This window comes from Scyliorhinus canicula, chromosome 9, assembly GCF_902713615.1.
Source record: "Scyliorhinus canicula chromosome 9, sScyCan1.1, whole genome shotgun sequence".
Classification (NCBI taxonomy): Eukaryota; Metazoa; Chordata; class Chondrichthyes; order Carcharhiniformes; family Scyliorhinidae; genus Scyliorhinus; species Scyliorhinus canicula.
This window is the reverse complement of record NC_052154.1, coordinates 95,563,104-95,677,482: the sequence shown is the minus strand read 5'-3', so window position 1 is coordinate 95,677,482 and position 114,379 is coordinate 95,563,104. Positions and strand designations below refer to the sequence as shown.

General features: G+C 51.8%; 1 protein-coding gene across 2 annotated transcripts; it reads left to right on the top strand.

Moving 5' to 3' along the window:
• The first annotated feature begins 26,643 nt into the window (after positions 1-26,643).
• Positions 26,644-101,700, top strand: LOC119971552. Of its 2 annotated transcripts, none has more exons than XM_038807228.1 (5): positions 26,644-26,760; positions 81,636-81,932; positions 83,316-83,426; positions 87,070-87,102; positions 101,162-101,700. In XM_038807228.1, the coding sequence occupies exons 2-5, from the start codon at positions 81,659-81,661 to the stop codon at positions 101,533-101,535; spliced, it is 792 nt and encodes a 263-aa protein (XP_038663156.1). In that variant the 5' UTR covers positions 26,644-26,760; positions 81,636-81,658; the 3' UTR covers positions 101,536-101,700. The 2 variants fall into 2 exon arrangements, with proteins under 2 accessions (XP_038663156.1, XP_038663155.1); XM_038807227.1 differs by lacking the exon at positions 26,644-26,760 and adding an exon at positions 67,967-68,168.
• The last annotated feature ends 12,679 nt before the right edge of the window (positions 101,701-114,379 follow it).

Below are 114,379 nucleotides of genomic sequence, written 5' to 3'. Positions count from 1 at the left end.
CAATAGCACGATCTAGCTGAACAGAATCCAATAGTACGATCCACCTGAACAGAGTCCCACAGTACGATCTAACTGAACAATGTCCCATAGCACGATCTACCTGAACAGAATACCGTAGCACAATTAACGGAACAGAGTCCCATGGCACGATCTAACTGAACAGAGTCCCATAGCACGATCTACCTGAACAGAGTACCACAGCACGATCTACCTGAACAGAGTCGCATAGCATGATCTACCTGAACAGAGTCCAATAGCACGATCTACTTTAACAGAGTCCCATAGCACGATTAACGGGAACAGAGTCCAATAGCACGATCTACCTGAACAGAGTCCCATAGCACGATTAACGGGAACAGAGTCCAATAGCACGATCTACCTGAGCAGAGTCCCATAGCACGATCTACCTGATCAGAGTCCCATAGCACGATCTACCTGAACAGTCCCACAGATGATCTACCTGAACAAAGTACCACAGCACAATCTACCTGAACAGAATCCCATCACACGATCTACCTGAACAGAGTCCCACAGCACTATCGACCTGATCAGAGTCCCATAGCACGATCTACCTGAACAGATTCCCATAGCACGATCTACCTGAACAGAGTCCCATAGGACGATCTACCTGAACAGAGTCCCATAGCACGATCTACCTGAACAGAGTCCCATAGCACGATTAACGGGAACAGAGTCCAATAGCACGATCTACCTGAACAGCGTCCCATAGCACGATCCAGCTGATCAGTGTCCCATAGCATGATCTACCTGAACAGAATCCCATAGTACGATCTGCCTGAACAGATTTCCATAGCACGATCTACCTGAACAGAGTCCCACAGCATGATCTACCTGAACAGAGTCCCATAGCACGATCTACCTGAACAGAGTACCAGAGCACGATCTACCTGAACAGAGTCCCATAGTACGATCCACCTGAACAGAGTCCCATTGCACGATCAACCTGAACAGAGTCCCACAGCACGATCTACCTGATGAGAGTCCCATCACCACGATCTACCTGAACAGAGTCCCATAGCACGATTAACGGGAGCAGATTCCAATAGCACGATCTAGCTGAACAGAATCCAATAGTACGATCCACCTGAACAGAGTCCCACAGTACGATCTACCTGAACAGAGTCCCACAGCATGATCTACCTGAACAGAGTCCCATAGCACGATCTACCTGAACAGAGTACCAGAGCACGATCTACCTGAACAGAGTCCCATAGCACGATCTACCTGAACAGAGTCCCATAGCACGAATAACGGGAGCAGAGTCCAATAGCATGATCTACCTGAACAGAATCCCATAGTACGATCCACCTGAACAGAGTCCCATCACACGATCTACCTGAACAGAGTCCCACATCACGATCTACCTGATCAGAGTCCCATCACCACGATCTACCTGAACAGAGTCCCATAGCACGATTAACGGGAGCAGATTCCAATAGCACGATCTAGCTGAACAGAATCCAATAGTACGATCCACCTGAACAGAGCCCCACAGTACGATCTAACTGAACAATGTCCCATAGCACGATCTACCTGAACAGAGTGCCATAGCACGATCTTCCTGAACAGAGACCCACACTACGATCTAACTGAACAATGTCCCATAGCACGATCTACCGGAACAGAATACCGTAGCACAATTAACGGAACAGAGTCCCATAGCACGATCTAACTGAACAGAGTCCCATAGCACGATCTACCTGAACAGAGTACCACAGCACGATCTACCTGAACAGAGTCGCACAGCATGATCTACCTGAACAGAGTCCCATAGCACGATCTACCTTAACAGAGTCCCATAGCACGATCTACCTGAACAGAGTCCCATAGCACGATTAACGGGAACAGAGTCCAATAGCACGATCTACCTGAGCAGAGTCCCATAGCACGATCTACCTGATCAGAGTCCCATAGCACGATCTACCTGAACAGAATCCCATAGTAAGATCTACCTGAACAGATTTCCATAGCACAATCTACCTGAACAGAGTCCCAGCACACGATCTACCTGAACAGAGTCCCACAACACGATCTACCTGAACATAGTCCCAATACACTATCGACCTGATCAGAGTCCCATAGCACGATCTACCTGAACAGAGTCCCATAGGACGATCTACGACCATAGTGGGCCGGATCTCGAATAACGACGAGTCCGAATACAGGAGGGAGATAGAGAACCTAGCGGAGTGGTGTAACGACAACAATCTCTCCCCCAATGCCAGCAAAACTAAAGAGCTGGTCATCGACTTCAGGAAGCAAAGTACTGTACACACCCCTGTCAGCATCAACGGAGCCGAGGTACAGATGGTGAGCAGTTTCAAATTCCAAGGGGTGCACGTCACGAAAACTCTATCCTGGTCCACTCACGTCGACGCTATCACCAAGAAAGCACAACAGCGCCTCTTCTTCCTCAGGAAAATAAGGAAATTCGGCATGTCCACATTAAGTCTTACCAACTTTTACAGATGCACTACAGAGAGCATCCTATCGGGCTGCATCACAGCCTGGTATGGCAACTGCTCGGCCCAGGACCGCAAGGAACTTCAGAGAGTCGTGAATACCGCCCAGTCCATCACACGAACCTGCCTCCCATCCATTGATTCCATCTACACCTCCCGCTGCCGGGGGAAAGCAGGCAGCATAATCAAGGATCCCTCCCACCCGGCTTACTCACTTTTCCAACTTCTTCCATCGGGCAGGAGATTCAGAAGTCTGAGAACACGCACGAACAGACTCAAAAACAGCTTCTTCCCCACTGTCACCAGACACCTAAATGACCCTCTTATGGACTGACCTCATTAACACTACACCCATGTATGCTTCATCCGATGCCAATGCTTATGTAGTTACATTGTATATATTGTGTTGCCCTATTATGTATTCTCATGTATTTCCTTGAATTCTGTTTAATTCCCTTTTCTTCCCATGTACTGAATGATCTGTTGAGCTGCTTGCAGAAAAATACTTTTCACTGTACCTCGGTACACGTGACAATAAACAAATCCAATCCAATCCAATCCAATTGCACGATCTACCTGAACAGAGTCCCATAGCACGTTCTACCTCAACAGAGTCCCAAAGCACGATCTACCTGAACAGAGTCCCATCACCACGATCTACCTGAACAGTGTTCCAAAGCACAATCTACCTGAACAGAATCCCATAGTACGATCTACCTGAACAGTTTTCCATAGCACGATCTACCTGAACAGAGTCCCATAGCATCATCTACCTCAAGAGAGTGCCATAGCACGATCTACCTGAACAGAGTCCCATTACCACGATCTACCTGATCAGAGTCCCATAGCACGATCTACCCGAACAGAATCCCATTGTACGATCTACCTGAACAGTTTTCCATAGCACGATCTACCTGAACAGAGTCCCATAGCACGATTAACGGGAACAGATCTGGCATGGCATGATCTACCTCGGTACACGTGACAATAAACAAATCCAATCCAATCCAATCCAATTGCACGATCTACCTGAACAGAGTCCCACAACACGATCTACCTGAACAGATTCCCATAGCACAATCTACCTGAACAGAGTCCCATAGCACGATCTACCTGAACAGTGTCCCATAGCACGATCTACCTGAACAGAGTCCCACAGCACAATCTACCTGAACAGAGTCCCATAGCACGATCTCCCTGAACAGAGTCCCATAGCACGATCTACCTGAACAGAGTCCCATAGCACGATTAACGGGAACAGATCTGGCATGGCATGATCTACCTCGGTACACGTGACAATAAACAAATCCAATCCAATCCAATCCAATTGCACGATCTACCTGAACAGAGTCCCACAACACGATCTGCCTGAACAGATTCCCATAGCACAATCTACCTGAACAGAGTCCCATAGCACGATCTACCTGAACAGTGTCCCATAGCACGATCTACCTGAACAGAGTCCCACAGCACAATCTACCTGAACAGAGTCCCATAGCACGATCTCCCTGAACAGAGTCCCATAGCACGATCTACCTGAACAGAGTCCCATAGCACGAACTACCTGAACAGAGTCCCATAGCACGATTAACGGGAACAGAGTCGCATAGCATGATCTACCTGAACAGAGTCCCATAGCACGATCTACATTAACAGAGTCCCATAGCACGATCTACCTGAACAGAGTCCCATAGCACGATCTACCTGAACAGAGTCCCATAGCACGATCTACCTGAACAGAGTTCCCAAAGCACGAATCTACCTGAACAGAGTCCCATAGCACGATCTACCTGAACAGAGTCCCATAGCACGATCTACCTGAACAGAGTCCATAGCACGATCTACCTGACAGAGTCCCATAGCACGATCTACCTGAACAGAGTCCCATAGCACGATCTACCTGAACAGAGTCCCATAGCACGATCTACCTGAACAGAGTCCCATAGCACGATCTACCTGAACAGAGTCCCATAGCACGATCTACCTGAACAGAGTCCCATAGCACGATCTACCTGAACAGAGTCCCATAGCAAGATCCACCTGAACAGAGTCACCACTAGCACGATCTACCTGAACAGAGTCCCATAGCACGATCTACCTGAACAGAGTCCCATAGCACGATCTACCTGAACAGAGTCCCATAGCACGATCTACATGAACAGATTCCCACAGCACGATCTACCTGAACAGAGTCCCATTGCACGATCTACCTGAACGGAGTCCCATAGCACGATCTACCTGAACAGAGTCCCATAGCATGATCTACCTGAACAGAGTCCCATTGCACGATCTACCTGAACAGTGTCCCATAGCACGATCTACCTGAAGAGAGTCCTATAGCACGATTAACGGGAGCAGAGTCCAATAGCACGATCTAGCTGAACAGAGTCCCACAGCACGATCTAGCTGAACAGAGTCCCATAGCACGATCTACCTGAACAGAGAACCAGAGCACAATCTACCTGAACAGAGTCCCATAGCACGATTAAAGGGAGCAGAGTCCAATAGCACGATCAACATGAACAGATTCCCACAGCACGATCTACCTGAACAGAGTCCCATTGCACGATCTACCTGAACGGAGTCCCATAGCACGATCTACCTGAACAGAGTCCCATAGGACGATCTACGACCATAGTGGGCCGGATCTCGAATAACGACGAGTCCGAATACAGGAGGAGATAGAGAACCTAGTGGAGTGGTGTAACGACAACAATCTCTCCCCCAATGCCAGCAAAACTAAAGAGCTGGTCATCGACTTCAGGAAGCAAAGTACTGTACACACCCCTGTCAGCATCAACGGAGCTGAGGTACAGATGGTGAACAGTTTCAAATTCCAAGGGGTGCATGTCACCAAAAATCTATCCTGGTCCACTCACGTCGACGCTATCACCAAGAAAGCACAACAGCGCCTCTTCTTCCTCAGGAAAATATGGATATTCGGCATGTCCACATTAAGCCTTACCAACTTTTACAGATGCACTACAGAGAGCATCCTATCGGGCTGCATCACAGCCTGGTATGGCAACTGCTCGTCCAGGACCGCAAGGAACTTCAGAGAGTCGTGAATACCGCCCAGTCCATCACACGAACCTGCCTCCCATCCATTGATTCCATCTACACCTCCCGCTGCCAGGGGGAAAGCAGGCAGCATAATCAAGGATCCCTCCCACCCGGCTTACTCACTTTTCCAACTTCTTCCATCGGGCAGGAGATTCAGAAGTCTGAGAACACGCACGAACAGACTCAAAAACAGCTTCTTCCCCACTGTCACCAGACACCTAAATGACCCTCTTATGGACTGACCTCATTAACACTACACCCATGTATGCTTCATCCGATGCCAATGCTTATGTAGTTACATTGTATATATTGTGTTGCCCTATTATGTATTCTCATGTATTTCTTGAATTCTGTTTAATTCCCTTTTCTTCCCATGTACTGAATGATCTGTTGAGCTGCTTGCAGAAAAATACTTTTCACTGTACCTCGGTACACGTGACAATAAACAAATCCAATCCAATCCAATCCAATTGCACGATCTACCTGAACAGAGTCTCATAGCACGATCTACCTGAACAGATTCCCATAGCACAATCTACCTGAACAGAGCCTCATAGCACGATCTACCTGAACAGAGTCCCATAGCACGATCTACCTGAACAGAGCCTCATAGCACGATCTACCTGAACAGAGTCCCATAGCACGATTAACAGGAGCAGAGTCCAATAGCACGATCTAGCTGAACAGAGTCCCACAGCACGATCTACCTGAACAGAGTCCCATAGCACGATCTACCTGAACAGAGTCCCATTGCACGATCTACCTGAACGGAGTCCCATAGCACGATCTACCTGAACAGAGTCCCATAGCACGATTAACGGGAGCAGAGTCCAATAGCACGATCTACCTGAGCAGTCCCATAGAATGATCTACCTGAAACAAAGTACCACAGCCACGATCTACCTGAACAGAGTCCATCACACGATCTACCTGAACAGAGTCCCACAGCACGATCTACCTGAACAGAGTCCCACAACACGATCTACCTGAACATAGTCCCATAGCACTATCTACCTGAACAGAGTCCCATAGCACGATCTACCTGAACAGAGTCCAATAGCACGATCTACCTGAGCAGTCCCATAGCATGATCTACCTGAACAAAGTACCACAGCACGATCTACCTGAACAGAGTCCCACAGCACGATCTACCTGAACAGAGTCCCACAACACGATCTACCTGAACATAGTCCCATAGCACTATCTACCTGAACAGTGTCCCATAGCACGATCTCCCTGAACAGAGTCCCATAGCACGATCTACCTGAACAGATTCCCATAGCACGATCTACCTGAACAGAGTCCCACGTCACGATCTACCTAAACAGAGTCCCATCACCACGATCTATCTGAACAGAGTCCGATAGCACGATCTACCTGAACAGAATCCCATAGTACGATCTACCTGAACAGTTTTCCATAGCACAATCTACCTGAACAGAGTCCCATAGCACGATCTCCCTGAACAGAGTCCCATAGCATCATCTACCTGAACAGAGTCCCATAGCACGATCTACCTGAACAGAGTCCCATAGCACGATCTACCTGAACAGAGTCCCATCGCACGATCTACCTGAACAGAGTCCCGCAGCACGATCTACCTGAACAGAGTCCCATTGCAACTGGATCCTTGACTTTCTGACCAACAGACCACAGTTAGTAAGAATGAACACAAACACCTCCTCCACAATAGTCCTCAATACCGGTGCCCCACAAGGCTGCGTACTTAGCCCCCTACTCTACTCCCTGTACACACACGACTGCATGGCAAAACTTGGTTCCAACTCCATCTACAAGTTTGCTGACGATACGACCATAGTGGGCCGGATCTCGAATAACGACGTGTCCGAATACAGGAGGAAGATAGAGAACCTAGTGGAGTGGTGTAACGACAACAATCTCTCCCCCAATGCCAGCAAAACTAAAGAGCTGGTCATCGACTTCAGGAAGCAATGTACTGTACACACCCCTGTCAGCATCAACGGAGCCGAGGTACAGATGGTGAGCAGTTTCAAATTCCAAGGGGTGCACGTCACCAAAAATCTGTCCTGGTCCACTCACGTCGACGCTATCACCAAGAAAGCACAACAGCGCCTCTTCTTCCTCAGGAAAATAAGGAAATTCGGCATGTCCACATTAAGCCTTACCAACTTTTACAGATGCACTACAGAGAGCATCCTATCGGGCTGCATCACAGCCTGGTATGGCAACTGCTCGTCCAGGACCGCAAGGAACTTCAGAGAGTCGTGAATACCGCCCAGTCCATCAAACGAACCTGCCTCCCATCCATTGATTCCATCTACACCTCCCGCTGCCAGGGGAAAGCAGGCAGCATAATCAAGGATCCCTCCCACCCGGCTTACTCACTTTTCCAACTTCTTCCATCGGGCAGGAGATTCAGAAGTCTGAGAACACGCACGAACAGACTCAAAAACAGCTTCTTCCCCACTGTCACCAGACACCTAAATGACCCTCTTATGGACTGACCTCATTAACACTACACCCATGTATGCTTCATCCGATGCCAATGCTTATGTAGTTACATTGTATATATTGTGTTGCCCTATTATGTATTCTCATGTATTTTCTTGAATTCTGTTTAATTCCCTTTTCTTCCCATGTACTGAATGATCTGTTGAGCTGCTTGCAGAAAAATACTTTTCACTGTACCTCGGTACACGTGACAATAAACAAATCCAATGCAATCCAATCCAATTGCACGATCTACCTGAACAGAGTCTCACAGCACGATCTACCTGAACAGAGTCCCACAGCACAATCTACCTGAACAGAGTCCCACAGCACGATCTACCTGAACAGAGTCCCATTGCACGATCTATCTGAACAGAGAAACAGAGCACAATCTACCTGAACAGAATCCCATAGCATGATCTACCTGAACAGAGTCCCATAGCACGATTAAAGGGAGTAGAGTCCAATAGCACGATCTACATGAACAGATTCCCACAGCACGATCTACCTGAACAGAGTCCCATTGCACGATCTACCTGAACGGAGTCCCATAGCACGATCTACCTGAACAGAGTCCCATAGCATGATCTACCTGAACAGAGTCCCATTGCACGATCTACCTGAACAGTGTCCCATAGCACGATCTACCTGAACAGAGTCCTATAGCACGATTAACGGGAGCAGAGTCCAATAGCACGATCTAGCTGAACAGAGTCCCACAGCACGATCTAGCTGAACAGAGTCCCATAGCACGATCTACCTGAACAGAGAACCAGAGCACAATCTACCTGAACAGAGTCCCATAGCACGATTAAAGGGAGCAGAGTCCAATAGCACGATCAACATGAACAGATTCCCACAGCACGATCTACCTGAACAGAGTCCCATTGCACGATCTACCTGAACGGAGTCCCATAGCACGATCTACCTGAACAGAGTCCCATAGGACGATCTACGACCATAGTGGGCCGGATCTCGAATAACGACGAGTCCGAATACAGGAGGAAGATAGAGAACCTAGTGGAGTGGTGTAACGACAACAATCTCTCCCCCAATACCAGCAAAACTAAAGAGCTGGTCATCGACTTCAGGAAGCAATGTACTGTACACACCCCTGTCAGCATCAACGGAGCCGAGGTACAGATGGTGAGCAGTTTCAAATTCCAAGGGGTGCACGTCACCAAAAATCTGTCCTGGTCCACTCACGTTGACGCTATCACCAAGAAAGCACAACAGCGCCTCTTCTTCCTCAGGAAAATAAGGAAATTCGGCATGTCCACATTAAGCCTTACCAACTTTTACAGATGCACTACAGAGAGCATCCTATCGGGCTGCATCACAGCCTGGTATGGCAACTGCTCGGCCCAGGACCGCAAGGAACTTCAGAGAGTCGTGAATACCGCCCAGTCCATCACACGAACCTGCCTCCCATCCATTGATTCCATCTACACCTCCCGCTGCCAGGGGAAAGCAGGCAGCATAATCAAGGATCCCTCCCACCCGGCTTACTCACTTTTCCAACTTCTTCCATCGGGCAGGAGATTCAGAAGTCTGAGAACACGCACGAACAGACTCAAAAACAGCTTCTTCCCCACTGTCACCAGACACATAAATGACCCTCTTATGGACTGACCTCATTAACACTACACCCATGTATGCTTCATCCGATGCCAATGCTTATGTAGTTACATTGTATATATTGTGTTGCCCTATTATGTATTCTCATGTATTTCCTTGAATTCTGTTTAATTCCCTTTTCTTCCCATGTACTGAATGATCTGTTGAGCTGCTTGCAGAAAAATACTTTTCACTGTACCTCGGTACACGTGACAATAAACAAATCCAATCCAATCCAATCCAATTGCACGATCTACCTCAACAGAGTCCCATAGCACGATCTACCTGAACAGAGTCCCATAGCACGATCTACCTGAACAGAGTCCCACAGCACGATCTACCTGAACAGAGTCCCATTGCACGATCTACCTGAACAGTGTCCCATAGCACGATCTACCTGAAGAGAGTCCTATAGCACGATTAACGGGAGCAGAGTCCAATAGCACGATCTAGCTGAACAGAGTCCCACAGCACGATCTAGCTGAACAGAGTCCCATAGCACGATCTACCTGAACAGAGTCCCATTGCACGATCTACCTGAACGGAGTCCCATAGCACGATCTACCTGAACAGAGTCCCATAGCACGATTAACGGGAGCAGAGTCCAATAGCACGATCTACCTGAGCAGTCCCATAGAATGATCTACCTGAACAAAGTACCACAGCACGATCTACCTGAACAGAGTCCCATCACACGATCTACCTGAACAGAGTCCCACAGCACGATCTACCTGAACAGAGTCCCACAACACGATCTACCTGAACATAGTCCCATAGCACTATCTACCTGAACAGAGTCCCATAGCACGATCTCCCTGAACAGAGTCCCATAGTACGATCTACCTGAACAGATTCCCATAGCACGATCTACCTGAACAGAGTCCCATAGCACGATCTACCTGAACAGAGTCCCACAGCACAATCTACCTGAACAGAGTCCCATAGCACGATCTACCTGAACAGAGACCCATAGCACGATCTACCTGAACAGAGTCCCATAGCACGATCTACCTGAACAGAGAACCAGAGCACAATCTACCTGAACAGAATCCCATAGCATCATCTACCTGAACAGAGTCCCATAGCACGATTAAAGGGAGCAGAGTCCAATAGCACGATCTACATGAACAGATTCCCACAGCACGATCTACCTGAACAGAGTCCCATTGCACGATCTACCTGAACGGAGTCCCATAGCACGATCTACCTGAACAGAGTCCCATAGCACGATTAACGGGAGCAGAGTCCAATAGCACGATCTACCTGAGCAGTCCCATAGCATGATCTACCTGAACAAAGTACCACAGCACGATCTACCTGAACAAAGTACCACAGCACGATCTACCTGAACAGAGTCCCATCACACGATCTACCTGAACAGAGTCCCACAGCACGATCTACCTGAACAGAGTCCCACAACACGATCTACCTGAACATAGTCCCATAGCACTATCTACCTGAACAGAGTCCCATAGCACGATCTCCCTGAACAGAGTCCCATAGCACGATCTACCTGAACTGATTCCCATAGCACGATCTACCTGAACAGAGTCCCATAGCACGATCTACCTGAACAGAGTCCCACAGCACAATCTACCTGAACAGAGTCCCATAGCACGATCTACCTGAACAGAGACCCATAGCACGATCTACCTGAACAGAGTCCCATAGCACGATCTACCTGAACAGAGAACCAGAGCACAATCTACCTGAACAGAATCCCATTGCATCATCTACCTGAACAGAGTCCCATAGCACGATTAAAGGGAGCAGAGTCCAATAGCACGATCTACATGAACAGATTCCCACAGCACGATCTACCTGAACAGAGTCCCATTGCACGATCTACCTGAACGGAGTCCCATAGCACGATCTACCTGAACAGAGTCCCACAGCACGATTAACGGGAGCAGAGTCCAATAGCACGATCTACCTGAGCAGTCCCATAGCATGATCTACCTGAACAAAGTACCACAGCACGATCTACCTGAACAGAGTCCCACAGCACGATCTACCTGAACAGAGTCCCACAACACGATCTACCTGAACATAGTCCCATAGCACTATCTACCTGAACAGTGTCCCATAGCACGATCTCCCTGAACAGAGTCCCACAGCACGATCTACCTGAACAGAGTCCCATAGCACGATCTACCTGAACAGAGTCCCACGTCACGATCTACCTAAACAGAGTCCCATCACCACGATCTATCTGAACAGAGTCCGATAGCACGATCTACCTGAACAGAATCCCATAGTACGATCTACCTGAACAGTTTTCCATAGCACAATCTACCTGAACAGAGCCCCACAGCACGATCTACCTGAACAGAGTCCCATCGCACGATCTACCTGAACAGAGTCCCACAGCACGATCTACCTGAACAGAGTCCCATAGCACGATCTACCTGAACAGAGTCCCATCGCACGATCTACCTGAACAGAGTCCCGCAGCACGATCTACCTGAACAGAGTCCCATAGCACGATCTACCTGAACAGAGTTCCATTGCAACTGGATCCTTGACTTTCTGACCAACAGACCACAGTCAGTAAGAATGAACACCAACACCTCCTCCACAATAGTCCTCAATACCGGTGCCACACAAGGCTGCGTACTTAGCCCCCTACTCTACTCCCTGTACACACACGACTGCATGGCAAAACTTGGTTCCAACTCCATCTACAAGTTTGCTGACGATACGACCATAGTGGGCCGGATCTCGAATAACGACGAGTCCGAATACAGGAGGAAGATAGAGAACCTAGTGGAGTGGTGTAACGACAACAATCTCTCCCCCAATGCCAGCAAAACTAAAGAGCTGGTCATCGACTTCAGGAAGCAATGTACTGTACACACCCCTGTCAGCATCAACGGAGCCGAGGTACAGATGGTGAGCAGTTTCAAATTCCAAGGGGTGCACGTCACCAAAAATCTGTCCTGGTCCACTCACGTCGACGCTATCACCAAGAAAGCACAACAGCGCCTCTTCTTCCTCAGGAAAATATGGATATTCGGCATGTCCACATTAAGCCTTACCAACTTTTACAGATGCACTAGAGAGCATCCTATCGGGCTGCATCACAGCCTGGTATGGCAACTGCTCGTCCAGGACCGCAAGGAACTTGAGAGAGTCGTGAATACCGCCCAGTCCATCACACGAACCTGCCTCCCATCCATTGATTCCATCTACACCTCCCGCTGCCGGGGGAAAGCAGGCAGCATAATCAAGGATCCCTCCCACCCAGCTTACTCATTTTTCCAACTTCTTCCATCGGGCAGGAGATTCAGAAGTCTGAGAACACGCACGAACAGACTCAAAAACAGCTTCTTCCCCACTGTCACCAGACACCTAAATGACCCTCTTATGGACTGACCTCATTAACACTACACCCATGTATGCTTCATCCGATGCCAATGCTTATGTAGTTACATTGTATATATTGTGTTGCCCTATTATGTATTCTCATGTATTTTCTTGAATTCTGTTTAATTCCCTTTTCTTCCCATGTACTGAATGATCTGTTGAGCTGCTTGCAGAAAAATACTTTTCACTGTACCTCGGTACACGTGACAATAAACAAATCCAATCCAATCCAATCCAATTGCACGATCTACCTGAACAGAGTCCCATAGCACGATCTACCTCAACAGAGTCCCATAGCACGATCTACCTGAACAGAGTCCCATAGCACGATCTACCTGAACAGAGTCCCACAGCACAATCTACCTGAACAGAGTCCCATTGCACGATCTACCTGAACAGTGTCCCATAGCACGATCTACCTGAACAGAGTCCTATAGCACGATTAACGGGAGCAGAGTCCAATAGCACGATCTAGCTGAACAGAGTCCCACAGCACGATCTAGCTGAACAGAGTCCCATAGCACGATCTACCTGAACAGAGTCCCATTGCACGATCTACCTGAACGGAGTCCCATAGCACGATCTACCTGAACAGAGTCCCATAGCACGATTAACGGGAGCAGAGTCCAATAGCACGATCTACCTGAGCAGTCCCATAGCATGATCTACCTGAACAAAGTACCACAGCACGATCTACCTGAACAGAGTCCCATCACACGATCTACCTGAACAGAGTCCCACAGCACGATCTACCTGAACAGAGTCCCACAACACGATCTACCTGAACATAGTCCCATAGCACTATCTACCTGAACAGAGTCCCATAGCACGATCTCCCTGAACAGAGTCCCATAGCACGATCTACCTGAACAGATTCCCATAGCACGATCTACCTGAACAGAGTCCCATAGCACGATCTACCTGAACAGAGTCCCACAGCACAATCTACCTGAACAGAGTCCCATAGCACGATCTACCTGAACAGAGACCCATAGCACGATCTACCTGAACAGAGTCCCATAGCACGATCTACCTGAACAGAGTCCCATAGCACGATCTACCTGAACAGAGAACCAGAGCACAATCTACCTGAACAGAATCCCATAGCATCATCTACCTGAACAGAGTCCCATAGCACGATTAAAGGGAGCAGAGTCCAATAGCACGATCTACATGAACAGATTCCCACAGCACGATCTACCTGAACAGAGTCCCATAGTACGATCTACCCGAACAGTGAAACAGAGCACAATCTACCTGAACAGAGTCCAATAGCACGATCTACTTGAACAGAGTCCCATTGCACGATCCACCTGATCAGTGTCCCATAGCACGATCTACCTGAACAGATTTCCATAGCACGATCTACCTGAACAGAGTCCCACAGCACGATCTACCTGAACAGAGTCCCATAGCACGATTAACTGGAACAGAGTCCAATAGCACGATCTACCTGAACAGAGTCCCATAGCACGATTAACGGGAACAGAGTCCAATAGCACGATCTACCTGAGCAGAGTCCCATAGCACGATCCACCTGATCAGAGTCCCATAGCACGATCTACCTGAACAGAATCCCACAGCACGATCTACCTGAACAGAGTCCCACAACACGATCTACCTGAACATAGTCCCATAGCACGATCTACCTGATCAGAGTCCCATTGCATGATCTACCTGAACAGAGTCCCATAGTACGATCTACCTGAACAGAGTCACATAGCACGATCTACCTGAACAGATTCCCATAGCACGATCTACCTGAACAGAGTCCCATAGCACGATCTACCTGAACAGAGTGCCAGAGCATGATGTACCTGAACAGAGTCCCATAGCACGATCTACCTGAACAGAGTCCCATAGCACGATCTACCTGAACAGAGTCACATAGCACGATCTACCTGAACAGAGTCCCGTAGCACCATTAACGTTAACAGAAACCCATAGCATGATCTCCCTGAATAGAGTCCCATCACATGATCTTCCTGAACAGACTCCTTTATGCACGATCAATTGCACAAAGACGAGAGTTGGATACAACTGCTCTAAGATGTGTGGCCTCCCACAGCAGCTGGCGAAATGGATGCAGCATGGAGGACACGCACATTTATACTCCAGAGCCAGCAGGCCGGGACTACCAATGTTCCTGTAGTACAGGTCCTACCATAAATCACCTAATATATGTGCAACACTGGTTTACCACATTCGCCCCTTGTCAAAATTGAGTCTGGCGGGGGTGGTGGAGATCTATATACAACAAATGAGTTATACATTTACAATATTGAAGAGAGAAAAAATGTCCTTTGAAGTCCAGTGGACCAGTTAGAGGTTTAACCTGTCTGGGGCCTTGATGTGCCGCTGGGAGCGACGCAGTGGTGGCGGCAATGCCGATGCTGGTCTGATCTTCGTTGACTCCAGGAGCGTGCCGAAATCCTCTTCATCCTCAGGCGTGGGCAGGGGGTGGACGGATGGTCCTGGGGGGGGTTGCTGCTGGGAGCGCCGGGGGAGGGGAGGGTGGCTTCGGGCCGGAGGGGTGTGTGTGTGTGTGGAACCTGCTGGTGCCAGGACCCTGAGGGAGACAGTATCTTGTCGGCCGTCGGGGTATGCCACGTAGGCATACTGGGGGTTTGCATGGAGCAACTACACCCTCTCTACCAACGGGTCTACCTTGTGGAGACGGACGTGCCTCCGGAGCAGGATGGGTCCTGGAGCTGCGAGCCAGGTCGGGAGCGACACCCCGTGGACTTCCTGGGGACGGCAAAAAGACGTTCATGGGGTGTGTTGTTAGTGGCAGTGCACAGTAGTGACCGAATGGAATGTAGTGCATCCGGGGAGACCTCCTGCCAGGAGGCTGGGAGGCTCCTGGGCCATAGGGCCAGTTGGACGGCCCTCCATACCATCCCATTCTCCCTCTCTACCTGTCCGTTTCCCCGGGGATTATAGCTGGCCGTCCTGCTGGAGGCGATACCCCTGCTGAGCAGGAACTGACGTAGCTCATCACTCATGAATGAGGATCCCCTGTCACTGTGGATGTAGGCAAGGAAACCGAACAGAGCGAAGATTGTTTTGAGGGCTTTGATGACGGTGGCCGACATCATATTGGAGCCTGGGATGGCGAAGGGGAATCTGGAGTCCTCATCGACCACACTGAGAAAATACGTGTTACGGTCGGTGGAGGGGAGGGGCCCTTTGAAATCCACGCTGAGGCGTTCAAAGGGGCGGGAGGCCTGCACCAGGCGCGCACGGTCCGGCCGGTAGAAGTGCGGTTTGCACTCCGCACAGACCTGGCAGTCTCTGGTGATTGTCCGTACTTCCTCGATGGAGTAGGGCAGATTGCGGGCCTTTATAAAATTGTAGAACCGTATGACTCCCGGGTGACAAAGGCAGGGCTTGGAGTCGGTCTACTTGTGCGCTGGCACATGTACCTCGGGATAGGGCGTCTGGGGCTCGTTGAGTTTGCCGGTGCGATACAAATCTTGTAATTGTAGGTGGAGAGCTCGATTCTCCACCGCAGGATCTTATCATTCTTGATCTTGCCCTGTTGTGTGTTGTTAAACACGAAGGCTACCGACCGTTGGTCAGTGATGAGAGTGACTCTCCTGCCGGCCAGGTAATTCCTCCAATTCCACACAGCTTCGACAATGGCTTGGGCCTCTTTTTTGACGGATGAGTGCCAAATTTCTGAGGCCTGAAGGGTGCGGGAAAAGAATGCCACAGGTCTGCCTGCCTGATTGAGGGTGGCGGCTAGGGCGACATCTGATGCGTCTCTGTCTACTTGAAAGGGCAGTGTCTCGTTTATTGCATGCATCCCGGCCTTGGCGATATCAGCTCTGATACGGGTGAAGGCCTGTTGTGCCTCAGCCGTCAGGGGAAAATGGGTGGAATGTATGAGTGGGCGGGCCTTGTCCGCATAGTTTGGGACCCACTGGGCGTAGTATGAAAAGACCCCCAGGCAGCGTTTAAGGACAGTGGGGGAGGGGGAGCTCCATGAGGGGGTCCATGCGGTCAGGATCGGGCCCCAGAACTCCGTTCTGGACCACATAGCCGAGGGTGGCTAAGCGGGTCGTGCTAAACACACACTTCTCCTTGTTGTAGGTGAGGTTTAGTAGAGTGGCGGTGTGGAAAAATTTGGCACGGTTGGCATCGTGGTCCTGCTGATCATGGCTGCAAATGGTGGCGTTGTCCAGGTACGGAAAGATGGCCCGAGAACATACACATTTATGCTCCGGAGCCAGCAGGCAGGGACTACCAATGTACCTGTAGTACAGGTCCTACCATACATCACCTAATATAGGTGCAACAGTGGCTTACCACACTCCCACAGCATGATCTACCTGAACAGAGTCCCATAGCATGATCTACCTGAACAGAGTCCCATAGCATGATCTACCTGAACAGAGTCCCATACCCTGATCTACCTGAACAGAGTCCCATAGCATGATAGAACATAGAACATAGAACAGTACAGCACAGAACAGGCCCTTTGGCCCTCGATGTTGTGCCGAGCCATGATCACCCTACTCAAACCCACGTACCACCCTATGCCCATAACCCAACAACCCCCCACCCCTTAACCTTACTTTTTAGGACACTACGGGCAATTTATCACGGCCAATCCACCTAACCCGCACATCTTTGGACGATCTGCCTGAACAGAGTCCCATAGCACGACAGAACATAGAACATAGAAAAATACAGCACCGAACAGGCCCTTCGGCCAACAATGTTGTGTCGAACGTATGTCCTAGATTAAGAATAAATTAATCTACACCCCATAATTCTACCGTAATCCATGTACCTATCCAATAGCTGCTTGAAGGTCCCTAATGTTTCCGACTCAACTACTTCCACAGGCAGTGCATTCCATGCCCCCACTACTCTCTGGGTAAAGAACCTACTTCTGACATCCCCCCTATATCTTCCACCATTCACCTTAAATGTTGTCCCCTTGTAATGGTTTGTTAGACTTTCTACTCTACCTATTCCCCTGATCATCTGATAAACCTCTTGTGGTGAATGTACTTCACCTAATGCATAAGCTGTCTGTATTGTCTGGATAATGATGTGACCCATGGCCTGGAAATGATGATACGGGCTACTTCCAGGTACTGTATTGGAACCCCTATGGCCTCCGCCTCTGGCTCCACCCTCACTATATAGTCTGGCCACCTGTGGGTGGCAGTCATTTGTTCAGCCGACTCTGGCAGGCGGGTTCATGGATGTTAAAGAAAATTACAGCACAGGAACAGGCCCTTCGGCCCTCCCAGCCTGTGCCAATCCAGATCCTTTATCTAAACCTGTCACCTATTTTCCAAGGATCTACTTCCCTCTGTTCCCCCCCCCCCCCCCATTCATATATCTGTCCAGATGCATCTTAAATGATGCATCTTAAATGATGCCTCTGCCACCTCCGCTGGAAAAGCATTCCAGGCACCCACCACCCTCTGCATAAAACATTTTACATGCATGTCTCCCTTAAACTTTCCCCCTCTCACCTTGAAATTGTGGCCCCTTGTAATTGACACCCCCACTCTTGGGAAAAGCTTGTTGCTATCCACCCTGTCCATACCTCTCATAATTTTGTTGACCTCAATCAGGTTGCCCCTCAACCTCCGTCTTTCCAACGAAAACAATCCTAATCTACTCAACCTTTCTTCATAGCTAGCACCCTCCATGCCAGGCAACATCCTGGTGAACCTCCTCTGCACCCTCTCTAAAGCATCCACATCCTTCTGGTAATGTGGCGACCAGAACTGCACGCAGTATTCCAAATGTGGCCTAACCAAAGTCCTATACAACTGTAACATGACTTGCCGATTCTTGTACTCAATACCCCGTCCGATGAAGGCAAGCATGCTGTATGCCTTCTTGACCACTCTATCGACCTGGGTTGCCACCTTCATTGTACAATGAACCTGGACTCCCAGATCTCTCTGCACATCAATTTTCCCCAGGACTCTTCCATTGACCGTATAGTCCGCTCTTGAATTGGATGTTCCAAAATGCATCACCTCGCATTTGCCTGGATTGAACTCCATTTGCCATTTCTCTGCACAACTCTCCAATCTATCTATATTTTGCTGTATTCTCTGACAGTCCCCCTCGCTATCTGCAACTCCGCCAATCTTAGTATCATCTGCAAGCTTGCTCATCAGACCACCGATACCTTCATCCAGATCATTTATGTATATCACAAACAAAAGTGGTCAAACGCCTTACTGAAGTCAATGTATATGACATCTACAGCCCTTCCCTCATCAATTAACTTTGTCACTTCCTCAAAGAATTCTATTAGGTTTGTAAGACATGACCTTCCCTGCACAAAACCATGCTGCCTATCACTGATAAGTCTATTTTCTTCCCAGTGTGAATAGATCCTATCCCTCAGTATCTTCTCCAACAGTTTGCCTGCCACTAACGTCAAACTCACAGGCCTATAATTCCCTGGATTAGGATTAAGAAAGACAAGGATTCAACAGAATTAAAGTCCTACAGACCCAGCTCGCTGCTCAATGTAGACAAGAAAATACCGGCCAAAATGCTAGCCAGGTGCCTGGACAACTATGTACCAGAGGTGGTTGCAAAGGACCAGACGGGCTTTGTTAAAGGCAGGCAGCTAACCGTGAACATCAGGCGCCGGCTGAACGTGATAATAACCCCATCCGGAGAGAGAACACCAAAGGTGATCATCTCCCTGGACACTGAAAAGGCCTTTGACAGAGTTGAGTGGAAGTACCTCAGAGAGATACTGGAGTGGTTTGGGCTTGGAGAAGCATTCACCGCATGAGTGAAACTTCTCTACATGGCGACCATACCCACCAACACCACCAGCTCTAAATACGTCCAGCTGCACAGAGGCACAAGGCAGGGATGCCCGCTGTCCCCGCTTCTATTTGCCCTGGCAATCAGGCCACTGGCGATCGTACTCAGGGCGGCAAATAACCGGAGGGGGATTTGGAGTGGATTCACATGACCTGCAGATGACCTGCTCCTCTACCTCCTGAACCCCCAAAGCATGATGGAGGGGATCATTTTTTTTTAATAAATTTAGATTACCCAATTATTTTTTCCAATTAAGGGGCAATTTAGCGTGGCCAATCCACCTACTCTGCACATTTTTGGGTTGTGGGGGCGAAACCCACGCAGACACAGGGAGAATGTGAAAACTCCACACGGACAGTGACCCAGAGCCGCGATCGAACCTGGGACCTCAGCGCCGTGAGGCGGTTGTGCTAACCACTAGGCCACCGTGCTGCCCTTTGGAAGGGATCATGAAGTTCTTGAAAGAGTTTGGAGCCTTCTCGGGCAACAAGCCCAACCTGAGCAAAAGTGAAATCTTGCCGATGAAACCACAGGGGAAAGGGACAGAGCTGGAGGGACTACCATTCAAATGAGGCCAAAACAGTGTCCGAGGTGCTGTGGCGTTCCGGGCAAGGGCCCCGTCACCTCCTCCTCCTGTGGAGTGCCCGGTGGCCCCCCGGGAAACCCCATGAGATGGGGTGCAAGTGGAGCCATCCCCTGAGGTCCCACCTGCCACCTGGCGCTGCCTGTCTTGGAGGCCCACTCTGTCTTGACCAGCGTCCGTATGCTCATGGCCATGGAGCACAGGCAGTGGACCATCTCTGTCTGGAACTGCGCCACAACACGTTTCGACTCTGTCACCACCTTCTGGGTCTGTGCCACATCAGCCAGTGACTGCGGCATCTCCCTCTGGGAATGGGTCATGGCGGCCAGAGCCTGGGCAATGCGGCTGACACTCCCAGCCATGGCTCGCTGTGACTGGGCTACGCTCAGAAGCGCCGCTGCAGTTTCCAGGTGGCTCCGGCACATGGCTGCCTGTGAGACGGCAACCCTGTCCTGGGCCTCGGCCAGCGCCTGCACAGGATGCCCCAAGCCTTGGATATGCTGATCCATGGCAGAAACCATCACCCCCAATGCCTCCATCACGGCTGCCACCTGTGCGGTGTTGGCCTGGGTGGCACGCATGACTGGCACCACCTCCTGCACCTGCACGTGGTTGGACTCCTCCACCTTCACCTGCAGGTGCTGGATGCTCATCAACAACCCCTCATGCAGACCCTGCCTCTGAGACTGCATCTCCACAATCTTTTTTTTTTTTTAAATAATTTTTATTGAAAGAGTTTTTCCATACAAACATTTACCCCTACTAATTTTTAAATTATTTACAACACAATCCCTCTAGGCAAATATCCCTCCCTCGCCCGCCCTCTCGCGCGCACCAGTCCTCCCCCCCCCCCCCAGGCAACAACTTAACAAACAAGGCAGCCTACAGTTTCAGACATGAGCAGCGAGCAGACTTGCCCGCATTACAGTCGTGCATGTCCCCCCACGACCCTTGCTGCCCCCCCCTCCCCTCCCCCCCTCCCCCCCCCCCTCCCTCCCCTCCCCCCCCCCCCCCCCCCCCCCCCGGGTTGCTGCTGCCACGACCCCGAACGTCTATCTCTGATCTAAAAAGTCAAGGAAAGGTTGCCACCGCCTGGAGAATCCCTGTACCGACCCTCCCAGGGCAAATTTGATCCTTTCTAGCTGAATATAGCTAGCCATATCGTTTATCCAAGTTTCAACGCTTGGAGGCCTCGCGTCCTTCCATTGAATTAATATCCTTCGTCGAGCCACTAGGGACGCAAAGGCCAGTATTCCGGCCTCCCTAGCCTCCTGTACCCCCGGTTCTACCCCGACCCCAAAGATCGCAAGCCCCCATCCTGGTTTGACCCTGGACCCCACCACCTTCGACACCGTCCTTGCCACCCCCTTCCAGAACCCTTCCAGCACCGGACATGCCCAGAACATATGCACATGGTTCGCTGGGCTTCCCAGACATCTGACACACCTGTCCTCACCCCCAAAGAACCGGCTCATCCTTGTCCCCGTCATGTGAGCTCTATGCAGCACCTTAAATTGAATGAGGCTCAGCCTCGCACACGAGGAGGAAGAATTGACCTTCTCCAGTGCATCCGCCCACGTCCCATCTTCTATCTGCTCTCCCAGCTCCCCTTCGCACTTGGCTTTCAGCTCCTCCCCTGATGCTTCTTCCTCCTCCTGCATTATCTTGTAGATGTCTGATATCTTCCCCCCTCCGACCCAGTGCATCTCCACAATCAATGGGACTGTCTGTCCCAGAAGCCTAAAACCTGACTGGACGGCAGCTGGTTCCTGGGGTCGGCCCGCCCTCCGACCGTCCGCCCCCCTCGGGTATTCCTATCTCCACCTACTGTACTGGATCAGCTGTGTGGTGCACAGCAGTGTCCCAGGAGCCTCTTCACTAAAATGCTCAATCGAGGTGAGTGTCTCTGGGATGGTGGAGGGCGTTGGAGACAGCTGTGACGGGAAATCAGTGTCATTATCGGACTCTAGCTCTGGGTTGTCCTTGTTGTTGGTCAGCACCCGGGGCTCTGGCTGTGGCTGTGGCTGGGGTCGGGGGTGGGAGACACCAGAGGGTCCGCCCCATCAACAACAGCTCCTGGTGGCCTCAGTGGCTGGGCACCCAGCTATAGCGGCCGGTATGAGTGCCAAAATGTGATACAGGGTGGGGGGTTGGGCCGCCCCCTGGGTGGGTTACCGGTGTGTTTGGGACGGGGCTTAGTGCCACTGGCACAGTGTTGCCTACTCGCCCTGGGCTCTCAGAGGAGGTGGTGCAGTTTTTGCCGGCACTGCTGGCCCGTCCAGATGGCATTGCACCTGGCGCTGACTACCTCTGCCACCTGTGCCCAGGCACAACGAATGCTATCCCGCAGCACAGGGTCACCTGTCTCTCCTCCAGAGCGTCCAGGAGAGTCTCGAGCTTGGCGTCTGTGAACCGTGGTGTCGCGTGTCTCGCTGCCACCTGGTTGGCTGTGATGGTGTGTGTGGGGAGTGAAGTGTAGTATATGCAGCTGTAGCTTGTCAGCCTCCTGAGTGTCAATCGCAAACCCAGTGAATCCGGCACCCTTTCTTATTGGAATTGATTGTGCTCCACATGGCGCTGGTGCCAGTCCCTCTGAATCGGTCCAGGTGCGACGCCAGTTTTGCTGTCATGGAGTCCATGAATCCACGAATCCTGCCCCAGCGTCAACACTTAGTCTCAGGAACGGAGAATCTGGCTGCAAGTTCTTCCGCGGGAGCTGAATTGCAGCAGATTTTCAATCTCCTTGCGGGATGCAATTCAGTGTTCCACACCATGCAAATTTATGGAATACGAGGAATTTCCAGGGGAATCCCAATGTTGGGCCGCCATCTTGAGCAGGTGGCCTGATTGCAGAGCCATGCCGCTGGCCACAGATCCCCCCCCCCCCCCCCCAACCCCGGCACTGCACGTTGACCCCGGCCCTCCCCCACAACACAAATTGGCCCCAACATGCTCCCCCATGCACTGCAGCTCCCCACCTCTAAGATTGCCTGATGCCTCTCCCTACCCCCAAATACGAGGTGACCTGACCATTCCACCATTCCCCTCCAGGAATCCCTGCAACAGGAGACCCCCCAGTTCCCCTAAAAGTGGGACTTGCCCCAGGATCTTCTGCCAAAGGAACCCTCTCCAAAGACCCCTTCACACACACAGACACCTTCCCCTGCACATCAAAGAGATGAAAGTACAGGAAATGCATTTGTGTGATTCCCCTGCACTTTGATGTGGTCAATGTCTACAAACGTTGAGGTTTCACCACTTAAGCCACTGAAATGTGAAGGGATGTGAATGGATCAAAGCTGCAGATGGTTTTTATGAGGTGTCAATCACAAACCATCAAAGGAAAGCCAGGAATGGATTGCAGACAGTGGATCTGTGGGAATCCTGCCCCAGCACAGTTGCTCTCCTTCCAGGAATGGACACCTGGAGCTTCCCACATTCCCTGTATGAACTGTTTTCTAGCTTCCAGGCTGAAACTCCCTTCTCTGGGGTGGAGGGGGGAGGGATTTGTGTGTGGGGTGGGTGGGGGGGTCTATGTATGGGGATAGGGTCTGTGGAAGGGTTGCTTTAGCGAGGGCTCCCGGAGGGATTTTCCTGTCACAGGGGTCCCTGGGCGGGATGGTTGGGACACCCCCATACATAGAAACATAGAAAATAGAAGGTTGAAGCCATTTGGCCCTTTGAGTCTGCTCTGCCATTCATTATGATCAAGGTTGATCATAGAGTTCAATACCCTGATCCTGCCTTCTTCCATATTCCTTGATCCCTTTAGCCTCATGAGCTGTATCTAATTCTTTCTTGAAATTACACAATGTTTTGGCCTCAACTACTTTCACCAATGCCTGGGCGAAGAAATTACTCCTTACCTCAGCCCTAAAAGGCTTACCCCTTATCCTCAAACTATGACAAGTTCTGGACTCCTCACCATCGGGAACATTTTTTCTGAATCTACCCTGTCTACATTTATACGTTTCTATGAGATCCTCCATCACTCTTCAAAACTCCAATGAAGATAATCCTAACCTATTTAGTCTCGCCTCACATGTCAGTCCCACCATTTCAGGAATCAGTCTGGTAAACCTTTGCTGCACTCCCTCCATAGCAAGAACATCCTTCCTCAGATAAGACACCAGAACTGCACACAATACTCCAGGTGTGGCCTCACCAATGCCCTGTGCAATTGCAATAAAACATCTCTGTTCCTCCACTCACATCCTCTTGCTATGAACATCAACTTAGCATTTGCCTTGCTGTACCTGCACAGCGCTCAGGCAATCCCAGGGGTTGCGGTGTGGTGTGGGGAGGATCGCGTGGCTGATTTGTGGTGCAGGGGCTCCCAATGGAAAAGTGTGAAGTTATACACTTTGGAAGTAGTTATTTGAGTGTTCAGTGAATAGCCTGACACTGAGAAGTTCCGAGGTCAAAGGGACCTTGGCATATTTGTCCACAGATCTCTGAAGGCAGAAGGTTAAAAGGGGGCGATAACAAAAGCAGGGAGGTCATGTTGGAGTTGTATAGAACTTTGGTGAGGCCACAGCTGGAGTACTGTGTGCATTATTTGATTTGCTTTGATTTCTTATTGTCACATGTATTAGTATATAGTGAAAAGTATTGTTTTTTGCATGCTGTACAAACGCATACCATACATAGGGAAGGAATGAGAGACTACAGAATGTAATGTTACAGTCATCGCCAGCGTTTAGAGAAAAGATCAACTTAATACGACGTAGGTCCATTCAAAAGTCTGATGGCAGTAAGGAAGAAGCTGTTCTTGAGTCGGTTGGTACGTGTGGTGAATGTAACTCTGTAATTCACACTGTGATATATATATGAGACCGTACGATTGTAAGCGCAGTTGCGTTGCCCGACCACTAGGGGGAGTAGCTCTGGGAGTGCTTAGGAGTTTGTACAGGGCTCCACCCTTGACTCCGCCCACGGCTCCTCCCCCTGGACTGCTGTATAAATATCAATGCCCAGAGCCAGCCGACCAGTTCATCGAGAGTTCAACGTGTATGTAGAAGGGACTTTACTTGGCGGATTAGTTACCTTAATACCCTGTATTCTTTCTAACCGGCTGCTTGACAATATTTCATGGCAATAGGCACTTGGCAAAGCATGATGGATATATATTAGCCTTATTTCAGTCAAGAAGTTCTGCACGGTAGCATTGTGGATAGCACAATCGCTTCACAGCTCCAAGGTCCCAGGTTCGATTCCAGCTTGGATCACTGTCTGTGCATCCTCCCCATGTGTGCGTGGGTTTCCTCCGGGTGCTCCGGTTTCCTCCCACAGTCCAAAGATGTGCAAGTTAGGTGGATTGGACATGATAAATTGCCCTTAGTGTCCAAAATTGCCCTTAGTGTTGGGTGGGGTTACTGGGTTATGGGGATAGGGTGGAGGTGTTAACCTTGGGTAGGGTGCTCTTTCCAGGAGCCGGTGCAGACTCGATGGGCCGAATAGCCTCCTTCTGCACTGTAAATTCTATGAAATTCTATGTAATAGCAGAAGGTCAGTCCATGTAAACAAGTGGACAGCTGCACATTGTTGCTGAAAGCAGACAATTGTTATTGCTCGTAGACTACGAATTCAAGGCCTGTTGCTTAAGGCTACTCGCTTTTCTGTCTCTGGGCTTATCAATGGAATGCCTCGTTTTTCTAAATATTGCTTATTGAACAATACAAAGTACTGCCTTGCCTCTGTACAGTGGGGAACAATTAGAAGGACTTTGGTCACTCTGAATCCCCCCACGAACCTCGTGTTAAAATAAAGGACCTTTGGCGAAAACTCAAAGTGCTGGTATTTTTTCCTCAACAATTGGCGTAGTCGTTGCAGTTTCCCTAATTTAACGGGAGGTGAACCCCGAAACAAATCTCTAAACAGGACTCTCTAGGCTGAAAGGGAGGAGCCAAAGCGCGACCGCAGCTGAAAGGGGGGCTCGGCAGCCTTAATTACTGGCCAGTGACTCATGCCCGGATAGTTATCTTAATTAATAAATTACTGATAGCTGCATGAGAAGAACAAAGGTGCCTTAGAGACCGATAAAAAGAAAACCAAATTGAATAATTCAGCAAGCTTCGAGATTCGCAAAAGGACTGACGCCGGTGAGCGCTCCTTATAGTTTTTGTTATTTAATTGCCGCGGCTCTTGTTGTTACTTGTGTGTGCTTTAAAGTTTTTTCCAGAGGTCACGATGGGCAACAAACTTGGACGCCCCCTTACGGGTCACCCCGATGCCACGGTACAGACGTCCGGAATGATACGTAAAGTGGACTCTGCAAAGGAGAGGGATAAGGGAGAGAAAATGAGTAAGATAACGGAACAGAGAATAAAAACAATCGTTAGGCAACGGATGAAGGTAGGAGATCCCCTCGTTCCGCCGGGATCACCAGCTGATACTGTGATAAGAGAAACCGGGGAATTTCGTTATGCGGTAACATTTAGTAGCGATTTGTTTGCGTGGTCCCACGGGACTTGGCCGTACGGGGGTAGTTTAAAGATACCGCTGATTGAAACATGGGAAGCTTCAACAAGAGAAGGGAGTGGAGACCCTAATTGGGATTATAATTATATGCTGTGGTGCTTTAAGGCATGGAAGGAAGTGGCTAAGAGGCACCAGCCACCAAAGATCAAACATAAGAATAGCGAAGTGAGTAAAGATAACGTAAAGAATGAAAATGACAATAAAGAGAAAGACGGCAGCAGCAGGGTTATATCCTAAAGTTTTAACTGAGGCATCTGCGCCTTCAGAAGAATTTAACGACCTTTTACTGATGGCAGCTGCGATGCGAGCCTGGCAGCCGGCGGGAGGGTAGGCCCGGCTGCCGGTGGGACGGCAGGCCTGGCAGCCGGTGGGAGGGGAGGCCCGGCAGCCGGTGGGACGGCAGGCCCGGCAGCCGGTGGGAGGGTAGGCCCGGCAGCCGGTGGGAGGGCAGGCCAGGCAGCCGGTGGGACGGTAGGCCCGGCAGCCGGTGGGAGGGCAGGCCCAGCAGCCGGTGGGAGGGGAGGCCCGGCAGCCGGTGGGATGGCAGGCCCGGCAGCCGGTGGGAGGGTAGGCCTCGCAGCCGGTGGGAGGGCAGGCCCGGCAGCCGGTGGGAGGGCAGGCCCGGCAGCCGGTGGGAAGGCAGGCCCGGCAGCCGGTGGGAGGGTAGGCCCGGCAGCCGGTGGGAGGGCAGGCCCAGCAGCCGGTGGGAGGGCAGGCCCGGCAGCCGGTGGGAAGGCAGGCCCGGCAGCCGGTGGGAGGGTAGGCCCGGCAGCCGGAGGGACGGCAGGCCCGGCAGCTGGTGGGAGGGCAGGCCCGGCAGCCGGGGGGACGGCAGGCCCGGCAGCCGGCGGGAGGGTAGGCCCGGCTGCCGGTGGGACGGCAGGCCCGGCAGCCGTTGGGACGGCAGGCCCGGCAGCTGGTCAGAGGGCAGGCCCGGCAGCCGGTGGGAGGGCAGGCCCGGCAGCCGGTGGGATGGCAGGCCCGGCAGCCGGTAGAGGACGGCCCGGCAGCCGGTGATAGGGAGTAATGCACAGAGCAGTTTGCTGCATAATCAGCTTGATGCAGCCTCCACCCCTGCAGGAGAGGTAGAAACAGCGGCCGCTGGACCGTCCTCTAGTGGGAGTGTGCCTTTGCCTGACAGCACAGTGTCCGACAGACAGCTACGGTCAGCGGGACCTGTTACCCAGCACCGCAAGATAATGATAGGAGATCTACCTGTCTTAAAACCCTGGACCCCGGCAGAAGTCAGGACTATGGTTCATGAGGCTCCGGACCCAATAAAGAAACCTCTCGCATTCCACAACTGGTTACAGCAAATGTGTGTATAGCCCCCTCCCATGGGATGTTTTGCTGCTTTTAAAATAATCTTATGGTGCATCTTGGCCAGCTTTAAAAGACGGAATCGCGGTCCCACCTGGTATAAACGGGGACTGGGCTCACAATGATGATCATTTAAATGAAGGAAATGAGTCCCTTGAACACTGGTTAGCAAATAGAGGGAAAGAGGCGATCATACAAGGGGCCAAGAAGCAGAGTGACATAGGCGAGGTGACACGGTGTTTGCAGAAGAAGGGTGAGAGGCTGCCCGAATTTGTGGCCAGATTTAAGAACTGCTGGGAAGAAAATGGCGGTGTGGCATTGGAAGATAATGGACCTTTAGCGGTGCAGACATTGTTGAATTGCATGCTACCAGAGCATGTGCAAAGTTACAAATTGATTAATCTCACCTGGCAAACACAGCCATGGACGGCAGTGGTTACCTCCTTGATAAACATGGACCGGGAAGGACTGTTCATATCCCCCAAAGATCAAAAGCCTAAAATCGCAGGGCAGTTCTACCAGGGAAAAGGCCGGGGTCAGCAGGCCACCAGAGGGCAGAGAGGCAGGGGTAGAGGTAGAAGACAGTGGCGAGGGAGGGATAGATCCCACGATCAATGTAGAAGATGTGGGCAAAGGGACATTGGGCTCGTGATTGTAACTTTAACCCCCAGGAAGGAGGCGCCCCACTCGGAGACATGCCCCCTCCCCCATTTCCCTTTACGTACACTGATCCGAACCCTATCCAAAGCCAATAGGGGTGCCACGGAGAAAAGGTGATACAGGCGGCTATGATCAGATTGTCCAACTCAGTAAGAGGCGAACCTATGACAACGGTTAAAATAGGAAATCATTATGTGGACCTTCTGGTCGATACTGGTGCTACTATGTCGTCTGTGCCCCCCTCCGTGGAAATAACCCCCGGTGAGTCCTCTGTTGTCACTGTGGGAGTAGCCGGTATTCCCATAACTGAGCCAGTATCACGCCCGACTAACCTGGAAATTGACGATATCCCCCTGGTCGATACTATGGTTATTTCAAAAACTACACCCCTCCCTTTGCTTGGCAGGCAGACCCTCTGCAAATTGGGGGCAATAATTCATTGCACTAGGGAGGCCATGTTTATGGAACTGCCTCAGATACAAGCTCATCAGTTGATGAATTTAATAGCTTCTGACCAAGAGCCAGATCGCTCTGTGTCTGTGTTATATTGCTGGCAGCTGGACATTAACCCTTACAGCACCATCGTTAAACAACTGCAGGAAGCATTACAAAAGATTACTGACCCTTGGGCGCAGCTATTAAAACACCTGATAGGGACCAGCCGAGAGAGCATAGTGACCCACTGCACAGCTTGGTATGCTCGTGAGGACGAGCAGGCGTACAATTTACAAGCGCAATGTCACCTAGGGAAGCTGACAACTTTACATGTCACCCCATTTTTATTTTTCACTGCTGTGGGATTAGGAATGTTAGTACAGTTGACTGATAGTCAGAGGGACCTCTTTAGGATGGGTCAAACTTCAGAACCCCATTTAACATTGGCCGTAAGACATCCCGCAAAGGCAAAGCAAATGGGAGAATTAATGAAAAAGGCCAGAGGAAAAGAAGCACGACATCAGATTGATGTTGAAATAGACGGACACAGCTGCCTGATAGAATTTTATGGCAGACAGGAGGGCAGAGTGACCTGGAAGGAGGAACAATGGCCTGCTACATTTGAAAGACAACACACGCCCCGAAACAGCCGTCATTTACTCCCTTCAGTCCTTGCTCAGGTACCAGCAGATTTATGGGCACAGCATAAAAATCATGTTGGAAATGTACATTCTGCCCCAGCGCACAGGGTACAGTTACAGAAGAATGTTCCCTGCCATGCTTGAAACAATACTGGTTGGCACCGGACGCAGAAAAAGGGATAGAGGGAGTGATCAGTGCACTATTACAGCAAGGGGTGCTGAAGAGGACACAAAGCCCCTGTAACACCCCTATACTCCCTATTCCAAAAGTGGGAAGTTCCAATGAGTGGCGATTTGTGCAGGATCTCAGAACCATCAATAAAATTGTTATCCCTATTGCTCCATTGGTGCCGGACACAAATGTCATTTTGTCTTCTATACCACCAACAGCAGACACTTTCTCTGTCATAGATTTATGCTCAGCCTTTTTCTCCATACCACTGCACCTGGACAGCCAATATTTGTTTGCTTTTACATATCGAAATCAACAGTACAGAACATAAGAACCAGGAGTAGGCCATTTGGCCCCTCGAGCCTGCTCCACCATTCAATGAGATCATGGCTGATCTTTTGTGGACTCAGCTCCACTTTCCAGCCCGAACACCATAACCCTTAATCCCTTTTTTCTTCAAAAAAACTATCTATCTTTACCTTAAAAACATTTAATGAAGGAGCCTCAACTGCTTCACTGGGCAAGGAATTCCATAGATTCACAACCCTTTGGGTGAAGAAGTTCCTCCTAAACTCAGTCCTAAATCTCCTTCCCCTTATTTTGAGGCTATGTCCCCTAGTTCTGCTGTCACCCGCCAGTGGAAACAACCTGCCCGCATCTATCCTATCTATTCCCTTCATAATTTTAAATGTTTCAATAAGATCCCCCCTCATCCTTCTAAATTCCAACGAGTATAGTCCCAGTCTACTCAACCTCTCCTCGTAATCCAACCCCTTCAGCTCTGGGATTAACCTAGTGAATCTCCTCTGCACACCCTCCAGTGCCAGTACGTCCTTTCTCAAGTAAGGAGACCAAAACTGAACACAATACTCCAGGTGTGGCCGCACTAACACCTTATACAATTGCAGCATAACCTCCCTAGTCTTAAATTCCATCCCTCTAGCAATGAAGGACAAAATTCCATTTGCCTTATTAATCACCTGTTGCACCTATAAACCAACTTTCTGTGACTCATGCACTAGCACACCCAGGTCTCTGCACAGCAGCTTTAATATTTTATTGCTTAAATAATAATCCCGTTTGCTGTTATTCCTACCAAAATGGATAACCTCACATTTGTCAACATTTGGACGCGCCTTCCGCAGGGCTACACAGAAAGCCCAGTAGTATATGCTGCGGCGGTTAAGAATGACTTGGATGAGTGCCAGCTGTCGTCTGACTCAACGCTGTTGCAATACGCAGATGATTTATTATTGGCCTCAGGGGGGGGTCTAACTTGCCAGGGGGGGGGGTCTAACTTTTGTTATTGACACAACTGGCAAAAAGAGGGCATAGGGCCTCCATGGAGAACCTGCAATTCTGCCAGGAGGCAGTTCAGTATTTGGGATTTCAGCTTCAGCAAGGACAGAGGAGGCTTGGGCCTGAAAGAATACAGGTTGTAGCAAGGGTACCAACTCCATGCACGAAAAAGGAAATCCTCACTTTCCTTGGCATGGTGGGCTATTGCAGGCAGTGGATACCGGACTTTAGGGAGAAGGCCGCGGTACTGCGCAAGGCTACCCTACAAGATGCCCCTTCAGTTGTTACCTGGACCCCAGAGAGGGAGCAAGCATTTTGGAACTTGAAACAAGCCATGATTAGCTCCCCTGCCTTGGGACTTCCTAATTTCACCAGGCCCTTTACTCTTTATGTGAATGAAGCAGGGTGATTTGCAACAGGGGTCCTGGTGCAGGAGCATGGAGGAGGGAAACGACCCCTTGTCTACTACTCGGTCACCCTATATGCAGTGGTAAAGGGTATGCCAAGTTGTTTAAGGGCAGTAGCAGCCACGGCCGCCATAGTAGAAAAATCAGTACTCGACCACCCGTGTACAGTATTGGTTCCTCACTCTGTTTTGCTGCTGCTTAATTCATCCGCAATGCAGCATTTTTCGGCGGCCCGATGCACTTGGTACGAGGTAATTCTTCTCTCTAAGACTAACTTTACCTACAAGTGAGCGCCGGCTATCAACCCTGCTACACTCTTACCCGTGCCTTCGGAAGAAGAACATCTGTTTCATCATGACTGTATACAATGGGTTGAAGCCATCACATCTCCTCGTCCTGATTTACTGAGTCACCCACTTGAAAATCCAGACATCATTTTTTTACTGATGGGTCTGCAACCCGACCAAATGATACGACCCTCCTGGCCGGCTATGCAATAGTAACTCCATTCGAGATAGTGGAAGCCTTTGCTCTGCCTTAAGCCTGCCCAAGCGGCTGAATTATTCGCGCTTACATGTATTCTAGCCAAAAATAAGACAGTCAACAGTTACACTGATTCTCGATACGCTTTTGGCGTAGTACACGATTTTGGCCAGCTATGGAAAAGCAGGGGTTCATAACTTCCTCCGGCCAACCTATTAAGCATGCTAAATTGGTTTTAAATTTACTAGATGCTGTTCAGCTGCCCAGCAAAATAGCCGTATTAAAGTGCGAAGCGCAGACTACTGCAGACGATGAGGTCTTCAGTGGTAACAGATTTGCTGATAGAATAACAAAGGAAGTGGCTCACAAACAGCAGCCACAACTGCAAGCTGCTGCAGTTGAACTTCCGTCCATCATAACAGAACCACACTTAAAACAGGCACAGGAGCAAGCCTCCCCACAGGAGCATCGCTCTTGGCTAAAAGCCGGTTGCTCTCAAGACAGCATCAGATCTGGGTCCACCCCGATGGCCGCGCAGTATGCCCCAGGAGTCTGTTTTTGCCATTATGTCGCCTGGCCCATGGACAGGCTCATGTGGGCAAAGAAGGGATGACACACGCAATATGTCAACAATGGTATGCTCCTGGTATTACAGTAACTATTGAAAAAGTAGCCCGCACATGTATGATTTGTCAAAGAAATAATCGGGGCAAAACACCCGCTGTCTTTGATCACCTCCCACAACCCGAAATGCCTTCTGAAAATTTGCAGATAGATTTTGTACACATGCCAATGGTTAAGGGATTTAAATCCATGCTGGTGATAGTGGACATGTTTTCCCGGTGGGTGGAGGCTTTTCCCACCAAAAGAGATGATGCTAGAACAGTGGTAAATATTCTATTGAAAGAAATAATACCTAGGTTTGGGATACCGATGGGTATTAACAGTGACGGGGAACTAATTTCACTAGCAAATTGACCAAAGCTCTCGCAGAAGCCGTGGGATTTGACTGGAAATTGCATTTACCATATCAGCCACAATCCTCAGGGATGGTGGAACAAGTGAATGGAATAATTAAAAACGCAGTAACAAAAGTGTGTCAACATAATGGGCTGCTATGGGCAGATTCAATACCTGCAGTAATGTATGCCCTGAGAAAGCAGAAAAATCACAATACAGGCCTAACCCCGTATGAGATATTAATGGGATGTCCTATGACAACTGGAACTAGACCCCCAATGACCCCAGTGGCAGTAGCCTTAATTTGGGCAGATGAGGCATCACTAAAATATGCCCAGGCCATGTGCGAGACCGCTGGAAAATTACATGAAAGTACTGCCTTGCCTTTGTACACTGGGGAACAATTAGAAAGACTTTGGTCACTCTGAATCCCCCCACAAACTTCGTGTTAAAATAAAGGATCTTTGGCGAAAACTCGAAGTGCTGGTATTTTTTCCTCAACAGTGTAACAGGCTGGCTCTGTAGTAAGTAGATTAAAACCACTGTTCCTATCTCAAAGCACGTGTCTAGTGAATTGATGGTCTCATCAATATAATCTACTTAAGAAACAGGCAGGATCAATCATGGAATCAGCCCTCAAGCCTGAGCGACTGGAACTCGACCCACAGGATGCAGAGGCAAAAGAAATGTTTTCTCATTGGCTGCGGTGTTTTAAAGCCTACCTGGCGGAAGCAAGCACAGCCGAAACAACGGAGGAACAGAAACTGAGCCTACTGCACGTGAGGGTGAGCCACAGAATCTCTACTCAACTAAACTGTGTCGGTTCGTATACTGAAGCCCTAGCGCTACTCGACAAAATGTATGTGAGGCCTGTTAATGAGGTCTACGCGCAACACGTGTTTACTACTCACCGCCAGCGGCCTACGGAGTCGCTCGCAGAATTCCTGAGAGAGCTTAAAACTTTATCTAGTGACTGTAATTACCAGGCGGTTACTGCGGCAGAACATAGAGAACTTGCTGTACGCAATGCCTTTGTTGTGGGCCTTAGGTCAAATTACGTGCGCCAGCGACTGCTGGAAAGGGGGGCCCTAAATCTTGAAGCGACTGTTGAACTTGCTACCACTATGGAGGTCTCCTTCCGCAGCCTCACCTCGTTCCCCGCGGACCCCGTGACCCTGTCATGGGCCCCCGACCAGCGACTCCCCCAGGCCTGCGCCGCGCGGCCGCCCAGCCACAATGCTGCCCCAGCCTGCCACTTTTGCGGCCAGAATCAGCACTCGCGGCAGCACTGCCCGGCCTGCAACGCGACCTGCAGCAGCTGCGGGCGAAAAGGACACTATGCCAGAGTGTGTCTGGCGAACAAAGCCCCAGCCTCTAACCCTCCCACAACTCAAAGCACTCGTTCCCTGAATTCACAGGCCCGCAGGCCCCGAAATGCTGCAGCCTGTATGCCGACTCCGCCCCCAACCAACATGTGCGACTCATGGGGGCGGCCATCTTGGCAATCCTCCTCCATGCGGCCGGCCATGTGCGACTCATGGGGGAAGCCATCTTGGCAATCCTCCTCCATGCGGCCGGCCATGTGCGACTCATGGGGGCAGCCATCTTGGCAATCCTCCTCCATGCGGCCGGCCATGTGCAACTCATGGGGGAAGCCATCTTGGCAATCCTCCTCCATGCGGCCGGCCATGTGCGACTCATGGGGGCAGCCATCTTGGCAATCCTCCTCCATGCGGCCGGCCATGTGCGACTCATGGGGGAAGCCATCTTGGCAATCCTCCTCCATGCGGCCGGCCATGTGCGACTCATGGGGGCAGCCACCTTGGCAATCCTCCTCCATGCGGCCGGCCATGTGCAACTCATGGGGGAAGCCATCTTGGCAATCCTCCTCCATGCGGCCGGCCATGTGCGACTCATGGGGGCAGCAATCTTGGTAATCCTCCTCCATGCAGCCAGCCATGTGCGACTCATGGGGGCGGCCATCTTGGGATCCATCCCCTTCAAACTCTGAAACTCACCTCGACGACTACGAACTCAGAGTGCAGTCATCATGGGGCCACTCCAGCACAGCTGATCGAGCCACCGGCTACCCGCAACTCAGCGCTGTCACTCTGGACCAATCGCGCCCGAAGCATCTGCGAAACTCGATGGCGACGGTCCAAATTAATGGGTACAGCACGCCGTGCCTTTTCGACTCCGGGAGCACTGAGAGCTTCGTACACCCAGATCTGGTAAGACGCTGTTCGCTCCCCGTTTTCCCCGCGCGGCAAACTATCTCCCTTGCTTCGTGCTCCCACTCTGTCCAGATCCAAGGGCGCACCGCCGCGATGCTCACAATCCAAGGTGCTAGCTATGCCAAATTCCAGCTCTACGTCCTGCCCGAACTCTGCGCCCCACTCTTATTGGGCCTAGATTTTCAGTGTAACCTCAAGAGTCTCACCCTTAGTTTCGGCGGGCCCCTACCCCCACTCACTATCTGCAGCCTAGCCACGCTGCGAATCTCCCCCCCTCCTCTCTTTGCCAATCTCACCCAGGACTGTAAACCCGTAGCCACTCGTAGCAGGCGATACAGCCTGCAGGAGAGGGTATTTATTAGATCAGAGGTCCGAAGGCTTCTCAGTGAGGGGATCATAGAGGCCAGCAACAGCCCCTCGAGAGCTCAGGTGGTGGTCGTCAAGACCGGGGGAAAATTCCGCATGGTCGTAGACTATAGTCAGACCATTAATAGGTTTACGCTCCTCGACGCGTACCCCCTCCCCAGGATTGCAGACATGGTAAATCAGATCGCCCAGTATCAGCTCTTTTCCACGATGGATCTGAAGTCTGCATATCACCAGCTCCCAATCCGCCCGGAGGACCGCCACTACACGGCATTCGAGGCCGATGGCCGCCTCTTCCATTTCCTCCGGGTCCCCTTCGGCATCACTAATGGGGTTTTGGTGTTCCAACGAGCAATGGACCGAATGGTAGACCAGTACGGGCTGCGGGCCACGTTTCCGTATCTGGACAATGTTACCATCTGCGGCTATGACCAGCAGGACCATGACGCCAACCTCTACCTTTTTCTCCAGACGGCTCAGAAACTAAACCTCACCTATAACAAGGAGAAATGCGTTTTCCGCACGACCAAACTAGCCATCCTCGGCTATATCGTGGAAAATGGAGTCCTGGGTCCTGACCCGGACCTCTTAGAACTCCCCGTCCCCCATTGCCCCAAGGCCCTCAAACGGTGCTTGGGATTCTTTTCGTATTACGCCTAGTGGGTCCCTCAATATGCGGACAAAGCCCGCCCACTCTTTAAGGCCAGACTATTCCCCCTGTCAGCTGAGGCGCGCCAGGCCTTCAACTGCATCAAGGAGGACATCACCAAAACGGCCATGTGGGCGGTGGATGAATCCACCCCCTTTCAGGTAGAGAGCGACGCCTCAGAGGTCGCTCTTGTAGCCACTTTAAATCAGGCAGGGAGACCAGTCGCATTCTTCTCCCGTACCCTCTCCGCTTCGGAACTCCGACACTCGGCAGTCGAAAAAGAAGCACAAGCCATTGTGGAGGCTATTCGTCACTGGAGGCACTACCTCGCAGGTAGGAGGTTCACCCTCATCACCGACCAAAGATCGGTTGCCTTCATGTTTGACAACTCGCAAAGGGGCAAAATTAAAAATGATAAAATTCTGCAGTGGAGGATCGAACTCTCCACCTGTAGCTATGATATTAAGTATCGACCGGGGAAGCTTAACGATCCCCCAGATGCCATATCCCGCGGGATGCGCGCCAGCGTGCAGAACGACCGCCTGAAAGTCATCCACAATGACCTCTGTCACCCGGGGGTCACCCGGCTCGCCCACTACATCAAAGCCCGAAATCTGCCTTTCTCCACTGAGGAGGTAAAAGCTGTCACCAAGGACTGCCCGATCTGCGTGGAGTGCAAACCACACTTCTATAGACCAGACAGGGCCCACTTGGTCAAGGCTTCTAGGCCCTTTGAATGCCTTTGCGATCGATTTCAAAGGGCCGCTCCCCTCAACTAACAGGAACATTTACTTCCTAAACGTCATAGATGAGTTCTCCCACTTCCCTTTGCTATCCCGTGCCCCGATATGACCTCACACACAGTCATTAGGGCCCTGCATAGTATCTTCACCCTGTTTGGTTTCCCCAGCTACGTACACAGCGACCGGGGTTCGTTCTTTATGAGCGACGAGCTGTGTCAGTAACTGCTCGACAAGGGCATCGCCTCGAGCAGGACTACCAGCTACAACCCCAGGGGGAACGGGCAGGTGGAGAGGGAGAATGAGACGGTCTGGAAGACCGTCCTACTGACCCTCCGGTCCAGGAATCTCCCGACCTCCCACTGGCAGGATGTCCTCCCATAAGCACTCCACGCTATTAGGTCACTCTGATGCACCGCGACCAACCAGACCCCTCACGAGAGGCTCTTTATCTTTTCCAGGGGCACTACCACAGGGGTCTCATTCCTGGCATGGCTGAAGACATCGGGCCCTGTACTCCTGAGGAAGCACGTCAGGGCGCACAAAACTGACCCCCTTGTAGAGAAGGTGTGCCTGCTTCACTCAAACCCCCAGTACGCCTTCGTAGAGTTCCCTGACGGCCGTCAGGACACCGTATCCCTCCGGGACCTAGCACCCGCTGGATCCAGCAGCCCCACTATCACTGCAGAGCAACCCCTCACTCTACACCCAGCCGCCCCCTCGCGCTCCTGAGCCCACTAGCTCGCTACATTTGTTTCGCACACCCGCACCGGCTAACCCCCAGCACCCCCAGTCCCCAGTCGAACCAGACGGGTATGGAGCTCGGACACAATCGCCCCCGGAGTCCGCCATCGTACCCCAACCCACAACACCCATCCAGCCACCACAAGAGGCTGCAACCCCTGTGCTCCGCAGATCGCAGCGGACGACTCGACCACCGGACAGACTCAATTTATGAACCACCGCTCCCGCCGGACTTGATTTTTTTGTAGGGGGTGAAGGTGGTGAATGTAACTCTGTAATTCACACTGTGATATATATATGAGACTGTACGATTGTAAGCGCAGTTGCGTTGCCCGAACACTAGGGGGAGTAGCTCTGGGAATGCTTAGGGGTTTGTACAGGGCTCCACCCTTGACTCCGCCCACGGCTCCTCCCCCTGTATAAATATCGATGCCCAGAGCCAGCTGACCAGTTCATCAAGAGTTCAACGTGTAACAGTCTGGCTCTGTAGTAACTAGATTAAAACCACTGTTCATATCTCAAAGCACATGTCTAGTGAATTGATGGTCTCATCAGTACGTGACCTTTTTCCTGACGGAAGAAGGTGGAAGAAAGTATGTCTGGGGTGCGTTGGAGTCTCTGTCCAGTATCCAAGCCATGGTTGGGGTCTGGTCCAGAATGGTAAAAAAATATTTGGGGGCTCGTCCGGGATTTAAAAGTATAATTCCTTGTTTGGCTTTGGATTATTGAATACAAAGACAGCAAGTGTGTGTGGAACGGATGCTTTCTTTCTGGTGATAAAGGGAGTGACTGGAGATGGCTCTTTCAGTGGCATAATCTTTCCAGTGTGTGATGTGGAGATGCCGGAGTTGGACTGGGGTGAGCACAGTAAGAAGTCTTACAACACCAGGTTAAAGTCCAACAGGTTTGTTTCAAACACGAGCTTTCGGAGCACTGCTCCTTCCTCAGGTGAATGAGGGTGTGGAAGAGGTTACTTGGGCTGGTTTATAGAGGGTGACTAAAACATAACATTTGGGTTTGGTGGACAAGCTTCAGTTAACGTTGTCTGAAGGGCTAACGAAGGTGGAGATAGTTCAGCATTTACATTTGCCGTAGAAACAGCCAAATTCATTTGAAATGGCTGCAATTCAATTATAAATGAAACATTTTGAAATTCAGAGACAGGAGAAGCAGAAAGTAGAACTCAATGTATCCTAGCCACTGTTGGGCTCATTTGAATGGTAGTCCCTCCAGCTCTGTCCCTTTCCCCTCTGGTTTCATCCGGAAGATTTCACTTTTGCTCAGGTTGGGTTTGTAACCCGAGAAGGCTCCAAACTCTTTCAAGAACTTCATGATCCCCTCCATCATGCTTTGGGGGGTTCAGGAGGTAGAGGAGCAGGTCATCTGCAGGTCATGTGAATCCACTCCGAATCCCCCTCCAGTTTTTTGCCGCCCTGAGTACGATCGCCAGTGGTCTGATTGCCAGGGCAAATAGAAGCGGGGACAGCGGGCATCCCTGCCTTGTGCCTCTGTGCAGCTGGACGTATTTAGAGCTGGTGGTGTTGGTGGGTATGGTCGCCATGTAGAGAAGTTTCACTCATGCGGTGAATGCTACTCCAAGCCCAAACCACTCCAGTATCTCTATGAGGTACTTCCACTCAACTCTGTCAAAGGCCTTTTCAGCGTCCAGGGAGATGATCACCTTTGGTGTTCTCTCTCCGGATGGGGTTATTATCACGTTCAGCAGGCGCCTGATGTTCACGGTTAGCTGCCTGCCTTTAACAATGCCCGTCTGGTCCTTTGCAACCACCTCTGGTACATAGTTGTCCAGGCACCTGGCTAGCATTTTGGCCGGTATTTTCTTGTCTACATTGAGCAGCGAGCTGGGTCTGTAGGACTTCCATTCTGTTGAATCCTTGTCTTTCTTGGGTATCAGCAAGAATGAGGCCAGTGTTAGCGTTGGTGGCAGGGTGCCCCTCACCAGCAAGTCTCTGAACATCTCCCACAGGTGCGGGGTCAGTGCCGTTGCAAATTTTTTATAGAAGTCCTCTGAGAATCTATCTGGTCCCGGGGCCTTCCCCGCCGGCATGGAGTTAGTGCTCTCCAGGACCTCCCTAGTTCTAGAGGTGTTTCCAGACCCCTTTTTTTATCCTGTCCCACGGCTGTCATGTCCAATCCATCGAGGAACTGTTTCATCCCCCAGTCCCCCTCGGGGAGCTCGGAGGTGTACCGTCCCCAGTAGAAGGCCTGAAATGCTTCGGTGACCATTTTAGGGTCAGCTACCCGCCTGTGTTATTGTCCCCGATCGGCACTATTTCTCTCATGGATGCCTACTTTCTCAGCTGGTGAGCCAGCAGGCTCCTGGCTTTGTCTCCGTGTTCATAAAATTTCCCCCGTTTCTGACTGAGTTGGTGCACTGCTTTCCCAGTGGAGAGCAGGTCAGAGTCCATTGGTAGCTTTTTCCTCTCCACCAGAAGTATCGTCGATCTACCACCAGTATGGAGTCAACTAGCTGTTGCAACGCCACCCTCTCTTCCCTATCTCTGCGCTTTGTAAGCAATAATTTCACCCCTGTTCACAGCCTTCAACGCCTCTCAGAGCGGGTGAAACCTCCCCGATCTGGTTGTTGGTAATAAACCCATCTATGTCTTGTGATATTTTCTCGCAAAAAACCTTGTCAGCAAGGTGGTTCTTGTCCAACCTCATGAGGGCCGTTGGGCATGGCCCATCTCCAAACTCACATTCATGTAATGTGGAGTGTGGTCGGAGATTACGATCGCAGAGTATTCTACTCTTACTATCCCTGGAAGCACTGATTTCCCCACTACAAAGAAGTCAATCTGGGTATTTATCTTATGTACCTGGGAGAAGAAGGATAACTCCTCCTCCCCTGGGTGGGTCACTGTACTCGCCATGAGGCCAAAGCCCTGCACTCTGGGATGTTCTCTTGTTCAGGGGCCACCCAACATGGCCGCCAATTGTGTGTACGACACGTGTGTACGGCTGTTCCCCGGCCCTAGGGTTTGGGCCAGAGTGACCTGTGAGCCTTGTCTATCTCTGGCGGGTTGCAGAAGCTGTCCCTTCCCACCTGCTTTACTAACATCTGGGCCACGTAGTCCGTAGGTTTCCTGCCTTCGGTTCTCTCCGATAGTCCCAATATTCTCAGCATCTGGTGCTCAGACCGGTTCTCTTGATCTTCTATCTTCCCCTTAAGGTTCCCTTAAGTGTGAGTCAGAATACAGGAAGGACATTGAGAACCTAGTGAGTTGTGCAACGACAACAATCTCTTTCTTAATGTCAGCAAAACTAAAAGCGGGCCATTGACTTCAGGAAGCAAAGTACTGTACACATCACTGTCAGCATCAACGGGGCCGAGGTGGAGATGGTTAGCAGTTTCAAATTCCTAGGGGTACACATCTCCAAATTCTGTCCTAGTCCACCCACGTCGACGCTATCACCAAGAAAGTACAACAGCGCCTATACTTCCTCAGGAAACTAAGGAAATTCGGCATGTCCACATTAACTCTTACCAACTTTTACAGATGTACCATAGGAAGCATCCGATCTGGCTGCATCACGGCCTGGTATGGCAACTGCTCGGCCCAAGACCGTCAGAAACGTCAGAAAGTCGTGAACAAAGCCCAGTCCATCTCACGAACCTGCCTCCCATCCATTGACTCTGTCTGCATCTCCCACTGTCTTAGGAAAGTGGGCAGCATAATCAAAGACCCCATCCACCGGGCAGGTGATACAAAAGTCTGAGAATATGCACTAACAGATTCAAAAACAGCTTCTTCCCCGTTGTTACCAGACTCCTGAACGACTCTCTTATGGACAGAACTGATTTCGCCACACATCTTCTCTACACTCCTGAATGGTTCACCCGATGCCAGGGTCTATGTATTTATTTTCTGTTTGCCCTGTGTTTTTTTTTTCATGTATGGAATGATCTGACTGGACTGTACTTAGAACAATACTTTTCACTGTACCTCGGTACACGTGACAATAAATCTAAGTCTAAATATAACCCTTTATCAATCCCAAGCTAATCCCACTGCCGCATTCTCTCTCCACACCCAGCTTGATTTGCACCCCTTCCATAAACATTTGCTCCTTCCACCACTGAGGCACAATGGCAGAAGTATGAGTGCGAGAGACTACTACAGTGGCAGACACTGGGACAGGCAGTCAGCAAAACCTTGTGGATGGGGTTGTCGTGATATGCATAAGCAAGTGTATATGTATATATGTTTAGCCTCTTACCATGAGGTGTCGGACAAGTAATACCATGTGACACTGTAACCTAGGGGAAGTCTGAAGGAGAATTCATCATGGTTAGTTGTGTTTGTGTTTGTTCCAGTCTATTAGCATTAGTTTCCAAACCACAGTTTGTTATCCAATAATAAATTTGTCCAGTCTCAAACTGGGTGTTCTTTGGTCGGCCGACTCAGTGATTGTCTCTGTATGAGAATGTAACATGGTACCAGAAGTGGGGATCAAAAACTGAAGATCTGAAATGTGAACATTTGAAGGACACAGTCTTCACATTTGGTGAAATGGTACTACAAAGAAACTGTGGAATATCGAAGGTAATCTCTGAAAATGCTAAACCAGGAAAAGAAGAAAATGGAAAGTTTGAAAACTCCTGACCATCTTCGTGTAACTGGTAATGTGGATGGCAATTGGTGCGCATTTAAGCAACAGTTCATGCTGTCTGTAGAGCATCCAGATGAATGAGAAATAGCGTTGTTGCTAACGGTGGCAGGCCCCCAGGCCATAGAGATTTACAACACCTTCATTTTTGAAAGTGAGGAAAGCTTCGATGCCACCATTAAGAAATTTGTCAAGCACTGTATGCCGAAAAAGAATGAAAGTTTTGAGCAGTACATATTTAGAATGCGCACGCAGAAGACAGGTGGGTCCTTTGATAGCTTTCTTACAGATCTCAGGTTAAAAGCACAAACATGTAACTTTGTGACGTTAAAATCCTCGATGATTTGGAATCAAATTGTCTTTGGAATAAATGATGATAAGGGGCGGGATTCTCCGACCCCCCCGCTGGGTCAGAGAATCGCCGGGGGGCGGCGTGAATCCCGCACCTGCCGGCTGTCGAATTCTCCGGTGCCGGGGATTTAGCGGAGGCGGGAATCGCGCCGCGCCAGTCGGCGGCCATTGGCAGCGCGCCTCCCCGGCGATTCTCCTGCCAATTCATCGCGATGGGCTGCCCGTATTTTGCCAGTCCCGCCAGCATAAATTAGAGTAGGTTGTTACTGGAGGGATCTGGCGGCGCGGGCGGCCTCCGAGGTACTCGGGGGGATCTGGCTCCGGGAGGTGCCCCTATGGTGGCCTGGCCCGCGATCGGGGCCAACCGATCCGCGGGCGGGCCTGTGCCATGGGGGCACTCTATTCCACCGCATCGGCCGCTGTGGTTCTCTGCCATGGCCAATGCGGAGACGAACCCTCCCACGCATGCGCTGGGATGACGCCAGCACACGCTGGAGCTACCGTGCATGCGCCAACTCGTGCCGGCCGTTGGAGGCCCTTCGGTGCTGGTTGGCATGGCGCCAAGCCCCTTCCCCGCCATCGGGCACGGCGCAAACCACTCCGGGGCCGGCCTAGCCCCTGAAGGTGCGGAATCGTCCACACCTTTGGAGCGGCCCGCGCCGGAGTGGTTCATGCCACTCCTTGCCGCCGGAGTTGCCTGCCCCGCCGATTACCGCAGAATCCCGCCCAGGTTCGTGAACGTCTCTTACGGGAGAATAAGCTTCAGTTAGGAGACATGATTAAGATTTGCCAAGCTAGTGAACTAGCTGCACAACATATCAGCACATTCAATGCACAGAGTTCTGGCACGTAAATTGGGAGCGAAGCCGATGTCATAGATGTTGTGACGCACCTGAAAATGAAACATGGTCTTAGCAGCGGTGGCCATTTTAAACATTTGCCAGAAGCAGCCATTACATGTAAAAGATGCAGAAACAGGCACCTACTGAAGCAATGAGCATTTGATAAGGTTCCCCACGGTAGGCTATTGCAGAAAATACAGAGGCATGGGATTCAGGGTGATTTAGCGGTTTGGATCAGAAATTGACTAGCTGTTAGAAGACAGAGGGTGGTGGTTGATGGGAAATGTTCAGCCTGGAGTTCAGTTACTAGTGGTGTACCACAACGATCTGTTTGGGGCCACTGCTGTTTGTCATTTTTATTGGCGTGATAAAAAATATCGAAGAGCTGACAGATTGGGTCAATTTGATAGCGTACTTAAAAAAAAAGAAACAATGACCTACGAATATGCATAGTTCCCAAAGATTGAAATGCAAATATAAAAAAGGAACACTATCCGATACCTAAAAGAGAGGAGATCATAAGTAACATGTCTGATGCGAAATATTTCAGCAAACTTGATGCTTTGCAAGGATTCTAGCAGCTCAAGCAAGATGAAGAAGTACCAAATATTGTACGTTCAATACTCCGTTTGGTATTTGGCATAATCTCAGTGTCAGAAATATTCCACAGAGCGATGGAACGCATTGTGGAAGACATTAAAGGTGTTTGAGTATATGTCGATGACATCATAATTTGGGGTTTGACCCAAATGGAACACAGGATAACTGGGTACGGTAAAATGTCAGAAGAAATGGGCTACATCTCAACAAGGCCAAATGTCAGTTTGGTGTCAAGGAAATAATGGGGATGATTCTCCGATATGGAGGCCAAGTGTTCGCGCCATCGTGAACGCCGTTGCGTTTCACGACAGCGCGAACCGGGCCCTGGAACGACCAAATCTGGCCCCCACAGGGAGCCAGCACGGCACTGGAGCAGTTCACGGCGCCACGCCAACCCGCGCATGTGCTGTTGGGCCGCGCCAACCTGCGCATGCGCGGGGGACTTCTTTAGCGCGCTGGCCCCGACCAACATGGCGTCGGTGTTTAAGCGGCGGCCGCGCTATGAAGTATGCCTGGGGGGGAGAGGCCGGCCCGCCAATCGATGGGCCCCGATCATGGGCCACACCCCATTGGAGGCCCCTCCCCGCTGAAGGAGCCCCCCTCACACCCCCCACAAGCCACCGGCAGCGCGGGGGGGGGGGGGGGGGTGAACGGTGCCGGCGGGTCTCTGTCGTATTGGTGCGGCCGAATCGGCGGCCATGCTGATTCCAGCGGCCCGCGGCCAGCGCCGTGCCACACGCGTCGGCGCAAATGGCACCGATTTTCCGCACCTCAGAGAATCGCGTGCCGGTGTCGAGGCATCGTGGTGTGGTTGTGGCGATTCTCCGGCCCGGCGCGGGGCTCGGAGAATCGCCCCCCACGTTCCTAGGAGACGGATTATCTGGTTAAGGAATAGAGCCTGATGACATGAAGATACAAGCCATCATAAATATACCTCGATCTACAGATAAAAAGGAAGTACTAAGAGTACTGGGCATAATCAAATTCATTGGAAAATTCGTACCAAATCTCTCAGCAAAGACAGCGGACTGGATTCTCCGTTTCTGAGTCTAAGTGCCGGCGCCAACTGAGGGTCCGTGGAAAAATGGCGCGAAACTCTCACCGATTCCAGTAACGGTGACGGCCTAACACCGCCGCTGTATGAAACACCCGCGGATTGCACGGAAAATGGGGCAGCACGGTAGCATAGTGGTTAGGACAATTGATTCACAGCTCCAGGGTCCCAGGTTCGATTCCCGGCTTGGGTCACTGTCTGTGCGGAGTCTGCACATCCTCCCCGTGTCTGGGTGGGTTTCCTCCGGGTGCTCCGGTTTCCTCCCACAGTCCAAAGATGTGCGGGTTAGGTGGATTGGCTATGCTAAATTGCCCTTAGTCCAAAATTGCCCTTAGTGTTGGGTGGGGTTACTGGGTTATGGGGAGAGGGTGGGGGTGTGGGCTTGGGTAGGGTGCTCTTTCCAAAAGCCGGTGCAGACTCGATGGGCCAAATGGCCTCCTTCTGCACTGTAAATTCTATATCTAAAATGGCCAGAGAATCACTGGGTCCCGGGCCACGCATGCGCAGGGCTGACAAGCTGCAGCTGCGCACGCCTACACCCCCCACACACGCATCGGTTGCGCGCTGTAAAACACAGTCGCTGCGCCAGAACACCAGGCTCATAACCACTGGGCCCACCCATCGCCCATACCATCGGGAACTCGGCCCATGGGAGGTGGAGAACTGGGGATGGGACGGCTAATGACGCGCCAACAGCGTTGCAACTTCACGCGGCACATCCCAGTGTTGCTTATTTGGAGGGGGTGGAGCATCGCTCAAATAACAGGCTCAAAGAACAAGACTATAATCCTTCATCAGAGGATTGTGTTCTTTTAAGTCTAACTCCTGTTTCTCCCAAGTCTGATTTTATTTTGTTGAAAACTATCACTGGATGAACAGATGAACAGGCGTCAAACCGCCACCTGCCCCAATTCCGGTGTCAAGCTATGGAGAATTCCACCCAGTATGTCTTAGAGATGTCCTAAAGCGAGTGAATAGATACATTTGGACTGAATAACATGAAAAAGAATAGATAAGACTAAAGAATTCTCTCATGACCACATGAGTGTTAACATTCTTCGATCCAACAAAAAATACCAAGATTTCAATAGATGCATTGAAGGACAGCACGGTAGCACCAGTGTATAGCACTGTGGCTTCGCAGTGGCAGGGTCCCAGGTTCGATTCCCGGCTGGGTCACTGTCTGTGCGGAGTCTGCACGTCCTCCCCGTGTGTGCGTGGGTTTCCTCCGGGTGCTCCGGTTTCCTCCCACAGTCCAAAGATGTGCGGGTTAGGTGGATTGGCCATGCTAAATTGCCCGTAGTGTCCTAAAAAGTAAGGTTAGGGGGGGGTGTTGTTGGGTTACGGGTATAGGTTGGATACGTGGGTTTGAGTAGGGTGATCATGGCTCGGCACAACATTGAGGGCCGAAGGGCCTGTTCTGTGCTGTACTGTTCTATGTTCTATGTTCTATGTAATTATCTAGCTCATCAGCAAATTTGTAATCATGCATACAAAAGCAACGTTTGCACGACATGGAATAGCTGAGTTAGTAATGAGTGATAATGGACCATGCTCTAACAGTAAAGAATGGCAGGAATTTGCACAGCAATATAATTTTCGGCCTGTAAAATCAAATCCATTACACTGCAATCAAATGGCAAAGCAGAAAAAGGGGTTCAGATAGTCAAACAGTTACTGAAGAAGGCTACGTACAGTAAAAATGATCCATATTTAGCATTGCTCAGCTGTTGAGCATCTCCTTTAAGTTGTGATTTGTCGCCATCAGAGCTGGTGATTAGTCGAAAAGTATGGATAACTCTGCCTTCCCGTACTGACCAATCAGTAAATCGAGCAGTTGCAATCTAAGAAGAAGCAAAAGCAATATTATGACAAGTCTACCAGGAGTCTGAAACCTTTGAAACCAAATGACATGATGAGAGTGGAGCATCCTGATGGCTGGTCAAAATGTGCTGAGGTATTGCAGAAAACAGGTCCAAGATCCTAAACTGTGATCATAGAATTATAGAATTTACAAAGAACAAAAAGAACAAAGAAAATTACAGCGCAGGAACAGGCCCTTCCCAGCCTGCGCCGATCCAGATCTTTTATCTCAATCTGTCGCCTACTTTCCAAGGATCTACTTCGGGCAGCACAGTAGCACAAGTGAATAGCACTGTGGCTTCACAGCGCCAGGGTCCCAGGTTCGATTCCCTACTGGGTCAATGTCTGTGCGGAGTCTGCACGTTCTCCCAGTGTCTGTGTGAGTTTCCTCCGGGTGCTCCGGTTTCCTCCCACAGTCCAAAGACATGCAGGTTAGGTGGATTGGACATGATAAATTACCCTTAGTGACCAAAAAGGTTAGGAGGGGTGAGGGTGGAAGTGAGGGCTTAAGTGGATCGGTGCAGACTCGATGGGCCGAATGGCCTCCTTCTGCACTGTATGTTTTATGTTCGATGTACTTCCCTCTGTTGCCGCCCATTCATATATCTGTCTAGATGCATCTTAAATGATGCTATCATGCCCGCCTCTACCACCACCGGTGGTAAAGCGTTCCAGGCACCCACCACCCTCTGCGTAAAAAACTTTCCACGCACATCTTCCCTTAAACTTTCCCCCTCTCACCTTGAAATCGTGACTTCTTGTAATTGACACCCCCACTCTTAGAAAAAGCTATCCACCCTGCCCATACATCTCATAATTTTGTAGACCTCAATAAGGTCCCCCCTCAACCTCCGTCTTTCCAATGAAAACAACCCTAATCTACTCAACTTTTCTTCATAGCTAGCACCCTCCATACTAGGCAACATCCTGGTGAACCTCTTCTACACCCTCTCTAAAGCATCCACATCCTTCTGGTAATGTAGCGACCAGAACTGCACGCAGTATTCCAAATGTGGCCTAACCAAAGTCCTATACAACTGTAACATGACCTGCCGATTCTTGTACTCAATACTCCGTCCGTTGAAGGCAAACAGGCTGTATGCCTTCTTGACCACTCTATCGACCTGCGTTGCCACCTTCAGGGTACAATGGACCTGAACTCCCAGATCTCTCTGTACATCAATTTTCCCCAGGACTCTTCCATTGACAATATAGTCTGCTCTTGAATTGGATGTTCCAAAATGCATCACCTCGCATTTGCCTGGATTGAACTCCATCTGCCATTTATCTGCCCAACTCTTCAATCTATCTATATTTTGCTGTATTCTCTGACAGTTCGCCTCGCTATCTGCAACTCCACCAATCTTAGTATCATCTGCAAACTTGCTAATCAGACTACTTATACCTTCATCCAGATCATTTATGTATATCACAAACAACAGTGGTCCGAGCACAGATCCCTGTGGAACACCACTAGTCATCTTTCTCCATTTTGAGACACTCCCTTCCACCACTACTCTGTCTCCTGTTGCCCAGCCAGTTCTTTATCCATCTAGCTAGTACACCCTGAACCCCATGCGACTTCACTTTTTCCATCAACCTGCCATGGGAAACTTTATCAAACGCCTTACTGAAGTCCATGTATATGACATCTACAGCCCTTCCCTCATCAATTAACTTGTCACTTCCTCAAAGAATTCTATTAGGTTTGTATGACATGACCTTACAGTGCAGAAGGAGGCCTTTCGGCCCATTGAGTCTGATCGGCCCTTGAAAGAACACGTTACCCGACTTCCGGTTGCGGCTATGACCAGCTAAGTCGCACGTTTGGCTGCTCCTGCTACAAAGGTGTTTTCGGGCCGATTGGAGGGCCCTAACGGCGCTGTAAGGACAAATCCCGGTGGGGGAAGGCTCCCTGAAGAGAACCAGACCAACTTTATGGTCGGTACCCGGAGTGGGGTGGTAAAGAAAGCAACAGCAGCTCCCAAAAAAAAGCAGGGGAAGAAGACCAAAATGGCGGCCGGTGGAGCACCCGAGGAATGGAGGAAATGGGCGGAGGAGCAGCAGGCCGCTCTCCTGCGCTTCTTTACGGAGCTGAAAATGGAGCTCTTGGAGTCAATGAATGCGACGACCACCAGGCTGATGGGAGCCCAGGCGACCCAAGAGGCGTCGATTCGGGAGCTGCAACAGGAGATGACTGTGAGGGAGGAGGAGGCCACGGTCCTCGTGGGAAAGGTAGAGGTGCACGAGGCACTCCACCTGAAATGGCAGAGTCGTTTTGAGGAGCTGGATACCCGAATGAGGCGGAAGAACCTGAGGATCTTGGGCCTGGCAGAAGGCCTGGAGGGGTCAGACCTCCCGGGATATGTAGCAGAAATGCTGAGCTCCCTGATGGGGGCAGGGGCCGTCCCTTCGCCCCTGGAGCTGGAAGAGGCCTACAGGGTCATGGCTAGGAGGCCAAGAGCAAATGAGCCCCCGAGGGCGGTGCTGGTGCGGTTCCAGCGACTCAGCGACCGTGAGAGAGTGCTGGAGTGGGCCAAGAGGGAAAGGAGCAGCAAGTGGGAGAATTCGACGGTGAGGGTCTACCAGGACTGGAGTGCGGAGGTGGCAAAGCGGCGGGTCCGGTACAACCGGACGAAGGCGGTGCTACATGCAAAACGGATCAGGTTCGGAATGCTGCAGCCAGCGCGCTTGTGGGTCACCTACAGGAACCAACACCACTATTTTGAGTCCCCAGAGGAGGCGTGGGCCTTTGTACAGGAAGAGAAACTGGACTCGAATTAGACCCAGGGGATACTTGGCGGCCGTAGCCGCTCGGGTACTTTCAGCTGAATTCTTTGTTTGGATTTTGAACTCTTGCTGTGGTTTTTCTTCTGATGTTTTTTCCCCCTTTGCCAACTTCCCTTAGTTATTGTTATTGTGGTTATTCATGGTTATTTATGGTTATTTATGCTGTTTGGTAGAGGGCGACTGTTAAGTACATTGTTATTTGTTATTTATCTGTTATTTATAATGTTAAGTTGGGGAGGTGGGACGGGGGGGAGAGCAGATCGGGGATATGGGCTCCTAGGGGGGGTTCTTTTACAGGCATGGACGGGGACGGGGGTGGAACTGAAGATGGCGGGGTGGGGTGTGGCAGGGCGAAAGCGCGGGCTTTCCTCTGTTTTCCCGCGCGCGGGGCAGAGGAGGGGGGAGGGGAGGAGTGCGGGGCGTGGCTAGCAATGGCGACCTTTCCCGCGCTGGAGCGGGGCCAGGGAGGAGTGGCAAGGGGGGGGGAGGCCCCCCCCCGAGCCGGGGGGAGTCGGAGTGGGGCAGGAGCAGCCGGGTCAGCGTGAACCAGCTGACTTACGGGAGTACGATGGAGGGTACATCGCGGCTAGGAGGGGTCCTAGCCTGGGGGGGGGGGGGGGGAGGGGGGTTAGGGAGGGACACCGGGTTGCTGCTGAAAAGACCAGAAACGGGAAGTGGAGGACTGGAGAGGTGGGGGGAGGGGGACATCGCCATGGGGAGCGGGTCAGAAGGGGAGGGTCGACCCGGGGCGAGCAGGGAACAGGACATGGCTAATCGGCAGGGGAAGGGGGCGGGTCGTCCCGCGACCCGGCTGATCACTTGGAACGTGAGGGGGTTGAATGGGCCGGTCAAGAGATCAAGGGTATTCTCACACCTGAAGGGACTGAAGGCTGATGTAGCAATGTTACAGGAGACCCATTTGAAGGTAGTGGACCAGGTTCGCCTGAGAAGGGGGTGGGTGGGACAGGTGTTCCACTCTGGATTGGACGCAAAGAACCGGGGGGTGGCGATTCTGGTGGGAAAGAGGGTGTCGTTCGTGGCGGAGGAGGTGGTGGCGGATAAGGAGGGTAGGTATGTGATGGTGAAGGGTAAGCTGCAGGGGGAGAAAGTGGTGATGGTCAACGTATATGCCCCGAACTGGGATGACGCGGGTTTTATGAGGCGCCTATTGGGCCTCATTCCGGGACTGGAGGCAGGGGGCTTGATCATGGGGGGGGACTTTAACACAGTGCTGGACCCCGGGCTAGACAGATCGAGCGCAAGGACCAATAGGAGGCCGGCAGCGGCAGAAGTGCTGAGGGGGTACATGGAGCAGATGGGAGGAGTAGACCCATGGAGGTTTGGTAGGCCGAGGGCGAGGGAGTATTCCTTTTTCTCCCACGTCCATAGAGTGTACTCCAGAATCGATTTCTTCGTGTTGAGCAGGGGGCTGATCCGGAGGGTACGGGAAGCTGAGTACTCGGCCATTGCGATCTCTGATCATGCACCGCATTGGGTGGATGTGGAAATGGGGGAGGCGCGGGACCAGCGCCCGCTGTGGCGGCTGGATGTGGGGCTGTTAGCGGACGACGAGGTGTGTAAAAGGGTCCGGAAGAGCATTGAGAGCTATCTGGACTTGAATGACACGGGTGAGGTGCAGGTGGGGATGGTCTGGGAGGCCCTGAAGGCAGTGATCAGGGGAGAGCTGATCTCCATAAGGGCGCATAGAGAAAGAAAGGAGAGGCAGGAGAGGGAGAGGCTGGTGGGGGAGCTATTGGAAGTGGATAGGAGATATGCGGAGGCACCAGAGGAGGGGCTGCTGGAAGAACGGCGCAGCCTGCAGGTCAAGTTCGACCTGCTGACCACCAGGAAGGCAGAGACGCAGTGGAGAAGGGCACAGGGCGCGGTCTATGAGTATGGGGAAAAGGCGAGCAGGATGCTGGCACACCAGCTTCGCAAACGAGATGCGGCTAGGGAGATTGGGGGAGTGAAGGAGAGGGGCGGGAAGGTAGTGCAGAAGGGGCAAGAAGTGAACGGGGTCTTCAGTGATTTTTACAAGGAGTTGTATCGGTCTGAGCCGCCGACAAGGAGAGGGGGAATGGAGGACTTCCTAAACAAATTGAGGTTCCCAAGGGTCCAGGAGGGGCTGGTAGAAGGGCTGGGGGCGCCAATAGGGCTAGAGGAGCTAGTCAAGGGAATAGGTCAGATGCAAGCGGGGAAGGCGCCGGGGCCAGATGGGTTCCCGGTGGAATTCTATAAGAAAAATGTGGACTTGGTGGGACCGGTACTGGTACGAGCCTTTAATGAGGCGCGAGAGGGGGGGGTTCTGCCCCCGACAATGTCGCAGGCTCTGATCTCCCTGATATTGAAGCGGGATAAAGACCCCGTGCAGTGCGGGTCCTACAGGCCTATCTCGCTTCTGAACGTGGATGCCAAGTTGCTGGCAAAGATCCTGGCAGCTAGAATAGAGGATTGTGTGCCAGGGGTAATCCATGAGGACCAGACGGGGTTCGTGAAGGGGCGGCAGCTCAACACGAACGTGCGGAGATTGCTGAATGTAATTATGATGCCGGCAGTGGAGGGGGAGGCTGAGATAGTGGTAGCGCTGGACGCGGAGAAGGCATTCGATAGGGTGGAGTGGGAGTACCTGTGGGAGACGTTGAAACGGTTTGGGTTTGGGGAAGGGTTTATTAAGTGGGTGAAGTTGCTCTACTCGGCCCCGACGGCGAGTGTAGTGACAAACGGGAGGAGGTCGGAGTATTTCGGGCTCCACCGAGGGACCAGGCAGGGATGTCCCCTATCCCCCCTACTTTTCGCACTGGCGATTGAACCGTTGGCGATGGCACTGAGGGGTTCAGGGGGGTGGAGAGGACTGACTAGGGGAGGGGAGGAACATCGAGTATCGCTGTATGCGGCTGATCTACTGCTGTACGTGGCAGACCCAGAAGGGGGAATGCCGGAGATAATGGAACTATTAGCAGAGTTTGGGGACTTTTCGGGGTACAAATTAAATTTGGGCAAAAGCGAGGTTTTTGTGATACACCCGGGGGACCAGGGAGAGGGTATTGGGAGACTCCCCTTCAAGCGAGCAGGAAAGAGCTTTAGGTACTTAGGGGTGCAGGTGGCAAGGAACTGGGGGACCCTCCACAAGTTGAACTTTTCCAGGCTGGTGGAACAGATGGAGGAGGAGTTTAAGAGGTGGGACATGGTACCGTTGTCGCTGGCGGGGAGGGTGCAGTCAATCAAAATGACGGTCCTCCCAAGGTTCTTGTTTTTATTTCAGTGCTTGCCCATCTTCCTCCCTAGGGCCTTCTTCAAAAAGGTGACGAGTAGCATCATGAGCTACGTGTGGGCACATGGCACCCCAAGGGTGAGGAGGGTCTTTTTGGAGCGGAGTAGGGACAGTGGAGGGCTGGCACTGCCCAATCTCTCGGGGTACTACTGGGCGGCAAATGTGTCAATGGTGCGCAAGTGGATGATGGAAGGGGAGGGGGCAGCTTGGAAACGAATGGAGAGGGCGTCCTGTGGCAACACAAGCCTGGGGGCCCTAGTAACGGCACCATGGCCGCTCCCCCCCACGAGGTACACCACGAGCCCGGTGGTGGCGGCCACCCTCAAGATATGGGGGCAGTGGAGGCGACATAGGGGTGAAATGGGAGGTCTGTTGGCGGCGCCAATAAGAGGGAACCATAGATTCATCCCGGGGAACATCGACGGGGGATTTCAGAGCTGGTACAGGGTGGGCATACGGCAGCTGAAGGACCTGTTTATAGAGGGGAGGTTTGCGAGCCTGGGAGGGCTGGAGGAGAAGTTTGAGCTCCCCCCGGGAAACATGTTCAGATATTTACAAGTGAAGGCATTTGCTAGGCGGCAGGTGGAGGGGTTTCCCCTGCTCCCCAGTAAGGGGGCGAGTGATAGGGTGCTCTCGGGGGTCTGGGTCGGAGGGGGGAAGATATCAGACATCTACAAGATAATGCAGGAGGCGGAAGCAGCATCGGGGGAGGAGCTGAAAGCCAAGTGGGAAGGGGAGCTGGGAGAGCAGATAGAAGACGGGACGTGGGCGGATGCACTGGAGAAGGTCAACTCTTCCTCCTCGTGTGCGAGACTGAGCCTCATTCAATTTAAGGTGCTGCATAGAGCTCACATGACGGGGACAAGGATGAGCCGGTTCTTTGGGGGTGAGGACAGGTGTGTCAGATGTCTGGGAAGCCCAGCGAACCATGTGCATATGTTCTGGGCATGTCCGGTGCTGGAAGGGTTCTGGAAGGGGGTGGCAAGGACGGTGTCGAAGGTGGTGGGGTCCAGGGTCAAACCAGGATGGGGGCTTGCGATCTTTGGGGTCGGGGTAGAACCGGGGGTACAGGAGGCTAGGGAGGCCGGAATACTGGCCTTTGCGTCCCTAGTGGCTCGACGAAGGATATTAATTCAATGGAAGGACGCGAGGCCTCCAGGCGTTGAAACTTGGATTAACGATATGGCTAGCTATATTCAGCTAGAAAGGATCAAATTTGCCCTGAGAGGGTCGGTACAGGGATTCGCCAGGCGGTGGCAACCTTTCCTTGACTTTTTAGATCAGAGATAGACGTTCGGGGTCGTGGCAGCAGCAACCCGGGGGGGGGGGGGGGGGGGGGGGGGAGGGGGGGGAGGGGGGGGGGGAGGGGAGGGGGGGGGCAGCAAGGGTCGTGGGGGGACACGCACGACTGTAACGCGGGCAAGCCTGCTCGCTGCTCATGTCTGAAACTGTAGGCTGCCTTGGTTGTTAAGGTTGCCGGGGGGGGGGGGGGGGGGGGGAGGACTGGTGCGCGCGAGAGGGCGGGCGAGGGAGGGACATTTGCCTAGAGGGATTGTGTTGTAAATAATTTAAAAATTAGTAGGGGTAAATGTCTGTATGGAAAAACTCTTTCAATAAAAATTATTTAAAAAAAAAGAAAGAACACGTTACCCAAGCCCACACCTCCACCATATCCCCACAACTCCACCCTATCCCCATAACCCCACCTAACCTATTTTAGATACTAAGGGGCAATTTATCATGGCCAATCCTCCTAACCTGCACATCTATGGACTGTGGGAGGAAACCGGAGCACCCGGAGGAAACCCACGCATACACGGGGAGAACGTGCAGACTCCGCACAGACAGTGACCCAAGCCAGGAATCGAACCTGGGATTCTGGAGCTGTGAAGCAACTGTGCTAACCATTGTGCTACCATGCTGTGTTTGACAAAGTCCCGCAGAAGAGATTATTGTGCAAAACTAAAGCGCACATGATTGGGGAAGTGTATTGAGGTAGATAGAAAACTAGTTGGCAGAGAGGGAACTTAGATTAGGAATTAATGGGTCTTCTTAAAATTGGCAGGCAGTAACTGGTGGGGTACCACAGGGATCGGTGCTGGGACTCCAGCTATTCACAACATATATTAATGATTTGGATGAGGAAACAAAATGTAACATCTCAAAGTTTGCAGATGATACCAAGTTGGGTGGGAGGGTGAATTGTGATGAGGATGCAGGGATCCTACAGCATGTTCTGGACAGGTTGGGCAAGTGGGCAAACCAATGGCAGATGCAGTATAGTTTGGATAAGTGTGAGGTTATTCACTTTGGAAGCAAAAACAGGAAGGCAGATTACTACCTGAATAGTTGTAAATTGGGAGAGGGGAGTGTGCAGCGGGACCTGGGTGTCCTTGTGCACCATTCGCTGAAGGTAAGCATGCAGGTGCAGCAGGCGGTAAAGAAGGCTAATGGTATGTTGGCCTTCATTGCGAGAGGTTTCGAGTATAGAAGCAGCGATGTGTTGCTGCAATTGTACAGGGCCTTGGTGAGGCCACACTTGGAATATTGTGTACGGTTTTGGTCTCCTTCTCTGAGGAAGGATGTTCTTGCTCTCGAGGGAGTGCAGCGAAGGTTACCAGACTGATTCCAGGGATGGCGGGACTGTCGTATGAGGAGAGATTGACTCGGTTGGGATTGTTCTCACTGGAGATCAGAAGAATGAGGGGGGATCCCATAGAGACTTATAAAATTCTCACAGGACTAGACAGGGTAGATGCAGGGAAGGTGTTACCAATAATGGATGAGTCCAGAACCAGGGGTCACAGTCTGAGGATTCAGGGTAAACCATTTCGGACAGAGATAAGGAGACATTTCTTCACCCAAAGAGAGCCTGTGGAATTCATTACCACAGGAAGTAGTTGATGCTAAAACTTTGAGTATATTCAAGAGGCGGCTGGATATAGCACTTGGGGAGAATGGGATCAAAGGTTATGGGGAGAAAGGATTAGGCTATTGATTTGGATGATCAGCCATAGAACATAGAACATAGAACACTACAGCGCAGTACGGGCCCTTCGGCCCTCGATGTTGCGCCGACCTGTGAAACCATCTGAAGCCTATCTGACCTACACTATTCCATTTTCATCCATATGTCTATCCAGTGACCACTTAAATGCCTTTAAAGTTGGCGAGTCTACTACTATTGCAGGCAGGGCGTTCCACACCCCTACTACTCTCTGAGTAAAGAAACTGCCTCTGACATCTGTCCTATATCTACCACCCCTCAATTTAAAGCTATGTCCCCTCGTGTTGGTCATCACCATCCGAGGAAAAAGACTCTCACTGTCCACCCTATCTAACCCTCTGACTATCTTATATGTCTCTATTAAGTCACCTCTCAGCCTTCTCCTCTCTAACGAAAACAACCTCAAGTCCCTGAGCCTTTCCTCCTAAGACCTTCCCTCCATACCAGGCAACATCCGAGTAAATCTCCTCTGAACCCTTTCCAAAGCTTCCACATCCTTCCTATAATGTGGTGACCAGAACTGCACGCAGTACTCCAGGTGTGGCCGCACCAGAGTTATGTACAGCTGCAGCATGACCTTGTGGTTCCGAAACTCAATCCCCCTGCTTATAAAGGCTAGCACACCATATGCCTTCTTAACAGCCCTATTAACCTGGGTGGCAACTTTCAGGGATTTATGTACCTGGATGCCGAGATCTCTCTGTTCATCTACACTACCAAGAATCTTGCCATTAGCCCAGTACTCTGCATTCCTGTTACTCCTTCCAAAGTGAACCACCTCACACTTTTCCGCATTAAACTCCATCTGCCACCTCTCAGCCCAGCTCTGCAGCTTATCTATGTCCCTCTGTATCCTATAACATCCTTCAGCACTACCCACAACTCCACCGACCTTCGTGTCATCTGCAAATTTACTAACCCATCCTTCTACACCCTCTTCCAGGTCATTTATAAAAATGACAAACAGCAGTGGCCCCAAAACAGATCCTTGAGGTACACCACTAGTAACTGAACTCCAGGATCAACCACCACCCTCTGTCTTCTTTCAGCTAGCCAATTACTGATCCAAACCGCTAAATCACCTTCAATTCCATATTTCCTTATTTTCTGCAATAGCCTACCGTGGGGAACCTTATCAAACGCCTTACTGAAATCCATATACACCACATCAACAGCTTTACCCTGATCCACCTGTTTGGTCACCTTCTCAAAAAACTCAATAAGGTTTGTGAGACATGACCTACCCTTCACAAAACCGTGTTGAGTATCGCTAATCAACTTGTTCTTTTCAAGATGATTATAAACCCTATCTCTTATAACCTTTTCCAACATTTTACCCACAACCGAAGTAAGGCTCACAGGTCTATAATTACCAGGGTTGTCTCTACTCCCCTTCTTGAACAAGGGGACAACATTTGCTATCCTCCAGTCTTCCGGCACTATTCCTGTCGACAAAGACGACATAAAGATCAAGGACAAAGGCTCTGCAATCTCCTCCCTGGCTTCCCAGAGAATCCTAGGATAAATTCCATCTGGCCCAGGGGACTTATCTATTTTGACATTTTCTAAAATTGCTAACACCTCCTCCTTTTGAACCTCAATTCCATCTAGCCTGGTCGACTGAACCTGAGTGTTCTCCTCGACAACATTGTCTTTCTCCAGTGTAAACACTGACGAAAAATATCCATTTAATGCTTCCCCTATCTCCTCTGATTCCACACACAACTTTCCACTACTATCCTTGATTGGCCCTAATCTTACTCTAGTCATTCTTTTGTTCCTGATATACCTATAGAAAGCCTTAGGGTTTTCCTTGATCCTATCCGCCAACGACTTTTCGTGTCCTCTCCTCGCTCTTCTTAACTCTCCCTTTAGGTCCTTCCTGGCTAACTTGTAACTCTCAAGTGCCCTAACTGAGCCTTCATGTCTCATCCTAACATAAGCCTTCTTCTTCCTCTTGACAAGTGCTTCAACTTCCTTAGTAAACCACGGTTCCCTTGCTCGACAACTTCCTCCCTGCCTGACAGGTACATACTTATCAAGGACACGCAGTAGCTGTTCCTTGAAAAAGCTCCACATTTCGATTGTACCCATCCCCTGCAGTTTCCTTCCCCATCCTATACATCCTAAATCTTGTCGAATAGCATCATAATTGCCTTTCCCCCAGCTATAATTCTTGCCTTGCGGTATATACCTATCCCTGCCCATTGCTAAAGTAAACATAACCGAGTTGTGATCACTATCACCAAAGTGCTCACCTACATCTAAATCTAACACCTGGCCGGGTTCATTACCCAGTACCAAATCCAATGTGGCCTCGCCCCTTGTTGGCCTGTCTACATACTGTGTCAGAAAATCCTCCTGCACACACTGCACAAAAACTGACCCATCTATAGTACTCGAACTATAGTATTTCCAGTCAATATTTGGAAAGTTAAAGTCCCCCATAACAACTACCCTGTTACTCTCGCTCCTGTCAAGAATCATCTTTGCAATCCTTTCCTCTACATCTCTGGAACTATTCGGAGGTCTATAGACAACTCCCAACAGGGTGACCTCTCCTCTACTGTTCCTAACCTCGGCCCATACTGCCTCAGTAGACGAGTCCTCAAGCGTCCTTTCTACCGCCGTAATACTTTCCTTGATTAACAATGCCACACCCCCACCTCTTTTACCATCTTCTCTGTTCTTACAGAAATATCTAAATCCTGGAACCTGCAACAACCACTCCTGTCCCTGCTCTACCCATGTCTCCGAAATCGCCACAACATCGAGATCCCAGGTACCAACCCATGCTGCAAGCTCACCCACCTTATTCCGGATGCTCCTGGCGTTGAAGTAGACACACTTCAAACCAGCGTCCTGCTTGCCGGTGCCCTCTTTCGAACTTTTAACCCTATCCCTGACCTCACTACTCTCAACATCCTGTACACTGGGACTACAATTTAGGTTCCCATCCCCCTGCTGAATTAGTTTAAACCCCCCCAAAGAGCACTAGCAAATCTCCCCCCCAGGATATTGGTACCCCTCTGGTTCAGGTGAAGACCATCCTGTTTGTAGAGGTCCCACCTACCCCAGAATGAGCCCCAATTATCCAGGAAACCAAAACCCTCCCTCCTGCACCATCCCTGTAGCCACGTGTTCAACTCCTCTCTCTCCTTATTTCTCACTTCGCTAGCACGTGGCACGGGTAACAACCCAGAGATAACAACTCTGTTTGTTCTAGCTCTCAGCTTCCACCCTAGCTCCCTGAATTTCTGTCTCAAATCCCCATCTCTCTTCCTACCTATGTCGTTGGTACCTATGTGGACCACGACTTGGGGCTGCTCCCCCTCCCCCTTAAGGATCCCAAAAATACGATCAGAGACATCACGAACCCTGGCACCTGGGAGGCAACACACCAACCGTGAGTCTCTTTCGTTCCCACAGAACCTCCTGTCTGTTCCTCTAACTATGGAGTCCCCAATAACAAGTGCTCTGTTCCTCTTCTCCCTTCCCTTCTGAGCAACAGGGACAGACTCTGTGCCAGAGACCTGCGCCCTATTGCTTACCCCTGGTAAGTCGTCCCCCGCAACAGTATCCAAAACGGTATACTTGTTATAGAGGGGAACGACCACAGGGGATCCCTGCACTGCCTGCCGGTTCCCTCTCCCTCCCCTGACGGTAACCCATCTACTTTCTTCTTTTACCTGAGGTGTGACTACCTCCCTATAACTCCTCTCAATAACCTCCTCCGCCTCCCGAATGATCCGAAGTTCATCCAGCTCCAGGTCCCTAACGCGGCTCTCGAGGAGCTGGAGTTGGGTGCACTTCCCGCAGATGTAATCAGCAGGGACACTCTAGGTGACCCTTTCCTCCCACATTCTGCAGGAGGAACATTCAACTGCCCTAGCCTCCATTCCCACTGAACTAACTTCCCAACTACTGAAAAATAAAAATAAAAAACTTGTTAGTTTAGCAATCCAACGGACAGAGCTTTTTTTTGGTTAGAGGAGGAGGATGGGTGGGACACACTACGTAAGTAGTGTTTCGGGTAAAGCTGTCACTCGAGAACAGCCCATTCACAAACCACCTTCAACTTACGCTGACCGCACTGCACGTATGCAAATCTCCCCGGAACAGCCAATCAGAAGCTCTGCTCTGCTGCCCTCCGCTGGATGATTGTGATGAATGGTGGAGCAGGCTCGAAGGGCCAAAAGGCCTCCTGCTCCTATCTTCTATGTATCTATGTATCTATATAACTGAGCAAGGGCAGGTTTCAAGGAGGAATAGATGGGCGTTCCTAAAAGTGAAGCAACCTGTTGCTGAACAGCAAGGCGAGGATGGATCTGAAAGTTTTCATTCATCAAAACTGACACAAGCAGTGAACGAGTTTACTGTCAATGTACAGAATGATATTCAGAACAATAATACGGTCACAGCAGATTTACCGACAGAAGTTCAGAACTATCACACAGTTTCACCAGATTTACCAAAGTTGAGACGATCAAAGGGAAACAGAAAGAAACCGTAAGGGTTGGATCTGTGAATGGACAATATAACTGTCCATGGTGTAAAATATATTGTTATGCATATCATATGTGATATTTATTGAAATATTGCACAATATGTTTTGTTCAAAATCTCAAAGAAACGGGATGACAGTCAGCAGGAACTTTTAAAAAAAAATAATTTTTATTGAAATTTTTTGAAAAATATATATCAACAAAACAATACAATAATAACAATAATAATAATAAACACACCCCGGCACCCGTAACAACGCATATAACAAACCCCCCACCCCCTCCCAACCCCAATAAACAACAGAATAAATTAACAATAAGCAAATTAACTTAAACACTATCCCCCTAAACCCCCCCCCCCTTTCCCCCCCTCCCCCCCGGGTTGCTGCTGCTGCTGACCTAGTACCTTATCGTTGAGCCAGAAAGTCGAGGAAAGGCTGCCACCTCCTAAAGAACCCTTGTATTGACCCCCTCAGGGCAAACTTGACCCTTTCCAACTTAATGAATCCCGCCATGTCATTCATCCAGGTCTCCACACTCGGAGATCTTGCATCTTTCCACTGCAGCAAGATCCTCCGCCGGGCTACTAGGGATGCAAAGGCCAAGACATCGGCCTCTTTCGCCTCCTGCACTCCCGGCTCCACCCCAACCCCAAATATCGGGAGTCCCCAACCTGGCTTGACCCTGGATCCCACCACCCTCGACACCGTCCCCCTTCCAGAACTCCTCCATTGCCGGGCATGCCCAGAACATATGGGCATGGTTCGCTGGACTCCCCGAACATCTGACGCACCTGTCTTCGCCCCCAAAGAACCTACTCATCCTAGATCCGGACACGTGGGCCCGGTGCAGCACCTTGAACTGGATGAGACTAAGCCTCGCACATGAAGAGGAGGAGTTCAACCTCTCCAGGGCGTCCGCCCATGTCCCCTCCTCAATCTGCTCCCCCAGCTCCACCTCCCACTTAGCCTTCAGCTCCTCTACCGACGCCTCCCCCACCTCCTGCATTATCTGATAGATGTCAGACACCTTCCCATCCCCGACCCACACCCCCGAAAGCACCCTATCCCTTACCCCCCGCGGGGGCAGCAAAGGGAACCCCTCCACCTGTCGCCTAGCAAACGCCTTAACCTGAAGGTACCTGAACATATTCCCCAGGGGGAGCTCAAACTTCTCCTCCAGTTCACCAAGGCTCGCGAACCTCCCATCAATAAACAGGTCTCCCAACTTCCTAATGCCCGCCCTGTGCCACCCCAGGAACCCGCCATCCATGTTCCCTGGGACAAACCGGTGGTTCCCCCGCAGTGGGGCCTCCACCGAGCCCCCCACTTCCCCCCTGTGTCGCATCCACTGCCCCCAAATTTAAGGGTGGCCGCCACCACCGGGCTCGTGGTGTACCTCGTTGGAGGGAGCGGCAACGGAGCCGTTACCAGTGCCTACAGGCTCGTGCCTCCGCAGGACGCCATCTCCATCCTTTTCCATGCTGACCCCTTCCCCTCCATTACCCACTTGCGTACCATCGAGACATTAGCCGCCCAATAGTACCCAGAGAGGTTGGGCAGCGCCAGCCCCCCTCTATCCCTGCCCCGCTCCAAAAAGACCCTCCTTACCCTCGGAGTCCCATGCGCCCAAACAAATCCCAGAATGCTGCTGTTCACCCTCCTCGAAAAGGCCCTCGGAACAAAAATGGGGAGGCACTGAAACAAAAACAAAAACCTCGGGAGTACCGTCATTTTAACGGACTGTACTCTACCCGCCACGACAACGGCAGCATGTCCCACCGTTTAAATTCCTCCTCCATCTGTTCCACCAACCTAATAAAATTGAGCTTGTGCAGAGTCCCCCAGCTCCTAGCCACCTGAACCCCCAGGTACCTAAAACTCCTCACTGCCCTCCTCCTGATCTCCTGGGTGCACGACAAACAGCTCAATCTTGCCCAGGTTCAATTTATATCCCGAGAAACTCCCGAACTCAGCAAGAATCTCCATCACCTCCGGCATTCCCCCCACCGGCTAGCTACATACAACAGCAAGTCGTCCGCATACAGCGACACTCGGTGCTCCTCCCCCCTCGCACCAAACCCCTCCACCTCCTCGACTCCCTGAGAGCCATGGCAAGAGGCTCTATTGCCAGCGCAAAAAGCAAGGGGGACAGGGGGCACCCCTGCCTCGTCCCACGGTGGAGCCTGAAGTACTCGGACCTCCTCCCATTTGTCGCTACACTCGCCATCGGGGCCTCGTACAGCAACCTCACCCATTTAATAAACCCCACCCCAAACCCGAACCTCTCCAACACCTCCCACAAGTACCCCCAATCAACCCTGTCAAAGGCCTTCTCCGCATCCAATGCCACCATAATCTCCGCCTCTCCTTCTGCTGCCGGCATCATTATCACATTTAGCAGCCTTCGCACGTTAGTGTTCAGCTGCCTCCCCTTCAAAAAACCCGTCTGATCTTCATGTATCACCCCCGGCACACAGTCCTCTATTCTAGAGGCCAAGATCTTCGCCAGCAACTTGGCGTCTACATTCAGCAGTGAAATCAGCCTGTATGAACCGCACTGCAAGGGGTCCTTATCACGCTTCAGGGTCAGGGAGATTAGCGCCCGAGACATCGTCGGGGGCAGAAGACCCCCCTCCCATGCCTTGTTAAAGGCCCTGACCAACAGGGGGCCCAGCAGGTCCGCATATTTCTTATAAAATTCAACCAGGAACCCATCCGGTCCCGGCGCCTTCCCCGACTGCATGTGGCCAATCCCACTGACCAGCTCCCCCAACTCGATCGGCGCCCCCAGTCCCTCCACCTGCTCCTCCTGCACCCTTGGAAATCAGAGCCTGTCCAAAAAATTCTCCATTCCCCCTCCCACCGCCGGCGGCTCTGACCGGTACAGTTCCCTATAGAAGTCCCTAAAGACTTCATTGACCTCTGCCCCCTGCCGCACCACATTCCCATCTCTATCCTTCACTCCACCAATCTCTCTAGCCGCGTCCCGCTTACGCAGCTGGTGCGCCAGCATCCTGCTCGCCTTCTCTCCATACTCATAGACCGCTCCCTGCGCCTTCTTCCACTGTGTCTCCGCCTTTCTGGTGGTCAATAAATCAAACTTGGCCTGCAAGCTACGCCGCTCCCCCAGCAATCCCTCCTCTGGGGCCTCCGCGTACCTCCTATCCACACTCAACAGCTCCTCCACCAGTCTCTCCCTCTCCCTCCTCTCCCCCCTCTCCCTATGGGCTCGGATGGAGATCAGCTCCCCTCTAATCACTGCCTTCAGAGCCTCCCACACCATCCCCACCTGGATCTCCCCAGTATCATTGACCTCGAGGTACCTCTCGATACATCCCCGAACCCTCCTACACACCTCCTCATCAGCTAACAACCCCACGTCCAGATGCCAAAGCGGGCGCTGGTCCCGCGCCTCCGCCATCTCCAGATCCACCCAATGCGGAGCATGGTCCGAAATCGCGATAGCTGAATATTCGGCCTCCTCCACCCTCGGGACCAGTCCCCTGCTCAGAACAAAGAAATCGATGCGGGATAAACCCTGTGCACATGGGAGAAAAAGGAGTACTCCCGTGCCCTCGGCCTCCCGAACCTCCAGGGATCCACTCCTCCCATCTGGTCCATAAACCCCCTCAATACCTTGGCCGCCGCTGGCCTCCTGCCTATCCTTGAACTAGAACGATCCAGTAGGGGATCCAGCACCGTATTGAAGTCCCCCCCCATGATCAAGCCCCCCACCTCCAGGCCAGGAATGCGGCCCAGCATACACCTCATGAAACCAGCATCATCCCAATTTGGGGCGTACACATCAACCAACACCACCCTCTCCCCCTGCAGCTTACCGCTCACCATCACATACTGCCGCCACTATCAGCCACAACCTCAGACGCCTCAAATGCCACCCTCTTCCCCACCAGGATCGCCACCCCCCCAGTTCTTCGAGTCGAGCCCTGAGTGGAAAACCTGCCCCACCCACCCCTTCCTCAGACAGACCTGGTCCGCCACCTTCAGGTGGGTCTCCTGGAGCATGGCCACATCCGCCTTCAGCCCCTTCAGATGCGAAAACACCCGGGCCCGCTTAACCGGCCCATTCAACCCCCTCACGTTCCACGTAATCAGCCGGATCAGGGGGCACCCCGCCCCCTCCCCCGTCGACTAGCCATAACCCATTGACTGCTCACCCCTGGCCATCACCCATTCGGCCCGTTTCCCACGGCGATAGAACCTCACCCCGACCCCCACCGAACTCCTCCTAGGCCAATCCAGCAGCAACCCGGTATCCCCCCCCCCCGCCCCCGCCCCCCCCTCCCACAGGCTAGGACCCCTCCTAGCCGCGACTCTCCCTCCACTGTACTCCCGTGAGCCAGCTGACTTCTGCTGACCCCGGCAGCTCCCGCTTTAACTCCGACCCCTCCCGATATGAGGTCCCCCCTCCCCCCCTGCATCAGCTCCTGGGCACCGCTTCAGTGCGGGAAACCCGGTCTAATAGCCACGCCCCTCGCCACCAGCTCCACCCCCTCGTCCCGCAGCGCGGGAAACCAGAGGAAAGCCCGCGCTTTCACACTGCCCCACCCCACCAACGCAGCTCCCAAACAGCAGTCCCAACCCAACCACCCACTCCGTACAAACAAAGACACATATCAACCACAAACCCCAGTACCCCCCATAGAACACAAAACCATAACCCACATCGTCCGAAAGCGAGAGAAAAAACAGAAACAAACAGAATAACCCGCTACAGCATAAACAATGATACATGAATAGAATAGAAAAACTCCCACAGCCCCCAATCTCTAGTTCGAGTCCAGCTTTTCAGCCTGCATAAAGGCCCATGCTTCCTCCGGGGACTCAAAGTAGTGATGCCGGTCCTTGTAGGTGACCCACAGGCACGCAGGTGGCAACATGCCGAACTTCACCTGCTTTCCATGGAGCACCGCCTTCATCGGTTAAACCCGGCTCTCCGCTTGGCCACCTCCGCACTCCAGTCCTGGTAGATACGCACTACCGAATTCTCCCACTTACTGCTCCTCACCTTCTTGGCCCATCGGAGAACACACTCCCGGTCACTGAACCGATGGAACCGCACCAGCACCGCCCGCGGGGGTTCATTCGCCTTAGGCCGCCTGGCCAGCACTCTATGGGCCCCCTCCAGCTCCAGGGGCAGATGGAAGGATCCTGCCCCCACCAGCGAGTTCAGCATCACGGCCACATAGGCTGGCAGGTCCAACCCCTCCAGCCCCTCCTCGAGGCCCAGGATCCGCAGGTTCTTCCTCCGTGACCGAAGCTCCATCTCCTCGAACTGATCTTGCCACTTTTTATGAAGTGCCTCGTGTATCTCCACCTTCCCCACGAGGGCCGAAACCTCCTCCTCGCGCTCAGAGGCCTGCTGCTGCAACTCGAGTATCGCTGCACCCTGGGTTGTCTGGGTCTCCAGCAGCTTACTCGTCGTTACCTTTAGGGATTCCAACAACTCCCCTTTCGGCTCCGTAAAATAGCGCAGAAGGGCCTCCTGCTGCTCCTCCGCCCACTGCCTCCACTCCTCAGGGGCTCCACTGGCCGCCATTTTGTCCACCTTCCCCCGCGTTTCCAGGGGAGCTGCTGCCGTTTTTCTCCTCGCCCCACTTCATGTCCGAACCATAAATCCCAGGGGGTTTTGCTCCAGACCCCTTTATCCACCGGGAATCGTCGAATCAGCGCCGTTTGGGGCCCTTAAAAGAGCCCACAAGTCCTTTTAAAGCGGGAGCTGCCGAACGTGCGGCTTAGCTCCGCATAGCCACAACCGGAAGTCAGTCAGCAGGAACTTGAGGAGGGGAGAGACGAGGACCCTGGGACAGACAGTCAGCACCTTGAGGAGGTGGAGAGAGGAGGACACTGGGACAGACAGTCAGCACCTTGAGGAGGGGGAGAGACGAGGACACTGGGACAGACAGTCAGCACCTTGGGGAGAGAGGAGGACCCTGAGACAGACAGTCAGCACCTTGAGGAGGGGGAGAGAGGAGGACCATGAGACAGACAGTCAGCACCTTGAGGAGAGGGAGAGAGGAAGGCCCTGGGACAGACAGTCAGCACCTAGAGGAGGGGGAGAGAGGAAGGCCCTGGGACAGACAGTCAGCACCTAGAGGAGGGGGAGAGAGGAGGACCTTGGGACAGACAGTCAGCACCTTGGGGAGAGTGGAGGACCCTGGGACAGACAGTCAGCACCTTGAGGAGGGGGAGAGAGGAGGACCCTGGGACAGACAGTCAGCACCTCGAGGAGGGGGAGAGACGAGGACCCTGGGACAGACAGTCAGCAGCAGGACCCTTCTCTCTCTCCCCCCCTCTCTCTCTTTCTTCCCCTGTCTCTCTCTCCCTCTCTCTCCATCTATTTTTCTCTTTAACTCTCTTCCTCAGTCTCTCTCCTATTTGCCTGGCTCTCTCTCTCTCTCTGTTGCTCTCTGTATGTATCTGTTTCCTGCTGTTTTCCTGTCTCTGTTATTGGGCAGCACGGTAGCATTGTGGATAGCACAATCGCTTCACAGCTCCAGAGTCCCAGGTTCGATTCCCGGCTTGGGTCACTGTCTGTGTGGAGTCTGCACATCCTCCCCGTGTGTGCGTGGGTTTCCTCCGGGTGCTCCGGTTTCCTCCCACAGTCCAAAGATGTGCGGGTTAGGTGGATTGGCCATGATAAATTGCCCTTAGTGTCCAAAATTGCCCTTAGTGTTGGGTGGGGTTACTGGGTTATGGGGATAGGGTGGAGGTGTCGGGTAGGGTGCTCTTTCCAAGAGCCGGTGCAGACTCGATGGGCCGAATGGCCTCCTTCTGCACTGTAAATTCTATGATTTTATGATTCTCTTTCTGTTTCTCTGCCCGTTTCTCAGTCTCTTGCTCATGTCTCCCTCTCTCTCCATTTCTCTCCCTGTCCTTCCCTCTCTCTGTTGCTGTTTTAACTCTGTTTCTCTTTCTAAGGGTGGATTTAATGTGGTCATTTAGAGGAAGTGTTCTGGCTGTGGGTTTTATTTTGGTCTTGTGAACAATATCAGCTCAGACCAGTTCTCAGGAAGTGTCCAGGGTGTGGAGAGTTTTGCAAGTTTCGCCCACACCCCTGCAGACATTGATCTTTGCACTGATCGGATTGCAGGTTCTTTACCGGACACTGACGGTTTTCTAAGAGGCTCATTCTTCCCCATATCACTGCATCTTCCAATCTGCGGCAATCATCTGATGGATCCGGTTTACGGGAATGTGTGGGGAGCCCTGATTCTGCTGTCACTGTGGAGCGGTGAGTGTGGGCAGGAAGGGATGAGAGAGTGAGGTGGGAGTAGGGAATGGGAGCGAAAGGAAGGAGAAAGAGGGAGGGAGAGAGTGATTGAGAAAGAGGGAGTGAGAGAGAGAGATGGCAAGGGGAAGGGAGTTGCGGGGAAGGTGTGAGGAGAGGGAATGAAGAGAACGTCAGAGAGGGAGGGAGTGGCAGAAGTTGAGGAAGGGAAAGGTTGTGTGGGGGATTGGGAGACTGAGCTGTTAAGGAGAGACAGTGAATGTGAGGGAGTTGAGGGGCAGTGAGTGTGGGGCAGTGAGAGACTTGAGGGTGAGGCAGTGAGTGTTCGGGATCCGATGGACAGGCCGTGAAGGAGAGACAGTGAGTGTGCGGGAATTGAGGGACAGATGGTGAGTGTGAGGGAGTAGAAGGAAAGTGAGGGAGTGAAGGGAGCGGCAGTGAGAGTGAGGGAGTCAAGGAAGCGGCAGTAAGAGTGAGGGAGTGAAGGGAGCGGCAGTGAGAGTGAGGGAGTGAAGAGAGTGGCAGTGAGAGTGAGGGAGTGAAGGGAGCGGCAGTAAGAGTGAGGGAGTTAAGGGAGCGGCAGTGAGAGTGAGGGAGTCAAGGGGGCGGCAGTGAGAGTGAGGGAGTGAAGGGGGCGGCAGTGAGAGTGAGGGAGTTAAGGGGGCGGCAGTGAGAGTGAGGGAGTTAAGGGGGCGGCAATGAGAGTGAGGGAGTTAAGGGAGTGGCAGTGAGAGTGAGGGAGTTAAGGGAGTGGCAGTGAGAGTGAGGGAGTGAAGGGAGCGGCAGTGAGAGTGAGGGAGTGAAGGAACTGCAGTGAGAGTGAGGGAGTTAAGGGAGCGGCAATGAGAGTGAGGGAGTGAAGGGAGCGGCTGTGAGAGTGAGGGAGTGAAGGGAGCGGCAGTGAGAGTGAGGGAGTTAAGGGGGCGGCAATGAGAGTGAGGGAGTGAAGGGAGCGGCAGTTAGAGTGAGGGAGTTAAGGGAGCGGCAGTGAGAGTGAGGGAGTGAAGGGAGCGGCAGTCAGAGTGAGGGGGTTAAGGGGGCAGTGAGAGTGAGGGAGTGAAGGGAGCGGCAGTGAGAGTGAGGGCGTGAAGGGAGCGGCAATGAGAGTGAGAGAGTGAAGGGAGCGGCAGTGAGAGTGAGGGAGTGAAGGGAGCGGCAGTGAGAGTGAGGGGTGAAGGGAGCGGCAGTGAGCGTGAGGGAGTTAAGGGAGCGGCAGTGAGAGTGAGGGAGTTAAGGGAGCGGCAGTGAGAGTGAGGGAGTCAAGGGGGCGGCAGTGAGAGTGAGGGAGTGAAGGGAGCGGCAGTGAGAGTGAGGGAGTTAAGGGGGCGGCAATGAGAGTGAGGGAGTTAAGGGAGTGGCAGCGAGAGTGAGGGAGTTAAGGGAGCGTCAGTGAGAGTGAGGGAGTTAAGGGAGCGGCAGTGAGAGTGAGGGAGTGAAGGGAGCGGCAGTGAGAGTGAGGGAGTGAAGGAACTGCAGTGAGAGTGAGGGAGTTAAGGGAGCGGCAATGAGAGTGAGGGAGTGAAGGGAGCGGCAGTGAGAGTGAGGGAGTGAAGGGAGCGGCAGTGAGAGTGAGGGAGTTAAGGGGGCGGCAATGAGAGTGAGGGAGTGAAGGGAGCGGTAGTTAGAGTGAGGGAGTTAAGGGAGCGGCAATGAGAGTGAGGGAGTTAAGGGGGCGGCAATGAAAGTGAGGGAGTGAAAGGAGCGGCAGGTAGAGTGAGGGAGTTAAGGGAGCGGCAGTGAGAGTGAGGGAGTGAAGGGAGCGGCAGTGAGAGTGAGGGGGTTAAGGGGGCAGTGAGAGTGAGGGAGTTAAGGGAGCGGCAGTGAGAGTGAGGGAGTCAAAGGGGCGGCAGTGAGAGTGAAGGAGTGAAGGGAGCGGCAATGAGAGTGAGGGAGTTAAGGGAGCGGCAGTGAGAGTGAGGGAGTGAAGGGAGCGGCAGTCAGAGTGAGGGGGTTAAGGGGGCAGTGAGAGTGAGGGAGTTAAGGGAGCGGCAGTGAGAGTGAGGGAGTCAAAGGGGCGGCAGTGAGAGTGAGGGAGTGAAGGGAGCCGCAGTGAGAGTGAGGGAGTGAAGGGAGCGGCAGTGAGAGTGAGGGCGTGAAGGGAGCGTCAGTGAGAGTGAGAGAGTGACGGGAGCGGCAGTGAGAGTGAAGGAGTGAAGGGAGCGGCAGTGAGAGTGAGGGGTGAAGGGAGCGGCAGTGAGCGTGAGGGAGTTAAGGGAGCGGCAGTGAGAGTGAGGGAGTTAAGGGAGCGGCAGTGAGAGTGAGGGAGTCAAGGGGGCGGCAGTGAGAGTGAGGGAGTGAAGGGAGCGGCAGTTAGAGTGAGGGAGTTAAGGGAGCGGAGGTGAGAGTGAGGGAGTGAAGGGAGCGGCAGTGAGAGTGAGGGAGTTAAGGGAGCGGCAGTGAGAGTGAGGGAGTCAAAGGGGTGGCAGTGAGAGTGAGGGAGTGAAGGGAGCAGCAGTGAGAGTGAGGGAGTGAAGGGAGCGGTAGTGAGAGTGAGGGAGTTAAGGGGGCGGCAATGAAAGTGAGGGAGTGAAGGGAGCGGCAGTTAGAGTGAGGGAGTTAAGGGAGCGGAGGTGAGAGTGAGGGAGTGAAGGGAGCGGCAGTGAGAGTGAGGGGGTTAATGGGGCAGTGAGAGTGAGGGAGTTAAGGGAGCGGCAGTGAGAGTGAGGGAGTCAAAGGGGCGGCAGTGAGAGTGAGGGAGTGAAGGGAGCGGCAGTGAGAGTGAGGGGGTTAAGGGGGCAGTGAGAATGAGGGAGTTAAGGGAGCGGCAGTGAGAGTGAGGGAGTCAAGGGGGCGGCAGTGAGAGTGAGGGAGTTAAGGGGGCGGCAGTGAGAGTGAGGGAGTGAAGGGAGCGGCAGTGAGAGTGAGGGAGTGAAGGGAGCGGCAGTGAGAGTGAGGGAGTGAAGGGAGCGGCAGTGAGAGTGAGGGAGTCAAGGGAGCGGCAGTGAGAGTGAGGGAGTGAAGGGAGCGGCAGTGCGAGTGAGGGAGTTAAGGGGGCGGCAGTGAGAGTGAGGGAGTTAAGGGGGCGGCAGTGAGAGTGAGGGTGTGAAGGGAGCGGCAGTGAGAGTGAGGGAGTGAAGGGAGCGGCAGTGAGAGTGAGGGAGTGAAGGGGGCAGTGAGAGTGAGGGAGTTGAGGGAAAGAGTGTGATTGTGAGGGAGTTGAGGGCAAGGCAGCGAGTTTGAGGAAGTTGAGGGGGAGAGCATGAGTGTGAGGGTTTTGAGGGAGAGAGTGTGAGTGTGAGGGAGTTGAGGGCAAAGCAGTGAGTTTGAGGAAGTTGAGGGAGAGAGTGTGAGTGTGAGGGAGTTGAGGGAGAGGCAGAGAGTGTGAGGAAGTTGAGGTAGAGACAGTGAGTTTGAGGAAGTTGAGGGAGAGGGTGTAAGTGTGAGGGAGTTGAGGGAGAGACAGAGTGTGTGAGGGAGTTGAGGGAGAGAGTGAGTGTGAGGGTGTTGAGGGAGAGAATGTGAGTGTGAGAGAGTTGAGGGAGAGACAGTGAGTGTGAGGGAGTTGAGGGAGAGACAGTGAGTGTGAGGGAGTTGAGGGAGAGACAGTGAGTGTGAGGGCGTTGAGGGAGAGAGTGTGAGTGTGAGGGTGTTGAGGGTGAGGCAATGAGTGTGAGGGAGTTGAGGGAAAGGCAATGCGTGTGAGGGAGTTGAGGGAGAGAGTGTGAGTGTGAGGGAAATGAGGGTGTGGCAGTGAGTGTGAGGGAGTTGAGGGAGAGACAGTGAGTGTGAGGGAGTTGAGGGAGAGAGAGTGAGTGTGAGGTTGTTGAGGGAGAGAGTGTGAGTGTGAGGTTGTTGAGGGAGAGAGTGTGAGTGTGAGAGAGTTGAGGGAGAGACAGTGAGTGTGAGGAAGTTGATGGAGAGAGTGTGAGTGTGAGGGTGTTGAGGGAGAGAGTGAGTGTGAGAGTTGAGGGAGAGACAGTTAGTGTGAGGAAGTTGAGGGAGAGAGTGTGAGTGTGAGGGGGCTGAGGGAGAGGCAATGAGTGAGGAAGTTGAGGGAGAGAGTGAGAGTGAGGGTGTTGAGGGAGAGAGTGTGAGGGAGTTGAGGGAGTGGCAGTGAGTGTGAGAGAGTTGAGGGAGACAGTGTGAGTGTGAGGGAGTTGAGGGAGAGGCAGTGAGTGTGAGGGAGTTGAGGGAGAGAGTGTGAGGGAGTTGAGGGAGAGGCAGTGAGTGTGAGGGAGTTGAGGGAGACGGTGTGAGTCTGAGGGAGTTGAGGGAGTGGCAGTGAGTGTGAGGGAGTTGAGGGAGAGAGGGTGAGTGTGAGGGAGTTGAGGGAGAGGCAGTGAGTGTGAGGGAGTTGAGGGAGAGAGTGTGAGGGAGTTGAGGGAGAGAGTGAGTGAGGAAGTTGAGACAGACAGTGAGTTTGAGGGAGTTGAGGGACAGACAGTAACTGTGAGGGAGATGGGAGAGTGACAGTGAGTGAGGGAGTTGAAAGAGAGTGTGAGGGAATTGGGGGAGCGACTGAGTGTGAAGGAGTTGAGAGGGAAAGTGAATGTGATGGAGTTGAGGGAGAGACAGTGAGTGTGAGGAAGTTGAGGGAGAGAGTGTGAGTGTGAGGGGGCTGAGGGAGAGGCAATGAGTGAGGAAGTTGAGGGAGAGAGTGAGTGTGAGGGTGTTGAGGGAGAGAGTGTGAGGGAGTTGAGGGTGAGGCAGTGAATGTGAGGGAGTTGAGGGAGAGGCAGTGAGTGTGAGGGAGTTGAGGGAGACAGTGTGAGTCTGAGGGAGTTGAGGGAGTGGCAGTGAGTGTGAGAGAGTTGAGGGAGACAGTGTGAGTCTGAGGGAGTTGAGCGAGTGGCAGTGAGTGTGAGAGAGTTGAGGGAGAGAGGGTGAGTGTGAGGGAGTTGAGGGAGAGGCAGTGAGTGTGAGGGAGTTGAGGGAGAGAGTGTGAGGGAGTTGAGGGAGAGAGTGAGGGAGTTAAGGGAGCGACAGTGAGAGTGAGGGAGTCAAGGGAGCGGCAATGAGAATGAGGGAGTTAAGGGAGCGGCAGTGAGAGTGAGGGAGTTAAGGGAGCGGCAGTGAGAGTGAGGGAGCGAAGGGAGCCGCAGTGAGAGTGAGGGAGTGAAGGGAGCGGCAGTGAGAGTGAGGGAGTGAAGGGAGCGGCAGTGAGAGTGAGGGAGTGAAGTGAGCGGCAGTGAGAGTGAGGGAGTGAAGGGAGCGGCAGTGAGAGTGAGGGAGTGAAGGGAGCGGCAGTGAGAGTGAGGGGTGAAGGGAGCGGCAGTGAGAGTGAGGGAGTTAAGGGACGGAGAGACAGTGAGTGTGAGGGAGAGGCAGTGAGTTTGAGGGAGTCGAGGGAGAGACAGTGAGTGTGCGGGAGTTGAGGGAGAGGCAGTGAGTGTGAGGGAGTTGAGGGAGAGACAGTGAGTGTGAGGCAGAGGCAGTGAGTGTGAGGGAGTTGAGGGAGAGACAGTGAGTGTGAGGGAGTTAAGGGAGAGAGTATGAGGATTGTTATTGGCCAGGGTTGAGAGAACCTCATAGTGTATCATGGAGTTCACCTGACTGGAGTTCAACTTTTTCTACAGGTGCGGTGGAGCAGAATGGAAAAGTATTTTTTAAAGCAAAACAACGTTTACATAAGAAACATAAGAACTAGGAGCAGGAGTAGGCTATATGGCCCCTCGAGCCTGCTCCGCCATTCAATGAGATCATGGCTGATCTTTTGTGGACTCAGCTCCACTTTCCGGCCCGAACACCATAACCCTTAATCCCTTTATTCTTCAAAAAACTATCTATCTTTACCTTAAAAACATTTAATGAAGGAGCCTCTACTGCTTCACTGGGCAAGGAATTCCATAGATTCACAACCCTTTGGGTGAAGTAGTTCCTCCTAAACTCTGTCCTAAATCTACTTCCCCTTATTTTGAGGCTATGCCTCCTAGTTCTGCTTTCACCCGCCAGTGGAAACAACCTGCCCGTATCTATCCTAACTATTCCCTTCATAATTTTATATGTTTCTATAATCCTTCTAAATTCCGAGTACAGTCCCAGTCTACTCAACCTCTCCTCGTAATCCAACCCCTTCAGCTCTGAGATTAACCTAGTGAATCTCCTCTGCACACCCTCCAGTGCCAGTATGTCCTTTCTCGGGTAAGGAGACCAAAACTAAACATAATACTCCAGGTGTGGCCTCAATAACACCTTATACAAGTGCAGCATAATCTCCCTAGTCTTAAACTCCATCCCTCTAGCAATGAAGGACAAAATTCCATTTGCCTTCTTAATCACCTGTTGCACCTATAACCAACTTTCTGTGACTCATGCACCAACACACCCAGGTCTCTGCACAGCAGCATGTTTTAATATTTATTATTTAAATAATCTCTTTTGCTGTTATTCCTACCAAAATGGATAACCTCATATTTGTCAACATTGTATTCCATTTGCCAGACCCTAGCCCATTCACTTAACCTATCCAAATCCCTCTGCAGACTTCCGGTATCCTCTGCACTTTTTGCTTTACCATTCATCTTAGTGTTGTCTGCAAACTTCACCTGAAGAAGGAGCCGTGCTCCAAAAGCTCGTGTTTGAAACAAACCTGTTGGACTTTAACCTGGTGTTGTAAGACTTCTTACTGTGCAAACTTGGACACATTGCCCTTGGTCCTCAACTCCAAATCATCTATGTAAATTGTGATCAACACTGATCCCTGAGTGACACCACTAGCTACTGATTGCCAACCAGAGAAACACTCATTAATCCCCACTCTTTGCTTTCTATTAATTAACTAATCCTCTATCCATACTTTACCTTTAATGCCATGCATCTTTATCTTATGCAGCAACCTTTTGTGCGGCACTTGTCAATGGCTTTCTGGAAATCCAGATATACCACAGCCACTGGCTCCCCATTATCTACCATTCTGGTAATGTCCTCAAAAAAATCCACTCAATTAGTTGGGCACGACCTGCCCTTTATGAACCCATGCTGCGTCTGCCCAATGGGACAATTTCCTTCCAGATGCCTCGCTATTTCTTCTTTGATGATAGATTCCAGCATCTTCCCTCCTACCGAAGTTAAGCTCACTGGCCTATAATTACCTGCTTTCTGCCTACCTCCTTTTTTAAACAGTGGTGTCACGTTTGCTCATTTCCAATCCGCTGGGACCACCCCAGAGTCCAGTGAATTTTGGTAAATTATCACTAGTGCATTTGCAATTTGCCTAGCCATCTCTTTTAGCACTCTGGGATGCATTCCATCAGGGCCAGGAGACTTGTCTACCTTTAGCCCCATTAGCTTGCCCATCACTACCTCCTTCGTGATAACAATCATCTCAAGGTCCTCACCTGTCATATCCTCATTTCTATCAGTCACTGGCATGTTATTTGTGTCTTCCACTGTGAAGACCGACCCAAAAAACCTGTTCAGTTCCTCAGCCATTTCCTCATCTCCCATTATTAAATCTCCCTTCTCATCCTCTAAAGGACCAATATTTACCTTAGCCACTCTGTTTTGTTTTATATATTTGTAGAAACTTTTACTATCTGTTTTTATATTCTGAGCAAGTTTACTCTCATAATCTATCTTACTCTTCTTTATAGCTTTTTTAGTAGCTTTCTGTTGCCCCCTAAAGATTTCCCAGTTCTCTAGTCTCCCACTAATCTTTGCCACTTTGTATGCTTTTTCCTTCAATTTGATACTCTCCCTTATTTCCTTAGATATCCACGGTCGATTATCCCTCTTTCTACCATCCTTCCTTTGTGTTGGTATATAGACCTTTGCTGAGCACTGTGAAAAATCGCTTGGAAGGCTCTCCACTGTTCCTTAACTGTTTCACCATAAAGTCTTTGCTCCCAGTCTACCTTAGCTAGTTCTTCTCTCATCCCATTGTAATCTCCTTTGTTTAAGCACAAAACACCAGTGTTTGATTTTACCTTCTCACCCTCCATCTGTATTTTAAATTCCACCATATTGTGATCACTCCTTGAGAGGATCCCTAACTATGAGATCATGAATCAATCCTGTCTCATTACACAGGACCAGATCTAGGACCGCTTGTTCCCTTGTAGGTTCCATTACATACTGTTCTAGGAAACTATCGCGGATACATTCTATGAACTCCTCCCCAAGGCTGCCTTGACCGACCTGGTTAAACCTGATTTATTCTGTGAACTCAAGTTAACCTTTTTAAAACATACAGTGAACATCTTCGCAACCATCAATTCAAATACAACCCCCAAAGAATACAACACTAAGTAATCCTTAATAACTTCCCAAACAACATCCAGGTTGTAGAAGGTACACCTTTCAACAGAAGCACATTAGGTTTACATTCACTACTGAGAACTTATAATTCTGAATTCACCAAATGATCAAGAGATAGGGCGCGATTCTCCGCACTCACGATGGGGCGGAGAATAGCGGGCGGCGCAAATTTTTACGGCGACGCTGGTCCGACGCCCTCCCGCTATTCTTCCCCCCCCCACGCCCGCCCCCCGACACGAATCGCTGCTCGCCGTTTTTTTACGGCGAGCAGCGATTCTCCCCTGGCCGATGGGCCGATTTCCAAGGCCTTTACGGCCGTTTTCACGATTTTTAATACACCTGCTATACCAGTTTGTGAAAACGGCCGCAAAGTGCCGTTCTGCACAACCATGCCACCGATTGGCACGGCCGCACCACGGCCGTGCCAAGGGTGGCATGGGCCCGCGATCGGTGGGCACCGATCGCGGGCAGCGGGTCCAATTCCCGCACACTCTTTCTCCCTCCGCCGCCCCGCAGGATAAGTCCGCGGGGCGGCTGAGGGGCATTACGGACCGCGCATGCGCGGGTCTGACGCATATGCGCGGATGACGTCATCCACGCATGCGCGGGTTGAGTCGTCCAATCCGCGCATGCGCGGCTGACGTCATCATATGCGTCAGCCGTCGCTAACTTTGGCGCGCAGGCTTAGCGAAATTCGTTAAGCCCGCGATGCCGGAGTTCACGGGGCCGCGATGCTAGCCCCGACCGGGGAGCAGAATCGGGTCCCGGGAGGGGGCGCGGAGGCTGCCGTGAAACACGGCCGGTTTTGTGGCAGCCTTCACGACTCTCTGCCTTTGCGGAGAATCGCGCCCATAGTCTTTTGATTGCAGAGAGAACAACAGTACACCTGCTTGGTCTGGCTTCAGCTCCAACACTGAAAACAAAACTAAAACACACCCTGCAGACAGCCCAGCTCCACCCACACTCTGGCATCACTGATAATACCCATTTCTTATAAGTACATTTCTTAAATATCCATTTCTTAAAGGTACTCTCACATGACACCACCCCCCAAGAAAAAATAAACCATCAACTTCAAGATGGTTTCATTTTTCACCTTTTCACCATTCTTTAAGAAATGCACACAGTACATATACTTTGTTGTTTCAAAAATCACTGCACGCAAACAGGTATAATAATATAGTCCATTTTTTTTAATTCTTCTTCCTCCAACTGAAGCTGCTTCCGTTCATCACATTCGTGACAAAGCATCGGCTATCACGTTTTCCCGTCCTGCCACATGTACTATTTTTAAATGAAATGGCTGTAACAATAAACTCCAGCGAAACAGCCTTGCATTGTTATTCCGGAATCGCTCCAAAACGTCAACGGATTATGATCAGTATGTATAACGGTGTCAGACGGATTGCTGGTTACATAAATGTGAAAATGTTGCAAAGCCAGCACCAAACTCAAAGTCTTCTTCTCAATTGTCGAATACTTTTTCTGGTGAGAATTCAATTTATTTGAAAAATAACCAACAGGCCGCTCTAGCCCTTCATCGTCGTCTTGTAGAAGCACCGCACCTACATCCACATGGGGCTGTTTTAGCACACTGGCTAAATCGCTGGCTTTGAAAGCAGACCAAGGCAGGCCAGCAGCACGGTTCAATTCCCATACCAGCCTCCCTGAACAGGTGCCGGAATGTGGCAACTAGGGGCTTTTCACAGTAACTTCATTTGAAGCCTACTTGTGACAATAAGCGATTTTCATTTCATTTCATTTCACATCACTCACATCAACCGCCACTTTGAATGGTTTGGTATAATGTGGGATGGCTAACACAGAAGCAGAAAGGTACATTTCTTAAACACCCATTTCTTAAAGGTACTCTCACATGACAGGATGTTGAGGGGGAGAGTGTGAGGGTGCTGAGGGAGAAACTGAGTGTGAGGGAGAGAGAGTGTGAGGATGTTGAGGGGGAGAGAGTGTGAAGGAGTTGAGTGAGAGTGAGTGTGAGGCAGATGAGGAGAGAGAGTGAGTGTGAGGGAGTTGGGGGATTGAGAGCATGAGGGAGTTGAGGGCAGGCTGTTGTACTTTTCAGTGATTCAGGCTGCCTTGTGAAGAAACTATCTATCCCACTTTTCCCAGAATCCATAGAACCCCTACATGTAGAAGGTCAAGGAGGACAGATTTCCTTCCCTGAAAGATATTAATTAATCTGATGAGTTTTTACGACAATCTTGGGACTTTTATTTCCAGATTTTTTTTTACTGAATTCAAATTTCACCACCTGCCATAGTGGGATTGAAACCTGGGTCTTTAGAGCATTACTGTGGGTTCAGACTTTTAAAAATAAATTTAAAGTACCAAATCATTTTTTTTCCAAATAAGAGGCAATTTAGCGTGGTCAATCCACCAACTCCGCACATCTTTGGGTTGTATGGGTGAGACCTATGCAGACACAGAGAATGTGCAAACATGGACAGTGACCCGGGAGCGAGATCGAACCCGGGTCCTCGGCACCGCAAGGCAGCAGTGCTAACCACTGTGCCACCGTGCCACCTTCAAATTCAGACTTGATGGGCCATCATTTGCTGTTTTTAAAAATATTGCCTCTTGTTTGTCTCTCATTGTTATACCCTACTCCCTGGACCTCACCTCCCCAGTCACGTACTCCTCAGACTCTGATGCAGTCCATGTCCAATTGCAACAAGGGGCGAAATTCTCCGCAAGGCCCGATGCTGTTGTGAAACCCGGAGAGGTTCACGACGGGGTCGGAAGCCTCTCCCGGCCTCCTATTCTCCCCTCCCCAGGGGGATAGGAGGGCCGTACTGGGAAACTTGGCCGCCGGGCCTTGTCCCTGGCTTCATGGCCTGGTGCGCCAAGAATGACGCGGCGGCGCCGCCTAATGACGTCAGCCGCGCACGCGCGGGTTGGGCAGCTCAAACCCGCGGTTGCCGTCTTTCCCCTCAACCGCCCTGCAAGACGTGGTGGCTTGATCTTGCGGGGCGACGGAGGGGAAAGAGTGTGTCCCCTTGAGACGCCGGCCCGATGATCGGTGGGCATCGATCGCGGGCCCGTCCCCTCCCGAGCACGGTCGTGGTGCTCGATCCCCGATCCGCCTCCCACAGGCCCCACATTTACCTGCCGCGCCATGTTCACGACGGCAGCGACCGGGTGTGGTTGCCGCCGTCGTGAACAGGTCGGGATCGGCAGGCCGCTCGGCCCATACGGGCCGTAGAATTGCGGGCCGCCGTGAAAAACAGAGGCCCGCGTTTCTCCGAGCGGTATGTCGCAAAACGGACACGCCATTTTGGGGGGGTGGGAGAATAGCGGGAGGTGCGGGAGCGGACCTCCCTCTATTCTCCCACCCATCGCGGTTGCGGAGAATCGTGCCCAAGGTCTTTGTCCATTGAATTGGACATTGACAATATCCAGGCTTGGGCTGACAAGTGGCAAGTTACGTTCATGCCAACAAGTGTCAGGCAAAGACCATCTCCTACAAGAGAGGATAAACCACTGTCCCTTGACATTCAGTGTCATTACCATCGCTGAATCCCCCATAATCAACATCCTGGGGGGTTACCATTGGTCAGAAACTGAACTGGATGAGCCATATTAATACTGTGGCTGCCAGGGCAGGTCAAAGGCTAGGAATCCTATGGTGAGTAACTCACCTCCTGACTCCCCAAAGCCTGCCCACCATCTACAAGGCTCAAGTCAGGAGTGTAATGGAATACTCTCCACTTGCCTGGATGAGTGCAGCTCCAACAACACTCAAAAAGCTCGACACCACCCAGGGAAAAGCAGCTCACTTGATTGATACCCCTTCCACAAACATTCAAACCCTCTGACGAACAGTGACAGCCGTGTGTGCCATGGAGGGCTGTGACTACTGAAGTTCCGCAGGGATCAGTGCTGGGACCTTTGCTGTTCGTAGTATATATAAATGATTTGGAGGAAAATGTAACTGGTCTGATTAGTAAGTTTGCAGACGACACCAAGGTTGGTGGAATTGCGGATAGCGATAAGGACTGTCAGAGGATACAGCAGGATTTAGATTGTTTGGCGACTTGGGCGGAGGGATGGCAGATGGAGTTTAATCCGGACAAATGTGAGGTAATGCATTTTGGAAGGTCTAATGCAGATAGGGAATATACAGTGAATGGTAGAACCCTCAAGAGTATTGAAATTCAGAGAGATCTAGGGGTACAGGTCCACAGGTCACTGAAAGGGGCAACACAGGTGGAGAAGGTAGTCAAGAAGGCATACGGAATGCTTGCCTTCATTAGCCGGGGCATTGAGTATAAAAATTGGCAAGTCATGTTGCAGTTGTATAGAAGCTTAGTTAGGCCTTGGAGTATAGTGTTCAATTCTGGTCGCCACACTACCAGAAGGATGTGGAGGCTTTAGAGAGGGTACAGAAGCGATTTACCAGGATGTTGCCTGGTATGGAGGGCATTAGCTATGAGGAGCGGTTGAATAAACTCAGTTTGTTCTCACTGGAATGACGGAGGTTGAGGGGCGACCTGATAGAGGTCTACAAAATTATGAGGGGCAAAGACAGAATAGTTAGTCAGAGACTTTATCCCCAGGGTAGAGGGGTCAATTACTAGGGGGCATAGGTTTAAGGTGCGAGGGGCAAGGTTTAGAGGAGATTTACGAGGCAAGTTTTTTACACAGAGGGTAGTGGGTGCCTGGAACTCGCTGCCGGAGGAGGTGGTGGAAGCAGGGACGACAGTGACATTTAACGAGCATCTTGACAAATACATGAATAGGATGGGAATAGAGGGATACAGACCCAGGAAGTGTAGAAGATTTTAGTTTAGATGGGCAGCATGGTTGGCACAGGCTTGGAGGACTGAAGGGCCTGTTCCTGTGCTGTACTTTTCTTTGTTCTTTGTTTGTTCTACAAGATGCACTGCAGTAACTCACCAAGGTTCCTGAGGCAGCACCTTCCAAACACACGACCACTACCATCTAGAAGGACAAGAGCAGCAGAGGTTCCCCTCCAAGTTACTCACCACCCTGACTTGGAAATATATCACTGTTCCTTCACTGTCGCTGGGGCAACATCCTGGAACTCACTCCCTAACAGCACAGTGGGTGTACCCATACCTCAAGGACTGCAACGGTTCAAGAAGGCATCTCACCACCACCTTCTCAAGGGCAATTACTGATGGGCAATGAATACAGCCTAGCCAGCGGCGCCCACATCCTGGAAATGATTAACATTAAGCGTTCTCCTCCACCCAGCTGCTTGAGTTACTAATGCTATATTTTCTATACTAGGTTCGGAACAGCTTCAGATTTGCATGAGCAGAAAGCAGACCATCAGTGGGGCATGCAACATGGAACTGATGTGTTCTAGCTTGGGTGGTGACAATTTGGAGTGGTTCAGAGGCAATGAGAAGGTCGTCAACGATCAGAGGCATGCTGTGCAGTTTGGTGGCAGTATTTTGAATGTCACACTTGACTCACAGCTCGCACAGACGGTTTACAAGTGCAAGAGTGCTGAAACAGGTGCCAAGCTGACTGTTGACGTGGGAGAAATTTGTGGTTACAGAGACCATATCAAAATTTTACCAGGTAATGATCTATCATCTTACCCATCTCAAACTTAAGTGCTTCACAAGAGAAACTCTTTGACATCCAATCATTTTTACCAAAGCTGAATCCCCCACTATCAACAGCCTGTGGGTTAATGTTGGATTTTATCACTCTCACTGTAAGATATTCATATTATATGTTGGATACTGCTCAGACATCATGAAGCAGTCTTGTATAGATTATACGAAAATCTTTGTTAACAATACTGAACTAAAGCATAGAATTTACATTGCAGAAGGAGGCCATTTGGCCCATCGAGTCTGCACCGGCCCTTGGAAAGAGCACCCTACCTAAGCCCACACCTCCAGTCTACCCCTCCCCCCCCCCAATATATAGATATTTACAGTAAGCATATAATATAATAATAATCTTTATTGTCACAAGTAGGCTTACATTAACACTGCAATGAAGTCACTGTGAAAAGCCCCTAGTTGCCACACTCTGGCACCTGTTCGGGTACACAGAGGGAGAATTCAGAATGTTCAATTCACCTAACAGCACGTCTTTCAGGACTTGTGGGAGTAACTTACCTCCTGACCCCCCAAAGCCTGACCACAAGGCACAAGTCAGGAGTGTAATGGAATGCTCTGCACTTGCCTGGATGGGTGCAGCTCCAACAACACTCAAGACGCTCAACACCATCCAGGACAAAGCAGCCCACTTGTTTGTCACCCCTTCCACAAGCATTCAAACCCTCCACCACTGACAAACAGTGGCAGCCATGTGTACCATCTACAAGATGCACTGCAGTAACTCTCCAAGGTTCCTTAGGCTGCACCTTCCAAACCCACAACCACTACCATCTAGAAAGACAAGGGCAGCAGATACCTTGGAACCCCACCACCTGGAGGTTCCCCTCCAAATCACTCACCATCCTGACTTAGAAATATATCATCGTTCCTTCACTGTCGCTGGGGCAACTCACTCCCTAACAGCACAGTGGGTGTACCTACACCTCGAGGACTGCAGCGGTTCAAGAAGGCAACTCACCACCACCTTCTGAAGGGCAACGAGGAATGGGCAATAAATGCTGGCCTACCCAGACTCACACACAGACACACACATGCACATACAGAAACACACACACACACACAGAACCTCACACACACATGCAAACAGAAATTTACACACACGTATGCACACACAGACAGACACACACGCATTCATGTACACACGCAAACAGAAATTTACTCACACAGATACATAGACAGACAGACACACACACACATACTCACACACAGACAGACACATACAGACATACGCACACTCTCACACACAAACATACACACGTGTATGGGACTGAACAATCAGTTGTTGTCACTTCCTATTGACAGACCCTCTCGCTCCTTGCTCTGTTTACAGATATTTCATCCATTCAGTACCAGAAGGTGAAGATCATTCTTACTGCAATTTTCCTGGCAATTTGTGTGGCTGCCTTGCTGATCACATTCTATCTCTGCCGTGAAAAATCAGGTTGAGTACTGGGTCTGATCACAGAACACAATCTCCACTATTTATCAGCTGAGTTTATGATAATTGAGTCTGGGTGTCAGAGAGAGTGAAGAGTTGGATATGGGATGGAGAAGAGAGCCTACACTGGGACTGGGTGTGTGAGGGATGGAGAGAGGATCCTGCACTGGCACTGGGTGTGTGAGGGAGAGAGGATCCTGCACTGGCACTGGGTGTGTGAGGGATGGAGAGAGGATCCGGCACTGGCACTGGGTGTGTGAGGGAGAGAGGATCCTGCACTGGCACTGGGTGTGTGAGGGATGGAGAGAGGATCCTGCACTGGCACTGGGTGTGTGAGGGAGAGAGGATCCTGCACTGGCACTGGGTGTGTGAGGGATGGAGAGAGGATCCGGCACTGGCACTGGGTGTGTGAGGGAGAGAGGATCCTGCACTGGCACTGGGTGTGTGAGGGAGAGAGGATCCTGCACTGGCACTGGGTGTGTGAGGGAGAGAGGATTCTGCACTGGCACTGGGTATGTGAGGGAGAGAGGATCCTGCACTGGCACTGGGTGTGTAGAGGAGGGAGAGGAGAGCCTACACTGGCACTGGGTGTGTGAGGGATGGAGAGAGGATCCGGCACTGGCACTGGGTGTGTGAGGGAGGGAGGATCCTGCACTGGCACTGGGTATGTGAGGGAGAGAGGATCCTGCACTGGCACTGGGTATGTGAGGGAGAGAGGATCCTGTACTGGCACTGGATGTGTAGAGCAGGGAGAGGAGAGCCTATACTGGCACTGGGTGTGTGAGGGAGGGAGGATCCTGTACTGGCACTGGGTGTGTGAGGGAGGGCAGATCCTGCACTGGCACTGGGTGTGTGAGGGAGGGAGGATCCTACACTGGCACTGGGTGTGTGAGGGAGGGAGGATCCTGCACTGGCACTGGGTGTGTGTGGGATGGAGAGAGGATCCGGCACTGGCACTGGATGTGTGAGGGAGAGAGGATCCTGCAGTGGCACTGGGTGTGTAGAGGAGGGAGAGGAGAGCCTACAAGGGGCCTCACGGTAGCATGGTGGTTAGCATCAATGCTTCACAGCTCCAGGGTCCCAGGTTCGATTCCCGGCTGGGTCACTGTCTGTGCGGAGTCTGCACGTCCTCCCCGTGTGCGCGTGGGTTTCCTCCGGGTGCTCCGGTTTCCTCCCACAGTCCAAAGATGTGCGGGTTAGGTGGATTGGCCAGGCTAAATTGCCCATAGTGTAAGGTTAATGGGGGGATTGTTGGGTTACGGGTATACCGGTTACGTGGGTTAAGTAGAGTGATCATTGCTCGGCACAACATCGAGGGCCGAAGGGCCTGTTCTGTGCTGTACTGTTCTATTGCACTGGATATGTGACGGAGGGAGAGGAGGAGAGTCTGCATTGACACTGGGTGTGTGAGCGAGGGAGGATCCTGCACTGGCACTGGGTATGTGAGGGAGGGAGGATCCGGCACTGGCACTGGGTGTGTAGAGGAGGGAGAGGAGAGCCTACAAGGGGCCTCACGGTAGCATGGTGGTTAGCATCAATGCTTCACAGCTCCAGGGTCCCAGGTTCGATTCCCGGCTGGGTCACTGTCTGTGCGGAGTCTGCACGTCCTCCCCGTGTGCGCGTGGGTTTCCTCCGGGTGCTCCGGTTTCCTCCCACAGTCCAAAGATGTGCGGGTTAGGTGGATTGGCCAGGCTAAATTGCCCATAGTGTAAGGTTAATGGGGGGATTGTTGGGTTACGGGTATACCGGTTACGTGGGTTAAGTAGAGTGATCATTGCTCGGCACAACATCGAGGGCCGAAGGGCCTGTTCTGTGCTGTACTGTTCTATTGCACTGGATATGTGACGGAGGGAGAGGAGGAGAGTCTGCATTGACACTGGGTGTGTGAGCGAGGGAGGATCCTGCACTGGCACTGGGTATGTGAGGGAGGGAGGATCCGGCACTGGCACTGGGTGTGTAGAGGAGGGAGAGGAGAGCCTACACTGGCACTGGGTATGTGAGGGAGAGAGGATCCTGCACTGGCACTGGGTGTGTGAGGGAGAGAGGATCCTGCACTGGCACTGGGTGTGTGAGGGAGAGAGGATTCTGCACTGGCACTGGGTATGTGAGGGAGAGAGGATCCTGCACTGGCACTGGGTGTGTAGAGGAGGGAGAGGAGAGCCTACACTGGCACTGGGTGTGTGAGGGATGGAGAGAGGATCCGGCACTGGCACTGGGTGTGTGAGGGAGGGAGGATCCTGCACTGGCACTGGGTATGTGAGGGAGAGAGGATCCTGCACTGGCACTGGGTATGTGAGGGAGAGAGGATCCTGCACTGGCACTGGATGTGTAGAGCAGGGAGAGGAGAGCCTATACTGGCACTGGGTGTGTGAGGGAGGGAGGATCCTGTACTGGCACTGGGTGTGTGAGGGAGGGCAGATCCTGCACTGGCACTGGGTGTGTGAGGGAGGGAGGATCCTACACTGGCACTGGGTGTGTGAGGGAGGGAGGATCCTGCACTGGCACTGGCTGTGTGTGGGATGGAGAGAGGATCCGGCACTGGCACTGGATGTGTGAGGGAGAGAGGATCCTGCAGTGGCACTGGATGTGTAGAGGAGGGAGAGGAGAGCCTACAATTGCACTGGATATGTGACGGAGGGAGAGGAGGAGAGTCTGCATTGACACTGGGTGTGTGAGCGAGGGAGGATCCTGCACTGGCACTGGGTATGTGAGGGAGGGAGGATCCTGCACTGGCACTGGGTGTGTGAGGGAGGGAGGATCCTGCACTGGCACTGGGTGTGTGAGGGAGGGCGGATCCTGCACTGGCACTGGGTGTGAGAGAGAGACAGGATCCTGCACTGGCACTGGGTATGTGAGGGAGGGAGGATCCTGAACTGGCACTGGGTGTGTGAGGGAGGGAGGATCCTGCACTGGCACTGGATGTGTAGAGGAGGGAGAGGAGAGCCAAACTTGCACTGGGTATGTGACGGAGGGAGAGGAGGAGAGCCTGCATTGACACTGGGTGTGTGAGGGAGGGAGGATCCTGCACTGGTACTGGGTGTGGGAGGGAGAGACTTTCCTGCACAGGGAGGTAGATAGAGAAAGAGGGTGGGAAGGACGGAGTGAGTGAGAGAGTGTGTGAGAGAGAGAGAGGAAAGGTGGATGGGAGAGTGATGAGGAGGGAGGAAGGGTGTGGGAGAGAGAGAGAGAGTGAAGGAGGGGGAGGGAGGGAGGTAGAGGGGAGGAAGGGAGAGGCTGGGAAGAAGGGTGAGTGAAAGGAGGGAAAGGAAGGAGGGAGGGAGAGAAATTTGGTGGGAGGGAGGAAGAGAGAGAGAGGGAGGCAAGGAGAGAGAAGGAGGGTGAAGGAGATGCTGGGAGGAAGGGTGAGGGAGAGAAAAGGAAGGAGGGAGGGAGAGAGAGAGAGGGAGGCTGGGAGAGGGAAGGAGGTTGGAGAGAGTTGAAAGGGAGGAAGGGTGAGAGAGGGAAGGAGAGGGAGGGACAGAGAGAAAGACGGAAGAAGGAGGGAGGAAAAGGGAGGGAGAGAGGGAGGGGAGAAGGAGAGGCAGAGAGAGAGAGAGAGAGAGAGGGAGGGAGGGAGGGAGGGAGTAATAATGCAGACTTGATGTCATTTGTTACTAATTCTTTCCTGTTTCATCTCCATCCCCAGGTAACAGTGGGAAGAAAAGTAAAGAGAACGAAGGTAGGAGATCAGCCCAGCAAGTGCTTAGAAACTACCCGAGTGAAGCTAACAATCTACACTTGATTGCGGCAACTACTGATGTGGGGTGGAGGAGGCCAGGGGCATAATGACAGCAAATCAGGAAACTCAGGAAATAATCTAACCCCGTGCTGTACCTGTCCTGGGAGTGTTTGATGGGGACAGGGTAGAGGGAGCTTTACTCTGTATCTAACCCTGTGCTGTACCTGTCCTGGGAGTATCCATCCCATTCCAAGTGGAGACCAATGCATCGGACTTTGCTCTGGCCGCTACCTACCCTCAACCAGGCGGTCAGGCCCGTGGCTTTCTTCTCCCGTACCCTCCAGGCCTCCAAAATTCGACACTCCTCCATCAAAAAGGAAGCCCAAGCCATTGTAGAAGCTGTGTGACATTGGAGCTATTACCTGGCTGGCAGGCGATTCACTCTCCTCACTGACCAGCGGTCGGTTGCCTTCATGTTCAATAACACACAGGGGGGCAAGATTAAGAATGACAAGATTCTGAGGTGGAAGATCGAGCTCTCCACCTACAGCTATGATATCTTATATCGACCCGGGAAGCTCAATGAGTCCCCAGATGCACAGGTAGACCGACTCCGGGCCCTCCACAATGACCTCTGTCACCTGATTTTTTCACTTCATCAAGGCCCGCTACATGCCTTACTCCATCGAGGAGGTCAGGACCATGACCAGGGACTGCCCAGTCTGAGCAGAGTGCAAGCCGCACTTTTATCAGCCAGACAGGGCACACTGGTAAAGGCCTCTCGGCCCTTTGAGCGCCTCAGCATCGATTTCAAAGGGCCCCTCCCCTCCACTGACCGTAACGTGTACTTCCTCAACAATGTTTACGAGTACTCAAGATTCCCCTTTACCATCTCATGCCCTGACATGACCTCTGCCATCATCATCAAGGCCCTGCACAGTCTCTTCGCCTTGTTCAGTTTCCCCACCTACATCCATAGCGATCGGGGTTCCTCCTTCATAAGCGACCAGTTGCGTCAGTTTCTGCTTAGCAGGACGACCAACTACAACCGCCTGCAGGAGAGGGAGAACACGACGGTCTGGAAGGCCGTCCTCCTGGTCCTACGATCTAGAGGTCTCCCAGTCTCCTGCTGGCAGGAGGCCCTCTCCAATGCGCTCCACTCCATCCGGTCACTCCCGTGTACAGCCACCGAGACTCCTCATGAGTGTATGTTTGCCTTCCCCAGGAAGTCCACCTCCGAGGTCTCGCTTCCGTCCTGGCTGACAGTCCCAGGGCCCGTCCTCCTCCGGAAGCATGCGAGGAGTCACATATCAGATCCCCTCATCGAGAAGGTCCTGCTCCTCCATGCCAATCCACAATATGCCTCCGTCGCACTTCAGAATGGGCGACAGGACACAGTCTCCCTTCGGGATTTGGCACCTGCAGGTTCCCCAGCGACCATCACCATCACCCCCGACCCGACACGGGGCCGGGTGGGATTTATCCTAGGATTCTCTGGGAAGCCAGGGAAGAGATTGCTGAGCCTTTGGCTTTGATTTTTAGGTCATCATTGGCGACAGGAATAGTGCCAGAGGACTGGAGGATAGCAAATGTGGTCCCTTTGTTCAAGAAGGGGAGTAGAGATAACCCCGGTAACTATAGGCCGGTGAGCCTAACGTCTGTAGTGGGTAAAGTCTTGGAGAGGATTATAAAAGATACGATTTATAATCATCTAGATAGGAATAATATGATTAGGGACAGTCAGCATGGGTTTGTGAAGGGTAGGTCATGCCTCACAAACCTTATCGAGTTCTTTGAGAAGGTGACTGAACAGGTAGACGAGGGTAGAGCAGTTGATGTGGTGTATATGGATTTCAGTAAAGCGTTTGATAAGGTTCCCCACGGTCGGCTATTGCAGAAAATACGGAGGCTGGGGATTGAGGGTGATTTAGAGATGTGGATCAGAAATTGGCTAGTTGAAAGAAGACAGAGAGTGGTAGTTGATGGGAAATGTTCAGAATGGAGTTCAGTTACGAGTGGCGTACCACAAGGATCTGTTCTGGGGCCGTTGCTGTTTGTCATTTTTATAAATGACCTAGAGGAGGGCGCAGAAGGATGGGTGAGTAAATTTGCAGACGACACTAAAGTCGGTGGAGTTGTAGACAGTGCGGAAGGATGTTGCAGGTTACAGAGGGACATAGATAAGCTGCAGAGCTGGGCTGAGAGGTGGCAAATGGAGTTTAATGTGGAGAAGTGTGAGGTGATTCACTTTGGAAAGAATAACAGAAATGCGGAATATTTGGCTAATGGTAAAATTCTTGGTAGTGTGGATGAGCAGAGGGATCTCGGTGTCCATGTACATAGATCCCTGAAAGTTGCCACCCAGGTTGATAGGGTTGTGAAGAAGGCCTATGGTGTGTTGGCCTTTATTGGTAGAGGGATTGAGTTCCGGGGCCATGAGGTCATGTTGCAGTTGTACAAAACTCTAGTACGGCCGCATTTGGAGTATTGCGTACAGTTCTGGTCGCCTCATTATAGGAAGGACGTGGAAGCTTTGGAACGGGTGCAGAGGAGATTTACCAGGATGTTGCCTGGTATGGAGGGAAAATCTTATGAGGAAAGGCTGATGGACTTGAGGTTGTTTTCGTTAGAGAGAAGAAGGTTAAGAGGTGACTTAATAGAGGCATACAAAATGATCAGAGGGTTAGATAGGGTGGACAGCGAGAGCCTTCTCCCGCGGATGGAGGTGGCTAGCACGAGGGGACATAGCCTTAAATTGAGGGGTAATAGATATAGGACAGAGGTCAGAGGTGGGTTTTTTACGCAAAGAGTGGTGAGGCCGTGGAATGCCCTACCTGCAACAGTAGTGAACACGCCAACATTGAGGGCATTTAAAAGTTTATTGGATAAGCATATGGATGATAAGGGCATAGTGTAGGTTAGATGGCCTTTAGATTTTTTCCATGTCGGTGCAACATCGAGGGCCGAAGGGCCTGTACTGCGCTGTATCGTTCTATGTTCTATGTTCTATGTACACTGTCTTCCCCCATCTCCCTCACGAACTGACATCCGCAGGCCCACCGGCAACCATCACCACCACCTCCGCCCATACACCGTCCCCCCCTCCACTGACTCAACAACTAGGTGAAAAAGAGGACAACACGCTCCCGGACGCGCAGATCTCGACACCGGTGTCCACACTGGCTCGACTCTCAGACTCACAGGCCCGCAGACTCCGCAGTGTGGCTGCGTGCCTGGCTGCTCCGCCCCCTCCGAATGCGTCATCTGCCATCTTTGACTCTACCCAACACGTGTGACTCACGGGGGCCGCCATCTTGGCCACCATCTCCCACACGGCCCACCATGCGCGACTCATGGGGGCCGCCATCTTCATCGCTGCCCGACAGGTGCGACCGACAGGGGCAGCCATCTTGGGACCACCCCACCACCTCCGACCACGCTGGCTACCCGCAACTCGGCGTGGTCACCCTCGACCAGTCACGCCCCAAGCACCTCAGCAACTTGATGATGACCGTCCGGATCAATGGGCACGAAACATCCTGCCTGTTTGAGTCCGGGAGCACGGAGTGCTTCGTACACCCAGACACGGTATGGCGCAGTTCTCTCCAAATTTTCCCCGCATTCCAAACAATCTCCCTCGCTTCCGGATCGCACTCAGTGCAGATCCGTGGGTACTGTGTAGCGAACCTCATGATACAGGGCGCCGAATACGCCAATTATAAACTATATGTCCTCCCCGATCTCTGCACTCCTCTTCTGATGAGACTGGACTTCCAGTGCAACCTCAGGAGCCTGACCCTGAAGTTCGGCAGGCCCCTATCCCCTCTCACCGTATGTAGCCTCGCGATCCTGAAGGCCGACCCTCCTCCGCTCTTCGTGAACCTCACCGCCGACTGTAAACCCGTCGCCACCAGGAGCAGGCGGTACAGTATCCAGGACAGGACTTTTATCAAGTCCGAGGTCCAGCGACTTTTGAGGGAGGAGTTCATTGAGGCCAGTACTAGCCCCTGGAGAGCCCAGGTGGTGGTCGTCCAGACCAGGGAGACCATAAACCGGTACAGGCACCTCGATGCGTACCCCTTTCCCCGGATCGCAGACATGGTTAACCAGATCGCACACTACCGGGTGTTCTCCACGGTGGATCTGAAGTCCGCATACCACCAGCTCCCAATCCGCCAGGAGGACCGCCACTACACGGCCTTTGAGGCAGACGGCTGCCTCTTCCACTTACTCCGGGTCCCCTTCGGCGTCATCAACTGGGTCTCGGTCTTCCAAGAACGATGGACCGAATGGTGGACCAGTATGGGCTGCGGGCCACATTTCCGTACTTGGACAATGTCACCATCTGCAGCCACGAGTAGCAGGGCCACGACCAGATTGCCCAAACCTCACAAGGAGAAATGCATTTTCCACACAACCCGAATGGCCATCCTCGGCTATGTCTTGGAAAACGGAGTCCGAGGGCCCGACCCCGACCGCATGCAGCTCCCCCTCCCCCACTGCCCCAACTCCCTGAAAAGATGCCTCAGGTTCTTTTCCTATTACGCCCAGTGGGTCCCCAACTATGCGAACAAAGCCCGCCCACTGATCAAAGCCACCATCTTCCCACTGGGCTGTGGCCCGCCTGGCCTTCAGCCGCATCATGGCAGGTATTGCCAAAGCCGCGATGCGTGCAGTGAGCGGGTCCGTCCCCTTCCAGGTGAAGAGCGACGCATCAGAGGTCGCCCTCGCCGCTACCCTTAATCAGGCAGGCAGGCCCGTAGCCTTTTTCTCCCGAACACTCAACCTCTCCGAGATTCGACACTCCTCAGTCGAAAAAGAAGCCCAAAGCCATCGTGGAAGCTGTACGGCACTGGAGGCACTACCTCGCTGGTAGGAGGTTCACCCTCGTCACCGACCAACGGTCGGTAGCGTTCATGTTCGACAATACACAGCGGGGCAAGATCAAGAATGATAAAATCTTGAGGTGGAGGATCGAACTCTCCACCTATAATTACGATATCGTGTATCGTCCACGGCCACGAACGGGACCCCTCATGACCGCCTATTTGTTTTTCCCGAGGAGATCCGCTTCCATCCTGGCTGACGACACCGGGGCCTGTCCTCCTCCGAAAACACGTGAGGAGCCATAAATCCGACCCCCTGGTCGAGAGGGTCCAGCTCCTTCACGCCAACCCCCAGTATGCACCCCGACGGCCGACAAGATACGGTCTCCCTCCAGGACCTGGCACTCGCAGGTTCACCTACGACCATCACCTACCCCCCCCACCCTAGATCGAACAGTGCCCCCGCCGCTACATGTCCTCCCCCTCCTACACCCCCTCTCCCCATTGCCGATCTACAGAGATGAAGCTCCAGAAGACACACTCCCGGAGTCAACACCCGTGCCCGCAGCGACGAGTTCAACACCCGTGCCCGCATCGAAACCAGAGCTCAGGTGATCGCAGCGCACGATCAAGGTGCCGGACAGACTCAACCTGTGAGCCACTTCATCCCCGCTTAACGGGGGTGAATGTGATGAATGTATTACGGCAACCATTCACCACTGAATTACATTACATTACATTGTACTGTGTTGATGCCCATGTGGGCTCCACCTATGGATCATTGTATTATATTACATAGCATTGTATCATGTTGGTGCCCTGGTGGGCTCCGCCCCTGATTCCGCCCCCTCGAGGGAGGTATATCGATCTGCTGCCCTGAAGGCGGCTCTCAGTGCTGAGCAGTCGCAGGCAGGCACAGTTCTAGCTGATTAAAACCACTGTTCTCTTCAACTCTCCGTCTCGTGTGAATTGATGGTCATATCAGAGAGCTCGATCTTCCACCTCAAGATCTTGTCATTTTTGATCATGCCCCGCTGTGTGTTATTAAACACGAAGGCAACCGACCGTTGGTCAGTGAGGAGAGTGAATCTCCTGCCGGCCAGGTAATGCCGCCAATGTCGCACAGCTTCCACAATAGCTTGGGCCTCCTTTTCGACAGAGGAGTGCCGAATTTCGAAGGCATGAAGGGTGCGGGAGAAGAAAGCCACGGGTCTGCCCGCCTGGTTGAGGGTGGTGGCCAGAGCCACGTCCGATGCATCGCTCTCCACCTGGAAGGGGAGTGCATGATGGTCTTGGCGATGTCCGCCTTGATGTGGTTGAAGGGCTGGAGTGCCTTAGCCGTCAGGGGAAAAAGTGTGGATTTGGTGAGTGGGCGGGCCTTGCCGCATAATTAGGGGCCCACTGGGCGTAATATGAGAAGAACCCCAGGCATCGTTTCAGGGCCTTGAGGCAGTGTGGGAGGGGGAGTTCCAGGAGGGTGCGCATGCGGTCGGAATCGGGCCCTGGGTCTCCATTTTCCACAACGTAGCCAAGAATGGCTAAGCGGGTGGCGCGGAACAGGCATTTCTCCTTATTATACGTGAGGTTAAGGAGTTTGGCAGTATGGAGGAATTTTTGGAGGTTTGCGTCGTGGTCCTGCTGGTTGTTGTCGCAGATGGTGACATTATCTAGGTACGTGAACGTGGCCCGCAGCCCGTACTGGTCAACCATTCAGTCCATCTCGCGCTGGAAGACCGAGGCCCCATTGGTGATGCCGAAGGGAACACGAAGGAAGTGATAGAGACGGCCATCTGCTTCGAATGCAGTGTATTGGTGGTCCTCCGGGCGGATGGGGAGCTGGTGGTAGGCGGACTTCAAGTCAACAAGGGCAGCACGGTAGCATAAGGGCAGCACGGTAGCATTGTGGATAGCACAATTGCTTCACAGCTCCAGGGTCCCAGGTTCGATTCCGGCTTGGGTCACTGTCTGTGCGGAGTCTGCACATCCTCCCCGTGTGTACGTGGGTTTCCTCCGGGTGCTCCGGTTTCCTCCCACAGTCCAAAGATGTGCAGGTTAGGTGGATTGGCCATGATAAATTGCCCTTAGTGTCCAAAATTGCCCTTAGTGTTGGGTGGGGTTACTGGGTTGTGGGGATGGGGTGGGGGTGTTGACCTTGGGCGGGGTGCTCTTTCCAAGAGCTGGTGCAGACTCGATGCGCCGAATGGCCTCCTTCTGCACTGTAAATTCTATTTTTAAAAAAACTGTGGAGAAGACTCGATACTGCGCAATCTGATTGACCATGTCAGATATGCGTGGGAGGGGGTACGCATCGAGCTGCGTGTACCGGTTGATGGTCTGACTGTAGCTGATGACCATCCGGTGTTTCTCCCCAGTCTTAACTACCACCACTTGAGCTCTCCAGGGGCTGTTACTGGCCTCAATGACCCCCCCTCCTGCAGAAGCTGTTGGACGTCTGACCTGATAAAGGTCCTGTCCTGGGCACTGTACCGTCTGCTCCTCGTGGCGACGGGCGGATCTACCTTAAGAGTCGTGAGGCTGCAGACGGTGAGAGGGGGCAGGCGTCCGCCGAATTTCAGAGTAAGGCTCTGGAGGTGGCACTGAAAATCGAGACCTAGTAACAGGGCAGCGCAGAGGTGGGGGAGGATGTAGAGCCTGAAGTTGTTGTACTCTACGCCCTGTACGGAGAGGGTCGGGATGAGTACCCCCGGATTTGTACGGACTGGGATCCGGAGGCCAGGGAGATTTTCTGGGTAACGGGGAGGACCGGGAGGGAGCAGAGCCTTACCGTAGCAGGTGGATGAAACTCTCTGTGCTCCCGGAGTCGAAGAGGCAGGTCGTCTCATGCCCGTCATCATAGCGGTCGCGAGGTTGCGGGGCCGAGACTGATCGAGGGTGATGGAGGCGAGCTGCGGAAGATGTTGGGAGTTGTTGGGCTGATCGGCGGTGGTATCGGCGGGCCGCAAACTGCCAGACGAGCAGGGGTCCTGGGGTACGGTCCAAGATGGCACCGAAGATGTGGTGACCGAAGACATCACATGTGGTGTACACGGGGTATAGTGGTGCTGGGCCTGGAAACGGTAGCGACTGATCGGGCCTGACAAACGGAGATGAAGTGGCCCTTCTTGCCACACCCATTGCAGGTCGCGCTCCTTGCTGGGCAGCGTTGTCTGGGGCGCTTGATCTGGCTGCAAAAATAGCATTTGGGGCCTCCGGAGTTAGCTGGTGCCTCGCGGCACAGGCTTGCCGCGTACCCAGATCGGAAGATGCTGGGGCCCATGACACCCACGAGGGTGCCGCGCGGCCAGAGGTGTAGACAGCCAGATTGTGGGAGGCCACTTCTAGGGAGTTAGTGAGCTGTACAGTTTCTGTAACGTCGAGGGTACCCCTTCCAATAATTGCTGGCGAACGTAATTGGACTTAATGCCCGTTACATAGGCGTCTCTGATCAGCAGTTCCGTGTGTTGGGCTGCCGACATTGCCTGGCAATTACAGTTTCTGCCAAGTATCCACAGAGCCCGCAGGAAATCGTCCTGAGACTCCCCCGGGAGTTGCCGTCTCGTGGCCAAGAGGTGCCTGCCGAACACCTGATTCACAGACCTGACGTACTGTCCTTTTAGGGATGCCATCACTTCCATGTAGGTGGGCACATCCCGAATGAGGGGGAAAACTTGTGGGATCACCCGTGAGTAGAGGATCTGGAGCTTCTGTGGGTCTGAGAGGGCTTCAGTGGCTGCTCGAGGTATCCTTCAAAGCAGGCTAGCCAGTGCTCGAAGGCTGCTGTGGCGTCGGCTGCGTGAGGGTTCAGCTACAGCGATCAGGCTTGATTTAGACGTTCATCTCTAAAATTCTAGTGCAATAAATTGATGTACCATCAATGACCACGAGACAAAATGGTGAAACAATCGAGGCTTTATTGCACTAGATGTTGTGCCTCCTGCAGCTGGAACCAGAATGGAAGCAGCGCAGGGGAGCATACACTTTTATACAGAGCCTGCTGGGAGGGGCCAGCAGGCTGGGATTTACTGTAGTAACTGTAGTACAGTGGCAGTACCGTAATACACGTAGTGTGTGACCAGTGGTGTTTACCACACACACCACAGCCGGGACTGAGGCGATCATGGCGGAAGGTCACGTCGCCCGACAGACTTGACCTTTAAGACCACTTCACCCCCCGCTGGACTCGTTTTTTAACAGGGGGTGAATGTGGTAAACCACCGTATTGTATTGTATTGTGTTGTTACATGCCTAGGCTTGTCCCGGCTGGCTCCGCCTGTGGCTCCTCCCCTCGGGCTCATGTATAAAGGTGGTTTTGTGAGGGCCACGAAGAATCCAGCACGAGATTTCAGGATGCAAAGAAATAACATTTATTTACAATAACATATATATACACAACAGCAGCAGCAACTTCCCTTGCTGCTCACTCCTCTCTCTCCCTGATTCCAAACTGGCCAGCTCTATTTATGCAGGGAGTCTGCTAATGATTTCTCCGCCCCCCTCATTGGGGAAGCTCATACTCCCATAGGATTGTGGGATTGTCATTAGTCCCCAGCCAATGGTAAGCAGGCAGGTGATAACATCCCTCCCCCCCCCCCAATGTCCAAGGAATCCACCGAAGACCCTGGCGAAGGAAGGCGCCGGGCTCGTTTTGCCACAGGCATTTACGCGAGGCGCTGGATTGGGCGGCGTGTAACGAGATGGAGACCGGCGTTTCCGTGATGAACGGCGCAATGGTTGTCCATCCACGGCCCGTGGGCCCGAGGATTCCCCCTCTGAGGTGTCTTGTATTTCCATCTCGGAGTCAGAGTCTGCAGCCTCCGTCATCTCGGTGTCTTTATCTAAACGACTTTGAGTGAGGCACCAGAGGACGATTGTGAGGAATACTGGTCTCTGCGGCTGTAGAAATGAGCTCCTGGGGCGGGGAATTTTTGGAAGGGATAGTCTTCTGGACCGAACATGGTCTACATGTTTGTGCTGGAGACGCCCCTGGACTTGTACCTGGTAAGAGATAGGGCCCGTTTGGCGAAAGATTACGCCAGGGACTCACTGGACACCACCAGCAAAATTCCGAACGAACATTCCCTGCCGTTCTTGTGTGCGGTGTACTTTTGTGCCAATGTCCGGGAAAACCATGCTAAGGCGGGTGCGAAGTCTCTGGCCCATTTAGGAGTTCTGCGGGAGCTACCCCAGTCACCGCATGGGGGGTGGTCCTATATGAAAACAAAAACCGAGCCAGTCTCGTGTCCATCGACCCGGAAGACTGCTTCTTTAGGCCTTGTTTGAATGTCTGCACTACGCGCTCCGCCAACCCATTTGAAGCCGGGTGGTAAGGGGCAGTGCGGATATGGCGTATGCCGTTCATCTTCATGAACCTCACAAACTCCTCATTTGTGAACGGAGTGCCATTGTCCGTGACCAGCAACTCGGGGTGGCCATGCGTACTGAAAGACAAACGCATCTTCTCGATTGTTGCGCAGGACGTTGTGCCTCCCATCTTATGCACCTCTAGCCATTTAGACTGGGCGTCGATTAATAGAAGGAACATGGATCCTTGAAAAGGGCCGGCGAAATCCGCATGCAAGCGCGCCCAAGGCCACCCTGGCCATTCCCAGTGATGTAGGGGCGCGGCCGGCTGAAGCTTCTGATGCTCTTGGCAAATGGGGCAGTTTTAGGCCACCTTCTCAATGTCGGTGTCGAGGCCTGGCCACCAGACATAACTCCGGGCCAACATTTTCATTTTGGTCACACCTGGATGCCCATTGTGCAAGTCTCACAGTATCAGCTCCTGTCCTTTTTCCGGGACAATCACACGCGTCCCCCACAAAAGGATGCCGTCTTCCACGCTGAATTCTGACAGCTTGGAGGAAAATGCCCGCAACTCGCCTGGGAGCTGTCTATGCTGCCCACCATACAGGACTATGTGCCGAACCTTTGACAGGACTGGCTCTGTCTGGGTCCACTCACGGATCTGTGATGCCGTGACAGGCAAGGTGTCCATAAAATTTAGGGTTGCAACCACCTCACCGGTTGTGGGGGTCGACATGGGGCCGGTCGATAAAAGCAATCGGCTCAGTGCGTCGGCATTCCCTATCTGGGTTCCTGGTTTGTGCTCCAGAGAATACTCGTATGCAGCGAGCAGCAAAGCCCGGCGCTGGATCCGTGCGGAAGCAATGGGCGGTATTGGCTTATCCTCTCTGAAAAGTCCCAGCAGAGGCTTATGATGAGTCACGATAGTGAAGTGGCGGCCATATACGTTCTGGTGGAAACGTTTCACCACAAAGACCACTGCCAGGCCCTCCTTCTCGATCTCGCGTACTTTTTTACCATTGCAGTCAATGTGCGGGAGGCGAAAGCTATCGGCCGCTCGGCCCCGTCCTCCATCTTGTGGGACAGGACGGCCCCAATACCATACGGGGATGCATCACATGTGACGAGCAAAGGCTTTCCAGGATCATAGTGAGTTAGGAACCCCGACGATGACAATTGTTGTTTTACCCGCTGGAAAGCGGTTTCTTGCGGCTGACCCCAAGCCCAGGTGTGATTCTTCTTCAGCAGAAGGTGCAACGGGGCCAGCGTAGTTGCCAGATTGGGGAGGAACTTCCCATAATAGATAACAAGGCCAAGAAACGAACGAAGATGCAAAGTGTCAGCCGGGGATGGGGCCTGTTGAATCGTGCGCACCTTCTCTGTGACGGGATGCAAACCTTCGCGGTCCACCCGATAACCCAGGTAGACTACTTCCTTCGCCTGAAAAATGCACTTTGTGCGACGTAAACGGACTCCAGCCTCCGAAAAGCGTCTAAGGACAGCCTCCAAATTTTCCAGATGTTCCTGCTCCGACGTCACTGTGATCAAAACGTCATCTAAGTAGACAGCAACACGCAGTAAACCTCTCAAAATGCCCTCCATAACGCGTTGAAAAATAGCGCAGGCAGAGGATACTCCAAAGGGCAAACGTGTATATTTATACAGGCCCCGGTGTGTATTAATCGTTACATATGGCCGGGAGGCAGGGTCCAGCTCCAACTGTAGGTAGGCGTGACTCATATCTAATTTTGTGAACGAGAGTCCGCCTGCAAGCTTCGTGTAGAGATCCTCTATGTGAGGCATTGGGCATCGGTCGAGTCGGGAAGCTGTATTCACTGTAAGTTTATAGTCGCCGCACAAGCAAACTGTGGCATCTGGCTTCATTACAGGTACAATTGGTGCTGCCCAGTCAGCGAAACGGACGGGCCTGATGATACCCAAAGTCACCAAATGAGTGAGCTCCCCTTCTACCTTCTGGAACAAGGCGTAAGGCACGGGCGCGTCCGGAAACAGCGCGGCGTGGCTCCTGGTTCGACTTGGATACGGGCTACAGCCCCTTTTAGTTTCCCCAAACCGGGCTGGAATACATCTGGGTATCGTCCTAACACCTCAGTTAACCCTCCAGAAACTGTTTGGAGGATGTGCTGCCACTACAACCGCAAATGGCGGAACCAGTCCCGACCCAACAGGCTGGGCCCATGGCCACGCACCACGATAAGGGAAACGCCTCTCCTGGCGTCCATAAACAACAGGGGTCATCGTAGTTCCTGCAATGTCCAATGGTTCCCCCGTATAGGTGGCCAACCTGGCCTGTGTGTTGGTTAATGTAAGGGTCTGTATACCCTGCTTGATGCGAACGAATGCCCTCTGGGCGATCACGGAGACCGCTGCGCCAGTGTCCAACTCCATCTCAAGCAGGTGACCATTGGCCCGTACTGTCACTTTAATGGGGGCCACACGGGGAGCTGCCACACAATGCAGCTGCAGGCAGTCATCCTCCATCTCCACGTCCTCGGGAGTAGTCGCCGCAGGTTCATCCAAATGAAAGGTACGGCCCCTGGGCTGGCCCCAGTTTCGGTTGGAACGACAGCGCCTCTGGAGCCCCCAGGACTGGTGTCCACGACGGGGTCGGCGTCTACATGTCTGACACGGACATGGCTCCTCATCCATTGGTTCTGGAGAAGGCTCTCTTCGGGGAGGAATGTCCGACGGCCACTGGCGTCAATCCGGATGTCGCCTCACCCAAGGTACCGCAGGGGTGCGGGGGGATGCTTTCGGACAGATGGGGTTGCGCCCCAAGGCATGCACCTCCATTCCCTTTAGCTCCTGCACTCCTCGTTCTGCGCTCTCTCGGGACAATACTATTTGAATGGCCTGTTGAAAAGTCAATGTTGGCTCGGCTAACAACTTTCTCTGGGTGGGCGCATTGTTAATACCGCAAACCAAACGGTCGTGTCACATTTCTGACAAGGTCTCACCATAGTCACAGTACTCCGCAATCCTGCGTAGCCTGGATAGAATGTCGGCACGGGATTCTCCTGGGGTCCTCTCAGCGGTATTAAACCGGTAATGTTGGACTATCGTGGATGGGGTTGGGTTAAAATGTTGCCCCACTAAGTTCACAAGTTCATCAAATGTTTTGGTGTTCGGCGCAGCTGGGTACGTAAGGCTCCTTATTACCCCAAACGTATGCGGATCACAGGCGGTGAGCAAAAGGACCACCTGTCGCTCATTTTCGGTGATGTTGTTTGCCCGGAAATAGTAACTCATCCTTTGTGCGTACTGGTTCCAGCTTTCCAGCGCAGCATCAAAAACATCCAAACGTCCATACAGAGGCATGGTGTAATAGAAAACAACTTCCAACCTGTATCCAACAAAAATCCAGGGAGGTGGCTGAAGCAGTGTAGACAGCTATTCACTTTAACCCTGGTCGCCAGTTTTGTGAGGGCCACGAAGAATCCAGCACGAGTTTTCAGGATATAAAGAAATAACATTTATTTACAATAACATATATATACAACAGCAGCAACAACTTCATTTGCTGCCAACTCCTCTCTCTCTGGTTCCAAACTGGCCAGCTCTATTTATGCAGGGAGTCTGCTAATGATTTCTCCGCCCCCCTCATTGGGGAAGATCATACTCCCACAGGATTGTGGGATTGTCATTAGTCCCCAGCCAATGGTAAGCAGGCAGGTTATAACACGTGGCTAGTCTCCGCTTCCGATTCAGTTCAGGATCAGAGGACAGGAGGCTTGCTGTTTAGTGTATTAAAGCCTCAGTTACGTTCATCACTCGTCGTGTGTCATTGATGGCATATCATAGAGCTAATAAGATCAGCCTTAATTATTGAAGACCAGGCCAAATGTACTCTGACTGCTCATTGTTCTTATATTTCATTTCCCACCGACATTGATCTTTCCTCTTTGCAGATGATGAAAGAATTTATTCCGATTTGCTAATTCCTGGACTTCAACCGAGGACCGAAGAGCAGGCCCAGGCTTCGGCCACTGGCCAATCAGTGCAGGCCGAGCCAAGAGGGTCATCAAACCTGACAGTGGAGGCCGAGGCTGAGTCTAGCTCAGGTCAGAGGCAACAGGCTATGGCTGGGCCTCACTCAGGCTCGATAAGAGAGCACGCTGAGGCTGGGACTGCCTCTCCCCAGTTGGTTCCAGTTCAAGATTCCACATACACAAGCCTGAATCAACGACCAAAAGATTCTGACTACGAACACCTCAGACAACAGGGAACTGATGGTCAAAGTGCAGTAACGTATTCAGCAGAAGCTGAGCAGGTGGTACTTTAGACAGCAACATAAGGCAACAAGGTGGATTTGGGAATTGAAATCAGTTAAAATTAATTCCCAGGAATATCTACAGTTAAACAGCTCCAAACCACTTGATCAGACTCCAGTCTGTAACTCACTCCCGGGTATCAGTTATACTATATATAAACGACTTAAACCCCTTGATTAGTTTCCTGTCTGTAACTCACTCCCGGGTATCTGTTATTCTATATATAAACCACCCGAACCCATCGATTAGATTCCAGTCTGGAACTCACTCCCGGGTATCTGTTATACTCTATATAAACCACCCAAACCCCTCGATTAGATTCCAGTCTGTAACTCACTCCCGGGTATCTGTTATTCTATATATAAACCACCCAAACCCCTCGATTAGATTCCAGTCTGTAACTCACTCCTGGGTATCTGTTATTCTATATATAAACCACCCAAACCCCTCGATTAGATTTCAGTCTGTAACTCACTCCCGGGTATCTGTTATTCTATATATAAACCACCCAAACCCCTCGATTAGATTCCAGTCTGTAACTCACTCCCGGGTATCTGTTATTCTATATACAGTATAAACCACCCAAACCCCTTGATTAGATTCCAGTCTGTAACTCACACCCGGGTATCTGTTATTCTATATATAAACCACCCAAACCCCTCGATTAGATTTCAGTCTGTAACTCACTCCCGGGTATCTGTTATTCTATATATAAACCACCCGAACCCCTCGATTAGATTCCAGTCTGTAACTCACTCCGGGTACCTGTTATTCTATATATAAACCACCCGAACCCATCGATTAGATTCCAGTCTGGAACTCACTCCCGGGTATCTGTTATACTCTATATAAACCACCCAAACCCCTCGATTAGATTCCAGTCTGTAACTCACTCCCGGGTATCTGTTATTCTATATATAAACCACCCAAACCCCTCGATTAGATTCCAGTCTGTAACTCACTCCTGGGTATCTGTTATTCTATATATAAACCACCCAAACCCCTCGATTAGATTTCAGTCTGTAACTCACTCCCGGGTATCTGTTATTCTATATATAAACCACCCAAACCCCTCGATTAGATTCCAGTCTGTAACTCACTCCCGGGTATCTGTTATTCTATATACAGTATAAACCACCCGAACCCCTTGATTAGATTCCAGTCTGTAACTCACACCCGGGTATCTGTTATTCTATATATAAACCACCCGAACCCCTCGATTAGATTCCAGTCTGTAACTCACTCCCGGGTATCTGTTATTCTTTTTTTTAATAAATTTAGATTACCCAATTATTTTTTCCAATTAAGGGGCAATTTAGTGTGGCCAATCCACCTACTCTGCACATTTTTGGGTTGTGGGGGCGAAACCCACGCAGACACGGGGAGAATGTGCAAACTCCACACGGACAGTGACCCAGAGCTGGGATCGAACCTGGGACCTCAGCGCCGTGAGGCGGTTGTGCTAACCACTAGGCCACCATGCTGCCCTAGGGTATCTGTTATTCTATATATAAATCACCCGAACCCCTCGATTAGATTCCAGTCTGTAACTCACTCCCGGGTATCTGTTATTCTATATATAAACCACCCAAATCCCTCGATTAGATTCCAGTCTGTAACTCACTCCTGGGTATCAGTTATTCTATATATAAACCACCCAAACCCCTCGATTAGATTTCAGTCTGTAACTCACTCCCGGGTATCTGTTATTCTATATATAAACCACCCAAACCCCTCGATTAGATTCCAGTCTGTAACTCACTCCCGGGTATCTGTTATTCTATATACAGTATAAACCACCCGAACCCCTCGATTAGATTCCAGTCTGTAACTCACACCCGGGTATCTGTTATTCTATCTATAAACCATCACGAACCCTCGCTTATACTCTAGTCAGTAACTCACTCCTGGATATCTATTATTCGATATATTAACCATGGGGCAGCATGGTAGCATGGTGGTTAGCATAAATGCTTCACAGCTCCAGGGTCCCAGGTTCGATTCCCGGCTGGGTCACTGTCTGTGCGGAGTCTGCACGTCCTCCCCGTGTGTGCGTGGGTTTCCTCCGGGTGCTCCGGTTTCCTCCCACAGTCCAAAGATGTGCGGGTTAGGTGGATTGGCCATGCTAAATTGCCCGTAGTGTCCTAAAAAGTAAGGTTAAAGTAAGGTTTGTTGGGTTACGGGTATAGGGTGGATACGTGGGTTTGAGTAGTGTGATCATTGCTCGGCACAACATCGAGGGCTGAAGGGCCTGTTCTGTGCTGTACTGTTCTATGTTCTATGTTCTATCTCAAAAGCCTCGATTAGATTCCAGTCTGTAACTCACTCCCAGGTATTTGTTATTCTATATATAAACCACCCAAACCCCTCGATTAGATTCTAGTCTGTAACTCACTCCCAGGTATCTGTTATTCTATATAGAAACCCCCTGAGCCCTTCCATTAGATTCCAGTCTGTAACTCACTCCGGGTATCTGTTATTCTATATAGAAACCCCCTGAGCCCTTCCATTAGATTGCAGTCTGTAACTCACTCCCGGGTATCTGTTATTCTATATAGAAACCCCCTGAGCCCTTCCATTAGATTGCAGTCTGTAACTCACTCCCGGGTATCTGTTATTCTATATAGAAACCCCCTGAGCCCTTCCATTAGATTGCAGTCTGTAACTCACTCCCGGGTATCTGTTATTCTATATAGAAACCCCCTGAGCCCTTCCATTAGATTGCAGTCTGTAACTCACTCCCGGGTATCTGTTATTCTATATAGAAACCCCCTGAGCCCTTCCATTAGATTCCAGTCTGTAACTCACTCCCGGGTATCTGTTATTCTATATAGAAACCCCCTGAGCCCTTCCATTAGATTCCAGTCTGTAACTCACTCCCGGGTATCTGTTATTCTGTATAGAAACCCCCTGAGCCCTTCCATTAGATTGCAGTCTGTAACTCACTCCCGGGTATCTGTTATTCTATATATAAACCACCCAAACCCCTCGATTAGATTCCAATCTGTAACTCACTCCCGGGTATCTGTTATTCTATATACAGTATAAACCACCCGAACCCCTCGATTAGATTCCAGTCTGTAACTCACTCCCGGGTATCTGTTATTCTTTTTTTTAATAAATTTAGATTACCCAATTATTTTTTCCAATTAAGGGGCAATTTAGTGTGGCCAATCCACCTACTCTGCACATTTTTGGGTTGTGGGGGCGAAACCCACGCAGACACGGGGAGAATGTGCAAACTCCACACGGACAGTGACCCAGAGCCGGGATCGAACCTGGGACCTCAGCGCCGTGAGGCGGTTGTGCTAACCACTAGGCCACCATGCTGCCCTAGGGTATCTGTTATTCTATATATAAATCACCCGAACCCCTCGATTAGATTCCAGTCTGTAACTCACTCCCGGGTATCTGTTATTCTATATATAAACCACCCAAATCCCTCGATTAGATTCCAGTCTGTAACTCACACCCGGGCATCTGTTATTCTATATACAGTATAAACCACCCGAACCCCTCGATTAGATTCCAGTCTGTAACTCACACCCGGGTATCTGTTATTCTATCTATAAACCATCCCGAACCCTCGCTTATACTCTAGTCAGTAACTCACTCCTGGATATCTATTATTCGATATATTAACCATGGGGCAGCATGGTAGCATGGTGGTTAGCATAAATGCTTCACAGCTCCAGGGTCCCAGGTTCGATTCCCGGCTGGGTCACTGTCTGTGCGGAGTCTGCACGTCCTCCCCGTGTGTGCGTGGGTTTCCTCCGGGTGCTCCGGTTTCCTCCCACAGTCCAAAGATGTGCGGGTTAGGTGGATTGGCCATGCTAAATTGCCCGTAGTGTCCTAAAAAGTAAGGTTAAAGTAAGGTTTGTTGGGTTACGGGTATAGGGTGGATACGTGGGTTTGAGTAGTGTGATCATTGCTCGGCACAACATCGAGGGCTGAAGGGCCTGTTCTGTGCTGTACTGTTCTATGTTCTATGTTCTATCTCAAAAGCCTCGATTAGATTCCAGTCTGTAACTCACTCCCAGGTATTTGTTATTCTATATATAAACCACCCAAACCCCTCGATTAGATTCTAGTCTGTAACTCACTCCCAGGTATCTGTTATTCTATATAGAAACCCCCTGAGCCCTTCCATTAGATTCCAGTCTGTAACTCACTCCGGGTATCTGTTATTCTATATAGAAACCCCCTGAGCCCTTCCATTAGATTGCAGTCTGTAACTCACTCCTGGGTATCTGTTATTCTATATAGAAACCCCCTGAGCCCTTCCATTAGATTGCAGTCTGTAACTCACTCCCGGGTATCTGTTATTCTATATAGAAACCCCCTGAGCCCTTCCATTAGATTGCAGTCTGTAACTCACTCCCGGGTATCTGTTATTCTATATAGAAACCCCCTGAGCCCTTCCATTAGATTGCAGTCTGTAACTCACTCCCGGGTATCTGTTATTCTATATAGAAACCCCCTGAGCCCTTCCATTAGATTCCAGTCTGTAACTCACTCCCGGGTATCTGTTATTCTATATAGAAACCCCCTGAGCCCTTCCATTAGATTGCAGTCTGTTAGTTACTAAACATCACTGGACCATTATTTGCTATGGAGGTGGACTTAGTGTCCTCGAGAGAATTGCTTTGTCTCACATTGCTGTTTGTGCGAGCTTGCTGTGAACTATATGGCTGCCACATTTCAGACTTAACAATACTGACTACTCTTAAAAAACAAACTATTTCATCGTCTCTGAAATGTTTCAAACATTAAGAGGTTCCAGTTTATATCAGTGTGCACATGTATTCTCATTGTGATTATCACGCCAGTTGATGGATTTGGGAGTGAAAATATTTGATTTGCGGAATTGTACCTCAGACTCGTCACAGGTTTGAACATTCAAAGATCGGAGTGGTGGGTGGGGGGGATTTTCCTGCCCTCTGCAACATATTTATCAGCAGTCAGAGACAGCTCACCATTGGCTGACGATGGCATCTTCTGGTCTTGCTGCTGCCAATGGGATTTCCTGCTGAATCCACCGGGAATCCCATGGCAGCAGTTCATAGTCGGCAGGACCGAGAGATGCCACTGGTGAGAAGGCTGGTATATGCTCCCCAGGTGTGGTGAAGGATCATTGTTGTGGCCATCTCATTCTTATAACCTGTGGATACATGACTCCGATCAGGCTGAACCAGTGTTTTGTACAGATTCATCATTAATTCCATTAATCTGTGTCACAGTTCATAAAGCTCAGATTCTTGTTTGTAAACAGGCATCGCAATTTGCCCTTCCATTGTCAAGGATTTGTTCAAATACATCCCCAGGTCGCTCAGATCTTACAGCCCCTGTCAATTTATACTCTTCATTCTGTCAATTTTAATTTATATTCTTGGGCTCAAACCCTCTCTGATCTCTGAACTCCCTCCTATCACTGACAACTCCTTCATCAACTGCATCCCTCCCTATCGCAGTAACCTCCTCCAGCCCCTCCAACCCTCCCTATCTCTGGAACCTCCTCAAGCCCCGACAATCCTTGCTATCTCTGTAAATGCCTCCGTCAACTACAAACTTCCCTATCTCTGTACCTTCCTCCAGCCCCTGCAACCCTCCCTATCTCTGTAACATCCTCAAGCACCTACAACCTTCCCTATCTCTGTAACCTCCTCCAGCCTCTGCAACCATCTCTATCTGTGTAACATCCTCCAGCCCCTACCATCCTCCCTATCTCTGTAACCTTGTCTAGCCCCTACTACTCTCCCTATCTTTGTAACCTCCTCCATCAACCTACAACTCTCCCTATCTCTGTAACCTCCTCCATCAACTACTACCCTCCCTATCTCTAACCACATCCAAATACAACCCTCCCCATCTCTAACTAACTCCAGCACCCACAATAATTCCGCGATATCTGCGCTCCTTCAATTCCGGCCTATTGCCCACTCCCCGATTCCCATCACTCCATCATTGGTGGCCATGCCTTCAGCTGCATGGGATCTCTCGCTATCCCTCTCTCTCTCTCCCGTCCTCCTCTTTCTATGTCTCAGTCTCTTCTCTCTCTCCCTCTGTCTGTCTCTCTCTCTCTATCTTTCTCAGTCTCTCTCTGTCTCTCTCTCTCTCCCTCTGTCTGTCTCTCTCTCTCTCTATCTTTCTCAGTCTCTCTCTGTCTCTCTCTCTCTCCCTCTGTCTGTCTGTCTCTCTCTATCTTTCTCAGTCTCTCTCTGTCTCTCTCTCTCTCCCTCTGTCTGTCTGTCTCTCTCTCTATCTTTCTCAGTCTCTCTCTGTCTCTCTCTCTCTCCCTCTGTCTGTCTCTCTCTATCTATCTTTCTCAGTCTCTCTCTGTCTCTCTCTCTCCCTCCCTCTCCGTCTACCCTTCTCTCTCCTCTTTTAAGCCATTCTCTAAATCCACTGTCTTCTGTTCACTTGAATTGAATATCCCCTCCATGTCTCGATATTGAATTTAGTTTGATTACAATGCTGTGAGGCTGTTGGATGTTTCATTCTGTTAAATGGGTGATATAAGTTGCGAACTATTTGCTTTTCTGGGCACCATTTGCTTAATAAACTCATGTCTGCTTCATCTCGATGTTTAAAGAATCTTTTCGATATTCAAACATTTCATTGCAATGGGAAACCAGCAGAACTGAGAAGGGGAGTTTAAATGTATTCATTCGCAGCAAGTGGACACCACTGGCAAAGCAAGCATTTCTTGCCCATCCCTAAATGCACCTTGCTGAGTTGCTTGCTGGGCCATTTCAGGGGCAGTGAAGAGTCAACCACATTGCTATGGGTCTGGAGTCACATGTAGGCCTCCAAGGACGGTGATTCGAGAGGGCGACTTTACCAAGCAGTTGAAGATAGTTAAGGGGTTCAACAGAGTCAATAGAGAGAGAAACTATTCGAGTCGTAATGGAAAACGCAGAACAAGGACACAGAACCTTAAAATTGGAGTCACGTGATTCCACGGTCCATCAGGTATCGAACTGAAGGTCAAGGGTCAGCTGATTGCTAAACTTCAGTTGAAAGGAAGAGAAATCACTGAAACTTAGTATGTGATCCACAGCCAATCGAAAAGCTTTCAGAAATCTGCAACCCATCTATCAAGTAGATGAATTGTGAAAGCAAGACGACCAGCACAGTGACACAGTGGTTAGCACTACTGCCTCACAACGCCAGGGTCCCGAGTTCAAGTCCAGCCTCGGGTGACTGTGTGCAGTTTGAACTTTCTCCCCGTGTCAGCACGGTAGCATGGTGGTTAGCATAAATGCTTCACAGCTCCAGGGTCCCAAGTTCAGTTCCCGGCTGGGTCACTGTCTGTGCGGAGTCTGTACATCCTCCCCGTGTGTGCATGGGTTTCCTCCGGGTGCTCCGGTTTCCTCCCACAGTCCAAAGATGTGCGGGTTAGGTGGATTGGCCATGCTAAATTGCCCTTAGTGTCCTAAAAAATAAGGTTAATGGGGGGGGTTGTTGGGTTACTGGTATAGGGTGGATACGTTGGCTTGAGTAGGGTGATCATTGCTCGGCACAACATCGAGGGCCGAAGGGCCTGTTCTGTGCTGTACTGTTCTATGTTCTATGTCTGTATGGGTTTCCTCCGGTTGCTCCGGTTTCCTCCCACAGGCCAAAGGTGTGGAGGTTAGGTGGATTGGCCATGCTAAATTACCCCTTGGTGTCCAAGAATATGCATGTTAGGTGAGGTTACAGGGATAGGGCGAGGTAGTGGGCCTAGGTAGGGTGCTCTTTCAGAGGATCGATGCAGACTTGATGGGCCAAATGGCCTCCTTCTGAACTGCAGGGATTCAAGACAAACCAAAATAATTCTGGACAGAATTTCCAACATACTCCAAGGTTCGAAGAAGACTGGAGTAAGATTGTGAGGTGGGAGTACCTGAACCGAATGGAACATGTGAAAACCTCCAGCCGACACGCAGACGTTTCTCCAAACTTATTCCCTGGAAATATAGTTTGCTTTAAGAAGGAAATTGATCAGCTCCGAGGGAAGCAGCGGTAAGGGAAATTGTTCAGGTGGGGGACAGGTCAGGGAAGTTGGTGATGGCTCCGGATCTGATTAACAAGGTTTTTGAGGAATTCTATGAGAGGTTGTACAAGTCAGAGCCACCTGGGGGAGACCGGGAGATGCAGGAATTTCTAGATGGGCTGCAGTACCCGAGTTTAGGGGAGGGGGACAGGGCTACATTAGAAGGAGCAATAGTGAAGCAGGAGATTAAGGATGCAATTGGAAGGATGCAGTCGGGGAAGGTGGCAGGGCCGGATGGGTTTCCGGTGGAATATTATAAAAATTTGAAGGATAAGCTGGCACCCCTGGTGGTGGGGATGTATGAAGAGACGATAGGGAAGGGGGTGTTGCCACAAACCCTGGGGCAGGCATCGATTTCCCTGTTGCGAAAAAAAGATAAGGATCCGACGGAGTGTGGGTCGTAAAGGCCGATATCACTTCTGAATGTGGATGCAAAAGTATTGGCGAAGATACTGGCGGGTAGGCTGGAGGAGTGCCTCCCGAAGGTGATAGGTGAGGATCAGACAGGGTTTGTGAGAGGGAGGCAGCTCCTTTCAAACGTTAGAAGGGTATTGAACGTGGTTATGGCACCGGCAGAGGGGAAGGAAACAGAGGTGGTTGTGCTAGTGCACCCTGAACCCCATACGACTTCACTTTTTCCATCTAACTGCCATGGGAAACTTTATCAAATGACTTACTGAAGTCCATGTATACGACATCTACAGCCCTTCCCTCATCAATTAACTTTGTCACTTCTATTAGGTTTGTAAGACATGACCTTCCCTGCACAAAACCATGCTGCCTATCACTGATAAGTCTATTTTCTTCCAGATGTGAATAGATCCTATCCCTCAGTATCTTCTCCAACAGTTTGCCTACCACTGACGTCAAGCTCACAGGTCTATAATTCCCTGGATTATCCCTGCTACCCTTCTTAAACAAAGGGACAGCATTAGCAATTCTCCAGTCCTCCGGAACTCACCCGTGTTCAAGGATGCTGCAAAGATATCTGTTAAGGCCCCAGCTATTTCGTCCCTCGCTTCCCTCAGGAACCTGGGATTGATCCCATTCGGTCCTGGGGACTTGTCCACCTTAATGCCTTTTAGAATACCCATAACTTACCCCTTCCTTCTGCCGACTTCACCGAGAGTAATCAAACATCTATCCGTAACCTCAACATCCGTCATGTCCCTCTCCTTAGTGAATACCAAGGATGGAGGGAAGATGGGGGAGCAGGATGGAGGGAGGAGGATGGTGGGTGGAAGATGAAGGGAGGAGGATGGAGGGAGGAGGATGGAGGGTGGATGGAGGGAGGGATGAGGATTGAGGCTGGAATGAGGTGTAGGGGGAGAAGGATGGAGGGAGGAGGATGGAGGAAGCAGGATTGAGGGGGTACGAGGGAGGATTGAGGGGGGATGTAGCGAGAAGGATGGAGGGTGTAATGAGGTGGAGGTTGCAGGGAGGAGGATGGAGGGAGGATGGGGGAGCAGGAGGGAGGAAGGAGGCTGGAGGGAGGATGGGGAGCAGGATGGAGGGAGAGGAATGGAGGGTGGAATGAGGTGGAGGTTGCAGGGAGGAGGATGGAGGGAGGATGGGGAGCAGGAGGGAGGGAGGAGGCTGGAGGGAGGATGGGGAGCAGGATGGAGGGAGCAGGATGGAGGGAGGATGGGGAGCAGGAGGGAGGGAGGAGGCTGGAGGGAGGATGGGGAGCAGGAGGGAGGGAGGAGGCTGGAGGGAGGATGGGGAGCAGGAGGGAGGGAGGAGGCTGGAGGGAGGATGGGGAGCAGGATGGAGGGAGAGGAATGGAGGGTGGAATGAGAAGGAGGATGGAGGGAGGAGGCAGGAGGGAGGATGGGGAGCAGGAGGGAGGGAGAGGGATGGAGGGAGGATGGGGAGCAGGAGGGAGGGAGGAGGCTGGAGGGAGGATGGGGAGCAGGATGGAGGGAGAGGAATGGAGGGTGGAATGAGGTGGAGGATGGAGGGAGGAGGCTGGAGGGAGGATGGGGAGCAGGATGGAGGGCAGACAATAGAGGGAGCAGGAGGGCGGGTGGTGGATGTAGGGAGCAGGAGGGAGGGAGGTTGATGGAGGATGGATGGAGGGAGAATAGAGGGAGGAGAATGGAGGGAGGAGGATGGAGGAACAGGATAGAGGGAGGATGGAGTGTGAATGATGGAGCGAGGAGAATGTCGAGAGGATGGAGGGAGGAGGATGGAGGGAGGGGAATGGAGGGGGAAAGATGGAGGGATGAGGATGGAGGGATGATGGAGGGAGGATGGAGGGAGCAGGATGGAGGGAGGAGGATGGAGGGAGGATGATGGAGGGAGGATGGAGGGAGCAGGATGGAGGGAGGAGGATGGAGGGTGGAAGATGAAGGGAGGAGGATGGAGGGAGGAGGATGGAGGGTGGATGGAGGGAGGAGAATGGAGGCTGGAATGAGGTGGAGGGGAGAAGGATGGAGGGAGGAGGATGGAGGAAGCAGGATTGAGGGGGTACGAGGGAAGATTGAGGGGGGATGTAGCGAGAAGGATGGAGGGTGGAATGAGGTGGAGGTTGCAGGGAGGAGGATGGAGGGAGGATGGGGGAGCAGGAGGGAGGGAGGAGGCTGGAGGGAGGATGGGGAGCAGGATGGAGGGAGAGGAATGGAGGGTGGAATGAGGTGGAGGATGGAGGGAGGAGGATGGAGGGAGGATGGGGAGCAGGAGGGAGGGAGCGGGATGGAGGGAGGATGTGGGAGCAGGAGGGCGGGAGGAGGCTGGAGGGAGGATGGGGAGCAGGATGGAGGGAGAGGAATGGAGGGTGGAATGAGGTGGAGGATGGAGGGAGGAGGCTGGAGGGAGGATGGGGAGCAGGATGGAGGGCAGACAATAGAGGGAGCAGGAGGGCGGGTGGTGGATGGAGGGAGCAGGAGGGAGGGAGGTTGATGGAGGATGGATGGAGGGAGAATGGAGGGAGGAGAATGGAGGGAGGAGGATGGAGGAACAGGATAGAGGGAGGATGGAGGGAGGGATGAGGATGGAGGGAGGAGGATGGAGGAACAGGATGGAGGGAGGAGGCTGGAGGGAGGATGGGGAGCAGGATGGAGGGAGCAGGGTGGAGGGAGGATGGGGAGCAGGAGGGAGGGAGGAGGCTGGAGGGAGGATGGGGAGCAGGAGGGAGGGAGGAGGCTGGAGGGAGGATGGGGAGCAGGAGGGAGGAGACTGGAGGGAGGATGGGGAGCAGGATGGAGGGAGAGGAATGGAGGGTGGAATGAGAAGGAGGATGGAGGGAGGAGGCTGGAGGGAGGATGGGGAGCAGGATGGAGGGCAGACAATAGAGGGAGCAGGAGGGCGGGTGGTGGATGGAGAGAGCAGGAGGGAGGGAGGTTGATGGAGGATGGATGGAAGGAGAATGGAGGGAGGAGAATGGAGGGAGGAGGATGGAGGAACAGGATAGAGGGAGGATGGAGTGTGAATGATGGAGCGAGGAGAATGTAGGGAGGATGGAGGGAGGAGGATGGAGGGAGGGGAATGGAGGGAGGAAGATGGAGGGATGAGGATGGAGGGATGATGGAGGGAGGATGGAGGGAGCAGGATGGAGGGAGCAGGATGGAGGGAGGAGGATGGAGGGAGGATGATGGAGGGAGGATGGAGGGAGCAGGATGGAGGGAGGAGGATGGAGGGAGGATGATGGAGGGAGGATGGTGGGAGGATTATTGAGCGAATAGGATGGAGGGAGGATGGAGGAAGCAGGATGGAGGGGGCACGAGGCAGGGAGGAGGATTGAGGGAGGATGTAGAGAGGAGGATGGATGGTGGAATGAGGAGGAGGATGCATGGAGGAGGATGGAGGGAGGATGGGGAGCAGGAGGGAGGGAGGAGGCTGGAGGGAGGATGGAGCGAGCAGGAGGGAGGCAGGAGGATGGATGGAGCAGGAGGGAGGGAGGAGGATGGAGGGAGGAGGATGGAGAGAGGTGGATTGACGGAGGAGGATAGAGGGAGGAGGATGGAGCGAGGAGGATGGAGAGAGGAGGATAGAGGGAGGATTGAGGGAGGAGGATGGAGGGAGGATGATGGAGGGAGGATGGTGGGAGGATTATGGAGCGAATAGGATGGAGGGAGGATGGAGGAAGCAGGATGGAGGGGGCACGTGGCAGGGAGGAGAATTGAGGGAGGATGTAGAGAGGAGGATGAATGGTGGAATGAGGAGGAGGATGCATGGAGGAGGATGGAGGGAGGAGGATGGTGGGAGGAGGATGGAGGGAGGGAGGATGGAGGGAGGGGGATGGGGTGCAGGATGGAGGGAGGAGGATGGAGGGAGGATGGAAGAAGGATGCTGCAGGATAGAGGGAGAATGGAGGGAGGAAGATGGAGGGAGGATGGAGGGAGGATGGAGGGAGGATGGAGGGAGGACGGTGAAGGAAAGAGGATGGAGGGCGGAGGATGGAGAGAGGATTCAGGGATGAGGATGCAGGGACAATGAAGGGAGGATGGAGTGAGGTGGATAGAGGGAGGAGGATGGAGGGAGGATGGAGGGAGGAAGATGGAGGGAGGATAGAGGGAGGACGGAGGGTGGAGGATGGATAGAGGGGATGGAGAGAAGTTGGAGGGAGGAGGATGGAGGGAGGATGGAGGGAGGAGGATGGAGGGAGGAGGATGGAGGGAGGAGGATGGAGGGAGGAGGATGGAGGGAGGAGGATGGAGGGAGGAGGATGGAGGGAGGAGGATGGAGGGAGGAAGGTGGGAGGATGGAGGGAGGTTGGAGGGAGACTGGAGGGTGGATGGAGGGAGGAGGATGGAGGAAGGAGGATGTAGGGAGGATGGAGGGAGCAGAATGGAGGGAGGAGGATGGAGGGAGGTTGATGG

Coding starts and splice junctions, on each gene's coding strand:
- LOC119971552 (XM_038807227.1), top strand. CDS start 68,111: ATGGATCCGGTTTACGGGAATGTGTGGGGAGCCCTGATTCTGCTGTCA. Junction 83,427..87,069: donor TCTCTGCCGTGAAAAATCAG/GTTGAGTACTGG, acceptor CTCCATCCCCAG/GTAACAGTGGGAAGAAAAGT. Junction 87,103..101,161: donor GAAAAGTAAAGAGAACGAAG/GTAGGAGATCAG, acceptor TCCTCTTTGCAG/ATGATGAAAGAATTTATTCC.